Source organism: Spermophilus citellus (assembly GCF_964194105.1).
Source record: "Spermophilus citellus genome assembly, chromosome: 4".
NCBI lineage: Eukaryota > Metazoa > Chordata > Mammalia > Rodentia > Sciuridae > Spermophilus > Spermophilus citellus.
The window spans coordinates 74,373,865-74,518,043 of record NC_138185.1 but is presented as its reverse complement, the minus strand read 5'-3'; positions in this window follow the sequence as shown (position 1 = coordinate 74,518,043).

Genomic DNA, 144,179 nt, shown 5'->3' with positions numbered 1-144,179 from the left:
GATACTTTCAGGTAATGATCAGTACACTAAGCCCACTTGGATCTCCAAATTTCGTTCTTCTATGTTGAAGCGTTCGTTTCCAGTAACAGTTTCCATTCTGGCATTTCACTCTGTTTTCTCCTATATTGATAGATGTATTTGGAACTCTAAATCAAACACGGTTTGTGCTAGCTTCTTGAAATTTGACACAGTAAAGCAGTTTCAGATTCTAACTCTATGTTTTGTTTCCTTTTCATGTAGCTTTAAGCAGTGACTGGCGAGAAACACTTTCATTGAAAGGGGTTGCAAGCTTCCAAAAATTACGAGTCTCCAGAAATCTTAGCAAATATTTTTTCACCCAAACTGGATGATACTTTCAGGCAATGATCAGTACACGAAGACCACTTGGTTCTCCAAATTTCGTTCTTCTATGTTGAAGCGTTCGTTTCCAGTAACAGTTTGAATTTTGTCGTTTCACTCTGTTTTCTCCTATATTGATAGATGTATTTGGAACTCTAAATCAAACACGGTTTGTGCTAGCTTTTTGAAACTTGACACAGTAAAGCAGTTTCAGATTCTAACACTATGTTTTGTTTCCTTTTCATGTAGCTTTAAGCAGTGACTGCCGAGAAACACTTTCATTGAAAGGGGTTGCAAGCTTTCAAAAATTACGAGTCTCCAGAAATCTCAGCAAATATTTTTTCACCCAAACTGGATGATACTTTCAGGTAATGATCAATACACTAAGCCCACTTGGTTCCCCAAATTTCGTTCTTCTATGTTGAAGCGTTCGTTTCCAGTAACAGTTTGAATTTTGGCGTTTCACTCTGTTTTCTCCTATATTGATAGATGTATTTGGAACTCTAAATCAAACACGGTTTGTGCTAGCTTCTTGAAACTTGACACAGTAAAGCAGCTTCACATTATAACTCTATGTTTTGTTTTCTTTTCATGTAGCCCTAAGCATTGACTGGCGAGAAACACTTTCATTGAAAGGGGTTGCAAGCTTCCAAAAATTACGAGTCTCCAGTAATCTCAGCAAATATTTTTTCACCCAAACTGCATGATACTTTCAAGTAATGATCAGTACACTAAGCCCACTTGGTTCTCCAAATTTCGTTCTTATATGTTGAAGCGTTCGTTTCCAGTAACAGTTTCCATTCTGGCATTTCACTCTGTTTTCTCCTATATTGATAGATGTATTTGGAACTCTAAATCAAACACGGTTTGTGCTAGCTTCTTGAAACTTGACACAGTAAAGCAGTTTCAGATTCTAACTCTATGTTTTGTTTCCTTTTCATGTAGCCCTAAGTAGAGACTGGCGAGAAACTCTTTCATTGAAAGGGGTTGCAAGCTTCCAAAAATTACGAGTCTCCAGAAATCTCAGCAAATATTTTTTAACCCAAACTGGATGATACTTTCAGGTAATGATCAGTACACTAAGCCCACTTGGTTCTCCAAATTTCGTTCTTCTATGTTGAAGCGTTCGTTTCCAATAACAGTTTGAATTTTGTCGTTTCACTCTGTTTTCTCCTATATTGATAGATGTATTTGGAACTCTAAATCAAACACGGTTTGTGCTAGCTTTTTGAAACTTGACACAGTAAAGCAGTTTCCCATTCTAACTCTATGTTTTGTTTCCTTTTCATGTACTCCTAAGCAGTGACTGGCGAGAAACACTTACATTGAAAGGGGTTGCAAGCTTCCAAAAATTACGAGTCTCCAGAAATCTCAGCAAATATTTTTTCACCCAAACTGGATGATACTTTCAGGCAATGATCAGTACACTAAGACCACTTGGTTCTCCAAATTTCGTTCTTCTATGTTGAAGCGTTCGTTTCCAGTAACAGTTTGAATTTTGTCGTTTCACTCTGTTTTCTCCTATATTGATAGATGTATTTGGAACTCTAAATCAAACACGATTTGTGCTAGCTTTTTGAAACTTAACACAGTAAAGCAGTTTCACATTCTAACTCTATGTTTTGTTTCCTTTTCATGTAGCCCTAAGCAGTGACTGGCGAGAAACACTTTCATTGAACGGGGTTGCAAGCTTCCAAAAATTACGAGTCTCCAGAAATCACAGCAAATATTTTTTCACCCAAACTGGATGATACTTTCAGGTAATGATCAGTACACTAAGCCCACTTGGTTCTCCAAATTTCGTTCTTCTATGTTGAAGCGTTCGTTTCCAGTAACAGTTTGAATTTTGTCGTTTCACTCTGTTTTCTCCTATATTGATAGATGTATTTGGAACTCTAAATCAAACACGGTTTGTGCTAGCTTTTTGAAACTTCACACAGTAAAGCAGTTTCACATTCTAACTCTATGTTTTTTTTTCCTTTTCATGTAGCTTTAAGCAGTGACTGGCGAGAAACACTTACATTGAAAGGGGTTGCAAGCTTCCAAAAATTACGAGTCTCCAGAAATCTCAGGAAATATTTTTTCACCCAAACTGGATGATACTTTCAGGTAATGATCAGTACACTAAGCCCACTTGGTTCTCCAAATTTCGTTCTTCTATGTTGAAGCGTTCGTTTCCAGTAACAGTTTGAAAATTGTCGTTTCACTCTGTTTTCTCCTATATTGATAGATGTATTTGGAACTCTAAATCAAACACGGTTTGTGCTAGCTTCTTGAAATTTGACACAGTAAAGCAGTTTCACATTCTAACTCTATGTTTTGTTTCCTTTTCATGTAGCCCTAAACAGTGACTGGCGAGAAACACTTTCATTGAAAGGGGTTGCAAGCTTCCAAAAATTACGAGTCTCCAGAAATCTCAGCAAATATTTTTCACCCAAACCGGATGATACTTTCAGGTAATGATCAGTACACTAAGCCCACTTGGTTCCCCAAATTTCGTTCTTCTATGTTGAAGCATTCGTTTCCAGTAACAGTTTGAATTTTGTCATTTCACTCTGTTTTCTCCTATATTGATAGATGTATTTGGAACTCTAAATCAAACACGGTTTGTGCTAGCTTCTTGAAATTTGACACAGTAAAGCAGTTTCACATTCTAACTCTATGTTTTGTTTCCTTTTCATGTAGCCCTAAACAGTGACTGGCGAGAAACACTTTCATTGAAAGGGGTTGCAAGCTTCCAAAAATTACGAGTCTCCAGAAATCTCAGCAAATATTTTTCACCCAAACCGGATGATACTTTCAGGTAATGATCAGTACACTAAGCCCACTTGGTTCCCCAAATTTCGTTCTTCTATGTTGAAGCATTCGTTTCCAGTAACAGTTTGAATTTTGTCGTTTCACTCTGTTTTCTCCTATATTGATAGATGTATTTGGAACTCTAAATCAAACACGGTTTGTGCTAGCTTCTTGAAATTTGACACAGTAAAGCAGTTTCAGATTCTAACTCTATGTTTTGTTTCCTTTTCATGTAGCTTTAAGCAGTGACTGGCGAGAAACACTTTCATTGAAAGGGGTTGCAAGCTTCCAAAAATTACGAGTCTCCAGAAATCTCAGCAAATATTTTTTCACCCAAACTGGATGATACTTTCAGGTAATGATCAGTACACTAAGCCCACTTGGATCTCCAAATTTCGTTCTTCTATGTTGAAGCGTTCGTTTCCAGTTACAGTTTCCATTCTGACATTTCACTCTGTTTTCTCCTATATTGATAGATGTATTTGGAACTCTAAATCAAACACGGTTTGTGCTAGCTTCTTGAAATTTGACACAGTAAAGCAGTTTCAGATTCTAACTCTATGTTTTGTTTCCTTTTCATGTAGCTTTAAGCAGTGACTGGCGAGAAACACTTTCATTGAAAGGGGTTGCAAGCTTCCAAAAATTACGAGTCTCCAGAAATCTCAGCAAATATTTTTTCACCCAAACTGGATGATACTTTCAGGCAATGATCAGTACACTAAGACCACTTGGTTCTCCAAATTTCGTTCTTCTATGTTGAAGCGTTCGTTTCCAGTAACAGTTTGAATTTTGTCGTTTCACTCTGTTTTCTCCTATATTGATAGATGTATTTGGAACTCTAAATCAAACACGGTTTGTGCTAGCTTTTTGAAACTTGACACAGTAAAGCAGTTTCACATTCTAACTCTATGTTTTGTTTCCTTTTCATGTAGCCCTAAGCACTGACTGGCGAGAAACACTTTCATTGAAAGGGGTTGCAAGCTTCCAAAAATTACGAGTCTCCAGAAATCTCAGCAAATATTTTTTCACCCAAACTGCATGATACTTTCAGGTAATGATCAGTACACTAAGCCCACTTGGATCTCCAAATTTCGTTCTTCTATGTTGAAGCGTTCGTTTCCAGTAACAGTTTGCATTCTGGCATTTCACTCTGTTTTCTCCTATATTGATAGATGTATTTGGAACTCTAAATCGAACACGGTTTGTGCTAGCTTCTTGAAACTTGACACAGTAAAGCAGTTTCACATTCTAACTCTATGTTTTGTTTCCTTTTCATGTAGCCCTAAGCAGTGACTGGCGAGAAACACTTTAATTGAAAGGGGTTGCAAGCTTCCAAAAATTACGAGTCTCCAGAAATCTCAGCAAATATTTTTTCACCCAAACTGGATGATACTTTCTGGTAATGATCAGTACAGAAGCCCACTTGGTTCCCCAAATTTTGTTCTTCTATGTTGAAACGTTCGTTTCCAGTAACAGTTTGAATTTTGGTGTTTCACTCTGTTTTCTCCTATATTGATAGATGTATTTGGAACTCTAAATCAAACACGGTTTGTGCTAGCTTCTTGAAACTTGACACAGTAAAGCAGTTTCACATTCTAAATCTATGTTTTGTTTCCTTTTCATGTAGCCCTAAGCAGTGACTGGCGAGAAACACTTTCATTGAAAGGGGTTGCAAGCTTCCAAAAATTATGAGTCTCCAGAAATCTCAGCAAATATTTTTTCACCCAAACTGGATGATACTTTCAGGTAATGATCAGTACACTAAACCAACTTGGTTCTCCATATTTCGTTCTTCTATGTTGAAGGGTTCGTTTCCAGTAACAGTTTCCATTCTGGCATTTCACTCTGTTTTCTCCTATATTGATAGATGTATTTGGAACTCTAAATCAAACACGGTTTGTGCTAGCTACTTGAAATTTGACACAGTAAAGCAGTTTCAGATTCTAACTCTATGTTTTGTTTCCTTTTCATGTAGCTTTAAGCAGTGACTGGCGAGAAACACTTTCATTGAAAGGGGTTGCAAGCTTCCAAAAATTACGAGTCTCCAGAAATCTCAGCAAATATTTTTTCACCCAAACTGGATGATACTTTCAGGCAATGATCAGTACACTAAGACCACTTGGTTCTCCAAATTTCGTTCTTCTATGTTGAAGCGTTCGTTTCCAGTAACAGTTTGAATTTTGTCGTTTCACTCTGTTTTCTCCTATATTGATAGATGTATTTGGAACTCTAAATCAAACACGTTTTGTGCTAGCTTTTTGAAACTTGACACAGTAAAGCAGTTTCACATTCTAACTCTATGCTTTTTTCCCTTTTCATGTAGCTTTAAGCAGTGACTGGCGAGAAACACTTTCATTGAAAGGGGTTGCAAGCTTCCAAAAATTACGAGTCTCCAGAAATCTCAGCAAATATTTTTTCACCCAAACTGGATGATACTTTCAGGTAATGATCAGTACACTAAGCCCACTTGGTTCCCCAAATTTCGTTCTTCTATGTTGAAGCGTTCGTTTCCAGTAACAGTTTGAATTTTGTCGTTTCACTCTGTTTTCTCCTATATTGATAGATGTATTTGGAACTCTAAATCAAACACGGTTTGTGCTAGCTTTTTGAAACTTGACACAGTAAAGCAGTTTCAGATTCTGACTCTACGTTTTGTTTCCTTTTCATGTAGCTTTAAGCAGTGACTGGCGAGAAACACTTTCATTGAAAGGGGTTGCAAGCTTCCAAAAATTACGAGTCTCCAGAAATCTCAGCAAATATTTTTTCACCCAAACTGGATGATACTTTCAGGTAATGATCAGTACACTAAGCCCAGTTGGTTCTCCAAATTTCATTCTTTATGTTGAAGCGTTCGTTTCCAGTAACAGTTTCCATTCTGGCATTTCACTCTGTTTTCTCCTATATTGATAGATGTATTTGGAACTCTAAATCAAACACGGTTTGTGCTAGCTTCTTGAAACTTGACACAGTAAAGCAGTTTCATATTCTAACTCTATGTTTTGTTTCCTTTTCATGTAGCCCTAAGCACTGACTGGCGAGAAACACTTTCATTGAAAGGGGTTGCAAGCTTCCAAAAATTACGAGTCTCCAGAAATCTCAGCAAATATTTTTTCACCCAAACTGCATGATACTTTCAGGTAATGATCAGTACACTAAGCCCACTTGGTTCCCCAAATTTCGTTCTTCTATGTTGAAGCATTCGTTTCCAGTAACAGTTTGAATTTTGGCGTTTCACTCTGTTTTCTCCTATATTGATAAATGTATTTGGAACTCTAAATCAAACATGGTTTGTGCTAGCTTCTTGAAACTTGTCACAGTAAAGCAGTTTCACATTCTAACTCTATGTTTTGTTTCCTTTTCATGTAGCCCTAAGCAGTGACTGGCGAGAAACACTTTCATTGAAAGGGGTTGCAAGCTTCCAAAAATTACGAGTCTCCAGAAATCTCAGCAAATATTTTTTCACCCAAACTGGATGATACTTTCAGGTAATGATCAGTACACTAAGCCCACTTGGTTCCCCGAATTTCGTTCTTCTATGTTGAAGCGTTCGTTTCCACTAACAGTTTGAATTTTGGCGTTTCACTCTGTTTTCTCCTATATTGATAGATGTATTTGGAACTCTAAATCAAACACGGTTTGTGCTAGCTTCTTGAAACTTGACACAGTAAAGCAGTTTCACATTCTAACTCTATGTTTTGTTTCCTTTTCATGTAGCCCTAAGCAGTGACTGGCGAGAAACACTTTCATTGAAAGGGGTTGCAAGCTTCCAAAAATTACGAGTCTCCAGAAATCTCAGCAAATATTTTTTCACCCAAACTGGATGATACTTTCATGTAATGATCAGTACACTAAGCCCACTTGGTTATTCAAATTTCGTTCTTCTATGTTGAAGCGTTCGTTTCCAGTAACAGTTTCCATTCTGGCATTTCACTCTGTTTTCTCCTATATTGATATATGTATTTGGAACTCTAAATCAAACACGGTTTGTGCTAGCTTTTTGAAACTTGACACAGTAAAGCAGTTTCAGATTCTGACTCTACGTTTTGTTTCCTTTTCATGTAGCTTTAAGCAGTGACTGGCGAGAAACACTTTCATTGAAAGGGGTTGCAAGCTTCCAAAAATTACGAGTCTCCAGAAATCTCAGCAAATATTTTTTCACCCAAACTGGATGATACTTTCAGGTAATGATCAGTACACTAAGCCCAGTTGGTTCTCCAAATTTCATTCTTTATGTTGAAGCGTTCGTTTCCAGTAACAGTTTCCATTCTGGCATTTCACTCTGTTTTCTCCTATATTGATAGATGTATTTGGAACTCTAAATCAAACACGGTTTGTGCTAGCTTCTTGAAACTTGACACAGTAAAGCAGTTTCATATTCTAACTCTATGTTTTGTTTTCTTTTCATGTAGCCCTAAGCACTGACTGGCGAGAAACACTTTCATTGAAAGGGGTTGCAAGCTTCCAAAAATTACGAGTCTCCAGAAATCTCAGCAAATATTTTTTCACCCAAACTGCATGATACTTTCAGGTAATGATCAGTACACTAAGCCCACTTGGTTCCCCAAATTTCGTTCTTCTATGTTGAAGCATTCGTTTCCAGTAACAGTTTGAATTTTGGCGTTTCACTCTGTTTTCTCCTATATTGATAAATGTATTTGGAACTCTAAATCAAACACGGTTTGTGCTAGCTTCTTGAAACTTGTCACAGTAAAGCAGTTTCACATTCTAACTCTATGTTTTGTTTCCTTTTCATGTAGCCCTAAGCAGTGACTGGCGAGAAACACTTTCATTGAAAGGGGTTGCAAGCTTCCAAAAATTACGAGTCTCCAGAAATCTCAGCAAATATTTTTTCACCCAAACTGGATGATACTTTCAGGTAATGATCAGTACACTAAGCCCACTTGGTTCCCCGAATTTCGTTCTTCTATGTTGAAGCCTTCGTTTCCAGTAACAGTTTGAATTTTGGCGTTTCACTCTGTTTTCTCCTATATTGATAGATGTATTTGAAAATCTAAATCAAACACGGTTTGTGCTAGCTTCTTGAAACTTGACACAGTAAAGCAGTTTCAGATTCTAACTCTATGTTTTGTTTCCTTCATGTAGCTTTAAGCAGTGACTGGCGAGAAACACTTTCATTGAAAGGGGTTGCAAGCTTCCAAAAATTACGAGTCTCCAGAAATCTCAGCAAATATTTTTTCACCCAAACTAGATGATACTTTCAGGTAATGATCAGTACACTAAGCCCACTTGGTTCTCCAAATTTCGTTCTTCTATGTTGAAGCGTTCGTTTCCAGTAACAGTTTCCATTCTGGCATTTCACTCTGTTTTCTCCTATATTGATAGATGTATTTGGAACTCTAAATCAAACACGGTTTGTGCTAGCTTCTTGAAATTTGACACAGTAAAGCAGTTTCACATTCTAACTCTATGTTTTGTTTCCTTTTCATGTAGCTTTAAGCAGTGACTGGCGAGAAACACTTTCATTGAAAGGGGTTGCAAGCTTCCAAAAATTACGAGTCTCCAGAAATCTCAGCAAATATTTTTTCACCCAAACTGGATGATACTTTCAGGTAATGATCAGTACACTAAGCCCACTTGGTTCCCCAAATTTCGTTCTTCTATGTTGAAGCGTTCGTTTCCAGTAACAGTTTGAATTTTGTCGTTTCACTCTGTTTTCTCCTATATTGATAGATGTATTTGGAACTCTAAATCAAACACGGTTTGTGCTAGCTTTTTGAAACTTGACACAGTAAAGCAGTTTCAGATTCTGACTCTACGTTTTGTTTCCTTTTCATGTAGCTTTAAGCAGTGACTGGCGAGAAACACTTTCATTGAAAGGGGTTGCAAGCTTCCAAAAATTACGAGTCTCCAGAAATCTCAGCAAATATTTTTTCACCCAAACTGGATGATACTTTCAGGTAATGATCAGTACACTAAGCCCAGTTGGTTCTCCAAATTTCATTCTTTATGTTGAAGCGTTCGTTTCCAGTAACAGTTTCCATTCTGGCATTTCACTCTGTTTTCTCCTATATTGATAGATGTATTTGGAACTCTAAATCAAACACGGTTTGTGCTAGCTTCTTGAAACTTGACACAGTAAAGCAGTTTCATATTCTAACTCTATGTTTTGTTTCCTTTTCATGTAGCCCTAAGCACTGACTGGCGAGAAACACTTTCATTGAAAGGGGTTGCAAGCTTCCAAAAATTACGAGTCTCCAGAAATCTCAGCAAATATTTTTTCACCCAAACTGCATGATACTTTCAGGTAATGATCAGTACACTAAGCCCACTTGGTTCCCCAAATTTCGTTCTTCTATGTTGAAGCATTCGTTTCCAGTAACAGTTTGAATTTTGGCATTTCACTCTGTTTTCTCCTATATTGATAAATGTATTTGGAACTCTAAATCAAACATGGTTTGTGCTAGCTTCTTGAAACTTGTCACAGTAAAGCAGTTTCACATTCTAACTCTATGTTTTGTTTCCTTTTCATGTAGCCCTAAGCAGTGACTGGCGAGAAACACTTTCATTGAAAGGGGTTGCAAGCTTCCAAAAATTACGAGTCTCCAGAAATCTCAGCAAATATTTTTTCACCCAAACTGGATGATACTTTCAGGTAATGATCAGTACACTAAGCCCACTTGGTTCGCTGAATTTCGTTCTTCTATGTTGAAGCCTTCGTTTCCAGTAACAGTTTGAATTTTGGCGTTTCACTCTGTTTTCTCCTATATTGATAGATGTATTTGGAACTCTAAATCAAACACGGTTTGTGCTAGTTTTTTGAAACTTGACACAGTAAAGCAGTTTCACATTCTAACTCTATGTTTTGTTTCCTTTTCATGTAGCCCTAAGCAGTGACTGGCGAGAAACACTTTCATTGAAAGGGGTTGCATGCTTCCAAAAATTACGAGTCTCCAGAAATCTCAGCAAATATTTTTTTACCCAAACTGGATGATACTTTCAGGTAATGATCAGTACACTAAGCCCACTTGGTTCTCCAAATTTCGTTCTTCTATGTTTAAGCGTTCGTTTCCAGTAACAGTTTCCATTCTGGCATTTCACTCTGTTTTCTCCTATATTGATAGATGTATTTGGAACTCTAAATCAAACACGGTTTGTGCTAGCTTCTTGAAACTTGACACAGTAAAGCAGTTTCAGATTCTAATTCTATGTTTTGTTTCCTTTTCATGAAGCCCTAAGCAGAGACTGGCGAGAAACTCTTTCATTGAAAGGGGTTGCAAGCTTCCAAAAATTACGAGTCTCCAGAAATCTCAGCAAATATTTTTTCACCCAAACTGCATGATACTTTCAGGTAATGATCAGTACACTAAGCCCACTTGGTTCTCCAAATTTCGTTATTCTATGTTGAAGCGTTCGTTTCCAGTAACAGTTTGAATTTTGTCGTTTCACTCTGTTTTCTCCTATATTGATAGATGTATTTGGAACTCTAAATCAAACACGGTTTGTGCTAGCTTCTTGAAACTTGACACAGTAAAGCAGTTTCAGATTCTAACTCTATGTTTTGTTTCCTTTTCATGTAGCTTTCAGCAGTGACTGGCGAGAAACACTTTCATTGAAAGGGGTTGCAAGCTTCCAAAAATTACGAGTCTCCAGAAATCTCAGCAAATATTTTTTCACCCAAACTGGATGATACTTTCAGGTAATTATCAGTACACTAAGCCCAGTTGGTTCTCCAAATTTCGTTCTTCTATGTTGAAGCGTTCGTTTAGAGTAACAGTTTGAATTTTGTCGTTTCACTCTGTTTTCTCCTATACTGATAGATGTATTTGGAACTCTAAATCAAACACGGTTTGTGCTAGCTTTTTGAAACTTGACAAAGTAAAGCAGTTTCACATTCTAACTCTATGTTTTGTTTCCTTTTCATGTAGCTTTAAGCAGTGACTGGCGAGAAACACTTTCATTGAAAGGGGTTCCAAGCTTCCAAAAATTACGAGTCTCCAGAAATCTCAGCAAATATTTTTTCACCCAAACTGGATGATACTTTCAGGTAATGATCAGTACACTAAGCCCACTTGGTTCTCCAAATTTCGTTCTTCTATGTTGAAGCGTTCGTTTCCAGTAACAGTTTACATTCTGGCATTTCACTCTGTTTTCTCCTATATTGATAGATGTATTTGGAACTCTAAATCAAACACGGTTTGTGCTAGCTTCTTAAAACTTGACACAGTAAAGCAGTTTCACATTCTAACTCTATGTTTTGATTCCTTTTCATGTAGCCCTAAGCAGTGACTGGCGAGAAACACTTTCATTGAAAGGGGTTGCAAGCTTCCAAAAATTACGAGTCTCCAGAAATCTCAGCAAATATTTTTTCACCCAAACTGGATGATACTTTCAGGTAATGATCAGTACACTAAGCCCACTTGGTTCCCCAAATTTCGTTCTTCTATGTTGAAGCATTCGTTTCCAGTAACAGTTTGAATTTTGGCGTTTCACTCTGTTTTCTCCTATATTGATAAATGTATTTGGAACTCTAAATCAAACATGGTTTGTGCTAGCTTCTTGAAACTTGTCACAGTAAAGCAGTTTCACATTCTAACTCTATGTTTTGTTTCCTTTTCATGTAGCCCTAAGCAGTGACTGGCGAGAAACACTTTCATTGAAAAGGGTTGCAAGCTTCCAAAAATTACGAGTCTCCAGAAATCTCAGCAAATATTTTTTCACCCAAACTGGATGATACTTTCAGGTAATGATCAGTACAGTAAGCCCACTTGGTTCCCCGAATTTCGTTCTTCTATGTTGAAGCCTTCGTTTCCAGTAACAGTTTGAATTTTGGCGTTTCACTCTGTTTTCTCCTATATTGATAGATGTATTTGGAACTCTAAATCAAACACGGTTTGTGCTAGCTTCTTGAAACTTGACACAGTAAAGCAGTTTCACATTCTAACTCTATGTTTTGTTTCCTTTTCATGTAGCCCTAAGCAGTGACTGGCGAGAAACACTTTCATTGAAAGGGGTTGCAAGCTTCCAAAAATTACGAGTCTCCAGAATTCTCAGCAAATATTTTTTCACCCAAACTGGATGATACTTTCAGGTAATGATCAGTACACTAAGCCCAGTTGGTTCTCCAAATTTCATTCTTTATGTTGAAGCGTTCGTTTCTAGTAACAGTTTCCATTCTGGCATTTCACTCTGTTTTCTCCTATATTGATAGATGTATTTGGAACTCTAAATCAAACACGGTTTGTGCTAGCTTCTTGAACCTTGACACAGTAAAGCAGTTTCATATTCTAAATCTATGTTTTGTTTCCTTTTCATGTAGCCCTAAGCACTGACTGGCGAGAAACACTTTCATTGAAAGCGGTTGCAAGCTTCCAAAAATTACGAGTCTCCAGAAATCTCAGCAAATATTTTTTCACCCAAACTGCATGATACTTTCAGGTAATGATCAGCACACTAAGCCCACTTGGTTTTCCAAATTTCGTTCTTCTATGTTGAAGCGTTCGTTTCCAGTAACTGTTTGAATTTTGGCGTTTCACTCTGTTTTCTCCTATATTGATAAATGTATTTGGAACTCTAAATCAAACATGGTTTGTGCTAGCTTCTTGAAACTTGTCACAGTAAAGCAGTTTCACATTCTAACTCTATGTTTTGTTTCCTTTTCATGTAGCCCTAAGCAGTGACTGGCGAGAAACACTTTCATTGAAAGGGGTTGCAAGCTTCCAAAAATTACGAGTCTCCAGAAATCTCAGCAAATATTTTTTCACCCAAACTGGATGATACTTTCAGGTAATGATCAGTACAGTAAGCCCACTTGGTTCCCCGAATTTCGTTCTTCTATGTTGAAGCCTTCGTTTCCAGTAACAGTTTGAATTTTGGCGTTTCACTCTGTTTTCTCCTATATTGATAGATGTATTTGGAACTCTAAATCAAACACGGTTTGTGCTAGCTTCTTGAAACTTGACACAGTAAAGCAGTTTCACATTCTAACTCTATGTTTTGTTTCCTTTTCATGTAGCCCTAAGCAGTGACTGGCGAGAAACACTTTCATTGAAAGGGGTTGCAAGCTTCCAAAAATTACGAGTCTCCAGAAATCTCAGCAAATATTTTTTCACCCAAACTGGATGATACTTTCACGTAATGATCAGTACACTAAGCCCACTTGGTTATCCAAATTTCGTTCTTCTATGTTGAAGCGTTCGTTTCCAGTAACAGTTTCCATTCTGGCATTTCACTCTGTTTTCTCCTATATTGATAGATGTATTTGGAACTCTAAATCAAACACGGTTTGTGCTAGCTTCTTGAAACTTGACACAGTAAAGCAGTTTCAGATTCTAATTCTATGTTTTGTTTCCTTTTCATGAAGCCCTAAGCAGAGACTGGCGAGAAACTCTTTCATTGAAAGGGGTTGCAAGCTTCCAAAAATTACGAGTCTCCAGAAATCTCAGCAAATATTTTTTCACCCAAACTTCATGATACTTTCAGGTAATGATAAGTACACTAAGCCCACTTGGTTCTCCAAATTTCGTTCTTCTATGTTGAAGCGTTCGTTTCCAGTAACAGTTTGAATTTTGTCGTTTCACTCTGTTTTCTCCTATATTGATAGATGTATTTGGAACTCTAAATCAAACACGGTTTGTGCTAGCTTTTTGAAACTTGACACAGTAAAGCAGTTTCAGATTCTAACTCTATGTTTTTTTTTTTTTTCATGTAGCTTTCAGCAGTGACTGGCGAGAAACACTTTCATTGAAAGGGGTTGCAAGCTTCCGAAAATTACGAGTCTCCAGAAATCTCAGCAAATATTTTTTCACGCAAACTGGATGATACTTTCAGGTAATTATCAGTACACTAAGCCCACTTGGTTTTCCAAATTTCGTTCTTCTATGTTGAAGCGTTCGTTTAGAGTAACAGTTTGAATTTTGTCGTTTCACTCTGTTTTCTCCTATATTGATAGATGTATTTGGAACTCTAAATCAAACACGGTTTGTGCTAGCTTCTTAAAACTTGACACAGTAAAGCAGTTTCCCATTCTAACTCTATGTTTTGATTCCTTTTCATGTAGCCCTAAGCAGTGACTGGCGAGAAACACTTTCATTGAAAGGGGTTGCAAGCTTCCAAAAATTACGAGTCTCCAGAAATCTCAGCAAATATTTTTTCACCCAAACTGGATGATACTTTCAGGTAATGATCAGTACACTAAGCCCACTTGGTTCCCCAAATTTCGTTCTTCTATGTTGAAGCGTTCGTTTCCAGTAACAGTTTGAATTTTGGCGTTTCACTCTGTTTTCTCCTATATTGATAGATGTATTTGGAACTCTAAATCAAACACGGTTTGTGCTAGCTTTGAAACTTGACACAGTAAAGCAGTTTCACATTCTAACTCTATGTATTGTTTCCTTTTCATGTAGCCCTAAGCAGTGACTGGCGAGAAACACTTTCATTGAAAGGGGTTGCAAGCTTCCAAAAATTACGAGTCTCCAGAAATCTCAGCAAATATTTTTTCACCCAAACTGGATGATACTTTCTGGTAATGATCAGTACAGAAGCCCACTTGGTTCCCCAAATTTTGTTCTTCTATGTTGAAGCGTTCGTTTCCAGTAACAGTTTGAATTTTGGTGTTTCACTCTGTTTTCTCCTATATTGATAGATGTATTTGGAACTCTAAATCAAACACGGTTTGTGCTAGCTTCTTGAAACTTGACACAGTAAAGCAGTTTCACATTCTAAATCTATGTTTTGTTTCCTTTTCATGTAGCCCTAAGCAGTGACTGGCGAGAAACACTTTCATTGAAAGGGGTTGCAAGCTTCCAAAAATTATGAGTCTCCAGAAATCTCATCAAATATTTTTTCACCCAAACTGGATGATACTTTCAGGTAATGATCAGTACAGTAAACCAACTTGGTTCTCCATATTTCGTTCTTCTATGTTGAAGCGTTCGTTTCCAGTAACAGTTTCCATTCTGGCATTTCACTCTGTTTTCTCCTATATTGATAGATGTATTTGGAACTCTAAATCAAACACGGTTTGTGCTAGCTTCTTGAAATTTGACACAGTAAAGCAGTTTCAGATTCTAACTCTATGTTTTGTTTCCTTTTCATGTAGCTTTAAGCAGTGACTGGCGAGAAACACTTTCATTGAAAGGGGTTGCAAGCTTCCAAAAATTACGAGTCTCCAGAAATCTCAGCAAATATTTTTTCACCCAAACTGGATGATACTTTCAGGCAATGATCAGTACACTAAGACCACTTGGTTCTCCAAATTTCGTTCTTCTATGTTGAAGCGTTCGTTTCCAGTAACAGTTTGAATTTTGTCGTTTCACTCTGTTTTCTCCTATATTGATAGATGTATTTGGAACTCTAAATCAAACACGGTTTGTGCTAGCTTTTTGAAACTTGACACAGTAAAGCAGTTTCACATTCTAACTCTATGTTTTTTTTCCTTTTCATGTAGCTTTAAGCAGTGACTGGCGAGAAACACTTACATTGAAAGGGGTTGCAAGCTTCCAAAAATTACGAGTCTCCAGAAATCTCAGGAAATATTTTTTCACCCAAACTGGATGATACTTTCAGGTAATGATCAGTACACTAAGCCCACTTGGTTGCCAAATTTCGTTCTTCTATGTTGAAGCGTTCGTTTCCAGTAACAGTTTGAAAATTGTCGTTTCACTCTGTTTTCTCCTATATTGATAGATGTATTTGGAACTCTAAATCAAACACGGTTTGTGCTAGCTTCTTGAAATTTGACACAGTAAAGCAGTTTCACATTCTAACTCTATGTTTTGTTTCCTTTTCATGTAGCCCTAAACAGTGACTGGCGAGAAACACTTTCATTGAAAGGGGTTGCAAGCTTCCAAAAATTACGAGTCTCCAGAAATCTCAGCAAATATTTTTCACCCAAACCGGATGATACTTTCAGGTAATGATCAGTACACTAAGCCCACTTGGTTTCCCAAATTTCGTTCTTCTATGTTGAAGCATTCGTTTCCAGTAACAGTTTGAATTTTGTCGTTTCACTCTGTTTTCTCCTATATTGATAGATGTATTTGGAACTCTAAATCAAACACGGTTTGTGCTAGCTTCTTGAAACTTGACACAGTAAAGCAGTTTCACATTATAAATCTACGTTTTGTTTCCTTTTCATGTAGCTTTAAGCAGTGACTGGCGAGAAACACTTTCATTGAAAGGGGTTGCAAGCTTCCAAAAATTACGAGTCTCCAGAAATCTCAGCAAATATTTTTTCACCCAAACTGGATGATACTTTCAGGTAATGATCAGTACACTAGACCCACTTGGATCTCCAAATTTCGTTCTTCTATGTTGAAGCGTTCGTTTCCAATAACAGTTTGAATTTTGTCGTTTCACTCTGTTTTCTCCTATATTGATAGATGTATTTGGAACTCTAAATCAAACACGGTTTGTGCTAGCTTTTTGAAACTTGACACAGTAAAGCAGTTTCCCATTCTAACTCTATGTTTTGTTTCCTTTTCATGTAGTCCTAAGCAGTGACTGGCGAGAAACACTTACATTGAAAGGGGTTGCAAGCTTCCAAAAATTACGAGTCTCCAGAAATCTCAGCAAATATTTTTTCACCCAAACTGGATGATACTTTCAGGCAAAGATCAGTACACTAAGACCACTTGGTTCTCCAAATTTCGTTCTTCTATGTTGAAGCGTTCGTTTCCAGTAACAGTTTCCATTCTGGCATTTCACTCTGTTTTCTCCTATATTGATAGATGTATTTGGAACTCTAAATCAAACACGGTTTGTGCTAGCTTCTTGAAATTTGACACAGTAAAGCAGTTTCAGATTCTAACTCTATGTTTTGTTTCCTTTTCATGTAGCTTTAAGCAGTGACTGGCGAGAAACACTTTCATTGAAAGGGGTTGCAAGCTTCCAAAAATTACGAGTCTCCAGAAATCTCAGCAAATATTTTTTCACCCAAACTGGATGATACTTTCAGGCAATGATCAGTACACTAAGACCACTTGGTTCTCCAAATTTCGTTCTTCTATGTTGAAGCGTTCGTTTCCAGTAACAGTTTGAATTTTGTCGTTTCACTCTGTTTTCTCCTATATTGATAGATGTATTTGGAACTCTAAATCAAACACGGTTTGTGCTAGCTTTTTGAAACTTGACACAGTAAAGCAGTTTCACATTCTAACTCTATGTTTTTTTTCCTTTTCATGTAGCTTTAAGCAGTGACTGGCGAGAAACACTTACATTGAAAGGGGTTGCAAGCTTCCAAAAATTACGAGTCTCCAGAAATCTCAGGAAATATTTTTTCACCCAAACTGGATGATACTTTCAGGTAATGATCAGTACACTAAGCCCACTTGGTTCTCCAAATTTCGTTCTTCTATGTTGAAGCGTTCGTTTCCAGTAACAGTTTGAAAATTGTCGTTTCACTCTGTTTTCTCCTATATTGATAGATGTATTTGGAACTCTAAATCAAACACGGTTTGTGCTAGCTTCTTGAAATTTGACACAGTAAAGCAGTTTCACATTCTAACTCTATGTTTTGTTTCCTTTTCATGTAGCCCTAAACAGTGACTGGCGAGAAACACTTTCATTGAAAGGGGTTGCAAGCTTCCAAAAATTACGAGTCTCCAGAAATCTCAGCAAATATTTTTCACCCAAACCGGATGATACTTTCAGGTAATGATCAGTACACTAAGCCCACTTGGTTCCCCAAATTTCGTTCTTCTATGTTGAAGCATTCGTTTCCAGTAACAGTTTGAATTTTGTCGTTTCACTCTGTTTTCTCCTATATTGATAGATGTATTTGGAACTCTAAATCAAACACGGTTTGTGCTAGCTTCTTGAAACTTGACACAGTAAAGCAGTTTCAGATTCTAACTCTACGTTTTGTTTCCTTTTCATGTAGCTTTAAGCAGTGACTGGCGAGAAACACTTTCATTGAAAGGGGTTGCAAGCTTCCAAAAATTACGAGTCTCCAGAAATCTCAGCAAATATTTTTTCACCCAAACTGGATGATACTTTCAGGTAATGATCAGTACACTAGACCCACTTGGATCTCCAAATTTCGTTCTTCTATGTTGAAGCGTTCGTTTCCAGGAACAGTTTCCATTCTGGCATTTCACTCTGTTTTCTCCTATATTGATAGATGTATTTGGAACTCTAAATCAAACACGGTTTGTGCTAGTTTCTTGAAACTTGACACAGTAAAGCAGTTTCAGATTCTAACTCTATGTTCTGTTTCCTTTTCATGTAGCTTTAAGCAGTGACTGGCGAGAAACACTTTCATTGAAAGGGGTTGCAAGCTTCCAAAAATTACGAGTCTCCAGAAATCTCAGCAAATATTTTTTCACCCAAACTGGATGATACTTTCAGGTAATGATCAGTACACTAAGCCCACTTGGATCTCCAAATTTCGTTCTTCTATGTTGAAGCGTTCGTTTCCAGTAACAGTTTCCATTCTGGCATTTCACTCTGTTTTCTCCTATATTGATAGATGTATTTGGAACTCTAAATCAAACACGGTTTGTGCTAGCTTCTTGAAATTTGACACAGTAAAGCAGTTTCAGATTCTAACTCTATGTTTTGTTTCCTTTTCATGTAGCTTTAAGCAGTGACTGGCGAGAAACACTTTCATTGAAAGGGGTTGCAAGCTTCCAAAAATTACGAGTCTCCAGAAATCTCAGCAAATATTTTTTCACCCAAACTGGATGATACTTTCAGGCAATGATCAGTACACTAAGACCACTTGGTTCTCCAAATTTCGTTCTTCTATGTTGAAGCGTTCGTTTCCAGTAACAGTTTGAATTTTGTCGTTTCACTCTGTTTTCTCCTATATTGATAGATGTATTTGGAACTCTAAATCAAACACGGTTTGTGCTAGCTTTTTGAAACTTGACACAGTAAAGCAGTTTCAGATTCTAACACTATGTTTTGTTTCCTTTTCATGTAGCTTTAAGCAGTGACTGCCGAGAAACACTTTCATTGAAAGGGGTTGCAAGCTTTCAAAAATTACGAGTCTCCAGAAATCTCAGCAAATATTTTTTCACCCAAACTGGATGATACTTTCAGGTAATGATCAATACACTAAGCCCACTTGGTTCCCCAAATTTCGTTCTTCTATGTTGAAGCGTTCGTTTCCAGTAACAGTTTGAATTTTGGCGTTTCACTCTGTTTTCTCCTATATTGATAGATGTATTTGGAACTCTAAATCAAACACGGTTTGTGCTAGCTTTTTGAAACTTGACATAGTAAAGCAGCTTCACATTATAACTCTATGTTTTGTTTTCTTTTCATGTAGCCCTAAGCATTGACTGGCGAGAAACACTTTCATTGAAAGGGGTTGCAAGCTTCCAAAAATTACGAGTCTCCAGTAATCTCAGCAAATATTTTTTCACCCAAACTGCATGATACTTTCAAGTAATGATCAGTACACTAAGCCCACTTGGTTCTCCAAATTTCGTTCTTATATGTTGAAGCGTTCGTTTCCAGTAACAGTTTCCATTCTGGCATTTCACTCTGTTTTCTCCTATATTGATAGATGTATTTGGAACTCTAAATCAAACACGGTTTGTGCGAGCTTCTTGAAACTTGACACAGTAAAGCAGTTTCAGATTCTAACTCTATGTTTTGTTTCCTTTTCATGTAGCCCTAAGTAGAGACTGGCGAGAAACTCTTTCATTGAAAGGGGTTGCAAGCTTCCAAAAATTACGAGTCTCCAGAAATCTCAGCAAATATTTTTTCACCCAAACTGGATGATACTTTCAGGCAATGATCAGTACACTAAGACCACTTGGTTCTCCAAATTTCGTTCTTCTATGTTGAAGCGTTCGTTTCCAGTAACAGTTTGAATTTTGTCGTTTCACTCTGTTTTCTCCTATATTGATAGATGTATTTGGAACTCTAAATCAAACACGGTTTGTGCTAGCTTTTTGAAACTTGACACAGTAAAGCAGTTTCACATTCTAACTCTATGTTTTGTTTCATTTTCATGTAGCCCTAAGCAGTGACTGCCGAGAAACACTTTCATTGAAAGGGGTTGCAAGCTTTCAAAAATTACGAGTCTCCAGAAATCTCAGCAAATATTTTTTCACCCAAACTGGATGATACTTTCAGGTAATGATCAATACACTAAGCCCACTTGGTTCCCCAAATTTCGTTCTTCTATGTTGAAGCGTTCGTTTCCAGTAACAGTTTGAATTTTGGCGTTTCACTCTGTTTTCTCCTATATTGATAGATGTATTTGGAACTCTAAATCAAACACGGTTTGTGCTAGCTTCTTGAAACTTGACACAGTAAAGCAGCTTCACATTATAACTCTATGTTTTGTTTCCTTTTCATGTAGCCCTAAGCATTGACTGGCGAGAAACACTTTCATTGAAAGGGGTTGCAAGCTTCCAAAAATTACGAGTCTCCAGTAATCTCAGCAAATATTTTTTCACCCAAACTGCATGATACTTTCAAGTAATGATCAGTACACTAAGCCCACTTGGTTCTCCACATTCGTTCTTATATGATGAAGCGTTCGTTTCCAGTAACAGTTTCCATTCTGGCATTTCACTCTGTTTTCTCCTATATTGATAGATGTATTTGGAACTCTAAATCAAACACGGTTTGTGCTAGCTTCTTGAAACTTGACGCAGTAAAGCAGTTTCAGATTCTAACTCTATGTTTTGTTTCCTTTTCATGTAGCCCTAAGTAGAGACTGGCGAGAAACTCTTTCATTGAAAGGGGTTGCAAGCTTCCAAAAATTACGAGTCTCCAGAAATCTCAGCAAATATTTTTTCACCCAAACTGGATGATACTTTCAGGTAATGATCAGTACACTAAGACCACTTGGTTCTCCAAATTTCGTTCTTCTATGTTGAAGCGTTCGTTTCCAGTAACAGTTTGAATTTTGTCGTTTCACTCTGTTTTCTCCTATATTGATAGATGTATTTGGAACTCTAAATCAAACACGGTTTGTGCTAGCTTTTTGAAACTTGACACAGTAAAGCAGTTTCACATTCTAACTCTATGTTTTGTTTCATTTTCATGTAGCCCTAAGCAGTGACTGCCGAGAAACACTTTCATTGAAAGGGGTTGCAAGCTTTCAAAAATTACGAGTCTCCAGAAATCTCAGCAAATATTTTTTCACCCAAACTGGATGATACTTTCAGGTAATGATCAATACACTAAGCCCACTTGGTTCCCCAAATTTCGTTCTTCTATGTTGAAGCGTTCGTTTCCAGTAACAGTTTGAATTTTGGCGTTTCACTCTGTTTTCTCCTATATTGATAGATGTATTTGGAACTCTAAATCAAACACGGTTTGTGCTAGCTTCTTGAAACTTGACACAGTAAAGCAGCTTCACATTATAACTCTATGTTTTGTTTCCTTTTCATGTAGCCCTAAGCATTGACTGGCGAGAAACACTTTCATTGAAAGGGGTTGCAAGCTTCCAAAAATTACGAGTCTCCAGTAATCTCAGCAAATATTTTTTCACCCAAACTGCATGATACTTTCAAGTAATGATCAGTACACTAAGCCCACTTGGTTCTCCACATTCGTTCTTATATGATGAAGCGTTCGTTTCCAGTAACAGTTTCCATTCTGGCATTTCACTCTGTTTTCTCCTATATTGATAGATGTATTTGGAACTCTAAATCAAACACGGTTTGTGCTAGCTTCTTGAAATTTGACACAGTAAAGCAGTTTCAGATTCTAACTCTATGTTTTGTTTCCTTTTCATGTAGCTTTAAGCAGTGACTGGCGAGAAACACTTTCATTGAAAGGGGTTGCAAGCTTCCAAAAATTACGAGTCTCCAGAAATCTCAGCAAATATTTTTTCACCCAAACTGGATGATACTTTCAGGCAATGATCAGTACACTAAGACCACTTGGTTCTCCAAATTTCGTTCTTCTATGTTGAAGCGTTCGTTTCCAGTAACAGTTTGAATTTTGTCGTTTCACTCTGTTTTCTCCTATATTGATAGATGTATTTGGAACTCTAAATCAAACACGGTTTGTGCTAGCTTTTTGAAACTTGACACAGTAAAGCAGTTTCAGATTCTAACACTATGTTTTGTTTCCTTTTCATGTAGCTTTAAGCAGTGACTGCCGAGAAACACTTTCATTGAAAGGGGTTGCAAGCTTTCAAAAATTACGAGTCTCCAGAAATCTCAGCAAATATTTTTTCACCCAAACTGGATGATACTTTCAGGTAATGATCAATACACTAAGCCCACTTGGTTCCCCAAATTTCGTTCTTCTATGTTGAAGCGTTCGTTTCCAGTAACAGTTTGAATTTTGGCGTTTCACTCTGTTTTCTCCTATATTGATAGATGTATTTGGAACTCTAAATCAAACACGGTTTGTGCTAGCTTTTTGAAACTTGACATAGTAAAGCAGCTTCACATTATAACTCTATGTTTTGTTTTCTTTTCATGTAGCCCTAAGCATTGACTGGCGAGAAACACTTTCATTGAAAGGGGTTGCAAGCTTCCAAAAATTACGAGTCTCCAGTAATCTCAGCAAATATTTTTTCACCCAAACTGCATGATACTTTCAAGTAATGATCAGTACACTAAGCCCACTTGGTTCTCCAAATTTCGTTCTTATATGTTGAAGCGTTCGTTTCCAGTAACAGTTTCCATTCTGGCATTTCACTCTGTTTTCTCCTATATTGATAGATGTATTTGGAACTCTAAATCAAACACGGTTTGTGCTAGCTTCTTGAAACTTGACACAGTAAAGCAGTTTCAGATTCTAACTCTATGTTTTGTTTCCTTTTCATGTAGCCCTAAGTAGAGACTGGCGAGAAACTCTTTCATTGAAAGGGGTTGCAAGCTTCCAAAAATTACGAGTCTCCAGAAATCTCAGCAAATATTTTTTCACCCAAACTGGATGATACTTTCAGGCAATGATCAGTACACTAAGACCACTTGGTTCTCCAAATTTCGTTCTTCTATGTTGAAGCGTTCGTTTCCAGTAACAGTTTGAATTTTGTCGTTTCACTCTGTTTTCTCCTATATTGATAGATGTATTTGGAACTCTAAATCAAACACGGTTTGTGCTAGCTTTTTGAAACTTGACACAGTAAAGCAGTTTCACATTCTAACTCTATGTTTTGTTTCATTTTCATGTAGCCCTAAGCAGTGACTGCCGAGAAACACTTTCATTGAAAGGGGTTGCAAGCTTTCAAAAATTACGAGTCTCCAGAAATCTCAGCAAATATTTTTTCACCCAAACTGGATGATACTTTCAGGTAATGATCAATACACTAAGCCCACTTGGTTCCCCAAATTTCGTTCTTCTATGTTGAAGCGTTCGTTTCCAGTAACAGTTTGAATTTTGGCGTTTCACTCTGTTTTCTCCTATATTGATAGATGTATTTGGAACTCTAAATCAAACACGGTTTGTGCTAGCTTCTTGAAACTTGACACAGTAAAGCAGCTTCACATTATAACTCTATGTTTTGTTTCCTTTTCATGTAGCCCTAAGCATTGACTGGCGAGAAACACTTTCATTGAAAGGGGTTGCAAGCTTCCAAAAATTACGAGTCTCCAGTAATCTCAGCAAATATTTTTTCACCCAAACTGCATGATACTTTCAAGTAATGATCAGTACACTAAGCCCACTTGGTTCTCCACATTCGTTCTTATATGATGAAGCGTTCGTTTCCAGTAACAGTTTCCATTCTGGCATTTCACTCTGTTTTCTCCTATATTGATAGATGTATTTGGAACTCTAAATCAAACACGGTTTGTGCTAGCTTCTTGAAACTTGACACAGTAAAGCAGTTTCCCATTCTAACTCTATGTTTTGTTTCCTTTTCATGTAGTCCTAAGCAGTGACTGGCGAGAAACACTTACATTGAAAGGGGTTGCAAGCTTCCAAAAATTACGAGTCTCCAGAAATCTCAGCAAATATTTTTTCACCCAAACTGGATGATACTTTCAGGCAATGATCAGTACACTAAGACCACTTGGTTCTCCAAATTTCGTTCTTCTATGTTGAAGCGTTCGTTTCCAGTAACAGTTTCCATTCTGGCATTTCACTCTGTTTTCTCCTATATTGATAGATGTATTTGGAACTCTAAATCAAACACGGTTTGTGCTAGCTTCTTGAAATTTGACACAGTAAAGCAGTTTCAGATTCTAACTCTATGTTTTGTTTCCTTTTCATGTAGCTTTAAGCAGTGACTGGCGAGAAACACTTTCATTGAAAGGGGTTGCAAGCTTCCAAAAATTACGAGTCTCCAGAAATCTCAGCAAATATTTTTTCACCCAAACTGGATGATACTTTCAGGCAATGATCAGTACACTAAGACCACTTGGTTCTCCAAATTTCGTTCTTCTATATTGAAGCGTTCGTTTCCAGTAACAGTTTGAATTTTGTCGTTTCACTCTGTTTTCTCCTATATTGATAGATGTATTTGGAACTCTAAATCAAACACGGTTTGTGCTAGCTTTTTGAAACTTGACACAGTAAAGCAGTTTCACATTCTAACTCTATGATTGTTTCCTTTTCATGTAGCTTTAAGCAGTGACTGGCGAGAAACACTTACATTGAAAGGGGTTGCAAGCTTCCAAAAATTACGAGTCTCCAGAAATCTCAAGAAATATTTTTTCACCCAAACTGGATGATACATTCAGGTAATGATCAGTACACTAAGCCCACTTGGTTCTCCAAATTTCGTTCTTCTATGTTGAAGCGTTCGTTTACAGTAACAGTTTGAATTTTGTCGTTTCACTCTGTTTTCTCCTATATTGATAGATGTATTTGGAGCTCTAAATCAAACACGGTTTGTGCTAGCTTTTTGAAACTTGACACAGTAAAGCAGATTCACATTCTAACTCTATGTTTTGATTCCTTTTCATGTAGCCCTAAGCAGTGACTGGCGAGAAACACTTTCATTGAAAGGGGTTGCAAGCTTCCAAAAATTACGAGTCTCCAGAAATCTCAGCAAATATTTTTTCACCCAAACTGGATGATACTTTCAGGTAATGATCAGTACACTAAGCCCACTTGGTTCCCCAAATTTTGATCTTCTATGTTGAAGCGTTAGTTTCCAGTAACAGTTTCCATTCTGGCATTTCACTCTGTTTTCTCCTATATTGATAGATGTATTTTGAACTCTAAATCAAACACGGTTTGTGCTAGCTTCTTGAAACTTGACACAGTAAAGCAGTTTCACATTCTAACTCTATGTTTTGTTTCATTTTCATGTAGCCCTAAGCAGTGACTGGCGAGAAACACTTTCATTGAAAGGGGTTGCAAGCTTCCAAAAATTACGAGTCTCCAGAAATCTCAGCAAATATTTTTTCACCCAAACTGGATGATACTTTCAGGTAATGATCAGTACACTAAGCCCACTTGGTTCCCCAAATTTCGTTCTTCTATGTTGAAGCGTTCGTTTCCAGTAACAGTTTGAATTTTGGCGTTTCACTCTGTTTTCTCCTATATTGATAGATGTATTTGGAACTCTAAATCAAACACGGTTTGTGCTACCTTCTTGAAACTTGACACAGTAAAGCAGTTTCACATTCTAACTCTATGTTTTGTTTCCTTTTCATGTAGCCCTAAGCAGTGACTGGCGAGAAACACTTTCATTGAAAGGGGTTGCAAGCTTCCAAAAATTACGAGTCTCCAGAAATCTCAGCAAATATTTTTCACCCAAACTGGATGATACTTTCAGGTAATGATCAGTACACTAAGCCCACTTGGTTCCCCAAATTTCGTTCTTCTATGTTGAAGCGTTCGTTTCCAGTAACAGTTTGAATTTTGTCGTTTCACTCTGTTTTCTCCTATATTGATAGATGTATTTGTAACTCTAAATCAAACACGGTTTGTGCTAGCTTCTTGAAACTTGACACAGTAAAGCAGTTTCAGATTCTAACTCTACGTTTTGTTTCCTTTTCATGTAGCTTTAAGCAGTGACTGGCGAGAAACACTTTCATTGAAAGTGGTTGCAAGCTTACAAAAATTACGAGTCTCCAGAAATCTCAGCAAATATTTTTTCACCCAAACTGGATGATACTTTCAGGTAATGATCAGTACACTAAGCCCACTTGGATCTCCAAATTTCGTTCTTCTATGTTGAAGCGTTCGTTTCCAGTAACAGTTTGCATTCTGGCATTTCACTCTGTTTTCTCCTATATTGATAGATGTATTTGGAACTCTAAATCGAACACGGTTTGTGCTAGCTTCTTGAAACTTGACACAGTAAAGCAGTTTCACATTCTAACTCTATGTTTTGTTTCCTTTTCATGTAGCCCTAAGCAGTGACTGGCGAGAAACACTTTAATTGAAAGGGGTTGCAAGCTTCCAAAAATTACGAGTCTCCAGAAATCTCAGCAAATATTTTTTCACCCAAACTGGATGATACTTTCTGGTAATGATCAGTACAGAAGCCCACTTGGTTCCCCAAATTTTGTTCTTCTATGTTGAAACGTTCGTTTCCAGTAACAGTTTGAATTTTGGTGTTTCACTCTGTTTTCTCCTATATTGATAGATGTATTTGGAACTCTAAATCAAACACGGTTTGTGCTAGCTTCTTGAAACTTGACACAGTAAAGCAGTTTCACATTCTAAATCTATGTTTTGTTTCCTTTTCATGTAGCCCTAAGCAGTGACTGGCGAGAAACACTTTCATTGAAAGGGGTTGCAAGCTTCCAAAAATTATGAGTCTCCAGAAATCTCAGCAAATATTTTTTCACCCAAACTGGATGATACTTTCAGGTAATGATCAGTACACTAAACCAACTTGGTTCTCCATATTTCGTTCTTCTATGTTGAAGGGTTCGTTTCCAGTAACAGTTTCCATTCTGGCATTTCACTCTGTTTTCTCCTATATTGATAGATGTATTTGGAACTCTAAATCAAACACGGTTTGTGCTAGCTACTTGAAATTTGACACAGTAAAGCAGTTTCAGATTCTAACTCTATGTTTTGTTTCCTTTTCATGTAGCTTTAAGCAGTGACTGGCGAGAAACACTTTCATTGAAAGGGGTTGCAAGCTTCCAAAAATTACGAGTCTCCAGAAATCTCAGCAAATATTTTTTCACCCAAACTGGATGATACTTTCAGGCAATGATCAGTACACTAAGACCACTTGGTTCTCCAAATTTCGTTCTTCTATGTTGAAGCGTTCGTTTCCAGTAACAGTTTGAATTTTGTCGTTTCACTCTGTTTTCTCCTATATTGATAGATGTATTTGGAACTCTAAATCAAACACGTTTTGTGCTAGCTTTTTGAAACTTGACACAGTAAAGCAGTTTCACATTCTAACTCTATGCTTTTTTTCCTTTTCATGTAGCTTTAAGCAGTGACTGGCGAGAAACACTTACATTGAAAGGGGTTGCAAGCTTCCAAAAATTACGAGTCTCCAGAAATCTCAGCAAATATTTTTTCACCCAAACTGGATGATACTTTCAGGTAATGATCAGTACACTAAGCCCACTTGGTTCTCCAAATTTCGTTCTTCTATGTTGAAGCGTTCGTTTACAGTAACAGTTTGAATTTTGTCGTTTCACTCTGTTTTCTCCTATATTGATAGATGTATTTGGAGCTCTAAATCAAACACGGTTTGTGCTAGCTTTTTGAAACTTGACACAGTAAAGCAGATTCACATTCTAACTCTATGTTTTGATTCCTTTTCATGTAGCCCTAAGCAGTGACTGGCGAGAAACACTTTCATTGAAAGGGGTTGCAAGCTTCCAAAAATTACGAGTCTCCAGAAATCTCAGCAAATATTTTTTCACCCAAACTGGATGATACTTTCAGGTAATGATCAGTACACTAAGCCCACTTGGTTCCCCAAATTTTGATCTTCTATGTTGAAGCGTTAGTTTCCAGTAACAGTTTCCATTCTGGCATTTCACTCTGTTTTCTCCTATATTGATAGATGTATTTTGAACTCTAAATCAAACACGGTTTGTGCTAGCTTCTTGAAACTTGACACAGTAAAGCAGTTTCACATTCTAACTCTATGTTTTGTTTCATTTTCATGTAGCCCTAAGCAGTGACTGGCGAGAAACACTTTCATTGAAAGGGGTTGCAAGCTTCCAAAAATTACGAGTCTCCAGAAATCTCAGCAAATATTTTTTCACCCAAACTGGATGATACTTTCAGGTAATGATCAGTACACTAAGCCCACTTGGTTCCCCAAATTTCGTTCTTCTATGTTGAAGCGTTCGTTTCCAGTAACAGTTTGAATTTTGGCGTTTCACTCTGTTTTCTCCTATATTGATAGATGTATTTGGAACTCTAAATCAAACACGGTTTGTGCTACCTTCTTGAAACTTGACACAGTAAAGCAGTTTCACATTCTAACTCTATGTTTTGTTTCCTTTTCATGTAGCCCTAAGCAGTGACTGGCGAGAAACACTTTCATTGAAAGGGGTTGCAAGCTTCCAAAAATTACGAGTCTCCAGAAATCTCAACAAATATTTTTCACCCAAACTGGATGATACTTTCAGGTAATGATCAGTACACTAAGCCCACTTGGTTCCCCAAATTTCGTTCTTCTATGTTGAAGCGTTCGTTTCCAGTAACAGTTTGAATTTTGTCGTTTCACTCTGTTTTCTCCTATATTGATAGATGTATTTGTAACTCTAAATCAAACACGGTTTGTGCTAGCTTCTTGAAACTTGACACAGTAAAGCAGTTTCAGATTCTAACTCTACGTTTTGTTTCCTTTTCATGTAGCTTTAAGCAGTGACTGGCGAGAAACACTTTCATTGAAAGTGGTTGCAAGCTTCCAAAAATTACGAGTCTCCAGAAATCTCAGCAAATATTTTTTCACCCAAACTGCATGATACTTTCAGGTAATGATCAGTACACTAAGCCCACTTGGATCTCCAAATTTCGTTCTTCTATGTTGAAGCGTTCGTTTCCAGTAACAGTTTGCATTCTGGCATTTCACTCTGTTTTCTCCTATATTGATAGATGTATTTGGAACTCTAAATCGAACACGGTTTGTGCTAGCTTCTTGAAACTTGATACAGTAAAGCAGTTTCACATTCTAACTCTATGTTTTGTTTCCTTTTCATGTAGCCCTAAGCAGTGACTGGCGAGAAACACTTTAATTGAAAGGGGTTGCAAGCTTCCAAAAATTACGAGTCTCCAGAAATCTCAGCAAATATTTTTTCACCCAAACTGGATGATACTTTCTGGTAATGATCAGTACAGAAGCCCACTTGGTTCCCCAAATTTTGTTCTTCTATGTTGAAACGTTCGTTTCCAGTAACAGTTTGAATTTTGGTGTTTCACTCTGTTTTCTCCTATATTGATAGATGTATTTGGAACTCTAAATCAAACACGGTTTGTGCTAGCTTCTTGAAACTTGACACAGTAAAGCAGTTTCACATTCTAAATCTATGTTTTGTTTCCTTTTCATGTAGCCCTAAGCAGTGACTGGCGAGAAACACTTTCATTGAAAGGGGTTGCAAGCTTCCAAAAATTATGAGTCTCCAGAAATCTCAGCAAATATTTTTTCACCCAAACTGGATGATACTTTCAGGTAATGATCAGTACACTAAACCAACTTGGTTCTCCATATTTCGTTCTTCTATGTTGAAGGGTTCGTTTCCAGTAACAGTTTCCATTCTGGCATTTCACTCTGTTTTCTCCTATATTGATAGATGTATTTGGAACTCTAAATCAAACACGGTTTGTGCTAGCTACTTGAAATTTGACACAGTAAAGCAGTTTCAGATTCTAACTCTATGTTTTGTTTCCTTTTCATGTAGCTTTAAGCAGTGACTGGCGAGAAACACTTTCATTGAAAGGGGTTGCAAGCTTCCAAAAATTACGAGTCTCCAGAAATCTCAGCAAATATTTTTTCACCCAAACTGGATGATACTTTCAGGCAATGATCAGTACACTAAGACCACTTGGTTCTCCAAATTTCGTTCTTCTATGTTGAAGCGTTCGTTTCCAGTAACAGTTTGAATTTTGTCGTTTCACTCTGTTTTCTCCTATATTGATAGATGTATTTGGAACTCTAAATCAAACACGTTTTGTGCTAGCTTTTTGAAACTTGACACAGTAAAGCAGTTTCACATTCTAACTCTATGCTTTTTTTCCTTTTCATGTAGCTTTAAGCAGTGACTGGCGAGAAACACTTACATTGAAAGGGGTTGCAAGCTTCCAAAAATTACGAGTCTCCAGAAATCTCAGCAAATATTTTTTCACCCAAACTGGATGATACTTTCAGGTAATGATCAGTACACTAAGCCCACTTGGTTCTCCAAATTTCGTTCTTCTATGTTGAAGCGTTCGTTTCCAGTAACAGTTTGAAAATTGTCGTTTCACTCTGTTTTCTCCTATATTGATAGATGTATTTGGAACTCTAAATCAAACACGGTTTGTGCTAGCTTTTTGAAACTTGACACAGTAAATCAGTTTCACATTCTAACTCTATGTTTTGTTTCCTTTTCATGTAGCCCTAAGCAGTGACTGGCGAGAAACACTTTCATTGAAAGGGGTTGCAAGCTTCCAAAAATTACGAGTCTCCAGAAATCACAGCAAATATTTTTTCACCCAAACTGGATGATACTTTCAGGTAATGATCAGTACACTAAGCCCACTTGGCTCTCCAAATTTCATTCTTCTATGTTGAAGCATTCGTTTCCAGTAACAGTTTCCATTCTGGCATTTCACTCTGTTTTCTCCTATATTGATAGATGTATTTGGAACTCTAAATCAAAGACGGTTTGTGCTAGCTTCTTGAAAGTTGACACAGTAAAGCAGTTTCACGTTCTATCTTTATGTTTTGTTTCCTCTTGATGTAGCCCTAACCAGTGACTGGCGAGAAACACTTTCATTTAAAGGGGTTGCAAATTTTCCAAAAATTACGTGTCTCCAGAAATCTCAGGAAATATTTTTTCACCCAAACTGGATGATACTTTCAGGTAATGATCAGTACACTAAGCCCACTTGGTTCCCCAAATTTCGTTCTTCTATGTTGAAGCGTTCGTTTCCAGTAAGTTTCCATTCTGGCATTTCACTCTGTTTTCTCCTATATTGATAGATGTATTTGGAACTCTAAATCAAACACGGTTTGTGCTAGCTTCTTTGAACTTGACACAGTAAAGCAGTTTCAAGTTCTATCTCTATGTTTTGTTTCCTCTTGATGTAGCCCTAAGCAGTGACTGGCGAGAAACACTTTCATGGAAAGGGGTTGCCAAGCTTCCAAAAATTACGAGTCTCCAGAAATCTCAGCAAATATTTTTTCACCCAAACTGGATGATACTTTCAGGTAATGATCAGTACACGAAGCCCACTTGGTTCCCCAAATTTCGTTCTTCTATGTTGAAGCGTTCGTTTCCAGTAACAGTTTCCATTCTGGCATTTCACTCTGTTTACTCCTATATTGATAGATGTATTTGGAACTCTAAATCAAACACGCTTTGTGCTATCTTCTTGAAACTTGACACAGTAAAGCAGTTTCACGTTCTATCTTTATGTTTTGTTTCCTCTTGATGTACCACTAAGCAGTGACTGGTGAGAAACACTTTCATGGAAAGAGGTTGCAAATTTTCCAAAAATTACGTGTCTCCAGAAATCTCAGCAAATATTTTTTTCACCCAAACTGGATGATACTTTCAGGTAATGATCAGTATACTAAGCCTACTTGGTTCCCCAAATTTCGTTCTTCTGTGTTGAAGCGTTCGTTTCCAGTAACAGTTTGAATTTTGGTCTTTCACTCTGTTTTCTCCTATATTGATAGATGTATTTGGAACTCTAAATCAAACAGGGTTTGTGCTAGCTTCTTGAAACTTGACACAATAAAGCAGTTTCAGGTGGTATCTCTATGTTTTTTTGCCTCTTGATGTAGCCCTAAGCAGTGACTGGCGAGAAACACTTTCATTGAAAGGGGTTGCAAGCTTCCAAAAATTACGAATCTACAGAAATCTCAGCAAATATTTTTTCACCCAAACTTGATGATACTTTGAGGTAATGATCAGTACGCTAAGCCCACTTGGTTCCCCAAATTTCGTTCTTCTATGTTGAAGCGTTCGTTTCCAGTAACAGTTTGCATTCTGGAATTTCACTCTGTTTTCTCCTATATTGATAGATGTATTTGGAACTCTAAATCAAACACGGTTTGTGGTAGCTTCTTGAAACTTGACACAGTAAAGCAGTTTCACATTCTAACACTATGTTTTGTTTCCTTTTCATGTAGCCCTAAGCAGTAACTGGCGAGAAACACTTTCATTGAAAGGGTTGCAAGCTTCCAAAAATTACGAGTCTCCAGAAAACTCAGCAAATATTTTTTCACCCAAACTGGATGTTACTTTCAGGTAATGATCAGTACACAAAGCCCACTTGGTTCTCCAAATTTCGTTCTTCTATGTTGAAGCGTTCGTTTCCACTATCAGTTTGCATTTTGGCGTTTCACTCTGTTTTCTCCTATATTGATAGATGTATTTGGAACTCTAAATCAAACACGCATTGCGCTAGCTTCTTGAAACTTGACACAGTAAAGCAGTTTCACATTCTAACTCTATGTTTTGTTTCCTTTTCATGTAGCCCTAAGCAGTGACTGGCGAGAAACACTTTCATTGAAAGGGGTTGCAAGCTTCCAAAAATTACGAGTCTCCAGAAATCTCAGCAAATATTTTCTCAACCAAACTGGATGATACTTTTAGGTAATGATCAGTATAGTAAGCCAACTTGGTTCCCCAAATTTCGTTCTTCTCTGTTGAAGCGTTCGTTTCCAGTAACAGTTTCCATTCTGGAATTTCACTCTGTTTTCTCCTATATTGATAGATGTATTTGGAACTCTAAATCAAACACGGTTTGTGCTAGCTTCTTGAAACTTGACACAGTAAAGCAGTTTCACATTCTAACTCTATGTTTTGTTTCCTTTTCATGTAGCCCTATGCATTGCCTGGCGAGAAACACTTTCATTGAAAGCGTTGCAAGCTTCCAAAAATTACGAGTCTCCAGAAGTCTCAGCAAATATTTTTTCACCCAAACTGTATGATACTTTCAGGTAATTATCAGTACACTAAACCCACTTGGTTCCCCAAATTTCCTTCTTCTATGTTGAAGCGTTCGTTTCCAGTAACAGTTTGCATTTTGCGTTTCACTCTGTTTTCTCCTATATTGATAGATGTATTTGGAACTCTAAATCAAACACGGTTTGTGCTAGCTTCTTGAAACTTGACACAGTAAAGCAGTTTCACGTTCTATCTTTATGTTTTGTTTCCTCTTGATGTACCCCTAAGCAGTGACTGGCGAGAAACGCTTTCATTGAAAGAGGTTGCAAATTTTCCAAAAATTACGTGTCTCCAGAAATCTCAGCAAATATTTTTTCACCCAAACTGGATGATACTTTCAGGTAATGATCAGTATGCTAAGCCTACTTGGTTCCCCAAATTTCGTTCTTCTGTGTTGAAGCGTTCGTTTCCAGTAACACTTTGGATTTTGGACTTTCACTCTGTTTTCTCCTATATTGATAGATGTATTTGGAACTCTAATACAAACATGGTTTGTGCTAGCTTCTTGAAACTAGACCCAGTAAAGCAGTTTCACAGTCTGTCTCTATGTTTTGTTTCCTCTTGATATAGTGCTAAGAAGTGACTGGCGAGAAACACTTTCATTGAAAGGGGTTGCCAAGCTTCCAAAAATTACGAGTCTCCAGAAATCTCAGCAAATATTTTTTCACCCAAACTGGATGATACTTTCAGGTAATGATCAGTACACTAAGCACACTTGGTTCCCCAAATTTCGTTCTTCTATGTTGAAGCGTTCGTTTCCACTATCAGTTTGCATTTTGGTGTTTCACTCTGTTTTCTCCTATATTGATAGATGTATTTGTAACTCTAAATCAAACACGGTTTGTGCTAGTTTTTTGAAACTTGACACAGTAAAGCAGCTTCATATTCTAATTCTATGTTTTGTTTCCTTTTCATGTAGCCTTAAGCAGTGACTGGTGAGAAACACTTTCATTGAAAGGGGTTGCAAGCTTCCAAAAATTACGAGTCTCCAGAAATCTCAGCAAATATTTTTTCACCCAAACTGGATGATACTTTCAGGTAATGATCAGTACACTAAGCCCACTTGGTTCCCCATATTTCGTTCTTCTATGATGAAGCGTTCGTTTCCAGTAACAGTTTGAATTTTGGCGTTTCACTCTGTTTTCTCCTATATTGATAGATGTATTTGGAACTCTAAATCAAACACGGTTTGTGCTAGCTTCTTAAAACTTGACACAGTAAAGCAGTTTCACATTCTAACTCTATGTTTTGTTTCCTTTTCATGTAGCCCTAAGCAGTGACTGGCGAGAAACACTTTCATTGAAAGGGGTTGCAAGCTTCCAAAAACTACGAGTCTCCAGAAAACTCAGCAAATATTTTTTCACCCAAACTGGATGTTACTTTCAGGTAATGATCAGTACACTAAGCCCACTTGGTTCCCCAAATTTCGTTCTTCTATGTTGAAGCGTTCGTTTCCACTATCAGTTTCCATTTTGGTGTTTCACTCTGTTTTCTCCTATATTGATAGATGTATTTGGAACTCTAAATCAAACACGGTTTGTGCTAGTTTCTTAAAACTTGACACAGTAAAGCAGTTTCACATTCTAACTCTATGTTTTGTTTCCTTTTAATGTAGCCCTAAGCAGTGACTGGCGAGAAACACTTTCATTGAAAGGGGTTGCAAGCTTCCAAAAATTACGAGTCTCCAGAAATCTGAGCAAATATTTTTTCACCCAAACTGGATGATACTTTCAGGTAATGATCAGTACACTAAGCCCACTTGGTTCCCCATATTTCGTTCTGCTATGATGAAGCGTTCGTTTCCAGTAACAGTTTGAATTTTGGCGTTTCACTCTGTTTTCTCCTATATTGATAGATGTATTTGGAACTCTAATTCAAACACGGTTTGTGCTAGCTTCTTAAAACTTGACACAGTAAAGCAGTTTCACATTCTAACTCTATGTTTTGTTTCCTTTGCATGTAGCCCTAAGCAGTGACTGGCGAGAAACACTTTCATTGAAAGGGGTTGCAAGATTCCAAAAATTACGAGTCTCCAGAAAACTCAGCAAATATTTTTTCACCCAAACTGGATGTTACTTTCAGGTAATGATCAGTACACTAAGCCCACTTGGTTCCCCAAATTTCGTTCTTCTATGTTGAAGCGTTCGTTTCCACTATCAGTTTCCATTTTGGTGTTTCACTCTGTTTTCTCCTATATTGATAGATGTATTTGGAACTCTAAATCAAACAGGGTTTGTGCTAGTTTCTTAAAACTTGACACAGTAAAGCAGTTTCACATTCTAACTCTATGTTTTGTTTCCTTTTCATGTAGCCCTAAGCTGTGACTGGCGAGAAACACTTTCATTGAAAGGGGTTGCAAGCTTCCTAAAATTACGAGTCTCCAGAAATCTCAGCAAATATTTTTTCACCCAAACTGGATGATACTTTCAGGTAATGATCAGTACACTAAGCCCACTTGGTTCCCCAAATTTTGTTCTTCTATGTTGAAGCGTTCGTTTCCACTATCAGTTTGAATTTTGGCGTTTCACTCTGTTTTCTCCTATATTGATAGATGTATTTGGAACTCTAAATCAAACACGGTTTGTGCTAGCTTCTTGAACCTTGACCCAGTAAAGCAGTTTCACATTCTAACACTATGTTTTGTTTCCTTTTCATGTAGCCCTAAGCAGTGACTGGCGAGTAACACTTTCATTGAATGGGGTTGCCAAGCTTCCAAAAATTACGAGTCTCCAGAAATCTCAGGAAATATTTTTTCACCCAAACTGGATGATACTTTCAGGTAATGATCAGTATACTAAGCCCACTTGGTTCCCCAAATTTCGTTCTTCTATGTTGAAGCGTTCGTTTCCACTATCAGGTTGCATTATGGTGTTTCTCTCTGTTTTCTCCTATATTGATAGATGTATTTGGAACTCTAAATCAAAGACGGTTTGTGCTATTTTCTTGAAAGTTGACACAGTAAAGCAGTTTCACATTCTAACTCTATGTATTGTTTCATTTTCATGTAGCCATAGGCAGTGAATGGCGAGAAACCCTTTCATTGAAAGAGGTTGCAAGGTTCCAAAATTTACGAGTCTCCAGAAATCTCAGCAAATATTTTTTCACCCAAACTGGATGATACTTTCAGGTAATGATCAGTACACTAAGCCCACTTGGTTCCCCTAATTTCGTTCTTCTATGCTGAAGCGTTCGTTTCCAGTAACAGTTTGCATTCTGGCATTTCACTCTGTTTTCTCTTATATTGATAGATGTATTCTGAACTCTAAATCAAACACGGTTTGTGCTAGCTTCTTGAAACTTGACACAGTAAAGCAGTTTCACGTTCTATCTTAATGTTTTGTTTCCTCTTGATGTAGCCCTAAGCAGTGACTGTCAAGAAACACTTTCATTGAAAGGGGTTGCAAATTTTACAAAAAATACGTGTCTCCAGAAATCTCAGGAAATATTTTTTCACCCAAACTGGATGATACTTTCAGGTAATGATCAGTATACTAAGCCAACTTGGTTCCCCAAATTTCGTTCTTCTGTGTTGAAGCGTTCGTTTCCAGTAACAGTTTGAATTTTGGCCTTTCTCTCTGTTTTCTCTTATATTGATAGATGTATTGGGAACTCTAAATCAAACACGCTTTGTGCTAGCTTCTTGAAACTTGACACAGTAAAGCAGCTTCACATTCTAACTCTATGTTTTGTTTCCTTTTCATGTAGCCTTAAGCAGTGACTGGCGAGAAACACTTTCATTGAAAGGGGTTGCAAGCTTCCAAAAATTACGAGTCTCCAGAAATCTCAGCAAATATTTTTTCAACCAAACTGGATGATACTTTTAGGTAATGATCAGTACACTAATCCCACTTGGTTCCCCAAATTTCGTTCTTCTAGGTTGAAGCGTTCATTTCAAGTAACAGTTTGCATTCTGGCATTTCACTCTGTTTTCTCCTATATTGATAGATGTATTTGGAACTCTAAATCAAACACGGATTGTGCTAGCTTCTTGAAACTTGACACAGTAAAGCAGTTTCACGGTCTGTATCTATGTTTTGTTTCCTGTTAATATAGCCCTAAGCAGTGACTGGCGAGAAACACTTTCATTGAAAGGGGTTGCAAGCTTCCAAAAATTACGAGTCTCCAGAAATCTCAGCAAATATTTTTTCACCCAAACTGGATGATACTTTCAGGTAATGATCAGTACACTAAGCCCACTTGGTTCCCCAAATTTCGTTCTTCTATGTTGAAGCGTTCGTTTCCACTATCAGGTTGCATTATGGCGTTTATCTCTGTTTTCTCCTATATTGATAGATGTATTTGGAACTCTAAATCAAACACGGTTTGTGCTAGTTTCTTGAAACTTGACGCAGTAAAGCAGTTTCACATTGTAACTCTATGTTTTGTTTCATTTTCATGTAGCCATAAGCAGTGAATGGCGAGAAACACTTTCATTGAAAGAGGTTGCAAGGTTCCAAAAATTACGAGTCTCCAGAAATCTCAGCAAATATTTTTTCACCCAAACTGGATGATACTTTCAGGTAATGATCAGTACACTAAGCCCACTTGGTTCCCCATATTTCGTTCTGCTATGATGAAGCGTTCGTTTCCAGTAACAGTTTGAATTTTGGCGTTTCACTCTGTTTTCTCCTATATTGATAGATGTATTTGGAACTCTAATTCAAACACGGTTTGTGCTAGCTTCTTAAAACTTGACACAGTAAAGCAGTTTCACATTCTAACTCTATGTTTTGTTTCCTTTGCATGTAGCCCTAAGCAGTGACTGGCGAGAAACACTTTCATTGAAAGGGGTTGCAAGATTCCAAAAATTACGAGTCTCCAGAAAACTCAGCAAATATTTTTTCACCCAAACTGGATGTTACTTTCAGGTAATGATCAGTACACTAAGCCCACTTGGTTCCCCAAATTTCGTTCTTCTATGTTGAAGCGTTCGTTTCCACTATCAGTTTCCATTTTGGTGTTTCACACTGTTTTCTCCTATATTGATAGATGTATTTGGAACTCTAAATCAAACACGGTTTGTGCTAGTTTCTTAAAACTTGACACAGTAAAGCAGTTTCACATTCTAACTCTATGTTTTGTTTCCTTTTCATGTAGCCCTAAGCTGTGACTGGCGAGAAACACTTTCATTGAAAGGGGTTGCAAGCTTCCTAAAATTACGAGTCTCCAGAAATCTCAGCAAATATTTTTTCACCCAAACTGGATGATACTTTTAGGTAATGATCAGTACACTAAGCCCACTTGGTTCCCCAAATTTTGTTCTTCTATGTTGAAGCGTTCGTTTCCACTATCAGTTTGAATTTTGGCGTTTCACTCTGTTTTCTCCTATATTGATAGATGTATTTGGAACTCTAAATCAAACACGGTTTGTGCTAGCTTCTTGAACCTTGACCCAGTAAAGCAGTTTCACATTCTAACACTATGTTTTGTTTCCTTTTCATGTAGCCCTAAGCAGTGACTGGCGAGTAACACTTTCATTGAATGGGGTTGCCAAGCTTCCAAAAATTACGAGTCTCCAGAAATCTCAGGAAATATTTTTTCACCCAAACTGGATGATACTTTAGGTAATGATCAGTATACTAAGCCCACTTGGTTCCCCAAATTTCGTTCTTCTATGTTGAAGCGTTCGTTTCCACTATCAGGTTGCATTATGGCGTTTCTCTCTGTTTTCTCCTATATTGATAGATGTATTTGGAACTCTAAATCAAAGACGGTTTGTGCTATTTTCTTGAAAGTTGACACAGTAAAGCAGTTTCACATTCTAACTCTATGTATTGTTTCATTTTCATGTAGCCATAAGCAGTGAATGGCGAGAAACCCTTTCATTGAAAGAGGTTGCAAGGTTCCAAAATTTACGAGTCTCCAGAAATCTCAGCAAATATTTTTTCACCCAAACTGGATGATACTTTCAGGTAATGATCAGTACACTAAGCCCACTTGGTTCCCCTAATTTCGTTCTTCTATGCTGAAGCGTTCGTTTCCAGTAACAGTTTGCATTCTGGCATTTCACTCTGTTTTCTCTTATATTGATAGATGTATTTGGAACTCTAAATCAAACACGGTTTGTGCTAGCTTCTTGAAACTTGACACAGTAAAGCAGTTTCACGTTCTATCTTAATGTTTTGTTTCCTCTTGATGTAGCCCTAAGCAGTGACTGTCGAGAAACACTTTCATTGAAAGGGGTTGCAAATTTTACAAAAAATACGTGTCTCCAGAAATCTCAGAAAATATTTTTTCACCCAAACTGGATGATACTTTCAGGTAATGATCAGTATACTAAGCCAACTTGGTTCCCCAAATTTCGTTCTTCTGTGTTGAAGCGTTCGTTTCCAGTAACAGTTTGAATTTTGGCCTTTCTCTCTGTTTTCTCTTATATTGATAGATGTATTGGGAACTCTAAATCAAACACGCTTTGTGCTAGCTTCTTGAAACTTGACACAGTAAAGCAGCTTCACATTCTAACTCTATGTTTTGTTTCCTTTTCATGTAGCCTTAAGCAGTGACTGGCGAGAAACACTTTCATTGAAAGGGGTTGCAAGCTTCCAAAAATTACGAGTCTCCAGAAATCTCAGCAAATATTTTTTCAACCAAACTGGATGATACTTTTAGGTAATGATCAGTACACTAATCCCACTTGGTTCCCCAAATTTCGTTCTTCTAGGTTGAAGCGTTCATTTCAAGTAACAGTTTGCATTCTGGCATTTCACTCTGTTTTCTCCTATATTGATAGATGTATTTGGAACTCTAAATCAAACACGGTTTGTGCTAGCTTCTTGAAAGTTGACACAGTAAAGCAGTTTCACGTTCTATCTTTATGTTTTTTTTCCTCTTGATGTAGCCCTAACCAGTGATTGGCGAGAAACACTTTCATTGAAAGGGGTTGCAAATTTTCCTAAAATTACGTGTCTCCAGAAATCTCAGGAAATATTTTTTCACCCAAACTGGATGATACTTTCAGGTAATGATCAGTACACTAAGCCCACTTGGTTCCCCAAATTTCGTTCTTCTGTGTTGAAGCGTTCGTTTCCAGTAACAGTTTGAATTTTGGCCTTTCTCTCTGTTTTCTCCTATATTGATAGATGTATTTGGAACTCTAAATCAAACACGGATTGTGCTAGCTTCTTGAAACTTGACACAGTAAAGCAGTTTCACGGTCTGTATCTATGTTTTGTTTCCTGTTAATATAGCCCTAAGCAGTGACTGGCGAGAAACACTTTCATTGAAAGGGGTTGCAAGCTTCCAAAAATTACGAGTCTCCAGAAATCTCAGCAAATATTTTTTCACCCAAACTGGATGATACTTTCAGGTAATGATCAGTACACTAAGCCCACTTGGTTCCCCAAATTTCGTTCTTCTATGTTGAAGCGTTCGTTTCCACTATCAGGTTGCATTATGGCGTTTATCTCTGTTTTCTCCTATATTGATAGATGTATTTGGAACTCTAAATCAAACACGGTTTGTGCTAGTTTCTTGAAACTTGACGCAGTAAAGCAGTTTCACATTGTAACTCTATGTTTTGTTTCATTTTCATGTAGCCATAAGCATTGAATGGCGAGAAACACTTTCATTGAAAGAGGTTGCAAGGTTCCAAAAATTACGAGTCTCCAGAAATCTCAGCAAATATTTTTTCACCCAAACTGGATGATACTTTCAGGTAATGATCAGTACACTAAGCCCACTTGGTTCCCCAAATTTCGATCTTCTATGTTGAAGCATTCGTTTCCAGTAACAGTTTGAATTTTGGCGTTTCACTCTGTTTTCTCCTATATTGATAGATGTATTTGGAACTCTAAATCAAACACGGTTTGTGCTAGCTTCTTGAACCTTGACCCAGTAAAGCAGTTTCACATTCTAACTCTATGTTTTGTTTCCTTTTCATGTAGCCCTAAGCAGTGACTGGCGAGAAACACTTTCATTGAAAGTTGTTGCCAAGCTTCCAAAAATTACGAGTCTCCAGAAATCTCAGGAAATATTTTTTCACCCAAACTAGATGATACTTTCAGGTAATGATCAGTACACTAAGCCCACTTGGTTCCCCAAATTTCATTCTTGTATGTTGAAGCGTTCGTTTCCACTATCAGGTTGCATTATGGCGTTTCTCTCTGTATTCTCCTATATTGATAGATGTATTTGGAACTCTAAATCAAACACGTTTTGTGCTAGTTTCTTGAAACTTGACGCAGTAAAGCAGTTTCACATTCTAACTCTATGTTTTGTTTCATTTTCATGTAGCCATAAGCAGTGAATGGCGAGAAACACTTTCATTGAAAGAGGTTGCAAGGTTCCAAAAATTACGAGTCTCCAGAAATCTCAGCAAATATTTTTTCACCCAAACTGGATGATACTTTCAGGTAATGATCAGTACACCAAGCCCACTTGGTTCCCCAAATTTCGTTCCTCTATGTTGAAACGTTCGTTTCCAGTAAGTTTCCTTTCTGGCATTTCACTCTGTTTTCTCCTATATTGATAGATGTATTTGGAACTCTAAATCAAACACGGTTTGTGCTAGCTTCTTTAAACTTGACACAGTACAGCAGTTTCAAGTTCTATCTCTATGTTTTGTTTCCTCTTGATGTAGCCCTAAGCAGTGACTGGCGAGAAACACTTTCATGGAAAGGGGTTGCCAAGCTTCCAAAAATTACGAGTCTCCAGAAATCTCAGCAAATATTTTTTCACCCAAACTGGATGATACTTTCAGGTAATGATCAGTACACTAAGCCCACTTGGTTCCCCAAATTTCGTTCTTCTATGTTGAAGCGTTCGTTTCCACTATCAGTTTCCATTTTGGTGTTTCACTCTGTTTTCTCCTATATTGATAGATGTATTTGGAACTCTAAATCAAACACGGTTTGTGCTAGTTTCTTAAAACTTGACACAGTAAAGCAGTTTCACATTCTAACTCTATGTTTTGTTTCCTTTTCATGTAGCCCTATGCATTGCCTGGCGAGAAACACTTTCATTGAAAGCGTTGCAAGCTTCCAAAAATTACGAGTCTCCAGAAGTCTCAGCAAATATTTTTTCACCCAAACTGTATGATACTTTCAGGTAATAATCAGTACACTAAACCCACTTGGTTCCCCAAATTTCCTTCTTCTATGTTGAAGCGTTCGTTTCCAGTAACAGTTTGCATTTTGCGTTTCACTCTGTTTTCTCCTATATTGATAGATGTATTTGGAACTCTAAATCAAACACGGTTTGTGCTAGCTTCTTGAAACTTGACACAGTAAAGCAGTTTCACGTTCTATCTTTATGTTTTGTTTCCTCTTGATGTACCCCTAAGCAGTGACTGGCGAGAAACACTTTCATTGAAAGAGGTTGCAAATTTTCCAAAAATTACGTGTCTCCAGAAATCTCAGCAAATATTTTTTCACCCAAACTGGATGATACTTTCAGGTAATGATCAGTATGCTAAGCCTACTTGGTTCCCCAAATTTCGTTCTTCTGTGTTGAAGCGTTCGTTTCCAGTAACAGTTTGGATTTTGGACTTTCACTCTGTTTTCTCCTATATTGATAGATGTATTTGGAACTCTAATTCAAACATGGTTTGTGCTAGCTTCTTGAAACTAGACCCAGTAAAGCAGTTTCACAGTCTGTCTCTATGTTTTGTTTCCTCTTGATATAGTGCTAAGAAGTGACTGGCGAGAAACACTTTCATTGAAAGGGGTTGCCAAGCTTCCAAAAATTACGAGTCTCCAGAAATCTCAGCAAATATTTTTTCACCCAAACTGGATGATACTTTCAGGTAATGATCAGTACACTAAGCACACTTGGTTCCCCAAATTTCGTTCTTCTATGTTGAAGCGTTCGTTTCCACTATCAGTTTGCATTTTGGTGTTTCACTCTGTTTTCTCCTATATTGATAGATGTATTTGTAACTCTAAATCAAACACGGTTTGTGCTAGTTTTTTGAAACTTGACACAGTAAAGCAGCTTCATATTCTAATTCTATGTTTTGTTTCCTTTTCATGTAGCCTTAAGCAGTGACTGGTGAGAAACACTTTCATTGAAAGGGGTTGCAAGCTTCCAAAAATTACGAGTCTCCAGAAATCTCAGCAAATATTTTTTCACCCAAACTGGATGATACTTTCAGGTAATGATCAGTACACTAAGCCCACTTGGTTCCCCATATTTCGTTCTTCTATGATGAAGCGTTCGTTTCCAGTAACAGTTTGAATTTTGGCGTTTCACTCTGTTTTCTCCTATATTGATAGATGTATTTGGAACTCTAAATCAAACACGGTTTGTGCTAGCTTCTTAAAACTTGACACAGTAAAGCAGTTTCACATTCTAACTCTATGTTTTGTTTCCTTTTCATGTAGCCCTAAGCAGTGACTGGCGAGAAACACTTTCATTGAAAGGGGTTGCAAGCTTCCAAAAATTACGAGTCTCCAGAAAACTCAGCAAATATTTTTTCACCCAAACTGGATGTTACTTTCAGGTAATGATCAGTACACTAAGCCCACTTGGTTCCCCAAATTTCGTTCTTCTATGTTGAAGCGTTCGTTTCCACTATCAGTTTCCATTTTGGTGTTTCACTCTGTTTTCTCCTATATTGATAGATGTATTTGGAACTCTAAATCAAACACGGTTTGTGCTAGTTTCTTAAAACTTGACACAGTAAAGCAGTTTCACATTCTAACTCTATGTTTTGTTTCCTTTTCATGTAGCCTTAAGCAGTGACTGGCGAGAAACACTTTCATTGAAAGGGGTTGCAAGCTTCCAAAAATTACGAGTCTCCAGAAATCTCAGCAAATATTTTTTCACCCAAACTGGATGATACTTTCAGGTAATGATCAGTACACTAAGCCCACTTGGTTCCCCAAATTTTGTTCTTCTATGTTGAAGCGTTCGTTTCCACTATCAGTTTGAATTTTGGCGTTTCACTCTGTTTTCTCCTATATTGATAGATGTATTTGGAACTCTAAATCAAACACGGTTTGTGCTAGCTTCTTGAACCTTGACCCAGTAAAGCAGTTTCACATTCTAACACTATGTTTTGTTTCCTTTTCATGTAGCCCTAAGCAGTGACTGGCGAGTAACACTTTCATTGAATGGGGTTGCCAAGCTTCCAAAAATTACGAGTCTCCAGAAATCTCAGGAAATATTTTTTCACCCAAACTGGATGATACTTTCAGGTAATGATCAGTATACTAAGCCCACTTGGTTCCCCAAATTTCGTTCTTCTATGTTGAAGCGTTCGTTTCCACTATCAGGTTGCATTATGGCGTTTCTCTCTGTTTTCTCCTATATTGATAGATGTATTTGGAACTCTAAATCAAAGACGGTTTGTGCTAGTTTCTTGAAAGTTGACACAGTAAAGCAGTTTCACATTCTAACTCTATGTATTGTTTCATTTTCATGTAGCCATAAGCAGTGAATGGCGAGAAACCCTTTCATTGAAAGAGGTTGCAAGGTTCCAAAATTTACGAGTCTCCAGAAATCTCAGCAAATATTTTTTCACCCAAACTGGATGATACTTTCAGGTAATGATCAGTACACTAAGCCCACTTGGTTCCCCTAATTTCGTTCTTCTATGCTGAAGCGTTCGTTTCCAGTAACAGTTTGCATTCTGGCATTTCACTCTGTTTTCTCTTATATTGATAGATGTATTTGGAACTCTAAATCAAACACGGTTTGTGCTAGCTTCTTGAAACTTGACACAGTAAAGCAGTTTCACGTTCTATCTTAATGTTTTGTTTCCTCTTGATGTAGCCCTAAGCAGTGACTGTCGAGAAACACTTTCATTGAAAGGGGTTGCAAATTTAACAAAAAATACGTGTCTCCAGAAATCTCAGGAAATATTTTTTCACCCAAACTGGATGATACTTTCAGGTAATGATCAGTATACTAAGCCAACTTGGTTCCCCAAATTTCGTTCTTCTGTGTTGAAGCGTTCGTTTCCAGTAACAGTTTGAATTTTGGCCTTTCTCTCTGTTTTCTCTTATATTGATAGATGTATTGGGAACTCTAAATCAAACACGCTTTGTGCTAGCTTCTTGAAACTTGACACAGTAAAGCAGCTTCACATTCTAACTCTATGTTTTGTTTCCTTTTCATGTAGCCTTAAGCAGTGACTGGCGAGAAACACTTTCATTGAAAGGGGTTGCAAGCTTCCAAAAATTACGAGTCTCCAGAAATCTCAGCAAATATTTTTTCAACCAAACTGGATGATACTTTTAGGTAATGATCAGTACACTAATACCACTTGGTTCCCCAAATTTCGTTCTTCTAGGTTGAAGCGTTCATTTCAAGTAACAGTTTGCATTCTGGCATTTCACTCTGTTTTCTCCTATATTGATAGATGTATTTGGAACTCTAAATCAAACACGGTTTGTGCTAGCTTCTTGAAAGTTGACACAGTAAAGCAGTTTCACGTTCTATCTTTATGTTTTGTTTCCTCTTGATGTAGCCCTAACCAGGGACTGGCGAGAAACACTTTCATTGAAAGGGGTTGCAAATTTTCCTAAAATTACGTGTCTCCACAAATCTCAGGAAATACTTTTTCACCCAAACTGGATGATACTTTCAGGTAATGATCAGTACACTAAGCCCACTTGGTTCCCCAAATTTCGTTCTTCTGTGTTGAAGCGTTCGTTTCCAGTAATAGTTTGAATTTTGGCCTTTCTCTCTGTTTTCTCCTATATTGATAGATGTATTTGGAACTCTAAATCAAACACGGATTGTGCTAGCTTCTTGAAACTTGACACAGTAAAGCAGTTTCACGGTCTGTATCTATGTTTTGTTTCCTTTTCATGTAGCTTTAAGCAGTGACTGGCGAGAAAAACTTTCATTGAAAGGGGTTGCAAGTTTCCAAAAATTACGAGTCTCCAGAAATCTCAGCAAATATTTTTTCACCCAAACTGGATGATACTTTCAGGTAATGATCAGTACACTAAGCCCACTTGGTTCCCCAAATTTCGTTCTTCTATGTTGAAGCGTTCGTTTCCAGTAAGTTTCCATTCTGGCATTTCACTCTGTTTTCTCCTATATTGATAGATGTATTTGGAACTGTAAATCAAACACGGTTTGTGCTAGCTACTTGAAACTTGACACATTAAAGCAGTTTCACGTTCTATCTTTATGTTTTGTTTCCTCTTGATGTACCCCTAAGCAGTGACTGGAGAAAAACACTTTCATGGAAAGAGGTTGCAAATTTTCCAAAAATTACGTGTCTCCAGAAATCTCAGGAAATATTTTTTCACCCAAACTGGATGATACTTTCAGGTAATAATCAGTACACTAAGCCCACTTGGTTCCCCAAATTTCGTTCTTCTATGTTGAAGCGTTCGTTTCCACTATCAGGTTGCATTATGGCGTTTATCTCTGTTTTCTCCTATATTGATAGATGTATTTGGAACTCTAAATCAAACACGGTTTGTGCTAGTTTCTTGAAACTTGACGCAGTAAAGCAGTTTCACATTGTAACTCTATGTTTTGTTTCATTTTCATGTAGCCATAAGCAGTGAATGGCGAGAAACACTTTCATTGAAAGAGGTTGCAAGGTTCCAAAAATTACGAGTCTCCAGAAATCTCAGCAAATATTTTTTCACCCAAACTGGATGATACTTTCACGTAATGATCAGTACACTAAGCCCACTTGGTTCCCCAAATTTCGTTCTTCTATGTTGAAGCGTTCGTTTCCAGTAACAGTTTGAATTTTGGCGTTTCACTCTGTTTTCTCCTATATTGATAGATGTATTTGGAACTCTAAATCAAACACGGTTTGTGCTAGCTTCTTGAACCTTGACCCAGTAAAGCAGTTTCACATTCTAACTCTATGTTTTGTTTCCTTTTCATGTAGCCCTAAGCAGTGACTGGCGAGAAACACTTTCATTGAAAGTTGTTGCCAAGCTTCCAAAAATTACGAGTCTCCAGAAATCTCAGGAAATATTTTTTCACCCAAACTAGATGATACTTTCAGGTAATGATCAGTACACTAAGCCCACTTGGTTCCCCAAATTTCATTCTTGTATGTTGAAGCGTTCGTTTCCACTATCAGGATGCATTATGGCGTTTCTCTCTGTATTCTCCTATATTGATAGATGTATTTGGAACTCTAAATCAAACACGTTTTGTGCTAGTTTCTTGAAACTTGACGCAGTAAAGCAGTTTCACATTCTAACTCTATGTTTTGTTTCATTTTCATGTAGCCATAAGCAGTGAATGGCGAGAAACACTTTCATTGAAAGAGGTTGCAAGGTTCCAAAAATTACGAGTCTCCAGAAATCTCAGCAAATATTTTTTCACCCAAACTGGATGATACTTTCAGGTAATGATCAGTACACCAAGCCCACTTGGTTCCCCAAATTTCGTTCTTCTATGTTGAAACGTTCGTTTCCAGTAAGTTTCCTTTCTGGCATTTCACTCTGTTTTCTCCTATATTGATAGATGTATTTGGAACTCTAAATCAAACACGGTTTGTGCTAGCTTCTTTAAACTTGACACAGTACAGCAGTTTCAAGTTCTATCTCTATGTTTTGTTTCCTCTTGATGTAGCCCTAACTAGTGACTGGCGAGAAACACTTTCATGGAAAGGGGTTGCCAAGCTTCCAAAAATTACGAGTCTCCAGAAATCTCAGCAAATATTTTTTCACCCAAACTGGATGATACTTTCAGGTAATGATCAGTACACTAAGCCCACTTGATTCCCCAAATTTCGTTCTTCTATGTTGAAGCGTTCGTTTCCAGTAACAGTTTGCATTCTGGCATTTCACTCTGTTTTCTCTTATATTGATAGATGTATTTGGAACTCTAAATCAAACACGGTTTGTGCTAGCTTCTTGAAACTTGACCCAGTAAAGCAGTTTCACATTCTAACTCTATGTTTTCTTTCCTTTTCATGTAGCCCTAAGCAGTGACTGGCGAGAAACACTTTCATTGAAAGGGGTTGCAAGCTTCCAAAAATTACGAGTCTCCAGAAATCTCAGCAAATATTTTTTCACCCAAACTGGATGACATATTCAGGTAATGATCAGAACACTAAGCCCACTTGGTTCCCCAAATTTCATTCTTCTATGTTGAAGCGTTCGTTTCCAGTAACAGTTTGCATTATGGCATTTCACTCTGTTTTCTCCTATATTGATAGATGTATTTGGAACTCTAAATCAAACACGCTTTGTGCTAGCTTCTTGAAACTTGACAAAGTAAAGCAGTTTCCCGTTCTACCTTTATGTTTTGTTTCCTCTTGATGTACCCGTAAGCAGTGACTTTCGAGAAACACTTTCATGGAAAGAGGTTGCAAATTTTCCAAAAATTAAGTGTCTCCAGAAATCTCAGCAAATATATTTTCACCCAAACAGGATGATACTTTCAGGTAACGATCAGTACACTAAGCCCACTTGGTTCCCCATTTTTCGTTCTTCTATGTTGAAGCGTTCGTTTCCACTATCAGTTTGCATTTTGGCGTTTCACTCTTTTTTCTCCTATATTGATAGATGTATTTGGAACTCTAAATCAAACACGGTTTGTGCTAGTATCTTGAAACTTGACACAGTAAAGCAGCTTCACATTCTATCTCTATGTTTTGTTTCCTTTTCATGTAGCCTTAAGCAGTGACTGGCGAGAAACACTTTCATTGAAAGGGGTTGCAAGCTTCCAAAAATTACGAGTTTCCAGAAATCTCATCAAATATTTTTTCAACCAAACTGGATGATACTTTTAGGTAATGATCAGTACACTAATCCCACTTCGTTCCCCAAATTTCGTTCTTCTATGTTGAAGCGTTCGTTTCCAGTAACAGTTTGAATTTTGTCGTTTCACTCTGTTTTCTCCTATATTGATAGATGTATTTGGAACTCTAAATCAAACACGGTTTGTGCTAGCTTCTTGAAACTTGACACAGTAAAGCAGTTTCACATTCTAACTCTATGTTTTGTCTCCTTTTCATGTAGCCCTAAGCAGTGACTGGCGAGAAACACTTTCATTGAAAGGGGTTGAAAGCTTCCAAAAATTACGAGTCTCCAGAAATCTCAGCAAATATTTTTTCACCCAAACTGGATGATACTTTCAGGTAATGATCAGTACACTAAGCACACTTGGTTCCCCAAATTTCGTTCTTCTATGTTGAAGCGTTCTTTCCAGTAAGTTTCCATTCTGGCATTTCACTCTTTTCTCCTATATTGATAGATGTATTTGGAACTCTAAATCAAACACGGTTTGTGCTAGCTTCTTTAAACTTGACACAGTAAAGCAGTTTCAAGTTCTATCTCTATGTTTTGTTTCCTCTTGATGTAACCCTAAGCAGTGACTGGCGAGAAACACTTTCATGGAAAGGGGTTGCAAGCTTCCAAAAATTACGAGTCTCCAGAAATCTCAGCAAATATTTTTTCACCCAAACTGGATGATACTTTCAGGTAATGATCAGTACACTAAGCCCCCTTGGTTCCCCAAATTTCGTTCTTCTATGTTGAAGCGTTCATTTCCAGTAACAGTTTGCATTCTGGCATTTCACTCTGTTTTCTCTTATATTGATAGATGTATTTCGAACTCTAAATCAAACATGCTTTGTGCTAGCTTCTTGAAACTTGACACAGTAAAGCAGTTTCACGTTCTATCTTTATGTTTTGTTTCCTCTTGATGTACCCCTAAGCAGTGACTGGCGAGAAACACTTTCATGGAAAGAGGTTGCAAATTTTCCAAAAATTACGTGTCTCCAGAAATCTCAGCAAATATTTTCTCACCCATCTGGATGATACTTTCAGGTAATGATCAGTATACTAAGCCAACTTGGTTCCCTAAATTTCGTTCTTCTGTGTTGAAGCTTCGTTACCCGTTACAGTTTGAATTTTGGCCTTTCTCTCTGTTTTCTCCTATATTGATAGATGTATTTGGAACACTAAATCAAACACGGTTTGTGCTAGCTTCTTGAAACTTGACCCAGTAAAGCAGTTTCATGGTCTGTCTCTATGTTTTGTTTCCTCTTGATATATCCCTAAGCAGTGACTGGCGAGAAACACTTTCATTGAAAGGGGTTGCAAGCTTCCAAAAATTACGAGTCTCCAGAAATCTCAGCAAATATTTTTTCACCCAAACTGGATGATACTTTCAGGTAAGGATCAGTACACTAAGCTCACTTGGTTCCCCAAATTTCGTTCTTCTATGTTGAAGCGTTCGTTTCCACTATCAGTTTGCATTTTGGTGTTTCACTCTGTTTTCTCCTATATTGATAGATGTATTTGTAACTCTAAATCAAACACGGTTTGTGCTAGCTTCTTGAAACTTGACACAGTAAAGCAGTTTCACGTTCTATCTTTATGTTTTGTTTCTTCTTGATGTACCCCTAAGCAGTGACTGGCGAGGAACACTTTCATTGAAAGGGGTTGCAAGCTTCCAAAAATTACGAGTCTCCAGAAATCTCAGCAAATATTTTTTCAACCAAACTGGATGATACTTTTAGGTAATGATCAGTACACTAATCCCACTTGGTTCCCCAAATTTCGTTCTTCTATGTTGAAGCGTTCATTTCCAGTAACAGTTTCCATTCTGGCATTTCACTCTGTTTTCTCCTATATTGATAGATGTATTTGGAACTCTAAATCAAACGCGGTTTGTGCTAGCTTCTTGAAAGTTGACACAGTAAAGCAGTTTCACGTTCTATCTTAATGTTTTGTTTCCTCTTGATGTAGCCCTAACCAGTGACTGGCGAGAAACACTTTCATTGTAAGGGGTTGCAAATTTTCCAAAAATTATGTGTCTCCAGAAATCTCAGCAAATATTTTTTCACCCAAACTGGATGATGCTTTCAGGTAATTATCAGTATACTAAGCCCACTTGGTTCCCCAAATTTCGTTCTTCTATGTTGAAGCGTTCGTTTCCAGTAACAGTTTGAATTTTGGCCTTTCTCTCTGTTTTCTCCTATATTGATAGATGTATTTGGAACTCTAAATCAAACACGGTTTGTGCTAGCTTCTTGAAACTTGACCCAGTAAAGCAGTTTCACAGTCTGTCTCTATGTTTTGTTTCCTCTTGATATAGCCCTAAGCAGTGACTGGCGAGAAACACTTTCATTGAAAGGGGTTGCCAATCTTCCAAAAATTACGAGTCTCCAGAAATCTCAGCAAATATTTTTTCAACCAAACTGGATGATACTTTTAGGTAATGATCTGTACACTAATCCCACTTGGTTCCCCAAATTTCGTTCTTCTATGTTGAAGCGTTCGTTTCCAGTAACAGTTTCCATTCTGGCATTTCACTCTGTTTTCTCCTATATTGATAGATGTATTTGGAACTCTAAATCAAACACGGTTTGTGCTAGCTTCTTGAAACTTGACACAGTAAAGCAGTTTCACATTCTAATTCTATGTTTTGTTTCCTTTCCATGTAGCCCTAAGCAGTGACTGGCGAGAAACACTTTCATTGAAAGGGGTTGCAAGATTCCAAAAATTACGAGTCTCCAGAAATCTCAGCAAATATTTTTTCACCCAAACTGGATGATACTTTCAGGTAATGATCAGTACACTAAGACCACTTGGTTTCCCAAATTTTATTCTTCTATGATGAAGCGTTAGTTTCCAGTAACAGTTTGAATTTTGGGGTTTCACTCTGTTTTCTCCTATATTGATAGATGTATTTGGAACTCTAAATCAAACACGGTTTGTGGTAGCTTCTTGAAACTTGACACAGTAAAGCAGTTTCACATTCTAACTCTATGTTTTGTTTCCTTTTCATGTCGCCCTAAGCAGTGACGGGCGAGAAACACTTTCATTGAAAGGGGTTGCAAGCTTCCAAAAATTACGAGTCTCCAGAAATCTCAGCAAATATTTTTATCAACAAAACTGGATGATACTTTTAGGTAATGATCAGTACAATAAGCCCACATGGTTCCCCAAATTTCGTTCTTCTATGTTGAAGCGTTCGTTTCCAGTAACATTTTGAATTTTGGCGTTTAGGTCTGTTTTCTCCTATATTGATAGATGTATTTGGAACTCTAAATCAAACAGGGTTTGTGCTAGCTTCTTGAAACTTGACACAGTAAAGCAGTTTCAGGTTCTATCTCTATGTTTTTTTCCTCTTGATGTAGATCTAAGCAGTGACTGGCGAGAAACACTTTCATTGAAAGGGGTTGCAAGCTTCCAAAAATTACGAATCTCCAGAAATCTCAGCAAATATTTTTTCACCCATACGTGATGATACTATGAGGTAATGATCAGTACACTAAGCCCACTTGGTTCCCCAAATTTCGTTCTTCTATGTTGAAGCGTTCGTTTCCAGTAACAGTTTGCATTCTGGAATTTCACTCTGTTTTCTCCTATATTGATAGATGTATTTGGAACTCTAAATCAAACACGGTTTGTGGTAGCTTCTTGAAACTTGACACAGTAAAGCAGTTTCACATTCTAACTCTATGTTTTGTTTCCTTTTCATGTAGCCCTAAGCAGTGACTGGCGAGAAACACTTTCATTGAAAGGGGTTGCAAGCTTCCAAAATTTACGAGTCTCCAGAAATCTCAGCAAATATTTTTTTACCCAAACTGGATGATACTTTCAGGTAATGATCAGTACACAAAGCCCACTTGGTTCCCCAAATTTCGTTCTTTTATGTTGAAGCGTTCGTTTCCACTATCAGTTTGCATTTTGGCGTTTCACTCTGTTTTCTCGTATATTGATAGATGTATTTGGAACTCTAAATCAAACACGGTTTGTGCTAGCTTCTTGAAATTTGACACAGTAAAGCAGTTTCACATTCTAACTCTATGTTTTGTTTCCTTTTCATGTAGCCCTAAGCAGTGACTGGCGAGAAACACTTTCATTGAAAGGGGTTGCAAGCTTCCAAAAATTACGAGTCTCCAGAAATCTCAGCAAATATTATTTCACCCAAAGTGGATGATACTTTCAGGTAATGATCAGTACACTAAGCCCACTTGGTTCCCCAAATTTCGTTCTTCTATGTTCAAGCGTTCGTTTCCAGTAACAGTTTGAATTTTGGACTTTCTCTCGGATTTCTCCTATATTGATAGATGATTTTGGAACTCTAAATCAAACATGGTTTGTGCTAGCTTCTTGACACTTGACCCAGTAAAGCAGTTTCACGGTCTGTCTCTATGTTTTGTTTCCTCTTGCTATAGTGCTAAGCAGTGACTGGCGAGAAACACTTTCATTGAAAGGGGTTGCCAAGTTTCCAAAAATTACGAGTCTCCAGAAATCTCAGCAAATATTTTTTCACCCAAACTGGATGATACTTTCAGGTAATGATCAGTACACTAAGCCCACTTGGTTCCCCAAATTTCGTTCTTCTATGTTGAAGCGTTCGTTTCCAGTAAAAATTTGTATTTTGGCGTTTCACTCTGTTTTGTCCTATATTGATAGATGTATTTGTAACTCTAAATCAAACACGGTTTGTGCTAGCTTCTTGAAACTTGACACAGTAAAGCAGTTTCACGTTCTATCTCTATGTTTTGTTTCCTCTTGATGTACCCCTAAGCAATGACTGGCGAGAAACACTTACATGGAAAGAGGTTGCAAGCTTCCAAAAATTACGAGTCTCCAGAAGTCTCAGCAAATATTTTTTCACCCAAACGGGATGATACTTTCAGGAAATGATCAGTACACTAAGCCCACTTGGTTCCCCAAATTTCGATCTTCTATGTTGAAGCGTTCGTTTCCAGTAACAGTTTCCATTCTGGCATTTCACTCTGTTTTCTCCTATATTGATAGATGTATTTGGAACTCTAAATCAAACACGGTTTGTGCTAGCTTCTTGAACCTTGACACAGTAAAGCAGTTTCAGATTCTAATTCTATGTTTTGTTTCCTTTTCATGTAGATTTAAGCAGTGACTGGCGAGAAAAACTTTCATTGAAAGGGGTTGCCAAGTTTCCAAAAATTACGAGTCTCCAGAAATCTCAGCAAATATTTTTTCACCCAAACTGGATGATACTTTCAGGTAATGATCAGTACACTAAGCCCACTTGGTTCCCCAAATTTCGTTCTTCTATGTTGAAGCGTTCGTTTCCAGTAACAGTTTGAATTTTGTCGTTTCACTCTGTTTTCTCCTATATTGATAGATGTATTTGGAACTCTAAATCAAACACAGTTTGTGCTAGCTTTTTGAAACTTGACACAGTAAAGCAGTTTCACATTCTAACTCTATGTTGTGTTACCTTTTCATGTAGCCCTAAGCAGTGACTGGCGAGAAACACTTTCATTGAAAGGGGTTGCAAGCTTCCAAAAATTGCGAGTCTCCAGAAATCTCAGCAAATATTTTTTCACCCAAACTGGATGATACTTTCAGGTAATGATCAGTACACTAAGCCCACTTGGTTCCCCAAATTTCGATCTTCTATGTTGAAGCGTTCGTTTCCAGTAACAGTTTCCATTCTGGCATTTCACTCTGTTTTCTCCTATATTGATAGATGTATTTGGAACTCTAAATCAAACACGGTTTGTGCTAGCTTCTTGAACCTTGACACAGTAAAGCAGTTTCAGATTCTAATTCTATGTTTTGTTTCCTTTTCATGTAGCTTTAAGCAGTGACTGGCGAGAAACACTTTCATTGAAAGGGGTTGCAAGCTTCCAAAAATTACGAGTCTCCAGAAATCTCAGCAAATATTTTTTCACCCAAACTGGATGATACTTTCAGGTAATGATCAGTACACTAAGCCCACTTGGTTCCCCAAATTTCGTTCTTGTATGTTGAAGCGTTCGTTTCCAGTAACAGTTTGAATTTTGTCGTTTCACTCTGTTTTCTCCTATATTGATAGATGTATTTGGAACTCTAAATCAAACACGGTTTGTGCTAGCTTTTTGAAACTTGACACAGTAAAGCAGTTTCAGATTCTAACTCTACGTTTTGTTTCCTTTTCATGTAGCTTTAAGCAGTGACTGGCGAGAAACACTTTCATTGAAAGGGGTTGCAAGCTTCCAAAAATTACGAGTCTCCAGAAATCTCAGCAAATATTTTTTCACCCAAACTGGATGATACTTTCAGGTAATGATCAGTACACTAAGCCCACTTGGTTCCCCAAATTTCGTTTTTCTATGTTGAAGCATTCGTTTCCAGTAACAGTTTGCATTCTGGCATTTCACTCTGTTTTCTCCTATATTGATAGATGTATTTGGAACTCTAAATCAAACACGGTTTGTGCTAGCTTCTTGAAACTTGACACAGGAAAGTAGTTTCACATTCTAACTCTATGTTTTGTTACCTTTTCTTGTAGCCCTAAGCAGTGACTGGCGAGAAACACTTTCATTGAAAGGGGTTGCAAGCTTCCAAAATTTAGGAGTCTCCAGAAATCTCAGCAAATATTTTTTCACCCAAACTGGATGATACTTTTAGGTAATGATCAGTACACTAAGCCCACTTGGTTCCCCAAATTTCGATCTTCTATGTTGAAGCGTTCGTTTCCAGTAACAGTTTCCATTCTGGCATTTCACTCTGTTTTCTCCTATATTGATAGATGTATTTGGAACTCTAAATCAAACACGGTTTGTGCTAGCTTCTTGAAACTTGACACAGTAAAGCAGTTTCAGATTCTAACTCTACGTTTTGTTTCCTTTTCATGTAGCTTTAAGCAGTGACTGGCGAGAAACACTTTCATTGAAAGGGGTTGCAAGCTTCCAAAAATTACGAGTCTCCAGAAATCTCAGCAAATATTTTTTCACCCAAACTGGATGATACTTTCAGGTAATGATCAGTACACTAAGCCCACTTGGTTCTCCAAATTTCGTTCTTCTATGTTGAAGCGTTCGTTTCCAGTAACAGTTTGAATTTTGTCGTTTCACTCTGTTTTCTCCTATATTGATAGATGTATTTGGAACTCTAAATCAAACACGGTTTGTGCTAGCTCCTTGAAACTTGACACAGTAAAGCAGTTTCAGATTCTAACTCTACGTTTTGTTTCCTTTTCATGTAGCTTTAAGCAGTGACTGGCGAGAAACACTTTCATTGAAAGGGGTTGCAAGCTTCCAAAAATTACGAGTCTCCAGAAATCGCTGCAAATATTTTTTCACCCAAACTTGATGATACTTTCAGGTAATGATCAGTACACTAAGCCCACTTGGTTCCCCAAATTTCGTTCTTCTATGTTGAAGCGTTCGTTTCCAGTAACAGTTTGCATTCTGGCATTTCACTCTGTTTTCTCCTATATTGATAGATGTATTTGGAACTCTAAATCAAACACGGTTTGTGCTAGTTTCTTGAAACTTGACACAGTAAAGCAGTTTCACGTTCTATCTTTATGTTTTGTTTCCTCTTGATGTACCCCTAAGCAGTGACTGGCGAGAAACACTTTCATGGAAAGAGGTTGCAAATTTTCCAAAAATTACCTGTCTCCAGAAATCTCAGCAAATATTTTTTAACCCAAACTGGATGATACTTTCATGTAATGATCAGTACACTAAGCCCACTTGGTTCTCCAAATTTATTCGTTCTTCTATGTTGAAGCGTTCGTTTCCAGTAAGTCTCCATTCTGGCATTTCACTCTGTTTTCTCTTATATTGATAGATGTATTTGGAACTCTAAATCAAACACGGTTTGTGCTAGCTTCTTTAAACTTGACACAGTAAAGCAGTTTCAAGTTCTATCTCTATGTTTTGTTTCCTCTTGATGTAGCCCTAAGCAGTGACTGGCGAGAAACACTTTCATGGAAAGAGGTTGCCAAATTTCCAAAAATTACGAGTCTCCAGAAATCTCAGCAAATATTTTTTCACCCAAACTGGATGATACTTTCAGGTAATGATCAGTACACTAAGCCCACTTGGTTCCCCAAATTTCGTTCTTCTATGTTGAAGCGTTCGTTTCCAGTAACTTTCCATTCTGGCATTTCACTCTGTTTTCTCCTATATTGATAGATGTATTTGGAACTCTAAATCAAACACGGTTTGTGCTAGCTTCTTGAAACTTGACAAAGTAAAGCAGTTTCACGTTCCACCTTTATGTTTTGTTTCCTCTTGATGTACCCCTAAGCAGTGACTTTCGAGAAACACTTTCATGGAAAGAGGTTGCAAATTTTCCAAAAATTAAGTGTCTCCAGAAATCTCAGCAAATATATTTTCACCCAAACAGGATGATACTTTCAGGTAATGATCAGTATACTACGCCAACTTGGTTCCCCAAATTTCGTTCTTCTGTGTTGAAGCGTTCGTTTCCAGTAACAGTTTGAATTTTGGCCTTTCTCTCTGTTTTCTCCTATATTGATAGATGTATTTGGAACTCTAAATCAAACACGGTTTGTGCTAGCTTCTTGAAACTTGACACAGTAAAGCAGTTTCACGGTCTGTCTCTATGTTTTGTTTCCTCTTGATATAGCCCTAAGCAGTGACTGGCGAGAAACACTTTCATTGAAAGGGGTTGCCAAGCTTCCAAAAATTACGAGTCTCCAGAAATCTCAGCAAATATTTTTTCACCCAAACTGGATGATACTTTCAGGTAATGATCAGTACACTAAGCCCACTTGGTTCCCCATTTTTCGTTCTTCTATGTTGAAGCGTTCGTTTCCACATTCAGTTTGAATTTTGGCGTTTCACTCTGTTTTCTCCTATATTGATAGATGTATTTGGAACTCTAAATCAAACAGAGTTTGTGCTAGCTTCTTGAAACTTGACACAGTAAATCAGTTTCAGGTTCTATCTCTATGTTTTTTTGCCTCTTGATGTAGCCCTAAGCAGTGACTGGCGAGAAACACTTTCATTGAAAGGGGTTGCAAGCTTCCAAAAATTACGAATCTCCAGAAATCTCAGCAAATATATTTTCACCCAAACTTGATGATACTTTGAGGTAATGATCAGTACACTAAGCCCACTTGGTTCCCCAAATTTCGTTCTTCTATGTTAAAGCGTTCGTTTCCACTATCAGTTTGCATTTTGGTGTTTCACTCTGTTTTCTCCTATATTGATAGATGTATTTGTAACTCTAAATCAAACACGGTTTGTGCTAGTTTCTTTAAACTTGACACAGTAAAGCAGTTTCAAGTTCTATCTCTATGTTTTGTTTCCTCTTGATGTAGCCCTAAGCAGTGACTGGCGAGAAACACTTTCATGGAAAGGGGTTGCCAAGCTTCCAAAAATTACGAGTCTCCAGAAATCTCAGCAAATATTTTTTCACCCAAACTGGATGATACTTTCAGTAATGATCAGTACACTAAGCCCACTTGGTTCCCCAAATTTCGTTCTTCTATGTTGAAGCGTTCGTTTCCACTATCAGGTTGCAAAAGTGGTTGCAAGCTTACAAAAATTTCGAGTCTCCAGAAATCTCAGCAAATATTTTTTCACCCAAACTGGATGATACTTTCAGGTAATGATCAGTACACTAAGCCCACTTGGTTCCCCAAATTTCGTTCTTCTATGTTGAAGCGTTCGTGTCCAGTAACAGTTTGCATTCTGGCATTTCACTCTGTTTTCTCCTATATTGATAGATGTATTTGGAACTCTAAATCAAACACGCTTTGTGCTAGCTTCTTGAAACTTGACAAAGTAAAGCAGTTTCACGTTCTATCTTTATGTTTTGTTTCCTCTTGATGTACCCCTAAGCAGTGACTGGCGAGAAACACTTACATGGAAAGAGGTTGCAAATTTTCCAAAAATTACGTGTCTCCAGAAATCTCAGCAAATATATTTTCACCCAAACAGGATGATACTTTCAGGTAACGATCAGTACACTAATCCCACTTGGTTCCCCAAATTTCGTTCTTCTATGTTGAAGCGTTCTTTTCCAGTAACAGTTTGAATTTTGGCATTTCACTCTGTTTTCTCCTATATTGATAGATGTATTTGGAACTCTAAATCAAAGACGGTTTGTGCTAGCTTCTTGAAACTTGACACAGTAAAGCAGTTTCACATTCTAACTCTATGTTTTGTTTCCTTTTCATGTAGCCCTAAGCAGTGACTAGCGAGAAACACTTTCATGGAAAGAGGTTGCAAGCTTCCAAAAGTTACGAGTCTGCAGAAATCTCAGCAAATATTTTTTCACCCAAACTGGATGATACTTTCACGTAATGATCAGTACACTAAGCCCACTTGGTTCCCCAAATTTCCTTCTTCTATGTTGAAGCGTTCGTTTCCAGTAACAGTTTGAATTTTGGCGTTTCACTCTGTTTTCTCCTATATTGATAGATGTATTTGGAACTCTAAATCAAACACGGTTTGTGCTAGCTTCTTGAACCTTGACGCAGTAAAGCAGTTTCACATTCTAACTCTATGTTTTGTTTCATTTTCATGTAGCCCTAAACAGTGACTGGCGAGAAACACTTTCATTGAAAGGGGTTGCCAAGCTTCCAAAAATTAGGAGTCTCCAGAAATCTCAGGAAATATTTTTTCACCCAAACTGGATGATACTTTCAGGTAATGATCAGTACACTAATCCCACTTGGTTCCCCAAATTTTGTTCTTCTATGTTGAAGCGTTCGTTTCCACTATCAGGTTGCATTATGGCGTTTCTCTCTGTTTTCTCCTATATTGATAGATGTATTTGGAACTCTAAATCAAACACGGTTTGTGCTAGTTTCTTGAAACTTGACGCAGTAAAGCAGTTTCACATTCTAACGCTATGTCTTGTTTCATTTTCATGTAGCCATATGCAGTGAATGGCGAGAAACACTTTCATTGAAAGAGGTTGCAAGCTTCCAAAAATTACGAGTCTCCAGAAATCTCAGCAAATATTTTTTCACCCAAACTGGATGATACTTTCAGGTAATGATCAGTACACTAAGCCCACTTGGTTCCCCAAATTTCGTTCTTCTATGTTGAAGCGTTCGTTTCCAGTAAGTTTCCATTCTGGCATTTCACTCTGTTTTCTCCTATATTGATAGATGTATTTGGAACTCTAAATCAAACACGGTTTGTGCTAGCTTCTTTAAACTTGACACAGTAAAGCAGTTTCAAGTTCTATGTCTATGTTTTGTTTCCTCTTGATGTAGCCCTAAGCAGTGACTGGCGAGAAACACTTTCATGGAAAGGGGTTGCCAAGCTTCCAAAAATTACGAGTCTCCAGAAATCTCAGCAAATATTTTTTCACCCAAACTGGATGATACTTTCAGGTAATGATCAGTACACTAAGCCCACTTGGTTTCCCAAATTTCGTTCTTCTATGTTGAAGCGTTGGTTTCCAGTAACAGTTTGAATTTTGGGGTTTCACTCTGTTTTCTCCTTTATTGATAGATGTATTTGGAAGTCTAAATCAAACACGGTTTGTGCTAGCTTCTTAAAACTTGACACAGTAAAGCAGTTTCACATTCTAACTCTATGTTTTGTTTCCTTTTCATGTAGCCCTAAGTAGTGACTGGCGAGAAACACTTTCATTGAAAGGGGTTGCAAGCTTCCAAAAATTACGAGTCTACAGAAATCTCAGCAAATATTTTTTCAACCAAACTGGATGATTCTTTTAGGTAATGATCAGTACACTAATCCCACTTGGTTCCCCAAATTTCGTTCTTCTATGTTGAAGCGTTCATTTCTAGTAACTGTTTGAATTTTGGCGTTTCACTCTGTTTTCTCCTATATTGATAGATGTATTTGGAACTCTAAATGAAACACGGTTTGTGCTAGCTTCTTGAAACTTGACACAGTAAAGCAGTTTCAGGTTCTATTTCTATGTTTTGTTTCCTTTTCATGTATCCCTAAGCAGTGACTGGCGAGAAACACTTTCATTGAAAGGGGTTGCAATCTTCCAAAAATTACGAGTCTCCAGAAAACTCAGCAAATATTTTTTCACTCAAACTAGATGATACTTTCAGGTAATGATCAGTACACTAAGCCCACTTGGTTCCCCAAATTTCGTTCTTCTATGTTGAAGCGTTCGTTTCCAGTAACAGTTTGCATTCTGGCATTTCACTCTGTTTTCTCCTATATTGATAGATGTATTTGGAACTCTAAATCAAACACGGTTTGTGTTAGCTTCTTGAAACTTGACCCAGTAAAGCAGTTTCACATTCTAACTCTATGTTTTGTTTCCTTTTCATGTCGCCCTAAGCAGTGACTGGCGAGAAACACTTTCATTGAAAGGGGTTGCAAGCTTCCAAAAATTACGAGTCTCCAGAAATCTCAGCAAATATTTTTTCACCCAAACTGGATGACATTTTCAGGTAATGATCAGAACACTAAGCTCACTTGGTTCCCCAAATTTCATTCTTCTATGTTGAAGCGTTCGTTTCCAGTAACAGTTTGCATTATGGCATTTCACTCTGTTTTCTCCTATATTGATAGATGTATTTGGAAGTCTAAATCAAACACGCTTTGTGCTAGCTTCTTGAAACTTGACAAAGTAAAGCAGTTTCAAGTTCCACCTTTATGTTTTGTTTCCTCTTGATGTACCCCTAAGCAGTGACTTTCGAGAAACACTTTCATGGAAAGAGGTTGCAAATTTTCCAAAAATTAAGTGTCTCCAGAAATCTCAGCAAATATATTTTCACCCAAACAGGATGATACTTTCAGGTAATGATCAGTATACTAAGCCAACTTGGTTCCCCAAATTTCGTTCTTCTGTGTTGAAGCGTTCGTTTCCAGTAACAGTTTGAATTTTGGCCTTTCTCTCTGTTTTCTCCTATATTGAAGATGTATTTGGAACTCTAAATCAAACACGGTTTGTGCTAGCTTCTTGAAACTTGACACAGTAAAGCAGTTTCACGTTCTATCTTTATGTTTTGTTTCCTCTTGATGTACCCCTAAGCAGTGACTGGCGAGAAACACTTTCATGGAAAGAGGTTGCAAATTTTCCAAAAATTACGTGTCTCCAGAAATCTCAGCAAATATTTTCTCACACATCTTGATGATACTTTCAGGTAATGATCAGTATACTAAGCCAACTTGGTTCCCTAAATTTCGTTCTTCTGTGTTGAAGCTTCGTTACCAGTAACAGTTTGAATTTTGGCCTTTCTCTCTGTTTTCTCCTATATTGATAGATGTATTTGAAACTCTTTATCAAACACGGTTTGTGCTAGATTCTTGAAACTTGACCCAGTAAAGCAGTTTCACGGTCTGTCTCTTTGTTTTGTTTCCTCTTGATATAGCCCTAAGCAGTGACTGGCGAGAAACACTTTAATTGAACGGGGTTGCCAAGCTTCCAAAAATTACGAGTCTCCAGAAATCTCAGCAAATATTTTTTCACCCAAACTGGATGACACTTTCAGGTAATGATCAGTACACTAAGCCCACTTGGTTCCCCATTTTTCGTACTTCTATGTTGATGCGTTCGTTTCCACTATCAGTTTGAATTTTGGCGTTTCACTCTGTTTTCTCCTATATTGATAGATATATTTGGAACTCTAAATGAAACAAGGTTTGTGCTAGCTTCTTGAAACTTGACACAGTAAAGCAGTTTCAGGTTCTATCTCTATGTTTAGTTTCCTTTTCATGTATCCCTAAGCAGTGACTGGGGAGAAACACTTTCATTGAAAGGGGTTGCAATCTTTCAAAAATTACGAGTCTCCAGAAATCTCAGCAAATATTTTTTCACCCAAAGTAGATGATACTTTCAGGTAATGATCAGTACACTAAGCCCACTTGGTTCCCCAAATTTCGTTCTTCTATGTTGTAGCGTTCGTTTCCAGTAACAGTTTGCATTCTGGTATTTCACTCTGTTTTCTCCTATATTGATAGATGTATTTGGAACTCTAAATCAAACACGGTTTGTGCTAGCTTCTTGAAACTTGACACAGTAAAGCAGATTCACATTCTAACTGTATGTTTTGTTTCCTTTTCATGTAGCCCTAAGTAGTGACTGGCGAGAAACACTTTCATCGAAAGGGGTTGCCAAGCTTCCAACAATTACGAGTCTCCAGAAATCTCAGCAAATATTTTTTCACCCAAACTGGATGACACTTTCAGGTAATGATCAGAACACTAAGCCCACTTGGTTCCCCAAATTTCATTCTTCTATGTTGAAGCGTTCGTTTCCAGTAACAGTTTGCATTATGGCATTTCACTCTGTTTTCTCCTATACTGATAGATGTATTTGGAAGTCTAAATCAAACACGCTTTGTGCTAGCTTCTTGAAACTTGACACAGTAAAGCAGTTTCACGTTCTACCTTTATGTTTTGTTTCCTCTTTATGTACCCCTAAGCAGTGACTTTCGAGAAACACTTTCATGGAAAGAGGTTGCAAATTTTCCAAAAATTAAGTGTCTCCAGAAATCTCAGCAAATATATTTTCACCCAAACAGGATGATAGTTTCAGATAGTGATCAGTATACTAAGCCAACTTGGTCCCCAAATTTCGTTCTTCTGTGTTGAAGCGTTCGTTTTCAGTAACAGTTTGAATTTTGGCCTTTCTCTCTGTTTTCTCCTATATTGATAGATGTATTTGGAACACTAAATCAAACACGGTTTGTGCTAGCTTCTTGAAACTTGACACAGCAAAGCAGTTTCACATTCTAACTCTATGTTTTGTTTCCTTTTCATGTAGCCTTAAGAAGTGACTGGCGAGAAACACTTTCATTGAAAGGGGTTGCAAGCTTCCAAAAATTACGAGTCTCCAGAAATCTCAGCAAATATTTTTTCACCCAAACTGGATGATACTTTCAGGTAATGATCAGTACACTAAGCCCACTTGGTTCCCCATTTTTCGTTCTTCTATGTTGAAGCGTTCGTTTCCACTATCAGTTTACATTTTGGCGTTTCACTCTGTTTTCTCCTATATTGATAGATGTATTTGTAACTCTAAATCAAACATGGTTTGTGCTAGTTTCTTGAAACTTGACACAGTAAAGCAGCTTCACATTCTAACTCTATGTTTTGTTTCCTTTTCATGTAGCCTTAAGCAGTGACTGGCGAGAAACACTTTCATTGAAAGGGGTTGCAAGCTTCCAAAAATTAGGAGTCTCCAGAAATCTGAACAAATATTTTTTCACCCAAACTTGATGATACTTTGAGGTAATGATCAGTACACTAGGCCAATTGGTTGCCCAAATTTCGTTCTTCTATGTTGAAGCGTTCGTTTCCAGTAACAGTTTGCATTCTGGAATTTCACTCTGTTTTCTCCTATATTGATAGATGTATTTTGAACTCTAAATCAAACACGGTTTGTGGTACCTTCTTGAAACTTGACACAGTAAAGCAGTTTCACATTCTAACTCTATGTTTTGTTTCCTTTTCATGTAGCCCTAACCATTGACTGGCGAGAAACACTTTCATTGAAAGGGGTTGCAAGCTTCCAAAATTTACGAGTCTCCAGAAATCTCAGCAAATATTTTTTTACCCAAACTGGATTAAACTTTCAAGTAATGATCAGTACACAAAGCCCACTTGGTTCCCCAAATTTCGTTCTTTTATGTTGAAGCGTTTGTTTCCACTATCAGTTTGCATTTTGGCGTTTCACTCTGTTTTCTCCTATATTGATAGATGTATTTGTAACTCTAAATCAAACACGGTTTGTGCTAGCTTCTTGAAACTTGACACAGCAAAGCAGTTTCACATTCTAACTCTATGTTTTGTTTCCTTTTCATGTAGCCTTAATAAGTGACTGGCGAGAAACAGTTTCATTGAAAGGGGTTGCAAGCTTCCAAAAATTACGAGTCTCCAGAAATCTCAGCAAATATTTTTTCACCAAAACTGGATGATACTTTCATTTAATGATCAGTACACTAAGCCCACTTGGTTCCCCATTTTTCGTTCTTCTATGTTGAAGCGTTCGTTTCCACTATCAGTTTACATTTTGGCGTTTCACTCTGTTTTCTCCTATATTGATAGATGTATTTGTAACTCTAAATCAAACATGGTTTGTGCTAGTTTCTTGAAACTTGACACAGTAAAGCAGCTTCACATTCTAACTCTATGTTTTGTTTCCTTTTCATGTAGCCTTAAGCAGTGACTGGCGAGAAACACTTTCATTGAAAGGGGTTGCAAGCTTCCAAAAATTAGGAGTCTCCAGAAATCTCAACAAATATTTTTTCACCCAAACTTGATGATACTTTGAGGTAATGATCAGTACACTAGGCCAATTGGTTGCCCAAATTTCGTTCTTCTATGTTGAAGCGTTCGTTTCCAGTAACAGTTTGCATTCTGGAATTTCACTCTGTTTTCTCCTATATTGATAGATGTATTTTGAACTCTAAATCAAACACGGTTTGTGGTACCTTCTTGAAACTTGACACAGTAAAGCAGTTTCACATTCTAACTCTATGTTTTCTTTCCTTTTCATGTAGCCCTAAGCAGTGACTGGCGAGAAACACTTTCATTGAAAGGGGTTGCAAGCTTCCAAAATTTACGAGTCTCCAGAAATCTCAGCAAATATTTTTTTACCCAAACTGGATGATACTTTCAAGTAATGATCAGTACACAAAGCCCACTTGGTTCCCCAAATTTCGTTCTTTTATGTTGAAGCGTTTGTTTCCACTATCAGTTTGCATTTTGGCGTTTCACTCTGTTTTCTCCTATATTGATAGATGTATTTGGAACTCTAAATCAAACACGGATTGCGCTAGTTTCTTGAAACTTGACAAAGTAAAGCAGTTTCACATTCTAACTCTATGTTTTGTTTCCTTTTCATGTAGCCCTAAGCAGTGACTGGCGAGAAACACTTTCATTGAAAGAGGTTGCAAGCTTCCAAAAATTACGAGTCTCCAGAAATCTCAGCAAATATTTTTTCAACCAAACTGGATGATACTTTTAGGTAATGATCAGTACACTAAGCCCACTTGGTTCCCCAATTTTCGTTCTTCTATGTTGAAGCGTTCGTTTCCAGTAAAAATTTGCATTTTGGCATTTCACTCTGTTTTCTCCTATATTGATAGATGTATTTGTAACTCTAAATCAAACACGGTTTGTGCTAGCTTCTTGAAACTTGACACGTTAAAGCAGTTTCACATTCTAACTCTATGTTTTGTTTCCTTTTCATGTAGCCCTAAGCAGTGACTGGCGAGAAATACTTTCATTGAAAGTGGTTGCAAATTTTCCAAAAATTACGTGTCTCCAGAAATCTCAGGAAATATTTTTTCACCCAAACTGGATGATACTTTCAGGTAATGATCAGTATACTAAGCCCACTTGGTTCCCCAAATTTCGTTCTTCTATGTTGAAGCGTTCGTTTCCACTATCAGGTTGCATTATGGCGTTTCTCTCTGTTTTCTCCTACATTGATAGATGTATTTGGAACTCTAAATCAAACACGCTTTGTGCTATCTTCTTGAAACTTGACACAGTAATGCAGTTTCACATTCTAACTCTATGTTTTGTTTCCTTTTCATGTAGCCCTAAGCAGTGACTGGCGAGAAACACTTTCATTGAAAGGGGTTGCCAAGATTCCAAAAATTACGAGTCTCCAGAAATCTCAGCAAATATTTTTTCACCCAAACTGGATGATACTTTCAGGTAATGATCAGTACACTAAGCCCACTTGGTTCCCCAAATTTCGTTCTTCTATGTTGAAGCGTTCGTTTCCACTATCAGTTTCCATTTTGGTGTTTCACTCTGTTTTCTCCTATATTGATAGATGCATTTGGAACTCTAAATCAAACACGGTTTGTGCTAGCTTCTTGAAACTTGACACAGTAAAGCAGTTTCACATTCTAACTCTATGTTTTGTTTCCTTTTCTTCTAGCCCTAAGCAGTGACTGGCGAGAAACACTTTCATTGAAAGGGGTTGCAAGCTGCCAAAAATTACGAGTCTCCAGAAATCTCCGCAAATATTTTTTCACCCAAACTGGATGATACTTTCAGGTAATGATAAGTACACTAAGCCCACTTGGTTCCCCAAATTCCGTTCTTCTATGTTGAAGCGTTCGTTTCCAGTAACAGTTTCCATTCTGGCATTTCACTCTGTTTTCTCCTATATTGATAGATGTATTTGGAAATCTAAATCAAACACGGTTTGTGCTAGCTTCTTGAAACTTGACACAGTAAAGCAGTTTCAGATTCTAACTCTATGTTTTGTTTCCTTTTCATGTAGCTTTAAGCAGTGACTGGCGAGAAACACTTTCATTGAAAGGGGTTGCAAGCTTCCAAAAATTACGAGTCTCCAGAAATCTCAGCAAATATTTTTTCACCCAAACTGGATGATACTTTCAGGTAATGATCAGTACACTAAGCCCACTTGGTTCCCCAAATTTCGTTCTTCTGTGTTGAAGCGTTCGTTCCAGTAACAGTTTGAATTTTGGCGTTTCACTCTGTTTTCTCCTATATTGATAGATGTATTTGGAACTCTAAATCAAACACGGTTTGTGCTAGCTTCTTGAAACTTGACACAGTAAAGCAGTTTCAGATTCTAACTCTATGTTTTGTTTCCTTTTCATGTAGCTATAAGCAGTGACTGGCGAGAAACACTTTCATTGAAAGGGGTTGCAAGCTTCCAAAAATTACGAGTCTCCAGAAATCTCAGCAAATATTTTTTCACCCAAACTGGATGATACTTTCAGGTAATGATCAGTACACTAAGCCCACTTGGTTCTCCAAATTTCGTTCTTCTATGTTGAAGCGTTCGTTTCCAGTAACAGTTTGAATTTTGGCGTTTCACTCTGTTTTCTCCTATATTGATAGATGTATTTGGAACTCTAATGAAACACGGTTTGTGCTAGCTTTTTGAAACTTGACACAGTAAAGCAGTTTCACATTCTAACTCTATGTTTTGTTTCCTTTTCATGTAGCCCTAAGCAGTGACTGGCGAGAAACACTTTCATTGAAAGGGGTTGCAAGCTTCCAAAAATTACGAGTCTCCAGAAATCTCAGCAAATATTTTTTCACCCAAACTGCATGATACTTTCAGGTAATGATCAGTACACTAAGTCCACTTGGTTCCCCAAATTTCGTTCTTCTATGTTGAAGCGTTCGTTTCCAGTAACAGTTTGAATTTTGGCGTTTCACTCTGTTTTCTCCTATATTGATAGATGTATTTGGAACTCTAAATCAAACACGGTTTGTGCTAGCTTCTTGAAACTTGACACAGTAAAGCAGTTTCACATTCTAACTCTATGTTTTGTTTCCTTTTCATGTAGCCCTAAGCAGTGACTGGTGAGAAACACTTTCATTGAAAGGGGTTGCAAGCTTCCAAAAATACGAGTCTCCAGAAATCTCAGCAAATATTTTTTCACCCAAACTGGATGATACTTTCAGGTAATGATCAGTACACTAAGCCCACTTGGTCCCCAAATTTCGTTCTTCTATGTTGAAGCGTTCGTTTCCAGTAACAGTTTCCATTCTGGAATTTCACTCTGTTTTCTCCTATATTGATAGATGTATTTGGAACTCTAAATGAAACACGGTTTGTGCTAGCTTTTTGAAACTTGACACAGTAAAGCAGTTTCACATTCTAACTCTATGTTTTGTTTCCTTTTCATGTAGCTTTAAGCAGTGACTGGCGAGAAACACTTTCATTGAAAGAGGTTGCAAGCTTCCAAAAATTACGAGTCTCCAGAAATCTCAGCAAATATTTTGTCACCCAAACTGGATGATACTTTCAGGTAATGATCAGTACACTAAGCCCACTTGGTTCTCCAAATTTCGTTCTTCTGTGTTGAAGCGTTCGTTTCCAGTAACAGTTTGAATTTTGTCGTTTCACTCTGTTTTCTCCTATATTGATAGATGTATTTGGAACTCTAAATCAAACACGGTTTGTGCTAGCTTTTTGAAACTTGACACAGTAAAGCAGTTTCAGATTCTGACTCTACGTGTTGTTTCATTTTCATGTAGCTTTAAGCAGTGACTGGCGAGAAACACTTTCATTGAAAGGGGTTGCAAGCTTCCAAAAATTACGAGTCTCCAGAAATCTCAGCAAATATTTTTTCACCCAAACTGGATGATACTTTCAGGTAATGATCAGTACACTAAGCCCACTTGGTTCCCCGAATTTCGTTCTTCTATGGTGAAGCCTTCGTTTCCAGTAACAGTTTGAATTTTGGCGTTTCACTCTGTTTTCTCCTATATTGATAGATGTATTTGGAACTCTAAATCAAACACGGTTTGTGCTAGCTTCTTGAAACTTGACACAGTAAAGCAGTTTCAGATTCTAACTCTATGTTTTGTTTCCTTCATGTAGCTTTAAGCAGTGACTGGCGAGAAACACTTTCATTGAAAGGGGTTGCAAGCTTCCAAAAATTACGAGTCTCCAGAAATCTCAGCAAATATTTTTTCACCCAAACTGGATGATACTTTCAGGTAATGATCAGTACACTAAGCCCACTTGGTTCCCCAAATTTCGTTCTTCTATGTTGAAGCGTTCGTTTCCAGTAACAGTTTGAATTTTGTCGTTTCACTCTGTTTTCTCCTATATTGATAGATGTATTTGGAACTCTAAATCAAACACGGTTTGTGCTAGCTTTTTGAAACTTGACACAGTAAAGCAGTTTCAGATTCTGACTCTACGTTTTGTTTCCTTTTCATGAAGCTTTAAGCAGTGACTGGCGAGAAACACTTTCATTGAAAGGGGTTGCAAGCTTCCAAAAATTACGAGTCTCCAGAAATCTCAGCAAATATTTTTTCACCCAAACTGGATGATACTTTCAGGTAATGATCAGTACACTAAGCCCAGTTGGTTCTCCAAATTTCATTCTTTATGTTGAAGCGTTCGTTTCCAGTAACAGTTTCCATTCTGGCATTTCACTCTGTTTTCTCTTATATTGATAGATGTATTTGGAACTCTAAATCAAACACGCTTTGTGCTATCTTCTTGAAACTTGACACAGTAATGCAGTTTCACATTCTAACTCTATGTTTTGTTTCCTTTTCATGTAGCCCTAAGCAGTGACTGGCGAGAAACACTTTCATTGAAAGGGGTTGCCAAGATTCCAAAAATTACGAGTCTCCAGAAATCTCAGCAAATATTTTTTCACCCAAACTGGATGATACTTTCAGGTAATGATCAGTACACTAAGCCCACTTGGTTCCCCAAATTTCGTTCTTCTATGTTGAAGCGTTCGTTTCCACTATCAGTTTCCATTTTGGTGTTTCACTCTGTTTTCTCCTATATTGATAGATGCATTTGGAACTCTAAATCAAACACGGTTTGTGCTAGCTTCTTGAAACTTGACACAGTAAAGCAGTTTCACATTCTAACTCTATGTTTTGTTTCCTTTTCTTCTAGCCCTAAGCAGTGACTGGCGAGAAACACTTTCATTGAAAGGGGTTGCAAGCTGCCAAAAATTACGAGTCTCCAGAAATCTCAGCAAATATTTTTTCACCCAAACTGGATGATACTTTCAGGTAATGATAAGTACACTAAGCCCACTTGGTTCCCCAAATTCCGTTCTTCTATGTTGAAGCGTTCGTTTCCAGTAACAGTTTCCATTCTGGCATTTCACTCTGTTTTCTCCTATATTGATAGATGTATTTGGAACTCTAAATCAAACACGGTTTGTGCTAGCTTCTTGAAACTTGACACAGTAAAGCAGTTTCAGATTCTAACTCTATGTTTTGTTTCCTTCATGTAGCTTTAAGCAGTGACTGGCGAGAAACACTTTCATTGAAAGGGGTTGCAAGCTTCCAAAAATTACGAGTCTCCAGAAATCTCAGCAAATATTTTTTCACCCAAACTGGATGATACTTTCAGGTAATGATCAGTACACTAAGCCCACTTGGTTCCCCAAATTTCGTTCTTCTATGTTGAAGCGTTCGTTTCCAGTAACAGTTTGAATTTTGTCGTTTCACTCTGTTTTCTCCTATATTGATAGATGTATTTGGAACTCTAAATCAAACAGGGTTTGTGCTAGCTTTTTGAAACTTGACACAGTAAAGCAGTTTCAGATTCTGACTCTACGTTTTGTTTCCTTTTCATGAAGCTTTAAGCAGTGACTGGCGAGAAACACTTTCATTGAAAGGGGTTGCAAGCTTCCAAAAATTACGAGTCTCCAGAAATCTCAGCAAATATTTTTTCACCCAAACTGGATGATACTTTCAGGTAATGATCAGTACACTAAGCCCAGTTGGTTCTCCAAATTTCATTCTTTATGTTGAAGCGTTCGTTTCCAGTAACAGTTTCCATTCTGGCATTTCACTCTGTTTTCTCTTATATTGATAGATGTATTTGGAACTCTAAATCAAACACGCTTTGTGCTATCTTCTTGAAACTTGACACAGTAATGCAGTTTCACATTCTAACTCTATGTTTTGTTTCCTTTTCATGTAGCCCTAAGCAGTGACTGGTGAGAAACACTTTCATTGAAAGGGGTTGCAAGCTTCCAAAAATACGAGTCTCCAGAAATCTCAGCAAATATTTTTTCACCCAAACTGGATGATACTTTCAGGTAATGATCAGTACACTAAGCCCACTTGGTCCCCAAATTTCGTTCTTCTATGTTGAAGCGTTCGTTTCCAGTAACAGTTTCCATTCTGGAATTTCACTCTGTTTTCTCCTATATTGATAGATGTATTTGGAACTCTAAATGAAACACGGTTTGTGCTAGCTTTTTGAAACTTGACACAGTAAAGCAGTTTCACATTCTAACTCTATGTTTTGTTTCCTTTTCATGTAGCTTTAAGCAGTGACTGGCGAGAAACACTTTCATTGAAAGAGGTTGCAAGCTTCCAAAAATTACGAGTCTCCAGAAATCTCAGCAAATATTTTGTCACCCAAACTGGATGATACTTTCAGGTAATGATCAGTACACTAAGCCCACTTGGTTCTCCAAATTTCGTTCTTCTGTGTTGAAGCGTTCGTTTCCAGTAACAGTTTGAATTTTGTCGTTTCACTCTGTTTTCTCCTATATTGATAGATGTATTTGGAACTCTAAATCAAACACGGTTTGTGCTAGCTTTTTGAAACTTGACACAGTAAAGCAGTTTCAGATTCTGACTCTACGTGTTGTTTCATTTTCATGTAGCTTTAAGCAGTGACTGGCGAGAAACACTTTCATTGAAAGGGGTTGCAAGCTTCCAAAAATTACGAGTCTCCAGAAATCTCAGCAAATATTTTTTCACCCAAACTGGATGATACTTTCAGGTAATGATCAGTACACTAAGCCCACTTGGTTCCCCGAATTTCGTTCTTCTATGGTGAAGCCTTCGTTTCCAGTAACAGTTTGAATTTTGGCGTTTCACTCTGTTTTCTCCTATATTGATAGATGTATTTGGAACTCTAAATCAAACACGGTTTGTGCTAGCTTCTTGAAACTTGACACAGTAAAGCAGTTTCAGATTCTAACTCTATGTTTTGTTTCCTTTTCATGTAGCTATAAGCAGTGACTGGCGAGAAACACTTTCATTGAAAGGGGTTGCAAGCTTCCAAAAATTACGAGTCTCCAGAAATCTCAGCAAATATTTTTTCACCCAAACTGGATGATACTTTCAGGTAATGATCAGTACACTAAGCCCACTTGGTTCTCCAAATTTCGTTCTTCTATGTTGAAGCGTTCGTTTCCAGTAACAGTTTGAATTTTGGCGTTTCACTCTGTTTTCTCCTATATTGATAGATGTATTTGGAACTCTAATGAAACACGGTTTGTGCTAGCTTTTTGAAACTTGACACAGTAAAGCAGTTTCACATTCTAACTCTATGTTTTGTTTCCTTTTCATGTAGCCCTAAGCAGTGACTGGCGAGAAACACTTTCATTGAAAGGGGTTGCAAGCTTCCAAAAATTACGAGTCTCCAGAAATCTCAGCAAATATTTTTTCACCCAAACTGCATGATACTTTCAGGTAATGATCAGTACACTAAGTCCACTTGGTTCCCCAAATTTCGTTCTTCTATGTTGAAGCGTTCGTTTCCAGTAACAGTTTGAATTTTGGCGTTTCACTCTGTTTTCTCCTATATTGATAGATGTATTTGGAACTCTAAATCAAACACGGTTTGTGCTAGCTTCTTGAAACTTGACACAGTAAAGCAGTTTCACATTCTAACTCTATGTTTTGTTTCCTTTTCATGTAGCCCTAAGCAGTGACTGGTGAGAAACACTTTCATTGAAAGGGGTTGCAAGCTTCCAAAAATACGAGTCTCCAGAAATCTCAGCAAATATTTTTTCACCCAAACTGGATGATACTTTCAGGTAATGATCAGTACACTAAGCCCACTTGGTCCCCAAATTTCGTTCTTCTATGTTGAAGCGTTCGTTTCCAGTAACAGTTTCCATTCTGGAATTTCACTCTGTTTTCTCCTATATTGATAGATGTATTTGGAACTCTAAATGAAACACGGTTTGTGCTAGCTTTTTGAAACTTGACACAGTAAAGCAGTTTCACATTCTAACTCTATGTTTTGTTTCCTTTTCATGTAGCTTTAAGCAGTGACTGGCGAGAAACACTTTCATTGAAAGAGGTTGCAAGCTTCCAAAAATTACGAGTCTCCAGAAATCTCAGCAAATATTTTGTCACCCAAACTGGATGATACTTTCAGGTAATGATCAGTACACTAAGCCCACTTGGTTCTCCAAATTTCGTTCTTCTGTGTTGAAGCGTTCGTTTCCAGTAACAGTTTGAATTTTGTCGTTTCACTCTGTTTTCTCCTATATTGATAGATGTATTTGGAACTCTAAATCAAACACGGTTTGTGCTAGCTTTTTGAAACTTGACACAGTAAAGCAGTTTCAGATTCTGACTCTACGTGTTGTTTCATTTTCATGTAGCTTTAAGCAGTGACTGGCGAGAAACACTTTCATTGAAAGGGGTTGCAAGCTTCCAAAAATTACGAGTCTCCAGAAATCTCAGCAAATATTTTTTCACCCAAACTGGATGATACTTTCAGGTAATGATCAGTACACTAAGCCCACTTGGTTCCCCGAATTTCGTTCTTCTATGGTGAAGCCTTCGTTTCCAGTAACAGTTTGAATTTTGGCGTTTCACTCTGTTTTCTCCTATATTGATAGATGTATTTGGAACTCTAAATCAAACACGGTTTGTGCTAGCTTCTTGAAACTTGACACAGTAAAGCAGTTTCAGATTCTAACTCTATGTTTTGTTTCCTTCATGTAGCTTTAAGCAGTGACTGGCGAGAAACACTTTCATTGAAAGGGGTTGCAAGCTTCCAAAAATTACGAGTCTCCAGAAATCTCAGCAAATATTTTTTCACCCAAACTGGATGATACTTTCAGGTAATGATCAGTACACTAAGCCCACTTGGTTCCCCAAATTTCGTTCTTCTATGTTGAAGCGTTCGTTTCCAGTAACAGTTTGAATTTTGTCGTTTCACTCTGTTTTCTCCTATATTGATAGATGTATTTGGAACTCTAAATCAAACACGGTTTGTGCTAGCTTTTTGAAACTTGACACAGTAAAGCAGTTTCAGATTCTGACTCTACGTTTTGTTTCCTTTTCATGAAGCTTTAAGCAGTGACTGGCGAGAAACACTTTCATTGAAAGGGGTTGCAAGCTTCCAAAAATTACGAGTCTCCAGAAATCTCAGCAAATATTTTTTCACCCAAACTGGATGATACTTTCAGGTAATGATCAGTACACTAAGCCCAGTTGGTTCTCCAAATTTCATTCTTTATGTTGAAGCGTTCGTTTCCAGTAACAGTTTCCATTCTGGCATTTCACTCTGTTTTCTCTTATATTGATAGATGTATTTGGAACTCTAAATCAAACACGCTTTGTGCTATCTTCTTGAAACTTGACACAGTAATGCAGTTTCACATTCTAACTCTATGTTTTGTTTCCTTTTCATGTAGCCCTAAGCAGTGACTGGCGAGAAACACTTTCATTGAAAGGGGTTGCCAAGATTCCAAAAATTACGAGTCTCCAGAAATCTCAGCAAATATTTTTTCACCCAAACTGGATGATACTTTCAGGTAATGATCAGTACACTAAGCCCACTTGGTTCCCCAAATTTCGTTCTTCTATGTTGAAGCGTTCGTTTCCACTATCAGTTTCCATTTTGGTGTTTCACTCTGTTTTCTCCTATATTGATAGATGCATTTGGAACTCTAAATCAAACACGGTTTGTGCTAGCTTCTTGAAACTTGACACAGTAAAGCAGTTTCACATTCTAACTCTATGTTTTGTTTCCTTTTCTTCTAGCCCTAAGCAGTGACTGGCGAGAAACACTTTCATTGAAAGGGGTTGCAAGCTGCCAAAAATTACGAGTCTCCAGAAATCTCAGCAAATATTTTTTCACCCAAACTGGATGATACTTTCAGGTAATGATAAGTACACTAAGCCCACTTGGTTCCCCAAATTCCGTTCTTCTATGTTGAAGCGTTCGTTTCCAGTAACAGTTTCCATTCTGGCATTTCACTCTGTTTTCTCCTATATTGATAGATGTATTTGGAACTCTAAATCAAACACGGTTTGTGCTAGCTTCTTGAAACTTGACACAGTAAAGCAGTTTCAGATTCTAACTCTATGTTTTGTTTCCTTCATGTAGCTTTAAGCAGTGACTGGCGAGAAACACTTTCATTGAAAGGGGTTGCAAGCTTCCAAAAATTACGAGTCTCCAGAAATCTCAGCAAATATTTTTTCACCCAAACTGGATGATACTTTCAGGTAATGATCAGTACACTAAGCCCACTTGGTTCCCCAAATTTCGTTCTTCTATGTTGAAGCGTTCGTTTCCAGTAACAGTTTGAATTTTGTCGTTTCACTCTGTTTTCTCCTATATTGATAGATGTATTTGGAACTCTAAATCAAACAGGGTTTGTGCTAGCTTTTTGAAACTTGACACAGTAAAGCAGTTTCAGATTCTGACTCTACGTTTTGTTTCCTTTTCATGAAGCTTTAAGCAGTGACTGGCGAGAAACACTTTCATTGAAAGGGGTTGCAAGCTTCCAAAAATTACGAGTCTCCAGAAATCTCAGCAAATATTTTTTCACCCAAACTGGATGATACTTTCAGGTAATGATCAGTACACTAAGCCCAGTTGGTTCTCCAAATTTCATTCTTTATGTTGAAGCGTTCGTTTCCAGTAACAGTTTCCATTCTGGCATTTCACTCTGTTTTCTCTTATATTGATAGATGTATTTGGAACTCTAAATCAAACACGCTTTGTGCTATCTTCTTGAAACTTGACACAGTAATGCAGTTTCACATTCTAACTCTATGTTTTGTTTCCTTTTCATGTAGCCCTAAGCAGTGACTGGTGAGAAACACTTTCATTGAAAGGGGTTGCAAGCTTCCAAAAATACGAGTCTCCAGAAATCTCAGCAAATATTTTTTCACCCAAACTGGATGATACTTTCAGGTAATGATCAGTACACTAAGCCCACTTGGTCCCCAAATTTCGTTCTTCTATGTTGAAGCGTTCGTTTCCAGTAACAGTTTCCATTCTGGAATTTCACTCTGTTTTCTCCTATATTGATAGATGTATTTGGAACTCTAAATGAAACACGGTTTGTGCTAGCTTTTTGAAACTTGACACAGTAAAGCAGTTTCACATTCTAACTCTATGTTTTGTTTCCTTTTCATGTAGCTTTAAGCAGTGACTGGCGAGAAACACTTTCATTGAAAGAGGTTGCAAGCTTCCAAAAATTACGAGTCTCCAGAAATCTCAGCAAATATTTTGTCACCCAAACTGGATGATACTTTCAGGTAATGATCAGTACACTAAGCCCACTTGGTTCTCCAAATTTCGTTCTTCTGTGTTGAAGCGTTCGTTTCCAGTAACAGTTTGAATTTTGTCGTTTCACTCTGTTTTCTCCTATATTGATAGATGTATTTGGAACTCTAAATCAAACACGGTTTGTGCTAGCTTTTTGAAACTTGACACAGTAAAGCAGTTTCAGATTCTGACTCTACGTGTTGTTTCATTTTCATGTAGCTTTAAGCAGTGACTGGCGAGAAACACTTTCATTGAAAGGGGTTGCAAGCTTCCAAAAATTACGAGTCTCCAGAAATCTCAGCAAATATTTTTTCACCCAAACTGGATGATACTTTCAGGTAATGATCAGTACACTAAGCCCACTTGGTTCCCCGAATTTCGTTCTTCTATGGTGAAGCCTTCGTTTCCAGTAACAGTTTGAATTTTGGCGTTTCACTCTGTTTTCTCCTATATTGATAGATGTATTTGGAACTCTAAATCAAACACGGTTTGTGCTAGCTTCTTGAAACTTGACACAGTAAAGCAGTTTCAGATTCTAACTCTATGTTTTGTTTCCTTCATGTAGCTTTAAGCAGTGACTGGCGAGAAACACTTTCATTGAAAGGGGTTGCAAGCTTCCAAAAATTACGAGTCTCCAGAAATCTCAGCAAATATTTTTTCACCCAAACTGGATGATACTTTCAGGTAATGATCAGTACACTAAGCCCACTTGGTTCCCCAAATTTCGTTCTTCTATGTTGAAGCGTTCGTTTCCAGTAACAGTTTGAATTTTGTCGTTTCACTCTGTTTTCTCCTATATTGATAGATGTATTTGGAACTCTAAATCAAACACGGTTTGTGCTAGCTTTTTGAAACTTGACACAGTAAAGCAGTTTCAGATTCTGACTCTACGTTTTGTTTCCTTTTCATGTAGCTTTAAGCAGTGACTGGCGAGAAACACTTTCATTGAAAGGGGTTGCAAGCTTCCAAAAATTACGAGTCTCCAGAAATCTCAGCAAATATTTTTTCACCCAAACTGGATGATACTTTCAGGTAATGATCAGTACACTAAGCCCAGTTGGTTCTCCAAATTTCATTCTTTATGTTGAAGCGTTCGTTTCCAGTAACAGTTTCCATTCTGGCATTTCACTCTGTTTTCTCTTATATTGATAGATGTATTTGGAACTCTAAATCAAACACGGTTTGTGCTAGCTTCTTGAAACTTGACACAGTAAAGCAGTTTCATATTCTAACTCTATGTTTTCTTTCCTTTTCATGTAGCCCTAAACACTGACTGGCGAGAAACACTTTCATTGAAAGGGGTTGCAAGCTTCCAAAAATTACGAGTCTCCAGAAATCTCAGCAAATATTTTTTCACCCAAACTGCATGATACTTTCAGGTAATGATCAGTACACTAAGCCCACTTGGTTCCCCAAATTTCGTTCTTCTATGTTGAAGCATTCGTTTCCAGTAACAGTTTGAATTTTGGCATTTCACTCTGTTTTCTCCTATATTGATAAATGTATTTGGAACTCTAAATCAAACATGGTTTGTGCTAGCTTCTTGAAACTTGTCACAGTAAAGCAGTTTCACATTCTAACTCTATGTTTTGTTTCCTTTTCATGTAGCCCTAAGCAGTGACTGGCGAGAAACACTTTCATTGAAAGGGGTTGCAAGCTTCCAAAAATTACGAGTCTCCAGAAATCTCAGCAAATATTTTTTCACCCAAACTGGATGATACTTTCAGGTAATGATCAGTACACTAAGCCCACTTAGTTCCCCGAATTTCGTTCTTCTATGTTGAAGCGTTCGTTTCCACTAACAGTTTGAATTTTGGCGTTTCACTCTGTTTTCTCCTATATTGATAGATGTATTTGGAACTCTAAATCAAACACGGTTTGTGCTAGCTTCTTGAAACTTGACACAGTAAAGCAGTTTCACATTCTAACTCTATGTTTTGTTTCCTTTTCATGTAGCCCTAAGCAGTGACTGGCGAGAAACACTTTCATTGAAAGGGGTTGCAAGCTTCCAAAAATTACGAGTCTCCAGAAATCTCAGCAAATATTTTTTCACCCAAACTGGATGATACATTCACGTAATGATCAGTACACTAAGCCCACTTGGTTATCCAAATTTCGTTCTTCTATGTTGAAGCGTTCGTTTCCAGTAACAGTTTCCATTCTGGCATTTCACTCTGTTTTCTCCTATATTGATAGATGTATTTGGAACTCTAAATCAAACACTGTTTGTGCTAGCTTCTTGAAACTTGACACAGTAAAGCAGTTTCAGATTCTAACTCTATGTTTTGTTTCCTTTTCATGTAGCTTTAAGCAGTGACTGGCGAGAAACACTTTCATTGAAAGGGGTTGCAAGCTTCCAAAAATTACGAGTCTCCAGAAATCTCAGCAAATATTTTTTCACCCAAACTGGATGATACTTTCAGGTAATGATCAGTACACTAAGCCCACTTGGTTCCCCAAATTTCGTTCTTCTGTGTTGAAGCGTTCGTTTCCAGTAACAGTTTGAATTTTGGCGTTTCACTCTGTTTTCTCCTATATTGATAGATGTATTTGGAACTCTAAATCAAACACGGTTTGTGCTAGCTTCTTGAAACTTGACACAGTAAAGCAGTTTCAGATTCTAACTCTATGTTTTGTTTCCTTTTCATGTAGCTTTAAGCAGTGACTGGCGAGAAACACTTTCATTGAAAGGGGTTGCAAGCTTCCAAAAATTACGAGTCTCCAGAAATCTCAGCAAATATTTTTTCACCCAAACTGGATGATACTTTCAGGTAATGATCAGTACACTAAGCCCACTTGGTTCTCCAAATTTCGTTCTTCTATGTTGAAGCGTTCGTTTCCAGTAACAGTTTGAATTTTGGCGTTTCACTCTGTTTTCTCCTATATTGATAGATGTATTTGGAACTCTAATGAAACACGGTTTGTGCTAGCTTTTTGAAACTTGACACAGTAAAGCAGTTTCACATTCTAACTCTATGTTTTGTTTCCTTTTCATGTAGCCCTAAGCAGTGACTGGCGAGAAACACTTTCATTGAAAGGGGTTGCAAGCTTCCAAAAATTACGAGTCTCCAGAAGTCTCAGCAAATATTTTTTCACCCAAACTGGATGATACGTTCACGTAATGATCAGTACACTAAGCCCACTTGGTTATCCAAATTTCGTTCTTCTATGTTGAAGCGTTCGTTTCCAGTAACAGTTTCCATTCTGGCATTTCACTCTGTTTTCTCCTATATTGATAGATGTATTTGGAACTCTAAATCAAACACTGTTTGTGCTAGCTTCTTGAAACTTGACACAGTAAACCAGTTTCAGATTCTAACTCTATGTTTTGTTTCCTTTTCATGTAGCTTTAAGCAGTGACTGGCGAGAAACACTTTCATTGAAAGGGGTTGCAAGCTTCCAAAAATTACGAGTCTCCAGAAATCTCAGCAAATATTTTTTCACCCAAACTGGATGATACTTTCAGGTAATGATCAGTACACTAAGCCCACTTGGTTCTCCAAATTTCGTTCTTCTATGTTGAAGCGTTCGTTTCCAGTAACAGTTTGAATTTTGGCGTTTCACTCTGTTTTCTCCTATATTGATAAATGTATTTGGAACTCTAATGAAACACGGTTTGTGCTAGCTTTTTGAAACTTGACACAGTAAAGCAGTTTCACATTCTAACTCTATGTTTTGTTTCCTTTTCATGTAGCCCTAAGCAGTGACTGGCGAGAAACACTTTCATTGAAAGGGGTTGCAAGCTTCCAAAAATTACGAGTCTCCAGAAATCTCAGCAAATATTTTTTCACCCAAACTGCATGATACTTTCAGGTAATGATCAGTACACTAATTCCACTTGGTTCCCCAAATTTCGTTCTTCTATGTTGAAGCGTTCGTTTCCAGTAACAGTTTGAATTTTGGCGTTTCACTCTGTTTTCTCCTATATTGATAGATGTATTTGGAACTCTAAATCAAACACGGTTTGTGCTAGCTTCTTGAAACTTGACACAGTAAAGCAGTTTCATATTCTAACTCTATGTTTTGTTTCCTTTTCATGTAGCCCTAAGCAGTGACTGGTGAGAAACACTTTCATTGAAAGGGGTTGCAAGCTTCCAAAAATACGAGTCTCCAGAAATCTCAGCAAATATTTTTTCACCCAAACTGGATGATACTTTCAGGTAATGATCAGTACACTAAGCCCACTTGGTCCCCAAATTTCGTTCTTCTATGTTGAAGCGTTCGTTTCCAGTAACAGTTTCCATTCTGGAATTTCACTCTGTTTTCTCCTATATTGATAGATGTATTTGGAACTCTAAATGAAACACGGTTTGTGCTAGCTTTTTGAAACTTGACACAGTAAAGCAGTTTCACATTCTAACTCTATGTTTTGTTTCCTTTGCATGTAGCTTTAAGCAGTGACTAGCGAGAAACACTTTCATTGAAAGAGGTTGCAAGCTTCCAAAAATTACGAGTCTCCAGAAATCTCAGCAAATATTTTGTCACCCAAACTGGATGATACTTTCAGGTAATGATCAGTACACTAAGCCCACTTGGTTCTCCAAATTTCGTTCTTCTGTGTTGAAGCGTTCGTTTCCAGTAACAGTTTGAATTTTGTCGTTTCACTCTGTTTTCTCCTATATTGATAGTTGTATTTGGAACTCTAAATCAAACACGGTTTGTGCTAGCTTTTTGAAACTTGACACAGTAAAGCAGTCAGATTCTGACTCTACGTGTTGTTTCATTTTCATGTAGCTTTAAGCAGTGACTGGCGAGAAACACTTTCATTGAAAGGGGTTGCAAGCTTCCAAAAATTACGAGTCTCCAGAAATCTCAGCAAATATTTTTTCACCCAAACTGGATGATACTTTCAGGTAATGATCAGTACACTAAGCCCACTTGGTTCCCCGAATTTCGTTCTTCTATGGTGAAGCCTTCGTTTCCAGTAACAGTTTGAATTTTGGCGTTTCACTCTGTTTTCTCCTATATTGATAGATGTATTTGGAACTCTAAATCAAACACGGTTTGTGCTAGCTTCTTGAAACTTGACACAGTAAAGCAGTTTCAGATTCTAACTCTATGTTTTGTTTCCTTCATGTAGCTTTAAGCAGTGACTGGCGAGAAACACTTTCATTGAAAGGGGTTGCAAGCTTCCAAAAATTACGAGTCTCCAGAAATCTCAGCAAATATTTTTTCACCCAAACTGGATGATACTTTCAGGTAATGATCAGTACACTAAGCCCACTTGGTTCCCCAAATTTCGTTCTTCTATGTTGAAGCGTTCGTTTCCAGTAACAGTTTGAATTTTGTCGTTTCACTCTGTTTTCTCCTATATTGATAGATGTATTTGGAACTCTAAATCAAACACGGTTTGTGCTAGCTTTTTGAAACTTGACACAGTAAAGCAGTTTCAGATTCTGACTCTACGATTTGTTTCCTTTTCATGTAGCTTTAAGCAGTGACTGGCGAGAAACACTTTCATTGAAAGGGGTTGCAAGCTTCCAAAAATTACGAGTCTCCAGAAATCTCAGCAAATATTTTTTCACCCAAACTGGATGATACTTTCAGGTAATGATCAGTACACTAAGCCCAGTTGGTTCTCCAAATTTCATTTTTTATGTTGAAGCGTTCGTTTCCAGTAACAGTTTCCATTCTGGCATTTCACTCTGTTTTCTCTTATATTGATAGATGTATTTGGAACTCTAAATCAAACACGGTTTGTGCTAGCTTCTTGAAACTTGACACAGTAAAGCAGTTTCATATTCTAACTCTATGTTTTCTTTCCTTTTCATGTAGCCCTAAGCACTGACTGGCGAGAAACACTTTCATTGAAAGGGGTTGCAAGCTTCCAAAAATTACGAGTCTCCAGAAATCTCAGCAAATATTTTTTCACCCAAACTGCATGATACTTTCAGGTAATGATCAGTACACTAAGCCCACTTGGTTCCCCAAATTTCGTTCTTCTATGTTGAAGCATTCGTTTCCAGTAACAGTTTGAATTTTGGCATTTCACTCTGTTTTCTCCTATATTGATAAATGTATTTGGAACTCTAAATCAAACATGGTTTGTGCTAGCTTCTTGAAACTTGTCACAGTAAAGCAGTTTCACATTCTAACTCTATGTTTTGTTTCCTTTTCATGTAGCCCTAAGCAGTGACTGGCGAGAAACACTTTCATTGAAAGGGGTTGCAAGCTTCCAAAAATTACGAGTCTCCAGAAATCTCAGCAAATATTTTTTCACCCAAACTGGATGATACTTTCAGGTAATGATCAGTACACTAAGCCCACTTGGTTCCCCGAATTTCGTTCTTCTATGTTGAAGCGTTCGTTTCCACTAACAGTTTGAATTTTGGCGTTTCACTCTGTTTTCTCCTATATTGATAGATGTATTTGGAACTCTAAATCAAACACGTTTGTGCTAGCTTCTTGAAACTTGACACAGTAAAGCAGTTTCACATTCTAACTCTATGTTTTGTTTCCTTTTCATGTAGCCCTAAGCAGTGACTGGCGAGAAACACTTTCATTGAAAGGGGTTGCAAGCTTCCAAAAATTACGAGTCTCCAGAAATCTCAGCAAATATTTTTTCACCCAAACTGGATGATACTTTCACGTAATGATCAGTACACTAAGCCCACTTGGTTATCCAAATTTCGTTCTTCTATGTTGAAGCGTTCGTTTCCAGTAACAGTTTCCATTCTGGCATTTCACTCTGTTTTCTCCTATATTGATAGATGTATTTGGAACTCTAAATCAAACACGGTTTGTGCTAGCTTCTTGGAACTTGACACAGTAAAGCAGTTTCAGATTCTAATTCTATGTTTTGTTTCCTTTTCATGAAGCCCTAAGCAGAGACTGGCGAGAAACTCTTTCATTGAAAGGGGTTGCAAGCTTCCAAAAATTACGAGTCTCCAGAAATCTCAGCAAATATTTTTTCACCCAAACTGCATGATACTTTCAGGTAATGATCAGTACACTAAGCCCACTTGGTTCCCCAAATTTCGTTCTTCTATGTTGAAGCGTTCGTTTCCAGTAACAGTTTGAATTTTGTCGTTTCACTCTGTTTTCTCCTATATTGATAGATGTATTTGGAACTCTAAATCAAACACGGTTTGTGCTAGCTTCTTGAAACTTGACACAGTAAAGCAGTTTCAGATTCTAACTCTACGTTTTGTTTCCTTTTCATGTAGCTTTAAGCAGTGACTGGCGAGAAACACTTTCATTGAAAGGGGTTGCAATCTTCCAAAAATTACGAGTCTCCAGAAATCTCAGCAAATATTTTTTCACCCAAACTGGATGATACTTTCAGGTAATGATCAGTACACTAAGCCCACTTGGTTCTCCAAATTTCGTTCTTCTATGTTGAAGCGTTCGTTTCCAGTAACAGTTTCCATTCTGGCATTTCACTCTGTTTTCTCCTATATTGATAGATGTATTTGGAACTCTAAATCAAACACGGTTTGTGCTAGCTTCTTGAAATTTGACACAGTAAAGCAGTTTCACATTCTAACTCTATGTTTTGTTTCATTTTCATGTAGCTTTAAGCAGTGACTGGCGAGAAACACTTTCATTGAAAGGGGTTGCAAGCTTCCAAAAATTACGAGTCTCCAGAAATCTCAGCAAATATTTTTTCACCCAAACTGGATGATACTTTCAGGTAATGATCAGTACACTAAGCCCACTTGGTTCCCCAAATTTCGTTCTTCTATGTTGAAGCGTTCATTTCCAGTAACAGTTTGAATTTTGTCGTTTCACTCTGTTTTCTCCTATATTGATAGATGTATTTGGAACTCTAAATCAAACACGGTTTGTGCTAGCTTTTTGAAACTTGACACAGTAAAGCAGTTTCAGATTCTGACTCTACGTTTTGTTTCCTTTTCATGTAGCTTTAAGCAGTGACTGGCGAGAAACACTTTCATTGAAAGGGGTTGCAAGCTTCCAAAAATTACGAGTCTCCAGAAATCTCAGCAAATATTTTTTCACCCAAACTGGATGATACTTTCAGGTAATGATCAGTACACTAAGCCCAGTTGGTTCTCCAAATTTCATTCTTTATGTTGAAGCGTTCGTTTCCAGTAACAGTTTCCATTCTGGCATTTCACTCTGTTTTCTCCTATATTGATAGATGTATTTGGAACTCTAAATCAAAGACGGTTTGTGCTAGCTTCTTGAAAGTTGACACAGTAAAGCAGTTTCACGTTCTATCTTTATGTTTTGTTTCCTCTTGATGTAGCCCTAACCAGTGACTGGCGAGAAACACTTTCATTTAAAGGGGTTGCAAATTTTCCAAAAATTACGTGTCTCCAGAAATCTCAGGAAATATTTTTTCACCCAAACTGGATGATACTTTCAGGTAATGATCAGTATGCTAAGCCTACTTGGTTCCCCAAATTTCGTTCTTCTGTGTTGAAGCGTTCGTTTCCAGTAACAGTTTGGATTTTGGACTTTCACTCTGTTTTCTCCTATATTGATAGATGTATTTGGAACTCTAATTCAAACATGGTTTGTGCTAGCTTCTTGAAACTAGACCCAGTAAAGCAGTTTCACGGTCTGTCTCTATGTTTTGTTTCCTCTTGATATAGTGCTAAGAAGTGACTGGCGAGAAACACTTTCATTGAAAGGGGTTGCCAAGCTTCCAAAAATTACGAGTCTCCAGATATCTCAGCAAATATTTTTTCACCCAAACTGGATGATACTTTCAGGTAATGATCAGTACACTAAGCACACTTGGTTCCCCAAATTTCGTTCTTCTATGTTGAAGCGTTCGTTTCCACTATCAGTTTGCATTTTGGTGTTTCACTCTGTTTTCTCCTATATTGATAGATGTATTTGTAACTCTAAATCAAACACGGTTTGTGCTAGTTTCTTAAAACTTGACACAGTAAAGCAGCTTCATATTCTAATTCTATGTTTTGTTTCCTTTTCATGTAGCCCTAAGCAGTGACTGGCGAGAAACACTTTCATTGAAAGGGGTTGCAAGCTTCCAAAAATTACGAGTCTCCAGAAATCTGAGCAAATATTTTTTCACCCAAACTGGATGATACTTTCAGGTAATGATCAGTACACTAAGCCCACTTGGTTCTCCAAATTTCGTTCTTCTATGTTGAAGCGTTCGTTTCCAGTAACAGTTTACATTCTGGCATTTCACTCTGTTTTCTCCTATATTGATAGATGTATTTGGAACTCTAAATCAAACACGGTTTGTGCTAGCTTCTTAAAACTTGACACAGTAAAGCAGTTTCACATTCTAACTCTATGTTTTGATTCCTTTTCATGTAGCCCTAAGCAGTGACTGGCGAGAAACACTTTCATTGAAAGGGGTTGCAAGCTTCCAAAAATTACGAGTCTCCAGAAATCTCAGCAAATATTTTTTCACCCAAACTGGATGATACTTTCAGGTAATGATCAGTACACTAAGCCCACTTGGTTCCCCGAATTTCGTTCTTCTATGTTGAAGCCTTCGTTTCCAGTAACAGTTTGAATTTTGGCGTTTCACTCTGTTTTCTCCTATATTGATAGATGTATTTGGAACTCTAAATCAAACACGGTTTGTGCTAGCTTCTTGAAACTTGACACAGTAAAGCAGTTTCACATTCTAACTCTATGTTTTGTTTCCTTTTCATGTAGCCCTAAGCAGTGACTGGCGAGAAACACTTTCATTGAAAGGGGTTGCAAGCTTCCAAAATTTACGAGTCTCCAGAATTCTCAGCAAATATTTTTTCACCCAAACTGGATGATACTTTCAGGTAATGATCAGTACACTAAGCCCAGTTGGTTCTCCAAATTTCATTCTTTATGTTGAAGCGTTCGTTTCTAGTAACAGTTTCCATTCTGGCATTTCAATCTGTTTTCTCCTATACTGATAGATGTATTTGGAACTCTAAATCAAACACGGTTTGTGCTAGCTTCTTGAACCTTGACACAGTAAAGCAGTTTCATATTCTAAATCTATGTTTTGTTTCCTTTTCATGTAGCCCTAAGCACTGACTGGCGAGAAACACTTTCATTGAAAGCGGTTGCAAGCTTCCAAAAATTACGAGTCTCCAGAAATCTCAGCAAATATATTTTCACCCAAACTGCATGATACTTTCAGGTAATGATCAGCACACTAAGCCCACTTGGTTCCCCAAATTTCGTTCTTCTATGTTGAAGCGTTCGTTTCCAGTAACTGTTTGAATTTTGGCGTTTCACTCTGTTTTCTCCTATATTGATAAATGTATTTGGAACTCTAAATCAAACATGGTTTGTGCTAGCTTCTTGAAACTTGTCACAGTAAAGCAGTTTCACATTCTAACTCTATGTTTTGTTTCCTTTTCATGTAGCTTTAAGCAGTGACTGGCGAGAAACACTTTCATTGAAAGGGGTTGCAAGCTTCCAAAAATTACGAGTCTCCAGAAATCTAAGCAAATATTTTTTCACCCAAACTGGATGATACTATCAGGTAATGATCAGTACAGTAAGCCCACTTGGTTCCCCGAATTTTGTTCTTCTATGTTGAAGCCTTCGTTTCCAGTAACAGTTTGAATTTTGGCGTTTCACTCTGTTTTCTCCTATATTGATAGATGTATTTGGAACTCTAAATCAAACACAGTTTGTGCTAGCTTCTTGAAACTTGACACAGTAAAGCAGTTTCACATTCTAACTCTATGTTTTGTTTCCTTTTCATGTAGCCCTAAGCAGTGACTGGCGAGAAACACTTTCATTGAAAGGGGTTGCAAGCTTCCAAAAATTACGAGTCTCCAGAAATCTCAGCAAATATTTTTTCACCCAAACTGGATGATACTTTCAGGTAATGATCAGTACACTAAGTCCACTTGGTTCCCCAAATTTCGTTCTTCTATGTTGAAGCGTTCGTTTCCAGTAACAGTTTGAATTTTGGCGTTTCACTCTGTTTTCTCCTATATTGATAGATGTATTTGGAACTCTAAATCAAACACGGTTTGTGCTAGCTTTTTGAAACTTGACACAGTAAAGCAGTTTCAGATTCTAACTCTATGTTTTGTTTCCTTTTCATGTAGCTTTCAGCAGTGACTGGCGAGAAACACTTTCATTGAAAGGGGTTGCAAGCTTCCAAAAATTACGAGTCTCCAGAAATCTCAGCAAATATTTTTTCACGCAAACTGGATGATACTTTCAGGTAATTATCAGTACACTAAGCCCACTTGGTTTTCCAAATTTCGTTCTTCTATGTTGAAGCGTTCGTTTAGAGTAACAGTTTGAATTTTGTCGTTTCACTCTGTTTTCTCCTATATTGATAGATGCATTTGGAACTCTAAATCAAACACGGTTTGTGCTAAGTTTTTGAAACTTGACAAAGTAAAGCAGTTTCACATTCTAACTCTATGTTTTGTTTCCTTTTCATGTAGCTTTAAGCAGTGACTGGCGAGAAACACTTTCATTGAAAGGGGTTGCAAGCTTCCAAAAATTACGAGTCTCCAGAAATCTCAGCAAATATTTTTTCACCCAAACTGGATGATACTTTCAGGTAATGATCAGTACACTAAGCCCACTTGGTTCTCCAAATTTCGTTCTTCTATGTTGAAGCGTTCGTTTCCAGTAACAGTTTACATTCTGGCATTTCACTCTGTTTTCTCCTATATTGATAGATGTATTTGGAACTCTAAATCAAACACGGTTTGTGCTAGCTTTGAAACTTGACACAGTAAAGCAGTTTCACATTCTAACTCTATGTATTGTTTCCTTTTCATGTAGCCCTAAGCAGTGACTGGCGAGAAACACTTTCATTGAAAGGGGTTGCAAGCTTCCAAAAATTACGAGTCTCCAGAAATCTCAGCAAATATTTTTTCACCCAAACTGGATGATACTTTCTGGTAATGATCAGTACAGAAGCCCACTTGGTTCCCCAAATTTTGTTCTTCTATGTTGAAGCGTTCGTTTCCAGTAACAGTTTGAATTTTGGTGTTTCACTCTGTTTTCTCCTATATTGATAGATGTATTTGGAACTCTAAATCAAACACGGTTTGTGCTAGCTTCTTGAAACTTGACACAGTAAAGCAGTTTCACATTCTAAATCTATGTTTTGTTTCCTTTTCATGTAGCCCTAAGCAGTGACTGGCGAGAAACACTTTCATTGAAAGGGGTTGCAAGCTTCCAAAAATTATGAGTCTCCAGAAATCTCATCAAATATTTTTTCACCCAAACTGGATGATACTTTCAGGTAATGATCAGTACAGTAAACCAACTTGGTTCTCCATATTTCGTTCTTCTATGTTGAAGCGTTCGTTTCCAGTAACAGTTTCCATTCTGGCATTTCACTCTCTTTTCTCCTATATTGATAGATGTATTTGGAACTCTAAATCAAACACGGTTTGTGCTAGCTTCTTGAAATTTGACACAGTAAAGCAGTTTCAGATTCTAACTCTATGTTTTGTTTCCTTTTCATGTAGCTTTAAGCAGTGACTGGCGAGAAACACTTTCATTGAAAGGGGTTGCAAGCTTCCAAAAATTACGAGTCTCCAGAAATCTCAGCAAATATTTTTTCACCCAAACTGGATGATACTTTCAGGCAATGATCAGTACACTAAGACCACTTGGTTCTCCAAATTTCGTTCTTCTATGTTGAAGCGTTCGTTTCCAGTAACAGTTTGAATTTTGTCGTTTCACTCTGTTTTCTCCTATATTGATAGATGTATTTGGAACTCTAAATCAAACACGGTTTGTGCTAGCTTTTTGAAACTTGACAAAGTAAAGCAGTTTCAGATTCTAACTCTATGTTTTTTTTCCTTTTCATGTAGCTTTAAGCAGTGACTGGCGAGAAACACTTACATTGAAAGGGGTTGCAAGCTTCCAAAAATTACGAGTCTCCAGAAATCTCAGGAAATATTTTTTCACCCAAACTGGATGATACTTTCAGGTAATGATCAGTACACTAAGCCCACTTGGTTCTCCAAATTTCGTTCTTCTATGTTGAAGCGTTCGTTTCCAGTAACAGTTTGAAAATTGTCGTTTCACTCTGTTTTCTCCTATATTGATAGATGTATTTGGAACTCTAAATCAAACACGGTTTGTGCTAGCTTCTTGAAATTTGACACAGTAAAGCAGTTTCACATTCTAACTCTATGTTTTGTTTCCTTTTCATGTAGCCCTAAACAGTGACTGGCGAGAAACACTTTCATTGAAAGGGGTTGCAAGCTTCCAAAAATTACGAGTCTCCAGAAATCTCAGCAAATATTTTTCACCCAAACCGGATGATACTTTCAGGTAATGATCAGTACACTAAGCCCACTTGGTTCCCCAAATTTCGTTCTTCTATGTTGAAGCATTCGTTTCCAGTAACAGTTTGAATTTTGTCGTTTCACTCTGTTTTCTCCTATATTGATAGATGTATTTGGAACTCTAAATCAAACACGGTTTGTGCTAGCTTCTTGAAACTTGACACAGTAAAGCAGTTTCAGATTCTAACTCTACGTTTTGTTTCCTTTTCATGTAGCTTTAAGCAGTGACTGGCGAGAAACACTTTCATTGAAAGGGGTTGCAAGCTTCCAAAAATTACGAGTCTCCAGAAATCTCAGCAAATATTTTTTCACCCAAACTGGATGATACTTTCAGGTAATGATCAGTACACTAGACCCACTTGGATCTCCAAATTTCGTTCTTCTATGTTGAAGCGTTCGTTTCCAGGAACAGTTTCCATTCTGGCATTTCACTCTGTTTTCTCCTATATTGATAGATGTATTTGGAACTCTAAATCAAACACGGTTTGTGCTAGTTTCTTGAAACTTGACACAGTAAAGCAGTTTCAGATTCTAACTCTATGTTCTGTTTCCTTTTCATGTAGCTTTAAGCAGTGACTGGCGAGAAACACTTTCATTGAAAGGGGTTGCAAGCTTCCAAAAATTACGAGTCTCCAGAAATCTCAGCAAATATTTTTTCACCCAAACTGGATGATACTTTCAGGTAATGATCAGTACACTAAGCCCACTTGGATCTCCAAATTTCGTTCTTCTATGTTGAAGCGTTCGTTTCCAGTAACAGTTTCCATTCTGGCATTTCACTCTGTTTTCTCCTATATTGATAGATGTATTTGGAACTCTAAATCAAACACGGTTTGTGCTAGCTTCTTGAAATTTGACAAAGTAAAGCAGTTTCAGATTCTAACTCTATGTTTTGTTTCCTTTTCATGTAGCTTTAAGCAGTGACTGGCGAGAAACACTTTCATTGAAAGGGGTTGCAAGCTTCCAAAAATTACGAGTCTCCAGAAATCTCAGCAAATATTTTTTCACCCAAACTGGATGATACTTTCAGGCAATGATCAGTACACTAAGACCACTTGGTTCTCCAAATTTCGTTCTTCTATGTTGAAGCGTTCGTTTCCAGTAGCAGTTTGAATTTTGTCGTTTCACTCTGTTTTCTCCTATATTGATAGATGTATTTGGAACTCTAAATCAAACACGGTTTGTGCTAGCTTTTTGAAACTTGACACAGTAAAGCAGTTTCAGATTCTATCACTATGTTTTGTTTCCTTTTCATGTAGCTTTAAGCAGTGACTGCCGAGAAACACTTTCATTGAAAGGGGTTGCAAGCTTTCAAAAATTACGAGTCTCCAGAAATCTCAGCAAATATTTTTTCACCCAAACTGGATGATACTTTCAGGTAATGATCAATACACTAAGCCCACTTGGTTCCCCAAATTTCGTTCTTCTATGTTGAAGCGTTCGTTTCCAGTAACAGTTTGAATTTTGGCGTTTCACTCTGTTTTCTCCTATATTGATAGATGTATTTGGAACTCTAAATCAAACACGGTTTGTGCTAGCTTCTTGAAACTTGACACAGTAAAGCAGCTTCACATTATAACTCTATGTTTTGTTTCCTTTTCATGTAGCCCTAAGCATTGACTGGCGAGAAACACTTTCATTGAAAGGGGTTGCAAGCTTCCAAAAATTACGAGTCTCCAGTAATCTCAGCAAATATTTTTTCACCCAAACTGCATGATACTTTCAAGTAATGATCAGTACACTAAGCCCACTTGGTTCTCCAAATTTCGTTCTTATATGTTGAAGCGTTCGTTTCCAGTAACAGTTTCCATTCTGGCATTTCACTCTGTTTTCTCCTATATTGATAGATGTATTTGGAACTCTAAATCAAACACGGTTTGTGCTAGCTTTTTGAAACTTGACACAGTAAAGCAGTTTCCCATTCTAACTCTATGTTTTGTTTCCTTTTCATGTACTCCTAAGCAGTGACTGGCGAGAAACACTTACATTGAAAGGGGTTGCAAGCTTCCAAAAATTACGAGTCTCCAGAAATCTCAGCAAATATTTTTTCACCCAAACTGGATGATACTTTCAGGCAATGATCAGTACACTAAGACCACTTGGTTCTCCAAATTTCGTTCTTCTATGTTGAAGCGTTCGTTTCCAGTAACAGTTTGAATTTTGTCGTTTCACTCTGTTTTCTCCTATATTGATAGATGTATTTGGAACTCTAAATCAAACACGATTTGTGCTAGCTTTTTGAAACTTAACACAGTAAAGCAGTTTCACATTCTAACTCTATGTTTTGTTTCCTTTTCATGTAGCCCTAAGCAGTGACTGGCGAGAAACACTTTCATTGAACGGGGTTGCAAGCTTCCAAAAATTACGAGTCTCCAGAAATCACAGCAAATATTTTTTCACCCAAACTGGATGATACTTTCAGGTAATGATCAGTACACTAAGCCCACTTGGTTCTCCAAATTTCGTTCTTCTATGTTGAAGCGTTCGTTTCCAGTAACAGTTTGAATTTTGTCGTTTCACTCTGTTTTCTCCTATATTGATAGATGTATTTGGAACTCTAAATCAAACACGGTTTGTGCTAGCTTTTTGAAACTTCACACAGTAAAGCAGTTTCACATTCTAACTCTATGTTTTTTTTCCTTTTCATGTAGCTTTAAGCAGTGACTGGCGAGAAACACTTACATTGAAAGGGGTTGCAAGCTTCCAAAAATTACGAGTCTCCAGAAATCTCAGGAAATATTTTTTCACCCAAACTGGATGATACTTTCAGGTAATGATCAGTACACTAAGCCCACTTGGTTCTCCAAATTTCGTTCTTCTATGTTGAAGCGTTCGTTTCCAGTAACAGTTTGAAAATTGTCGTTTCACTCTGTTTTCTCCTATATTGATAGATGTATTTGGAACTCTAAATCAAACACGGTTTGTGCTAGCTTCTTGAAATTTGACACAGTAAAGCAGTTTCACATTCTAACTCTATGTTTTGTTTCCTTTTCATGTAGCCCTAAACAGTGACTGGCGAGAAACACTTTCATTGAAAGGGGTTGCAAGCTTCCAAAAATTACGAGTCTCCAGAAATCTCAGCAAATATTTTTCACCCAAACCGGATGATACTTTCAGGTAATGATCAGTACACTAAGCCCACTTGGTTCCCCAAATTTCGTTCTTCTATGTTGAAGCATTCGTTTCCAGTAACAGTTTGAATTTTGTCGTTTCACTCTGTTTTCTCCTATATTGATAGATGTATTTGGAACTCTAAATCAAACACGGTTTGTGCTAGCTTCTTGAAATTTGACACAGTAAAGCAGTTTCAGATTCTAACTCTATGTTTTGTTTCCTTTTCATGTAGCTTTAAGCAGTGACTGGCGAGAAACACTTTCATTGAAAGGGGTTGCAAGCTTCCAAAAATTACGAGTCTCCAGAAATCTCAGCAAATATTTTTTCACCCAAACTGGATGATACTTTCAGGTAATGATCAGTACACTAAGCCCACTTGGATCTCCAAATTTCGTTCTTCTATGTTGAAGCGTTCGTTTCCAGTTACAGTTTCCATTCTGACATTTCACTCTGTTTTCTCCTATATTGATAGATGTATTTGGAACTCTAAATCAAACACGGTTTGTGCTAGCTTCTTGAAATTTGACACAGTAAAGCAGTTTCAGATTCTAACTCTATGTTTTGTTTCCTTTTCATGTAGCTTTAAGCAGTGACTGGCGAGAAACACTTTCATTGAAAGGGGTTGCAAGCTTCCAAAAATTACGAGTCTCCAGAAATCTCAGCAAATATTTTTTCACCCAAACTGGATGATACTTTCAGGCAATGATCAGTACACTAAGACCACTTGGTTCTCCAAATTTCGTTCTTCTATGTTGAAGCGTTCGTTTCCAGTAACAGTTTGAATTTTGTCGTTTCACTCTGTTTTCTCCTATATTGATAGATGTATTTGGAACTCTAAATCAAACACGGTTTGTGCTAGCTTTTTGAAACTTGACACAGTAAAGCAGTTTCAGATTCTAACACTATGTTTTGTTTCCTTTTCATGTAGCTTTAAGCAGTGACTGCCGAGAAACACTTTCATTGAAAGGGGTTGCAAGCTTTCAAAAATTACGAGTCTCCAGAAATCTCAGCAAATATTTTTTCACCCAAACTGGATGATACTTTCAGGTAATGATCAATACACTAAGCCCACTTGGTTCCCCAAATTTCGTTCTTCTATGTTGAAGCGTTCGTTTTCAGTAACAGTTTGAATTTTGGCGTTTCACTCTGTTTTCTCTTATATTGATAGATGTATTTGGAACTCTAAATCAAACACGCTTTGTGCTAGCTTCTTGAAACTTGACACAGTAAAGCAGTTTCACGTTCTATCTTTATGTTTTGTTTCCTCTTGATGTACCCCTAAGCAGTGACTGGCGAGAAACACTTTCATGGAAAGAGGTTGCAAATTTTCCAAAAATTACGTGTCTCCAGAAGTCTCAGCAAATATTTTCTCACACATCTTGATGATACTTTCAGGTAATGATCAGTATACTAAGCCAACTTGGTTCCCTAAATTTCGTTCTTCTGTGTTGAAGCTTCGTTACCAGTAACAGTTTGAATTTTGGCCTTTCTCTCTGTTTTCTCCTATATTGATAGATGTATTTGAAACTCTTTATCAAACACGGTTTGTGCTAGATTCTTGAAACTTGACCCAGTAAAGCAGTTTCACGGTCTGTCTCTTTGTTTTGTTTCCTCTTGATATAGCCCTAAGCAGTGACTGGCGAGAAACACTTTAATTGAACGGGGTTGCCAAGCTTCCAAAAATTACGAGTCTCCAGAAATCTCAGCAAATATTTTTTCACCCAAACTGGATGACACTTTCAGGTAATGATCAGTACACTAAGCCCACTTGGTTCCCCATTTTTCGTTCTTCTATGTTGATGCGTTCGTTTCCACTATCAGTTTGAATTTTGGCGTTTCACTCTGTTTTCTCCTATATTGATAGATATATTTGGAACTCTAAATGAAACAAGGTTTGTGCTAGCTTCTTGAAACTTGACACAGTAAAGCAGTTTCAGGTTCTATCTCTATGTTTAGTTTCCTTTTCATGTATCCCTAAGCAGTGACTGGGGAGAAACACTTTCATTGAAAGGGGTTGCAATCTTTCAAAAATTACGAATCTCCAGAAATCTCAGCAAATATTTTTTCACCCAAAGTAGATGATACTTTCAGGTAATGATCAGTACACTAAGCCCACTTGGTTCCCCAAATTTCGTTCTTCTATGTTGTAGCATTCATTTCCAGTAACAGTTTGCATTCTGGTATTTCACTCTGTTTTCTCCTATATTGATAGATGTATTTGGAACTCTAAATCAAACACGGTTTGTGCTAGCTTCTTGAAACTTGACACAGTAAATCAGATTCACATTCTAACTGTATGTTTTGTTTCCTTTTCATGTAGCCCTAAGTAGTGACTGGCGAGAAACACTTTCATCGAAAGGGGTTGCCAAGCTTCCAAAAATTACGAGTCTCCAGAAATCTCAGCAAATATTTTTTCACCCAAACTGGATGATACTTTCAGGTAATGATCAGAACACTAAGCCCACTTGGTTCCCCAAATTTCATTCTTCTATGTTGAAGCGTTCGTTTCCAGTAACAGTTTGCATTATGGCATTTCACTCTGTTTTCTCCTATACTGATAGATGTATTTGGAAGTCTAAATCAAACACGCTTTGTGCTAGCTTCTTGAAACTTGACACAGTAAAGCAGTTTCACGTTCTACCTTTATGTTTTGTTTCCTCTTTATGTACCCCTAAGCAGTGACTTTCGAGAAACACTTTCAAGGAAAGAGGTTGCAAATTTTCCAAAAATTAAGTGTCTCCAGAAATCTCAGCAAATATATTTTCACCCAAACAGGATGATAGTTTCAGATAATGATCAGTATACTAAGCCAACTTGGTTCCCCAAATTTCGTTCTTCTGTGTTGAAGCGTTCGTTTACAGTAACAGTTTGAATTTTGGCCTTTCTCTCTGTTTTCTCCTATATTGATAGATGTATTTGGAACACTAAATCAAACACGGTTTGTGCTAGCTTCTTGAAACTTGACACAGCAAAGCAGTTTCACATTCTAACTCTATGTTTTGTTTCCTTTTCATGTAGCCTTAAGAAGTGACTGGCGAGAAACACTTTCACTGAAAGGGGTTGCAAGCTTCCAAAAATTACGAGTCTCCAGAAATCTCAGCAAATATTTTTTCACCAAAATTGGATGATACTTTCATTTAATGATCAGTACACTAAGCCCACTTGGTTCCCCATTTTTCGTTCTTCTATGTTGAAGCGTTCGTTTCCACTATCAGTTTATATTTTGGCGTTTCACTCTGTTTTCTCCTATATTGATAGATGTATTTGTAACTCTAAATCAAACATGGTTTGTGCTAGTTTCTTGAAACTTGACACAGTAAAGCAGCTTCACATTCTAACTGTATGTTTTGTTTCCTTTTCATGTAGCCTTAAGCAGTGACTGGCGAGAAACACTTTCATTGAAAGGGGTTGCAAGCTTCCAAAAATTAGGAGTCTCCAGAAATCTCAACAAATATTTTTTCACCCAAACTTGATGATACTTTGAGGTAATGATCAGTACACTAGGCCAATTGGTTGCCCAAATTTCGTTCTTCTATGTTGAAGCGTTCGTTTCCAGTAACAGTTTGCATTCTGGAATTTCACTCTGTTTTCTCCTATATTGATAGATGTATTTTGAACTCTAAATCAAACACGGTTTGTGGTACCTTCTTGAAACTTGACACAGTAAAGCAGTTTCACATTCTAACTCTATGTTTTGTTTCCTTTTGATGTAGCCCTAAGCAGTGACTGGCGAGAAACACTTTCATTGAAAGGGGTTGCAAGCTTCCAAAATTTACGAGTCTCCAGAAATCTCAGCAAATATTTTTTCAACCAAACTGGATGATACTTTTAGGTAATGATCAGTACACTAAGCCCACTTGGTTCCCCAATTTTCGTTCTTCTATGTTGAAGCGTTCGTTTCCAGTAAAAATTTGCATTTTGGCATTTCACTCTGTTTTCTCCTATATTGATAGATGTATTTGTAACTCTAAATCAAACGGTTTGTGCTAGCTTCTTGAAACTTGACACATTAAAGCAGTTTCACATTCTAACTCTATGTTTTGTTTCCTTTTCATGTAGCCCTAAGCAGTGACTGGCGAGAAATACTTTCATTGAAAGTGGTTGCAAATTTTCCAAAAATTACGTGTCTCCAGAAATCTCAGGAAATATTTTTTCACCCAAACTGGATGATACTTTCAGGTAATGATCAGTATACTAAGCCCACTTGGTTCCCCAAATTTCGTTCTTCTATGTTGAAGCGTTCGTTTCCAGTAACAGTTTCCATTCTGGCATTTCACTCTGTTTTCTCCTACATTGATAGATGTATTTGGAACTCTAAATCAAACACGCTTTGTGCTATCTTCTTGAAACTTGACACAGTAATGCAGTTTCACATTCTAACTCTATGTTTTGTTTCCTTTTCATGTAGCCCTAAGCAGTGACTGGCGAGAAACACTTTCATTGAAAGGGGTTGCCACGATTCCAAAAATTACGAGTCTCCAGAAATCTCAGCAAATATTTTTTCACCCAAACTGGATGATACTTTCAGGTAATGATCAGTACACTAAGCCCACTTGGTTCCCCAAATTTCGTTCTTCTATGTTGAAGCGTTCATTTCCACTATCAGTTTCCATTTTGGTGTTTCACTCTGTTTTCTCCTATATTGATAGATGCATTTGGAACTCTAAATCAAACATGGTTTGTGCTAGTTTCTTGAAACTTGACACAGTAAAGCAGTTTCACATTCTAACTCTATGTTTTGTTTCCTTTTCTTCTAGCCCTAAGCAGTGACTGGCGAGAAACACTTTCATTGAAAGGGGTTGCAAGCTTCCAAAAATTACGAGTCTCCAGAAATCTCAGCAAATATTTTTTCACCCAAACTGGATGATACTTTCAGGTAATGATAAGTACACTAAGCCCACTTGGTTCCCCAAATTCCGTTCTTCTATGTTGAAGCGTTCGTTTCCAGTAACAGTTTCCATTCTGGCATTTCACTCTGTTTTCTCCTATATTGATAGATGTATTTGGAAATCTAAATCAAACACGGTTTGTGCTAGCTTCTTGAAACTTGACACAGTAAAGCAGTTTCAGATTCTAACACTATGTTTTGTTTCCTTTTCATGTAGCTTTAAGCAGTGACTGGCGAGAAACACTTTCATTGAAAGGGGTTGCAAGCTTCCAAAAATTACGAGTCTCCAGAAATCTCAGCAAATATTTTTTTACCCAAACTGGATGATACTTTCAGGTAATGATCAGTACACTAAGCCCACTTGGTTCCCCAAATTTCGTTCTTCTATGTTGAAGCGTTCGTTTCCAGTAACAGTTTGCATTCTGGCATTTCACTCTGTTTTCTCCTATATTGATAGATGTATTTGGAATTCTAAATCAAACACGCTTTATGCTAGCTTCTTGAAACTTGACACAGTAAAGCAGTTTCACGTTCTAACTCTATGTTTTGTTTCCTTTTCATGTAGCCCTAAGCAGTGACTGGCGAGAAAAACTTTCATTGAAATGGGTTGCAAGCTTCCAAAAATTACGAATCTCCAGAAATCTCAGCAAATATTTTTTCATCCAAACTGGATGATACTTTCAGGTAATGATCAGTACACTAATCCCACTTGGTTCCCCAAATTTCGTTCTTCTATGTTGCAGCGTTCGTTTCCAGTATGAGTTTCCATTCTGGCATTTCACTCTGTTTTCTCCTATATTGATAGAGGTATTTGGAACTCTAAATCAAACACGGTTTGTGCTATCTTCTTGAAACTTGACACAGTAAAGCAGTTTCACATTCTAACTCTATGTTTTGTTTCCTTTTCATGTAGCCCTAAGCAGTGACTGGCGAGAAACACTTTCATTGAAAGGGGTTTCAAGCTTCCAAAAATTACGAGTCTCCAGAAATCTCAGCAAATATTTTTGCACCCAAACTGGATGATACTTTCAGGTAATGATCAGTTCACTAAGCCCACTTGGTTCCCCAAATTTCGTTCTTCTATGTTGAAGCGTTCGTTTCCAGTAACAGTTTCCATTCTGGCATTTCACTCTGTTTTCTCCTATATTGATAGATGTATTTGGAACTCTAAATGAAACACGGTTTGTGCTAGCTTCTTGAAACTTGACACAGTAAAGCAGTTTCACGTTCTATCTCTATGTTTTGTTTCCTCTTCATGTAGCCCTAAGCAGTGACTGGCGAGAAACACTTTCATGGAAAGGGGTTGCCCAGATTCCAAAAATTACGAGTCTCCAGAAATCTCAGCAAATATTTTTTCACCCAAACTGGATGATACTTTCAGGTAATGATCAGAACACTAAGCCCACTTGGTTCCCCAAATTTCGTTCTTCTGTGTTGAAGCGTTCGTTTCCAGTAACAGTTTGCATTCTGGCATTTCACTCTGTTTTCTCCTATATTGATAGATGTATTTGGAACTCTAAATCAAACACGGTTTGTGCTAGCTTTGAAACTTGACACAGTAAAGCAGTTTCACATTCTAACTCTATGTATTGTTTCCTTTTCATGTAGCCCTAAGCAGTGACTGGCGAGAAACACTTTCATTGAAAGGGGTTGCAAGCTTCCAAAAATTACGAGTCTCCAGAAATCTCAGCAAATATTTTTTCACCCAAACTGGATGATACTTTCAGGCAATGATCAGTACACTAAGACCACTTGGTTCTCCAAATTTCGTTCTTCTATGTTGAAGCGTTCGTTTCCAGTAACAGTTTGAATTTTGTCGTTTCACTCTGTTTTCTCCTATATTGATGATGTATTTGGAACTCTAAATCAAACACGGTTTGTGCTAGCTTTTTGAAACTTGACAAAGTAAAGCAGTTTCAGATTCTAACTCTATGTTTTTTTTCCTTTTCATGTAGCTTTAAGCAGTGACTGGCGAGAAACACTTACATTGAAAGGGGTTGCAAGCTTCCAAAAATTACGAGTCTCCAGAAATCTCAGGAAATATTTTTTCACCCAAACTGGATGATACTTTCAGGTAATGATCAGTACACTAAGCCCACTTGGTTCTCCAAATTTCGTTCTTCTATGTTGAAGTGTTCGTTTCCAGTAACAGTTTGAAAATTGTCGTTTCACTCTGTTTTCTCCTATATTGATAGATGTATTTGGAACTCTAAATCAAACACGGTTTGTGCTAGCTTCTTGAAATTTGACACAGTAAAGCAGTTTCACATTCTAACTCTATGTTTTGTTTCCTTTTCATGTAGCCCTAAACAGTGACTGGCGAGAAACACTTTCATTGAAAGGGGTTGCAAGCTTCCAAAAATTACGAGTCTCCAGAAATCTCAGCAAATATTTTTCACCCAAACCGGATGATACTTTCAGGTAATGATCAGTACACTAAGCCCACTTGGTTCCCCAAATTTCGTTCTTCTATGTTGAAGCATTCGTTTCCAGTAACAGTTTGAATTTTGTCGTTTCATTCTGTTTTCTCCTATATTGATAGATGTATTTGGAACTCTAAATCAAACACGGTTTGTGCTAGCTTCTTGAAACTTGACACAGTAAAGCAGTTTCAGATTCTAACTCTACGTTTTGTTTCCTTTTCATGTAGCTTTAAGCAGTGACTGGCGAGAAACACTTTCATTGAAAGGGGTTGCAAGCTTCCAAAAATTACGAGTCTCCAGAAATCTCAGCAAATATTTTTTCACCCAAACTGGATGATACTTTCAGGTAATGATCAGTACACTAGACCCACTTGGATCTCCAAATTTCGTTCTTCTATGTTGAAGCGTTCGTTTCCAGGAACAGTTTCCATTCTGGCATTTCACTCTGTTTTCTCCTATATTGATAGATGTATTTGGAACTCTAAATCAAACACGGTTTGTGCTAGTTTCTTGAAACTTGACACAGTAAAGCAGTTTCAGATTCTAACTCTATGTTCTGTTTCCTTTTCATGTAGCTTTAAGCAGTGACTGGCGAGAAACACTTTCATTGAAAGGGGTTGCAAGCTTCCAAAAATTACGAGTCTCCAGAAATCTCAGCAAATATTTTTTCACCCAAACTGGATGATACTTTCAGGTAATGATCAGTACACTAAGCCCACTTGGATCTCCAAATTTCGTTCTTCTATGTTGAAGCGTTCGTTTCCAGTAACAGTTTCCATTCTGGCATTTCACTCTGTTTTCTCCTATATTGATAGATGTATTTGGAACTCTAAATCAAACACGGTTTGTGCTAGCTTCTTGAAATTTGACAAAGTAAAGCAGTTTCAGATTCTAACTCTATGTTTTGTTTCCTTTTCATGTAGCTTTAAGCAGTGACTGGCGAGAAACACTTTCATTGAAAGGGGTTGCAAGCTTCCAAAAATTACGAGTCTCCAGAAATCTCAGCAAATATTTTTTCACCCAAACTGGATGATACTTTCAGGCAATGATCAGTACACTAAGACCACTTGGTTCTCCAAATTTCGTTCTTCTATGTTGAAGCGTTCGTTTCCAGTAGCAGTTTGAATTTTGTCGTTTCACTCTGTTTTCTCCTATATTGATAGATGTATTTGGAACTCTAAATCAAACACGGTTTGTGCTAGCTTTTTGAAACTTGACACAGTAAAGCAGTTTCAGATTCTATCACTATGTTTTGTTTCCTTTTCATGTAGCTTTAAGCAGTGACTGCCGAGAAACACTTTCATTGAAAGGGGTTGCAAGCTTTCAAAAATTACGAGTCTCCAGAAATCTCAGCAAATATTTTTTCACCCAAACTGGATGATACTTTCAGGTAATGATCAATACACTAAGCCCACTTGGTTCCCCAAATTTCGTTCTTCTATGTTGAAGCGTTCGTTTCCAGTAACAGTTTGAATTTTGGCGTTTCACTCTGTTTTCTCCTATATTGATAGATGTATTTGGAACTCTAAATCAAACACGGTTTGTGCTAGCTTCTTGAAACTTGACACAGTAAAGCAGCTTCACATTATAACTCTATGTTTTGTTTCCTTTTCATGTAGCCCTAAGCATTGACTGGCGAGAAACACTTTCATTGAAAGGGGTTGCAAGCTTCCAAAAATTACGAGTCTCCAGTAATCTCAGCAAATATTTTTTCACCCAAACTGCATGATACTTTCAAGTAATGATCAGTACACTAAGCCCACTTGGTTCTCCAAATTTCGTTCTTATATGTTGAAGCGTTCGTTTCCAGTAACAGTTTCCATTCTGGCATTTCACTCTGTTTTCTCCTATATTGATAGATGTATTTGGAACTCTAAATCAAACACGGTTTGTGCTAGCTTTTTGAAACTTGACACAGTAAAGCAGTTTCCCATTCTAACTCTATGTTTTGTTTCCTTTTCATGTACTCCTAAGCAGTGACTGGCGAGAAACACTTACATTGAAAGGGGTTGCAAGCTTCCAAAAATTACGAGTCTCCAGAAATCTCAGCAAATATTTTTTCACCCAAACTGGATGATACTTTCAGGCAATGATCAGTACACTAAGACCACTTGGTTCTCCAAATTTCGTTCTTCTATGTTGAAGCGTTCGTTTCCAGTAACAGTTTGAATTTTGTCGTTTCACTCTGTTTTCTCCTATATTGATAGATGTATTTGGAACTCTAAATCAAACACGATTTGTGCTAGCTTTTTGAAACTTAACACAGTAAAGCAGTTTCACATTCTAACTCTATGTTTTGTTTCCTTTTCATGTAGCCCTAAGCAGTGACTGGCGAGAAACACTTTCATTGAACGGGGTTGCAAGCTTCCAAAAATTACGAGTCTCCAGAAATCTCAGCAAATATTTTTTCACCCAAACTGGATGATACTTTCAGGTAATGATCAGTACACTAAGCCCACTTGGTTCTCCAAATTTCGTTCTTCTATGTTGAAGCGTTCGTTTCCAGTAACAGTTTGAATTTTGTCGTTTCACTCTGTTTTCTCCTATATTGATAGATGTATTTGGAACTCTAAATCAAACACGGTTTGTGCTAGCTTTTTGAAACTTCACACAGTAAAGCAGTTTCACATTCTAACTCTATGTTTTTTTTCCTTTTCATGTAGCTTTAAGCAGTGACTGGCGAGAAACACTTACATTGAAAGGGGTTGCAAGCTTCCAAAAATTACGAGTCTCCAGAAATCTCAGGAAATATTTTTTCACCCAAACTGGATGATACTTTCAGGTAATGATCAGTACACTAAGCCCACTTGGTTCTCCAAATTTCGTTCTTCTATGTTGAAGCGTTCGTTTCCAGTAACAGTTTGAAAATTGTCGTTTCACTCTGTTTTCTCCTATATTGATAGATGTATTTGGAACTCTAAATCAAACACGGTTTGTGCTAGCTTCTTGAAATTTGACACAGTAAAGCAGTTTCACATTCTAACTCTATGTTTTGTTTCCTTTTCATGTAGCCCTAAACAGTGACTGGCGAGAAACACTTTCATTGAAAGGGGTTGCAAGCTTCCAAAAATTACGAGTCTCCAGAAATCTCAGCAAATATTTTTCACCCAAACTGGATGATACTTTCAGGTAATGATCAGTACACTAAGCCCACTTGGTTCCCCAAATTTCGTTCTTCTATGTTGAAGCATTCGTTTCCAGTAACAGTTTGAATTTTGTCGTTTCACTCTGTTTTCTCCTATATTGATAGATGTATTTGGAACTCTAAATCAAACACGGTTTGTGCTAGCTTCTTGAAATTTGACACAGTAAAGCAGTTTCACATTCTAACTCTATGTTTTGTTTCCTTTTCATGTAGCCCTAAACAGTGACTGGCGAGAAACACTTTCATTGAAAGGGGTTGCAAGCTTCCAAAAATTACGAGTCTCCAGAAATCTCAGCAAATATTTTTCACCCAAACCGGATGATACTTTCAGGTAATGATCAGTACACTAAGCCCACTTGGTTCCCCAAATTTCGTTCTTCTATGTTGAAGCATTCGTTTCCAGTAACAGTTTGAATTTTGTCATTTCACTCTGTTTTCTCCTATATTGATAGATGTATTTGGAACTCTAAATCAAACACGGTTTGTGCTAGCTTCTTGAAATTTGACACAGTAAAGCAGTTTCAGATTCTAACTCTATGTTTTGTTTCCTTTTCATGTAGCTTTAAGCAGTGACTGGCGAGAAACACTTTCATTGAAAGGGGTTGCAAGCTTCCAAAAATTACGAGTCTCCAGAAATCTCAGCAAATATTTTTTCACCCAAACTGGATGATACTTTCAGGTAATGATCAGTACACTAAGCCCACTTGGATCTCCAAATTTCGTTCTTCTATGTTGAAGCGTTCGTTTCCAGTTACAGTTTCCATTCTGACATTTCACTCTGTTTTCTCCTATATTGATAGATGTATTTGGAACTCTAAATCAAACACGGTTTGTGCTACCTTCTTGAAACTTGACACAGTAAAGCAGTTTCACATTCTAACTCTATGTTTTGTTTCCTTTTCATGTAGCCCTAAGCAGTGACTGGCGAGAAACACTTTCATTGAAAGGGGTTGCAAGCTTCCAAAAATTACGAGTCTCCAGAAATCTCAGCAAATATTTTTTCACCCAAACTGGATGATACTTTCAGGCAATGATCAGTACACTAAGACCACTTGGTTCTCCAAATTTCGTTCTTCTATGTTGAAGCGTTCGTTTCCAGTAACAGTTTGAATTTTGTCGTTTCACTCTGTTTTCTCCTATATTGATAGATGTATTTGGAACTCTAAATCAAACACGGTTTGTGCTAGCTTTTTGAAACTTGACACAGTAAAGCAGTTTCAGATTCTATCACTATGTTTTGTTTCCTTTTCATGTAGCTTTAAGCAGTGACTGCCGAGAAACACTTTCATTGAAAGGGGTTGCAAGCTTTCAAAAATTACGAGTCTCCAGAAATCTCAGCAAATATTTTTTCACCCAAACTGGATGATACTTTCAGGTAATGATCAATACACTAAGCCCACTTGGTTCCCCAAATTTCGTTCTTCTATGTTGAAGCGTTCGTTTCCAGTAACAGTTTGAATTTTGGCGTTTCACTCTGTTTTCTCCTATATTGATAGATGTATTTGGAACTCTAAATCAAACACGGTTTGTGCTAGCTTCTTGAAACTTGACACAGTAAAGCAGCTTCACATTATAACTCTATGTTTTGTTTCCTTTTCATGTAGCCCTAAGCATTGACTGGCGAGAAACACTTTCATTGAAAGGGGTTGCAAGCTTCCAAAAATTACGAGTCTCCAGTAATCTCAGCAAATATTTTTTCACCCAAACTGCATGATACTTTCAAGTAATGATCAGTACACTAAGCCCACTTGGTTCTCCAAATTTCGTTCTTATATGTTGAAGCGTTCGTTTCCAGTAACAGTTTCCATTCTGGCATTTCACTCTGTTTTCTCCTATATTGATAGATGTATTTGGAACTCTAAATCAAACACGGTTTGTGCTAGCTTTTTGAAACTTGACACAGTAAAGCAGTTTCCCATTCTAACTCTATGTTTTGTTTCCTTTTCATGTACTCCTAAGCAGTGACTGGCGAGAAACACTTACATTGAAAGGGGTTGCAAGCTTCCAAAAATTACGAGTCTCCAGAAATCTCAGCAAATATTTTTTCACCCAAACTGGATGATACTTTCAGGCAATGATCAGTACACTAAGACCACTTGGTTCTCCAAATTTCGTTCTTCTATGTTGAAGCGTTCGTTTCCAGTAACAGTTTGAATTTTGTCGTTTCACTCTGTTTTCTCCTATATTGATAGATGTATTTGGAACTCTAAATCAAACACGATTTGTGCTAGCTTTTTGAAACTTAACACAGTAAAGCAGTTTCACATTCTAACTCTATGTTTTGTTTCCTTTTCATGTAGCCCTAAGCAGTGACTGGCGAGAAACACTTTCATTGAACGGGGTTGCAAGCTTCCAAAAATTACGAGTCTCCAGAAATCTCAGCAAATATTTTTTCACCCAAACTGGATGATACTTTCAGGTAATGATCAGTACACTAAGCCCACTTGGTTCTCCAAATTTCGTTCTTCTATGTTGAAGCGTTCGTTTCCAGTAACAGTTTGAATTTTGTCGTTTCACTCTGTTTTCTCCTATATTGATAGATGTATTTGGAACTCTAAATCAAACACGGTTTGTGCTAGCTTTTTGAAACTTCACACAGTAAAGCAGTTTCACATTCTAACTCTATGTTTTTTTTCCTTTTCATGTAGCTTTAAGCAGTGACTGGCGAGAAACACTTACATTGAAAGGGGTTGCAAGCTTCCAAAAATTACGAGTCTCCAGAAATCTCAGGAAATATTTTTTCACCCAAACTGGATGATACTTTCAGGTAATGATCAGTACACTAAGCCCACTTGGTTCTCCAAATTTCGTTCTTCTATGTTGAAGCGTTCGTTTCCAGTAACAGTTTGAAAATTGTCGTTTCACTCTGTTTTCTCCTATATTGATAGATGTATTTGGAACTCTAAATCAAACACGGTTTGTGCTAGCTTCTTGAAATTTGACACAGTAAAGCAGTTTCACATTCTAACTCTATGTTTTGTTTCCTTTTCATGTAGCCCTAAACAGTGACTGGCGAGAAACACTTTCATTGAAAGGGGTTGCAAGCTTCCAAAAATTACGAGTCTCCAGAAATCTCAGCAAATATTTTTCACCCAAACTGGATGATACTTTCAGGTAATGATCAGTACACTAAGCCCACTTGGTTCCCCAAATTTCGTTCTTCTATGTTGAAGCATTCGTTTCCAGTAACAGTTTGAATTTTGTCGTTTCACTCTGTTTTCTCCTATATTGATAGATGTATTTGGAACTCTAAATCAAACACGGTTTGTGCTAGCTTCTTGAAATTTGACACAGTAAAGCAGTTTCACATTCTAACTCTATGTTTTGTTTCCTTTTCATGTAGCCCTAAACAGTGACTGGCGAGAAACACTTTCATTGAAAGGGGTTGCAAGCTTCCAAAAATTACGAGTCTCCAGAAATCTCAGCAAATATTTTTCACCCAAACCGGATGATACTTTCAGGTAATGATCAGTACACTAAGCCCACTTGGTTCCCCAAATTTCGTTCTTCTATGTTGAAGCATTCGTTTCCAGTAACAGTTTGAATTTTGTCATTTCACTCTGTTTTCTCCTATATTGATAGATGTATTTGGAACTCTAAATCAAACACGGTTTGTGCTAGCTTCTTGAAATTTGACACAGTAAAGCAGTTTCAGATTCTAACTCTATGTTTTGTTTCCTTTTCATGTAGCTTTAAGCAGTGACTGGCGAGAAACACTTTCATTGAAAGGGGTTGCAAGCTTCCAAAAATTACGAGTCTCCAGAAATCTCAGCAAATATTTTTTCACCCAAACTGGATGATACTTTCAGGTAATGATCAGTACACTAAGCCCACTTGGATCTCCAAATTTCGTTCTTCTATGTTGAAGCGTTCGTTTCCAGTTACAGTTTCCATTCTGACATTTCACTCTGTTTTCTCCTATATTGATAGATGTATTTGGAACTCTAAATCAAACACGGTTTGTGCTAGCTTCTTGAAATTTGACACAGTAAAGCAGTTTCAGATTCTAACTCTATGTTTTGTTTCCTTTTCATGTAGCTTTAAGCAGTGACTGGCGAGAAACACTTTCATTGAAAGGGGTTGCAAGCTTCCAAAAATTACGAGTCTCCAGAAATCTCAGCAAATATTTTTTCACCCAAACTGGATGATACTTTCAGGCAATGATCAGTACACTAAGACCACTTGGTTCTCCAAATTTCGTTCTTCTATGTTGAAGCGTTCGTTTCCAGTAACAGTTTGAATTTTGTCGTTTCACTCTGTTTTCTCCTATATTGATAGATGTATTTGGAACTCTAAATCAAACACGGTTTGTGCTAGCTTTTTGAAACTTGACACAGTAAAGCAGTTTCAGATTCTAACACTATGTTTTGTTTCCTTTTCATGTAGCTTTAAGCAGTGACTGCCGAGAAACACTTTCATTGAAAGGGGTTGCAAGCTTTCAAAAATTACGAGTCTCCAGAAATCTCAGCAAATATTTTTTCACCCAAACTGGATGATACTTTCAGGTAATGATCAATACACTAAGCCCACTTGGTTCCCCAAATTTCGTTCTTCTATGTTGAAGCGTTCGTTTCCAGTAACAGTTTGAATTTTGGCGTTTCACTCTGTTTTCTCCTATATTGATAGATGTATTTGGAACTCTAAATCAAACACGGTTTGTGCTAGCTTCTTGAAACTTGACACAGTAAAGCAGCTTCACATTATAACTCTATGTTTTGTTTCCTTTTCATGTAGCCCTAAGCATTGACTGGCGAGAAACACTTTCATTGAAAGGGGTTGCAAGCTTCCAAAAATTACGAGTCTCCAGTAATCTCAGCAAATATTTTTTCACCCAAACTGCATGATACTTTCAAGTAATGATCAGTACACTAAGCCCACTTGGTTCTCCAAATTTCGTTCTTATATGTTGAAGCGTTCGTTTCCAGTAACAGTTTCCATTCTGGCATTTCACTCTGTTTTCTCCTATATTGATAGATGTATTTGGAACTCTAAATCAAACACGGTTTGTGCTAGCTTTTTGAAACTTGACACAGTAAAGCAGTTTCCCATTCTAACTCTATGTTTTGTTTCCTTTTCATGTACTCCTAAGCAGTGACTGGCGAGAAACACTTACATTGAAAGGGGTTGCAAGCTTCCAAAAATTACGAGTCTCCAGAAATCTCAGCAAATATTTTTTCACCCAAACTGGATGATACTTTCAGGCAATGATCAGTACACTAAGACCACTTGGTTCTCCAAATTTCGTTCTTCTATGTTGAAGCGTTCGTTTCCAGTAACAGTTTGAATTTTGTCGTTTCACTCTGTTTTCTCCTATATTGATAGATGTATTTGGAACTCTAAATCAAACACGATTTGTGCTAGCTTTTTGAAACTTAACACAGTAAAGCAGTTTCACATTCTAACTCTATGTTTTGTTTCCTTTTCATGTAGCCCTAAGCAGTGACTGGCGAGAAACACTTTCATTGAACGGGGTTGCAAGCTTCCAAAAATTACGAGTCTCCAGAAATCTCAGCAAATATTTTTTCACCCAAACTGGATGATACTTTCAGGTAATGATCAGTACACTAAGCCCACTTGGTTCTCCAAATTTCGTTCTTCTATGTTGAAGCGTTCGTTTCCAGTAACAGTTTGAATTTTGTCGTTTCACTCTGTTTTCTCCTATATTGATAGATGTATTTGGAACTCTAAATCAAACACGGTTTGTGCTAGCTTTTTGAAACTTCACACAGTAAAGCAGTTTCACATTCTAACTCTATGTTTTTTTTCCTTTTCATGTAGCTTTAAGCAGTGACTGGCGAGAAACACTTACATTGAAAGGGGTTGCAAGCTTCCAAAAATTACGAGTCTCCAGAAATCTCAGGAAATATTTTTTCACCCAAACTGGATGATACTTTCAGGTAATGATCAGTACACTAAGCCCACTTGGTTCTCCAAATTTCGTTCTTCTATGTTGAAGCGTTCGTTTCCAGTAACAGTTTGAAAATTGTCGTTTCACTCTGTTTTCTCCTATATTGATAGATGTATTTGGAACTCTAAATCAAACACGGTTTGTGCTAGCTTCTTGAAATTTGACACAGTAAAGCAGTTTCACATTCTAACTCTATGTTTTGTTTCCTTTTCATGTAGCCCTAAACAGTGACTGGCGAGAAACACTTTCATTGAAAGGGGTTGCAAGCTTCCAAAAATTACGAGTCTCCAGAAATCTCAGCAAATATTTTTCACCCAAACTGGATGATACTTTCAGGTAATGATCAGTACACTAAGCCCACTTGGTTCCCCAAATTTCGTTCTTCTATGTTGAAGCATTCGTTTCCAGTAACAGTTTGAATTTTGTCGTTTCACTCTGTTTTCTCCTATATTGATAGATGTATTTGGAACTCTAAATCAAACACGGTTTGTGCTAGCTTCTTGAAATTTGACACAGTAAAGCAGTTTCACATTCTAACTCTATGTTTTGTTTCCTTTTCATGTAGCCCTAAACAGTGACTGGCGAGAAACACTTTCATTGAAAGGGGTTGCAAGCTTCCAAAAATTACGAGTCTCCAGAAATCTCAGCAAATATTTTTCACCCAAACCGGATGATACTTTCAGGTAATGATCAGTACACTAAGCCCACTTGGTTCCCCAAATTTCGTTCTTCTATGTTGAAGCATTCGTTTCCAGTAACAGTTTGAATTTTGTCATTTCACTCTGTTTTCTCCTATATTGATAGATGTATTTGGAACTCTAAATCAAACACGGTTTGTGCTAGCTTCTTGAAATTTGACACAGTAAAGCAGTTTCAGATTCTAACTCTATGTTTTGTTTCCTTTTCATGTAGCTTTAAGCAGTGACTGGCGAGAAACACTTTCATTGAAAGGGGTTGCAAGCTTCCAAAAATTACGAGTCTCCAGAAATCTCAGCAAATATTTTTTCACCCAAACTGGATGATACTTTCAGGTAATGATCAGTACACTAAGCCCACTTGGATCTCCAAATTTCGTTCTTCTATGTTGAAGCGTTCGTTTCCAGTTACAGTTTCCATTCTGACATTTCACTCTGTTTTCTCCTATATTGATAGATGTATTTGGAACTCTAAATCAAACACGGTTTGTGCTAGCTTCTTGAAATTTGACACAGTAAAGCAGTTTCAGATTCTAACTCTATGTTTTGTTTCCTTTTCATGTAGCTTTAAGCAGTGACTGGCGAGAAACACTTTCATTGAAAGGGGTTGCAAGCTTCCAAAAATTACGAGTCTCCAGAAATCTCAGCAAATATTTTTTCACCCAAACTGGATGATACTTTCAGGCAATGATCAGTACACTAAGACCACTTGGTTCTCCAAATTTCGTTCTTCTATGTTGAAGCGTTCGTTTCCAGTAACAGTTTGAATTTTGTCGTTTCACTCTGTTTTCTCCTATATTGATAGATGTATTTGGAACTCTAAATCAAACACGGTTTGTGCTAGCTTTTTGAAACTTGACACAGTAAAGCAGTTTCAGATTCTAACACTATGTTTTGTTTCCTTTTCATGTAGCTTTAAGCAGTGACTGCCGAGAAACACTTTCATTGAAAGGGGTTGCAAGCTTTCAAAAATTACGAGTCTCCAGAAATCTCAGCAAATATTTTTTCACCCAAACTGGATGATACTTTCACGTAATGATCAATACACTAAGCCCACTTGGTTATCCAAATTTCGTTCTTCTATGTTGAAGCGTTCGTTTCCAGTAACAGTTTGAATTTTGGCGTTTCACTCTGTTTTCTCTTATATTGATAGATGTATTTGGAACTCTAAATCAAACACGCTTTGTGCTAGCTTCTTGAAACTTGACACAGTAAAGCAGTTTCACGTTCTATCTTTATGTTTTGTTTCCTCTTGATGTACCCCTAAGCAGTGACTGGCGAGAAACACTTTCATGGAAAGAGGTTGCAAATTTTCCAAAAATTACGTGTCTCCAGAAGTCTCAGCAAATATTTTCTCACACATCTTGATGATACTTTCAGGTAATGATCAGTATACTAAGCCAACTTGGTTCCCTAAATTTCGTTCTTCTGTGTTGAAGCTTCGTTACCAGTAACAGTTTGAATTTTGGCCTTTCTCTCTGTTTTCTCCTATATTGATAGATGTATTTGAAACTCTTTATCAAACACGGTTTGTGCTAGATTCTTGAAACTTGACCCAGTAAAGCAGTTTCACGGTCTGTCTCTTTGTTTTGTTTCCTCTTGATATAGCACTAAGCAGTGACTGGCGAGAAACACTTTAATTGAACGGGGTTGCCAAGCTTCCAAAAATTACGAGTCTCCAGAAATCTCAGCAAATATTTTTTCACCCAAACTGGATGACACTTTCAGGTAATGATCAGTACACTAAGCCCACTTGGTTCCCCATTTTTCGTTCTTCTATGTTGATGCGTTCGTTTCCACTATCAGTTTGAATTTTGGCGTTTCACTCTGTTTTCTCCTATATTGATAGATATATTTGGAACTCTAAATGAAACAAGGTTTGTGCTAGCTTCTTGAAACTTGACACAGTAAAGCAGTTTCAGGTTCTATCTCTATGTTTAGTTTCCTTTTCATGTATCCCTAAGCAGTGACTGGGGAGAAACACTTTCATTGAAAGGGGTTGCAATCTTTCAAAAATTACGAATCTCCAGAAATCTCAGCAAATATTTTTTCACCCAAAGTAGATGATACTTTCAGGTAATGATCAGTACACTAAGCCCACTTGGTTCCCCAAATTTCGTTCTTCTATGTTGTAGCGTTCATTTCCAGTAACAGTTTGCATTCTGGTATTTCACTCTGTTTTCTCCTATATTGATAGATGTATTTGGAACTCTAAATCAAACACGGTTTGTGCTAGCTTCTTGAAACTTGACACAGTAAATCAGATTCACATTCTAACTGTATGTTTTGTTTCCTTTTCATGTAGCCCTAAGTAGTGACTGGCGAGAAACACTTTCATCGAAAGGGGTTGCCAAGCTTCCAAAAATTACGAGTCTCCAGAAATCTCAGCAAATATTTTTTCACCCAAACTGGATGATACTTTCAGGTAATGATCAGAACACTAAGCCCACTTGGTTCCCCAAATTTCATTCTTCTATGTTGAAGCGTTCGTTTCCAGTAACAGTTTCCAATCTGGCATTCCACTCTGTTTTCTCCTATATTGATAGATGTATTTGGAACACTAAATCAAACACGGTTTGTGCTAGCTTCTTGAAACTTGACACAGCAAAGCAGTTTCACATTCTAACTCTATGTTTTGTTTCCTTTTCATGTAGCCCTAAGCAGTGACTGGCGAGAAACACTTTCATTGAAAGGGGTTGCAAGCTTCCAAAAATTACGAGTCTCCAGAAATATCAGCAAATATTTTTTCACCCAAACTGGATGATACTTTCAGGTAATGATCAGTACACTAAGCCCACTTGGTTCTCCAAATTTCGTTCTTCTATGTTGAAGCGTTCGTTTCCAGTAACAGTTTCCATTCTGGCATTTCACTCTGTTTTCTCCTATATTGATAGATGTATTTGGAACTCTAAATCAAACACGGTTTGTGCTAGCTTCTTGAAACTTGACACAGTAAAGCAGTTTCACATTCTAACTCTATGTTTTGTTCCCTTTTCATGTAGCCCTAAGCAGTGACTGGCGAAAAACACTTTCATTTAAAGGGGTTGCAAGCTTCCAAAAATTACGAGTCTCCAGAAATCTCAGCAAATATTTTTTCACCCAAACTGGATGATACTTTCAGGTAATGATCAGTACACTAAGCCCACTTGGTTCCCCAAATTTCGTTCTTCTATGTTGACGCGTTCGTTTCCACTATCAGTTTGCATTTTGGCGTTTCACTCTGTTTTCTGCTATATTGATAGATGTATTTGGAACTCTAAATCAAACACGGTTTGTGCTAGTTTCTTGAAACTTGACACAGTAAAGCAGTTTCACATTCTAACTCTATGTTTTGTTCCTCTTCATGTAGCCCTAAGCAGTGACTGGCGAGAAACACTTTCATGGAAAGGGATTGCCCAGTTTCCAAAAATTACGAGTCTCCAGAAATCTCAGCAAATATTTTTTCACCCAAACTGGATGATACGTTCAGGTAATGATCAGAACACTAAGCCCACTTGGTTCCCCAAATTTCGTTCTTCTGTGTAGAAGCGTTCGTTCCCAGTAACAGTTTGCATTCTGGCATTTCACTCTGTTTTCTCCTATATTGATACATGTATTTGGAACTCTAAATCAAACACGGTTTGTGCTAGCTTCGTGAAACTTTACACACTAAAGCAGTTTCACTTTCTAACTCTATGTTTTGTTTCCTTTTCTTGTAGCCCTAAGCAGTGACTGGCGAGAAACACTTTCATTGAAAGGGGTTGCAAGCTTCCAAAAATTACGAGTCTCCAGAAATCTCAGAAAATATTTTTAAAACCAAACTGGATGATACTTTTAGGTAATGATCAGTACACTAATCCCACTTGGTTCTCCAAATTTCGTTCTTCTATGTTGAAGCGTTCGTTTCAAGTAACAGGTTGAATTTTGACCTTTCTCTCTGTTTTCTCATATATTGATAGAAGTATTTGGAACTCTAAATCAACACGGTTTTTGCTAGCTTCTTGAAACTTGACACACTAAAGCAGTTTCACGTTCTATCTTTATGTTTTGTTTCCTCTTGATGTACCCCTAAGCAGTGACTGGCGAGATACACTTTCATGGAAATAGGTTGCAAATTTTCCAAAAATTGCATGTCTCCAGAAATCTCAGCAAATATTTTTTCACCCAAACTGGATGATACTCTCAGGTAATGATAAGTATACTAAGCCAACTTGGTTCCCAAATTTCGTTCTTCTGTGTTGAAGCGTTCGTTTCCAGTAACAGTTTGAATTTTGGCCTTTCTCTCTGTTTTCTCCTATATTGACAGATGTATTTGGAACTCTAAATCAAACCCGGTTTGTGCTAGCTTCTTGAAACTTGACACAGTAAAGCAGTTTCACATTCTAACTCTATGTTTTGTTTCGTTTTCTTGTAGCCCTAAGCAGTGACTGGCGAGAAACACTATCATTGAAAGGGGTTGCAAGCTTCCAAAAATTATGAGTCTCCAGAAATATCAGCATATATTTTTTCACCCAAACTGGATGATACTTTCAGGTAATGATCAGTACACTAAGCCCACTTGGTTCCCCAAATTTAGATCTTCTATGTTGAAGCGTTCGTTTCCAGTAACAGTTTCCATTCTTGCATTTCACTCTGTTTTCTCCTATATTGATAGATGTATTTGGAACTCTAAATCAAACACGGTTTGTGCTAGCTTCTTGAAACTTGACACAGTAAAGCACTTTCACATTCTAACTCTATGTTTTGTTTCCTTTTCATGTAGCCCTAAGCAGTGACTGGCGAGAAACACTTTCATTGAAAGGGGTTGCAAGCTTCCAAAAATTACGAGTCTCCAGAAATCTCAGCAAATATTTTTTCACCCAAACTGGATGATCCTTTCAGGTAATGATCAGTACACTAAGCCCACTTGGTTCCCCAAATTTCGTTCTTCTATGTTGAAGCGTTCGTTTCCACTATCAGTTTGCATTTTGGCGTTTCACTCTGTTTTCTGCTATATTGATAGATGTATTTGGAACTCTAAATCAAACACGGTTTGTGCTAGTTTCTTGAAATTTGACACAGTAAAGCAGTTTCACATTCTAACTCTATGTTTTGTTTCCTTTTCATGTAGCCCTAAGCAGTGACTGGCGAGAAACACTTTCATTGAAAGGGGTTGCAAGCTTCCAAAAATTACGAGTCTCCAGAAATCTCAGAAAATATTTTTAAAACCAAACTGGATGATACTTTTAGGTAATGATCAGTACACTAATCCCACTTGGTTCTCCAAATTTCGTTCTTCTATGTTGAAGCGTTCGTTTCAAGTAACAGGTTGAATTTTGACCTTTCTCTCTGTTTTCTCATATATTGATAGAAGTATTTGGAACTCTAAATCAACACGGTTTTTGCTAGCTTCTTGAAACTTGACACACTAAAGCAGTTTCACCTTCTATCTTTATGTTTTGTTTCCTCTTGATGTACCCCTAAGCAGTGACTGGCGAGATACACTTTCATGGAAAGAGGTTGCAAATTTTCCAAAAATTACATGTCTCCAGAAATCTCAGCAAATATTTTTTCACCCAAACTGGATGATACTCTCAGGTAATGATAAGTATACTAAGCCAACTTGGTTCCCAAATTTCGTTCTTCTGTGTTGAAGCGTTCGTTTCCAGTAACAGTTTGAATTTTGGCCTTTCTCTCTGTTTTCTCCTATATTGATAGATGTATTTGGAACTCTAAATCAAACCCGGTTTGTGCTAGCTTCTTGAAACTTGACACAGTAAAGCAGTTTCACATTCTAACTCTATGTTTTGTTTCGTTTTCTTGTAGCCCTAAGCAGTGACTGGCGAGAAACACTATCATTGAAAGGGGTTGCAAGCTTCCAAAAATTATGAGTCTCCAGAAATATCAGCAAATATTTTTTCACCCAAACTGGATGATACTTTCAGGTAATGATCAGTACACTAAGCCCACTTGGTTCCCCAAATTTAGATCTTCTATGTTGAAGCGTTCATTTCCAGTAACAGTTTCCATTCTTGCATTTCACTCTGTTTTCTCCTATATTGATAGATGTATTTGGAACTCTAAATCAAACACGGTTTGTGCTAGCTTCTTGAAACTTGACACAGTAAAGCACTTTCACATTCTAACTCTATGTTTTGTTTCCTTTTCATGTAGCCCTAAGCAGTGACTGGCGAGAAACACTTTCATTGAAAGGGGTTGCAAGCTTCCAAAAATTACGAGTCTCCAGAAATCTCAGCAAATATTTTTTCACCCAAACTGGATGATCCTTTCAGGTAATGATCAGTACACTAAGCCCACTTGGTTCCCCAAATTTCGTTCTTCTATGTTGACCCGTTCGTTTCCACTATCAGTTTGCATTTTGGCGTTTCACTCTGTTTTCTGCTATATTGATAGATGTATTTGGAACTCTAAATCAAACACGGTTTGTGCTAGTTTCTTGAAACTTGACACAGTAAAGAAGTTTCACATTCTAACTCTATGTTTTGTTTCCTTTTCATGTAGCCCTAAGCAGTGACTGGCGATAAACACTTTCGTTGAAAGGGGTTGCAAGCTTCCAAAAATTACGAGTCTCCAGAAATCTCAGCAAATATGTTTAAAACCAAACTGGATGATACTTTCAGGTAAAGATCAGTGCACTAATCCGACTTGGTTCCCCAAATTTTGTTCTTCTATGTTGAAGCGTTCGTTTCCAGTAACAGTTTGAATTTTGTCGTTTCACTCTGTTTTCTGCTATATTGATAGATGTATTTGGAACTCTAAATCAAACACGGTTTGTGCTAGGTTCTTGAAACTTGAAACAGTAAAGCAGTTTCACGTTCTATCTCTATGTTTTGTTTCCTCTTGATGTAGCCCTAAGCAGTGACTGGCGAGAAACACTTTCATGGATAGGGGTTGCCAAGCTTACAAAAATTATGAGTCTCCAGGAATCTCAGCAAATATTTTTTCACCCAAACTGGATGATACTTTCAGGTAATGATCAGAACACTAAGCCCACTTGGTTCCCCAAATTTTGTTCTTCTATGTTGAAGCGTTCGTTTCCAGTAACAGTTTGCATTCTGTCATTTCACTCTGTTTTCTCCTATATTGATAGATGTATTTGGAACTCTAAATCAAACACGGTTTGTGCTAGCTTCTTGAAACGTTACACAGTAAAGCAGTTTCACATTCTAACTCTATGTTTTGTTTCCTTTTCTTGTAGCCCTAAGCAGTGACTGGCGAGAAACACTTTCATTGAAAGGGGTTGCAAGCTTCCAAAAATTACGAGTCTCCAGAAATATCAGCAAATATTTTTTCACCCAAACTGGATGATACTTTCAGGTAATGATCAGTACACTAAGCCCACTTGGTTCCCCAAATTTCGTTCTTCTATGTTTACGCGTTCGTTTCCACTATCAGTTTGCATTTTGGCGTTTCACTTTGTTTTCTGCTATATTGATAGATGTATTTGGAACTCTAAATCAAACACGGTTTTTGCTAGTTTCTTGAAACTTCACACAGTAAAGCAGTTTCACATTCTAACTCTATCTTTTGTTTCCTTTTCATGTAGCCTTAAGCAGTGACTGGCGAGAAACACTTTCATTGAAAGGGGTTGCAAGCTTCCAAAAATTACGAGTCTCCAGAAATCTCAGCAAATATTTTTTCACCCAAACTGGATGATACTTTCAGGTAATGATCAGTACACTAAGCCCACTTGGTTCTCCAAATTTCGTTCTTCTATGTTGAAGCATTCGTTTCCAGTAACAGTTTCCATTCTGGCATTTCACTCTGTTTTCTCCTATATTGATAGATGTATTTGGAACGCTAAATCAAACACGGTTTGTGCTAGCTTCTTGAAACTTGACACAGTAAAGCAGTTTCACATTCTAACTCTATGTTTTGTTTCCTTTTCATGTAGCCCTAAGCAGTGACTGGCGAAAAACACTTTCATTGAAAGGGGTTGCAAGCTTCCAAAAATTACGAGTCTCCAGAAATCTCAGCAAATATGTTTAAAACCAAACCTGATGATACTTTCAGGTAAAGATCAGTACACTAATCCCACTTGGTTCCCCAAATTTCATTCTTCTATGTTGAAGCGTTCGTTTCCAGTAACAGTTTGAATTTTGTCGTTTCACTCTGTTTTCTCCTATATTGATAGATGTATTTGGAACTCTAAATCAAACAAGGTTTGTGCTAGGTTCTTGAAACTTGACACAGTAAAGCAGTTTCACGTTCTATCTCTATGTTTTGTTTCCTCTTCATGTAGCCCTAAGCAGTGACTGGCGAGAAACACTTTGATGGAAAGGGGTTTCCCAGATTCCAAAAATTACGAGTCTCCAGAAATCTCAGCAAATATTTTTTCACCCAAACTGGATGATACTTTCAGGTAATGATCAGTACACTAAGCCCACTTGGTTCCCCAAATTTCGATCTTCTATGTTGAAGCGTTCGTTTCCAGTAACAGTTTCCATTCTGGCATTTCACTCTGTTTTCTCCTATATTGATAGATGTATTTGGAACTCTAAATCAAACACGGTTTGTGCTAGTTTCTTGAAACTTGACACAGCAAAGCAGTTTCACATTCTAACTCTATGTTTTGTTTCCTTTTCATGTAGCCCTAAGCAGTGACTGGCGAGAAACTCTTTCATTGAAAGGTGTTGCAAGCTTCCAAAAATTACAAGTCTCAAGAAATCTCAGCAAATATTTTTTCACCCAAACTGGATGATACTTTCAGGTAATGATCAGTACACTAAGCCCACTTGGTTCTCCAAATTTCGTTCTTCTATGTTGAAGCATTCGTTTCCAGTAACAGTTTCCATTCTGGCATTTCACTCTGTTTTCTCCTATATTGATAGATGTATTTGGAACTCTAAATCAAACACACTCTGTGCTAGCTTTTGAAACTTGACACAGTAAAGCAGTTTCATGTTCTATCTCTATGTTTTGTTTCCTCTTGATGTAGCCCTAAGCAGTGAGTGACGAGAAACACTTTCATGGAAAGGGCTTGCCAAGATTCCAAAAATTACGAGTCTACAGAAATCTCAGCAAATATTTTTTCACCCAAACTGGATGATACTTTCAGGTAATGATCAGAACACTAAGCCCACTTGGTTCCCCAAATTTCGTTCTTCTATATTGAAGCGTTCGTTTCCAGTAACAGTTTCCATTCTGGCATTTCACTCTGTTTTCTCCTATATTGATAGATGTATTTGGAACTCTAAATCAAACACGGTTTGTGCTAGTTTCTTGAAACTTGACACAGTAAAGCAGTTTCACATTCTAACTCTATGTTTTGTTTCCTTTTCATGTAGCCCTAAGCAGTGACTGGCGAGAAACACTTTCATTGAAAGAGGTTGCAAGCTTCGAAAACTTACGAGTCTCCAGAAATCTCAGCAAATATTTTTTCAACCACACTGGATGATACTTTATGTAATGATCAGTACACTAAGCCCACTTGGTTCCCCAAATTTCGTTCTTCTATGTTGAAGCGTTCGTTTCCAGTAACAGTTTGAATTTTGGCGTTTCACTCTGTTTTCTCCTATATTGATAGATGTATTTGGAACTCTGAATCAAACACGGTTTGTGCTAGCTTCTTGAACCTTGACACAATAAAGCAGTTTCACATTCTAACTCTATGTTTTGTTTCCTTTTCATGTAGCCCTAAGCTGTGACTAGCGAGAAACACTTTCATATGAAAGGTGTTGAAAGCTTCCAAAAATTACGAGTCTCCAGAAATCTCAGCAAATATTTTTTCACCCAAACTGGAGGATACTTTCAGGTAATGATCAGAACACTAAGCCCACTTGGTTCCCCAAATTTTGTTCTTCTATGTTGAAGCGTTCGTTTCCAGTAATAGTTTGCATTCTGGCATTTCCCTCTGTTTTCCCCTATATTGATAGATGTATTTGGAACTCTAAATCAAACACGCTTTGTGCTAGCTTCTTGAAACTTGACACAGTAAAGCAGTTTCACGTTCTATCTTTATGTTTTGTTTCCACTTGATGTAACTCTAAGTAGTGACTGGCGAGAAACACTTCCATGGAAAGAGGTTACAAATTCTCCAAAAATTACTTGTCTCCAGAAATCTCAGCAAATATTTTTTCACCCAAACTGGATGATACTTTCAGGTAATGATCAGTATACTAAGCCAACTTGGTTCCCCAAATTTCGTTCTTCTGTGTTGAAGCGTTCGTTTCCAGTAACAGTTTGCATTCTGGCAATTCATTCTGTTTTCTCCTACATTGATAGATGTATTTGGAACTCTAAATCAAACACGGTTTGTGCTAGCTTCTTGAAACATAACCCAGTAAAGCAATTTCACGGTCTGTCTCTACGTTTTGTTTCCTCTTGATATAGCCCTAAGCAGTGACTGGCGAGAAACACTTTCATTGAAATGGGTTGCCTAGCTTCCAAAAATTACGAGTCTCCAGAAATCTCAGCAAATATTTTTTTACCAAAACTGGATGATACTTTGAGGTAATGATCAGTACACTAATCCCAATTGGTTTTCCAAATTTCGTTCTTCTATGTTGAAGCGTTCGTTTTTAGTAACAGTTTGAATTTTGTCGTTTCACTCTGTTTTCTCCTATATTGATAGATGTATATCGAACTCTAAATCAAACACGGTTTGTGCTAGTTTCTTGAAACTTGACACAGTAAAGCAGTTTCACATTCTAACTCTATGTTTTGTTTCCTTTTCTTGTAGCCCTAAGCAGTGACTGGCGAGAAACACTTTCATTGAAAGGGGTTGCAAGCTTCCAAAAATTACGAGTCTCCAGAAATCTCAGCAAATATTTTTTCACCCAAACTAGATGATACTTTCAGGTAATGATCAGTACACTAAGCCCACTTGGTTCTCCAAATTTTGTTCTTCTACGTTGAAGCGTTCGTTTCCAGTAACAGTTTCCATTCTGGCATTTCACTCTGTTTTCTCCTATATTGATAGATGTATTTGGAACTCTAAATCAAACACGGTTTGTGCTAGCTTCTTGAAACTTGACTCAGTAAAGCAGTTTCACATTCTAACTCTATGTTTTGTTTCCTTTTCATGTAGCCCTAAGCAGTGACGGGCGAGAAACACTTTCATTGAAAGGGGTTGCCAAGCTTCCAAAAATTACGATTCTCCAGAAATCTAAGCAAATATTTTTTCACCCAAACTGGATGATACTTTCAGGTAATGATCAGTACACTAAGCCCACTTGGTTCCCCAAATTTCGTTCTTCTATGTTGAAGCGTTCGTTTCCACTATCAGTTTGCATTTTGGCGTTTCACTCTGTTTTCTGCTATATTGATAGATGTATTTGGAACTCTAAATCAAACACGGTTTGTGCTAGTTTCTTGAAACATGACACAGTAAAGCAGTTTCACATTCTAACTCTATGTTTTGTTTCCTTTTCATGTAGCCCTAAGCAGTGACTGGCGAGAAACACTTTCATTGAAAGGGGTTGCAAGCTTCCAAAAATTACGAGTCTCCAGAAATCTCAGCAAATATTTTTAAAACCAAACTGGATGATACTTTCAGGTAATGATCAGTACACTAATCCAACTTGGTTCCCCAAATTTCGTTCTTCTATGTTGAAGCGTTCGTTTCCAGTAACAGTTTGAATTTTGGCGTTTCACTCTGTTTTCTCCTATATTGATAGATGTATTTGGAACTCTAAATCAAACAAGGTTTGTGCTAGCTTCTTGAAACTTGACACAGTAAAGCAGTTTCACGTTCTATCTCTATGTTTTGTTTCCTGTTGATGTAGCCCTAAGCAGTGACTGGCGAGTAACACTTTCATGGAAAAGGGTTGCCAGGCTTCCAAAAATTACGAGTCTCCAGAAATCTCAGCAAATATTTTTTCACCCAAACTGGATGATACTTTCAGGTAATGATCAGAACACTAAGCCCACTTGGTTCCCCAAATTTCATTCTTCTATGTTGATACGTTCGTTTCCAGTAACAGTTTGCATTCTGGCATTTCACTCTGTTTTCTCCTTTATTGATAGATGTATTTGGAACTCTAAATCAACACGGTTTCTGCTAGCTTCTTGAAACTTGACACAGTAAAGCAGTTTCACGTTCTATCTCCATGTTGTGTTTCCTCTTGATGTTGCACTAAGCAGTGACTGGCGAGAAACACTTTCATGGAAAGGGATTGCCAAGCTTCCAAAAATTCCGTGTCCCCAGAAATCTCAGCAAATATTTTTTCACCCAAACTGGATGATACTTTCAGGTAATGATCAGAACACTAAGCCCACTTGGTTCCCCAAATTTCATTCTTCTATGTTGAAGCGTTCGTTTCCAGTAACAGTTTGCATTCTGGCATTTCACTCTGTTTTCTCCTATATTGATAGATGTATTTGGAACTCTAAATCAAACACGCTCTGTGCTAGCTTCTAGAAACTTGACACAGTAAAGAAGTTTCACATTCTATCTTTATGTTTTGTTTCCTCTTGATGTACACCTAAGCAGTGACTGGCGAGAAACACTTTCATGGAAAAAGGTTGCAAATTTTCCAAAAATTCCGTGTCTCCAGAAATCTCAGCAAATATTTTTCACCCAAACTGGATGATACTTTCAGGTAATGATCAGTATACTAAGCCAACTTGGTTCCTCAAATTTCGTTCTTCTGTGTTGAAGCGTTCGTTTCCAGTAACAGGTTGAATTTTGGCCTTTCTATCTGTTTTCTCCTATATTGATAGATGTATTTGGAATTCTAAATCAACACGATTTGTGCTAGCTTCTTTAAACTTGACACAGTAAAGCAGTTTCACGTTCTATCTTTATGTTTTGTTTCCTCTTGATGTACCCCTAAGCAGTGACTGGCGAGAAACACTTTCATGGAAAGAGGTTGCAAATTTTCCAAAAATTACGTGTCTCCAGAAATCTGAGCAAATGTTTTTTCACCCAAACTCGATGATACTCTCAGGTAATGATCAGTACACTAAGCCCACTTGGTTCTCCAAATTTCGTTCTTCTATGTTGAAGCGTTCTTTTCCAGTAACAGTTTGAATTTTGTCGTTTCACTCTGTTTTCTCCTATATTGATAGATGTATTTGGAACTCTAAATCAAACACGGTTTGTGCTAGTTTCTTGAAACTTGACACAGTAAAGCAGTTTCACACTCTAACTCTATGTTTTGTTTCCTTTTCTTGTAGCCCTCAGCAGTGACTGGCGAGAAACACTTTCATTGAAAGGGGTTGCAAGCTTCCAAAAATTACGAGTCTCCAGAAATCTCAGCAAATATTTTTTCACCCAAACTGGATGATACTTTCAGGTAATGATCAGTACACTAAGCCCACTTAGTTCTCCAAATTTCGTTCTTCTACGTTGAAGCGTTCGTTTCCAGTAACAGTTTGAATTTTGGCGTTTCACTCTGTTTTCTCCTTTATTGATAGTTGTATTTGGAACTCTAAATCAAACACGGTTTGTGCTAGGTTCTTGAAACTTGACACAGTAAAGCAGTTTCACATTCTAACTCTATGTTTTTTTTTTCTTTTCATGTAGCCCTAAGCAGTGACTGGCGAGAAACACTTTCATTGAAAGGGGTTGCAAGCTTCCAAAAATTACGAGTCTCCAGAAATCTCAGCAAATATTTTTTCACCCAAACTGGATGATAATTTCAGGTAATGATTAGTACACTAAGCCCACTTTGTTCCCCAAATTTTGTTCTTCTATGTTGAAGCGTTCGTTTCCAGTAACAGTTTGAATTTTGGCGTTTCACTCTGTTTTCTCCTATATTGATAGATGTATTTGGAACACTAAATCAAACACGCTCTGTGCTAGCTTCTAGAAACTTGACACAGTAAAGCAGTTTCAGGTTCTATCTTTATGTTTTGTTTCCTCTTCATGTGCCCCTAAGCTGTGACTGGTGAGAAACACTTTCATGGAAAGAGGTTGCAAATTTTCCAAAAAATTACTTGTCTCCAGAAATCTCAGCAAATATTTTTTCACCCAAACTGGATGATTCTTTCAGGTAATGATCAGTACACTAAGCCCACTTGGTTTCCCAAATTTCGTTCTTCTATGTTGAAGCGTTCATTTCCACTATCAATTTGCATTTTGGCGTTTCACTCTGTTTTCTCCAATATTGATACATGTATTTGGAACTCTAAATCAAACACGGTTTGTGCTAGCTTCTTGAAACTTGACACAGTAAAGCAGTTTCACATTCTAACTCTATGTATTGTTTCCTTTACATGTAGCCCTAAGCAGTGACTGGCGAGAAAAACTTTCATTGAAAGGGGTTGCAAGCTTCCAAAAATTACGAGTCTCCAGAAATCTCAGCAAATATTTTTTCACCTAAACTGGATTATAATTTCATGTAATGATCAGTACACTAAGCCCACTTGGTTCCCCAAATTTCGTTCTTCTATGTTGAAGCGTTCGTTTCCAGTAACAGTTTCCATTCTGGAATTTCACTCGGGTTTCTCCTTTATTGATAGATGTATTTGGAACTCTAAATTAAACACGGTTTGTGCTAGCTTCTTGAAACTTGACACAGTAAAGCAGTTTCACATTCTAACTCTATGTTTTGTTTCCTTTTTATGTAGCCCTAAGCAGTGACTGGCGAGAAACACTTTCATTGAAAGAGGTTGCAAGCTTCCAAAACTTACGAGTCTCCAGAAATCTCAGCAAATATTTTTTCACCCAAACTGGATGATACTTTTAGGTAATGATCAGTACACTAAGCCCACTTGGTTTCCCAAATTTCGTTCTTCTATGTTGAAGCGTTCGTTTCTAGTAACAGTTTGAAATTTGCGTTTCACTCTGTTTTCTCCTATATTGATAGATGTATTTGGAACTCTAAATCAAACACGGTTTGTGCTAGTGTCTTCAAACTTGACACAGGAAAGCAGTTTCACATTCTAACTCTATGTTTTTTTTTTTCTTTTCATGTAGCCCTAAGCAGTGACTGGCGAGAAACACTTTCATTGAAAGGTGTTGCAAGCTTCCAAAAATTACGAGTCTCCAGAAATCTCAGCAAATATTTTTTCACCCAAACTGGATGATACTTTCCGGTAATGATCAGTACACTAAGCCCACTTTGTTCCTTGAATTTCGTTCTTCTATTTTGAAGCGTTCGTTTCCACTATCAGTTTGCATTTTGGCGTTTCACTCTGTTTTCTCCTATATTGATAGATGTATTTGGAACTCTAAATCAAACACGGTGTGTGCTAGTTTCTTGAAACTTGACACAGTAAAGCAGTTTCACATTCTAATGCTATGTTTTGTTTCCTTTTCCTGTAGTCCTAAGCAGTGACTGGCGAGAAACACTTTAATTGAAAGGGGTTGCAAGCTTCCAAAAATTACGAGTCTCCAGAAATCACAGCAAACATTTTTTCACCCAAACTGGATGATACTTTCAGGTAATAATCAGAACACTAAGCCCACTTGGTTCCCCAAATTTCGTTCTTCTATGTTGAAGCGTTCGTTTAAAGGTACAGTTTCCATTCTGGCATTTCACTCTGTTTTCTCCTATATTGATAGATGTATTTGGAACTCTAAATCATACACGGTTTGTGCTAGTTTCTTGAAACTTGACACAGTAAAGCAGTTTCACATTCTAACTCTATGTTTTGTTTCCTTTTCATGTAGCCCTAAGCAGTGACTGGCGAGAAACACTTTCATTGAAAGGGGTTGCAAGCTTCCAAAAATGACGAGTCTCCAGAAATCTCAGCAAATATTTTTTCAACCAAACTGGATGATACTTTTAGGTAATGATCAGTACACTAATCCCACTTGTTTCCCCTAATTTTGTTCTTCTATGTTGAAGCGTTCGTTTCCAGTAACGGTTTCTATTCTATCATTTTACTCTGTTTTCTCCTATATTGATAGATGTATTTGGAACTCTAAATCAAACACGGTTTGTGCTAGCTTCTTGAAACTTGACACAGTAAAGCAGTTTCCGTTCTGTCTCTATGTTTTGTTTCCTCTTGATGTAGCCCTAAGCAGTGACTGGCGAGAAACACTTTCATTGAAAGGGGTTGCAAGCTTCCAAAAATTACGAGTCTCCAGAAATCTCAGCAAATATTTTTTCACCCAAACTGGATGATAATTTCAGGTAATGATTAGTACACTAAGCCCACTTTGTTCCCCAAATTTTGTTCTTCTATGTTGAAGCGTTCGTTTCCAGTAACAGTTTGAATTTTGGCGTTTCACTCTGTTTTCTCCTATATTGATAGATGTATTTGGAACTCTAAATCAAACACGCTCTGTGCTAGCTTCTAGAAACTTGACACAGTAAAGAAGTTTCATGTTCTATCTTTATGTTTTGTTTCCTCTTCATGTGCCCCTAAGCTGTGACTGGTGAGAAACACTTTCATGGAAAGAGGTTGCAAATTTTCCAAAAAATTACTTGTCTCCAGAAATCTCAGCAAATATTTTTTCACCCAAACTGGATGATTCTTTCAGGTAATGATCAGTACACTAAGCCCACTTGGTTCCCCAAATTTTGTTCTTCTATGTTGAAGCGTTCGTTTCCACTATCAATTTGCATTTTGGCGTTTCACTCTGTTTTCTCCAATATTGATACATGTATTTGGAACTCTAAATCAAACACGGTTTGTGCTAGCTTCTTGAAACTTGACACAGTAAAGCAGTTTCACATTCTAACTCTATGTATTGTTTCCTTTACATGTAGCCCTAAGCAGTGACTGGCGAGAAAAACTTTCATTGAAAGGGGTTGCAAGCTTCCAAAAATTACGAGTCTCCAGAAATCTCAGCAAATATTTTTTCACCTAAACTGGATTATAATTTCAGGTAATGATCAGTACACTAAGCCCACTTGGTTCCCCAAATTTCGTTCTTCTATGTTGAAGCGTTCGTTTCCAGTAACAGTTTCCATTCTGGAATTTCACTCGGGTTTCTCCTTTATTGATTGATGTATTTGGAACTCTAAATTAAACACGGTTTGTGCTAGCTTCTTGAAACTTGACACAGTAAAGCAGTTTCACATTCTAACTCTATGTTTTGTTTCCTTTTTATGTAGCCCTAAGCAGTGACTGGCGAGAAACACTTTCATTGAAAGAGGTTGCAAGCTTCCAAAACTTACGAGTCTCCAGAAATCTCAGCAAATATTTTTTCACCCAAACTGGATGATACTTTCAGGTAATGATCAGGACACTAAGCCCACTTGGTACCCCAAATTTCGTTCTTCTATGTTGAAGCGTTCATTTCCACTATCAGTTTGCATTTTGGCGTTTCACTCTGTTTTCTCCTATATTGATAGATGTATTTGGAACTCTAAATCAAACACGGTTTGTGCTAGTTTCTTGAAACTTGACACAGTAAAGCAGTTTCACATTTTAACTCTATGTTTTGTTTCCTTTTCATGTAGCCCTAAGCAGTGACTGGAGAGAAACACTTTCATTGAAAGAGGTTGCAAGCTTCCAAAAATTACGAGTCTCCAGAAATCTCAGCAAATATTTTTTCAACCAAACTGGATGATACTTTCAGGTAATGATCAGTACACTAAGCCCACTTGGTTCCCCAAATTTAGTTCTTCTATGTTGAAGCGTTCATTTCCAGTAATAGTTTGCATTCTGGCATTTCACTCTGTTTTCTCCTATATTGATAGATGTATTTGGAACTCTAAATCAAACACGGTTTATGCTAGCTTCTTGAAACTTGACACAGTAAAGCAGTTTCCGTTTTATCTCTATGTTTTGTTTCCTCTTGATGTAGCCCTAAGCAGTGACTGGCGAGAAACACTTTCATGGAAAGGGGTTGCCAAGCTTCCAAAAATTAAGAGTCTCCAGAAATCTCAGCAAATATTTTTTCACCCAAACTGGATGATACTTTCAGGTAATGATCAGAACACTAAGCCCACTTGGTTCCCCAAATTTCGTTCTTCTATGTAGAAGCATTCGTTTCCAGTAACAGTTTGCATTCTGGCATTTCACTCTGTTTTCTCCTACATTGATAGATATATTTGGAACTCTAAATCAAACACGCTTTGTGCTAGCTTCTTGAAACGTGACACAGTAAAGCAGTTTCACGTTCTATCTCTATGTTTTCTTTCCTTTTCATGTAGCCCTAAGCAGTGACTGGAGAGAAACACTTTCATTGAAAGGGGTTGCAAGCTTCCAAAAATTACGAGTCTCCAGAAATCTCAGCAAATATTTTTTCACCCAAACTGGATGATACTTTCAGGTAATGATCAGTACACTAAGCCCACTTGGTTCCCCAAATTTCGTTCTTCTATGTTGAAGCGTTCGTTTCCACTATCAGTTTGCATTTTGGCGTTTCAGTCTGTTTTCTCCTATATTGATAGATGTATTTGGAACTCTAAATCAAACACGGTTTGTGCTAGCTTCTTGAAACTTGACACAGTAAAGCAGTTTCACATTCTAACTCTATGTATTGTTTCCTTTACATGTATCCCTAAGCAGTGACTGGCGAGAAAAACTTTCATTGAAAGGGGTTGCAAGCTTCCAAAAATTACGAGTCTCCAGAATCTCAGCAAATATTTTTTCACCTAATCTGGATTATAATATCAGGTAATGATCAGTACACTAAGCCCACTTGGTTCCCCAAGTTTCGTTCTTCTATGTTGAAGCATTCGTTTCCAGTAACAGTTTCCATTCTGGAATTTCACTCGGTTTTCTCCTTTATTGATAGATGTATTGGAACTCTAAATCAAACACGGTTTGTGCTAGCTTCTTGAAACTTGACACAGTAAAGCAGTTTCACATTCTAACTCTATGTTTTGTTTCCTTTTCATGTAGCCCTAAGCAGTGACTGGCGAGAAACACTTTCATTGAAAGAGGTTGCAAGCTTCCAAAACTTACGAGTATCCAGAAATCTCAGCAAATATTTTTTCACCCAAACTGGATGATACTTTTAGGTAATGATCAGTACACTAAGCCCACTTGGTTTCCCAAATTTCGTTCTTCTATGTTGAAGTGTTCGTTTCCAGTAACAGTTTGAATTTTGGTGTTTCACTCTGTTTTCTCCTATATTGATAGATGTATTTGGAACTCTAAATCAAACACGGTTTGTGCTAGCTTCTTGAAACTTGACACAGTAAAGCAGTTTCACATTCTAACTCTATGTTTTGTTTCCTTTTCCTGTAGCCCTAAGCAGTGACTGGCGAGAAACACTTTCATTGAAAGGGGTTGCAAGCTTCCAAAAATTACGAGTCTCCAGAAATCTCAGCAAATATTTTTTCACCCAAACTGGATGATACTTTCCGGTAATGATCAGTACACTAAGCCCACTTGGTTCCTTGAATTTCGTTCTTCTATTTTGAAGCGTTCGTTTCCACTATCAGTTTGCATTTTGGCGTTTCACTCTGTTTTCTCCTATATTGATAGATGTATTTGGAACTCTAAATCAAACACGGTGTGTGCTAGTTTCTTGAAACTTGACACTGTAAAGCAGTTTCACATTCTAATGCTATGTTTTGTTTCCTTTTCCTGTAGCCCTAAGCAGTGACTGGCGAGAAACACTTTCATTGAAAGAGGTTGCAAGCTTCCAAAAATTACGAGTCTCCAGATATCTCAGCAAATATTTTTTCACCCAAACTGGATGATACTTTCAGGTAATGATCAGAACACTAATCCCACTTGTTTCCCCTAATTTTGTTCTTCTATGTTGAAGCGTTCGTTTCCAGTAACGGTTTCTATTCTGGCATTTTACTCTGTTTTCTCCTATATTGATAGATGTATTTGGAACTCTAAATCAAACACGGTTTGTGCTAGCTTCTTGAAACTTGACACAGTAAACAGTTTCCGTTCTATCTCTATGTTTTGTTTCCTCTTGATGTAGCCCTAAGCAGTGACTGGCGAGAAACACTTTCATGGAAAGCGGATGCCAAGCTTCCAAAAATTAAGAGTCTCCAGAAATCTCAGCAAATATTTTTTCACCCAAACTGGATGATACTTTCAGGTAATGATCAGAACAGTAAGCCCACTTGGTTCCCCAAATTTCGTTCTTCTATGTTGAAGCGTTCGTTTCCAGTAACAGTTTGCATTCTGGCGTTTCACTCTGTTTTCTCCTATATTGATAGATCTATTTCGAACTCTAAATCAAACACGCTTTGTGCTAGCTTCATGAAACTTGACACAGTAAAGCAGTTTCACGTTCTAACTCTATGTTTTCTTTCCTTTTCATGTAGCCCTAAGCAGTGACTGGTGAGAAACACTTTCATTGAAAGGGGTTGCAAGTTTCCAAAAATTATGAGTCTCCAGAAATCTAAGCAAATATTTTTTCACCCAAACTGGATGACACTTTCAGGTAATGATCAGTATACTATGCCAACTTGGTTCCCCAAATTTCGTTCTTCTGTGTTGAAGCGTTCGTTTCCAGTAACAGTTTGAATTTTGGCCTTTCTCTCTGTTTTCTCCTATATTGATAGATGTATTTGGAACTCTAAATCAAACACGGTTTGTGCTAGCTTCTTGAAACTTGACCCAGTAAAGCAGTTTCACGGTCTGTCTCTATGTTTTGTTTCCTCTTGATATAGCCCTAAGCAGTTACTGGCGAGAAATACTTTCATTGAAAGGGGTTGCCAAGCTTCAAAAATTACGAGTATCCAGAAATCTCAGCAAATATTTTTTCACCCAAACTGGATGATACTTTCAGGTAATGATCAGTACACTACGCCCACTAGGTTCCCCAAATTTCGTTCTTCTATGTTGAAGCGTTCGTTTCCACTATCAGTTTGCATTTTGGCGTTTCACTCTGTTTTCTCCTATATTGATAGATGTATTTGTAACTCTAAATCAAACACGGTTTGTGCTAGTTTCTTGAAACTTGACACAGTAAAGCAGCTTCACATTCTAACTCTATGTTTTGTTTCCTTTTCATGTAGCCTTAAGCAGTGACTGGCGAGAAACACTTTCATTGAAAGGGGTTGCAAGCTTTCATAAATTACGAGTCTCCAGAAATCTCAGCAATTATTTTTTCAACCAAACTGGATGATACTTTTAGGTAATCATCAGTAACTTAGCCCACTTGGTTCCCCATATTTCGTTCTTCTATGTTGAAGCGTTCGTTTCCAGTAACAGTTTGAATTTTGGCGTTTCACTCTGATTTCTCCTATATTGATAGATGTTTTTGGAACTCTAAATCAAACACGGTTTGTGCTAGCTTCTTGAAACTTGACACAGTAAAGCAGTTTCACGTTCTATCTCTATGTTTTGTTTCCTCCTGATGTAGCCCTAAGCAGTGACTTGTGAGAAACACTTTCATGGAAAGAGGTTGCCAAACTTCCAAAAATTACGATTCTCCAGAAGTCTCAGCAAATATTTTTTCACCCAAACTGGATGACACTTTCAGGTAATAATCAGAACACTAAGCCCAATTGGTTCCCCAAATTTCGTTCTTCTATGTTGAAGCGTTCGTTTCCAGTAACAGTTTGCATTCTGGCATTTCACTCTGTTTTCTCCTATATTGATAGATGTATTTGGAACTCTAAATCAAACACGCTTTGTGCTAGCTTCTTGAAACTTGACACAGAAAAGCAGTTTCACGTTCTAACTCTGTGTTTTCTTTCCTTTTCATGTAGCCCTAAGCAGTGACTGGCGAGAAGCACTTTCATTGAAAGGGGTTGCAAGCTTCCAAAAATTACGAGTCTCAATAAATCTCAGCAAATATTTTTTCACCCAAACTGGATGATACTTTCAGGTAATGATCAGTACACTAAGCCCACTTGGTTCCCCAAATTTAGTTCTTCTATGTTGAAGCATTCGTTTCCAGTAACAATTTGCATTCTGGCATTTCACTCTGTTTTCTCCTATATTGATAGATGTATTTGGAACTCTAAATCAAACACGGTTTGTGCTAGCTTCTTGAAACTTGACACAGTAAAGCAGTTTCACATTCTAACTCTAAGTTTTGTTTCCTTTTCATGTAGCCCTAAGCAGTGACTGGCGAGAAACACTTTCATTGAAAGGGGTTGCAAACTTCCAAAAATTACGAGTCTCCAGAAATCTCAGCAAATATTTTTTCACCCAAACTGGATGATACTTTCAGGTAATGATCAGTACACTAAGCCCACTTGGTTCCCCAAATTTAGTTCTTCTATGTTGAAGCGTTCGTTTCCACTATCAGTTTGCATTTTGGCGTTTCACTCTGTTTTCTCCTATATTGATAGATGTATTTGGAACTCTAAATCAAACACGGTTTGTGCTAGTTTCTTGAAACTTGACACAGTAAAGCAGTTTCACATTCTAACGCTATGTTTTGTGTCCTTTTCATGTAGCCCTAAGCAGTGACTGGCGAGAAACACTTAAATTGAAAGAGATTGCAAGATTCCAAAAATGACGAGTCTCCAGAAATCTCAGGAAATATTTTTTCAACCAAACTGGATGATACTTTTAGGTAATGATCAGTACACTAATCCCACTTGTTTCCCCTAATTTCGTTCTTTTATGTTGAAGCGTTCGTTTCCACTATCAGTTTGCATTTTGGCGTTTCACTCTGTTTTCTCCTATATTGATAGATGTATTTGGAACTCTAAATCAAACATGGTTTGTGCTAGCTTCTTGAAACTTGACACAGTAAAGCAGTTTCACATTCTAACTCTATGTTTTGTTTCCTTTTCATGTAGCCCTAAGCAGTGACTGGCGAGAAACACTTTCATTGAAAGGGGTTGCAAGCTTCCAAAAATTACGAGTCTCCAGAAATCTCAGCAAATATTTTTTCACCCAAACTGGATGATACTTTCAGGTAATGATCAGTACACTAAGCCCACTTGGTTCCCCAAATTTCGTTCTTCTATGTTGAAGCGTTCGTTTTCACTATCAGTTTGCATTTTGGCGTTTCACTCTGTTTTCTCCTATATTGATAGATGTATTTGGAACTCTAAATCAAACACGGTTTGTGCTAGCTTCTTGAAACTTGACACAGTAAAGCAGTTTCACGGTCTGTCTCTATGTTTTGTTTCCTCATGATATAGCCCTAGGCAGTGACTGGCGAGAAACACTTTCATTGAAAGGGGTTGCCAAGCTTCAAAAATTACGAGTCTCCAGAAATCTTAGCAAATATTTTTTCACCCAAACTGGATGATACTTTCAGGTAATGATCAGTACACTAAGCCCCCTTGGTTCCCCAAATTTAGTTTCTATGTTGAAGCGTTCGTTTCCACTATCAGTTTGCATTTTGGCGTTTCACTCTGTTTTCTCCTATATTGATAGATGTATTTGTAACTCTAAATCAAACACGGTTTGTGCTAGTTTCTTGAAACTTGACACATTAAAGCAGCTGCACATTCTAACTCTAAGTTTTGTTTCCTTTTCATGTAGCCTTAAGCAGTGACTGGCGAGAAACACTTTCATTGAAAGGGGTTGCAAGCTTCCAAAAATTACGAGTCTCCAGAAATCTCAGCAATTATTTTTTCAACCAAACTGGATGATACTTTTAGGTAATGATCAGTAACTAAGCCCACTTGGTTCCCCAAATTTCGTTCTTCTATGTTGAAGCGTTCGTTTCCAGTAACAGTTTGAAATTTGGCGTTTCACTCTGTTTTCTCCTATATTGATAGATGTATTTGGAACTCTAAATCAAACACGGTTTGTGCTAGCTTCTTGAAACTTGACACAGTAAAGCAGTTTCACATTCTAACTCTAAGTTTTGTTTCCTTTTCATGTAGCCCTAAGCAGTGACTGGCGAGAAACACTTTCATTGAAAGGGGTTGCAAGCTTCCAAAAATTACGAGTCACCAGAAATCTCAGCAAATATTTTTTCACCCCAACTGGATGATACTTTCCGTTAATGATCAGTACACTAAGCCCACTTGGTCACCCAAATTTCGTTCTTCTATGTTGAAGCGTTCGTTTCCAGTAACAGTTTGCATTCTGGCATTTCACTCTGTTTTCTCCTATATTAATAGATGTATTTGGAGCTCTAAAACAAACACGGTTTGTGCTAGCTTCTTGAAACTTGACACAGTAAAGCAGTTTCACATTCTAACTCTATGTTTTGTTTCATTTTCATGTAGCCCTAAGCAGTGACTGGCGAGAAACACTTTCATTGAAAGGGGTTGCAAACTTCCAAAAATTACGAGTCTCCAGAAATCTCAGCAAATATTTTTTCACCCAAACTGGATGATACTTTCAGGTAATGATCAGTACACTAAGCCCACTTGGTTCCCCAAATTTAGTTCTTCTATGTTGAAGCGTTCGTTTCCACTATCAGTTTGCATTTTGTCCTTTCACTCTGTTTTCTCCTATATTGATAGATGTATTTGGAACTCTAAATCAAACACGGTTTGTGCTAGTTTCTTGAAACTTGACACAGTAAAGCAGTTTCACATTCTAACGCTATGTTTTGTGTCCTTTTCATGTAGCCCTAAGCAGTGACTGGCGAGAAACACTTAAATTGAAAGAGATTGCAAGCTTCCAAAAATGACGAGTCTCCAGAAATCTCAGCAAATATTTTTTCAACCAAACTGGATGATACTTTTAGGTAATGATCAGTACACTAATCCCACTTGTTTCCCCTAATTTCGTTCTTCTATGTTGAAGCGTTCGTTTCCACTATCAGTTTGCATTTTGGCGTTTCACTCTGTTTTCTCCTATATTGATAGATGTATTTGGAACTCTAAATCAAACATGGTTTGTGCTAGCTTCTTGAAACTTGACACAGTAAAGCAGTTTCACATTCTAATTCTATGTTTTGTTTCCTTTTCATGTAGCCCTAAGCAGTGACTGGCGAGAAACACTTTCATTGAAAGGGGTTGCAAGCTTCCAAAAATTACGAGTCTCCAGAAATCTCAGCAAATATTTTTTCACCCAAACTGGATGATACTTTCAGGTAATGATCAGTACACTAAGCCCACTTGGTTCCCCAAATTTCGTTCTTCTATGTTGAAGCGTTCGTTTTCACTATCAGTTTGCATTTTGGCATTTCACTCTGTTTTCTCCTATATTGATAGATGTATTTGGAACTCTAAATCAAACACGGTTTGTGCTAGCTTCTTGAAACTTGACACAGTAAAGCAGTTTCACGGTCTGTCTCTATGTTTTGTTTCCTCATGATATAGCCCTAGGCAGTGACTGGCGAGAAACACTTTCATTGAAAGGGGTTGCCAAGCTTCAAAAATTACGAGTCTCCAGAAATCTCAGCAAATATTTTTTCACCCAAACTGGATGATACTTTCAGGTAATGATCAGTACACTAAGCCCACTTGGTTCCCCAAATTTAGTTTCTATGTTGAAGCGTTCGTTTCCACTATCAGTTTGCATTTTGGCGTTTCACTCTGTTTTCTCCTATATTGATAGATGTATTTGTAACTCTAAATCAAACATGGTTTGTGCTAGTTTCTTGAAACTTGACACATTAAAGCAGCTGCACATTCTAACTCTATGTTTTGTTTCCTTTTCATGTAGCCTTAAGCAGTGACTGGCGAGAAACACTTTCATTGAAAGGGGTTGCAAGCTTCCAAAAATTACGAGTCTCCAGAAATCTCAGCAATTATTTTTTCAACCAAACTGGATGATACTTTTAGGTAATGATCAGTAACTAAGGCCACTTGGTTCCCCAAATTTCGTTCTTCTATGTTGAAGCGTTCGTTTCCAGTAACAGTTTGCATTCTGGCATTTCACTCTGTTTTCTCCTATATTAATAGATGTATTTGGAGCTCTAAAACAAACACGGTTTGTGCTAGCTTCTTGAAACTTGACACAGTAAAGCAGTTTCACATTCTAACTCTATGTTTTGTTTCCTTTTCATGTAGCCCTAAGCAGTGACTGGCGAGAAACACTTTCATTGAAAGGGGTTGCAAGCTTCCAAAAATTACGAGTCTCCAGAAATCTCAGCAAATATTTTTTCACCCAAACTGGATGATACTTTCAGGTAATGATCAGTACACTAAGCCCACTTGGTTCCCCAAATTTAGTTCTTCTATGTTGAAGCGTTCGTTTCCACTATCAGTTTGCATTTTGGCGTTTCACTCTGTTTTCTCCTATATTGATAGATGTATTTGGAACTCTAAATCAAACACGGTTTGTGCTAGTTTCTTGAAACTTGACACAGTAAAGCAGTTTCACGTTCTAACGCTATGTTTTGTGTCCTTTTCATGTAGCCCTAAGCAGTGACTGGCGAGAAACACTTAAATTGAAAGAGATTGCAAGCTTCCAAAAATGACGAGTCTCCAGAATTCTCAGCAAATATTTTTTCAACCAAACTGGATGATACTTTTAGGTAATGATCAGTACACTAATCCCACTTGTTTCCCCTAATTTCGTTCTTCTATGTTGAAGCGTTCGTTTCCACTATCAGTTTGCATTTTGGCGTTTCACTCTGTTTTCTCCTATATTGATAGATGTATTTGGAACTCTAAATCAAACATGGTGTGTGCTACCTTCTTGAAACTTGACACAGTAAAGCAGTTTCACATTCTAACTCTATGTTTTGTTTCCTTTTCATGTAGCCCTAAGCAGTGACTGGCGAGAAACACTTTCATTGAAAGGGGTTGCAAGCTTCCAAAAATTACGAGTCTCCAGAAATCTCAGCAAATATTTTTTCACCCAAACTGGATGATACTTTCAGGTAATGATCAGTACACTAAGCCCACTTGGTTCCCCAAATTTCGTTCTTCTATGTTGAAGCGTTCGTTTTCACTATCAGTTTGCATTTTGGCATTTCACTCTGTTTTCTCCTATATTGATAGATGTATTTGGAACTCTAAATCAAACACGGTTTGTGCTAGCTTCTTGAAACTTGACACAGTAAAGCAGTTTCAAGGTCTGTCTCTATGTTTTGTTTCCTCATGATATAGCCCTAGGCAGTGACTGGCGAGAAACACTTTCATTGAAAGGGGTTGCCAAGCTTCAAAAATTACGAGTCTCCAGAAATCTCAGCAAATATTTTTTCCCCCAAACTGGATGATACTTTCAGGTAATGATCAGTACACTAAGCCCACTTGGTTCCCCAAATTTAGTTTCTATGTTGAAGCGTTCGTTTCCACTATCAGTTTGCATTTTGGCGTTTCACTCTGTTTTCTCCTATATTGATAGATGTATTTGTAACTCTAAATCAAACACGGTTTGTGCTAGTTTCTTGAAACTTGACACATTAAAGCAGCTGCACATTCTAACTCTATGTTTTGTTTCCTTTTCATGTAGCCTTAAGCAGTGACTGGCGAGAAACACTTTCATTGAAAGGGGTTGCAAGCTTCCAAAAATTACGAGTCTCCAGAAATCTCAGCAATTATTTTTTCAACCAAACTGGATGATACTTTTAGGTAATGATCAGTAACTAAGCCCACTTGGTTCCCCAAATTTCGTTCTTCTATGTTGAAGCGTTCGTTTCCAGTAACAGTTTGAATTTTGGCGTTTCACTCTGTTTTCTCCTATATTGATAGATGTTTTTGGAACTCTAAATCAAACACGGTTTGTGCTAGCTTCTTGAAAGTTGACACAGTAAAGCAGTTTCAAGTTCTATCTCTATGTTTTGTTTCCTCCTGATGTAGCCCTAAGCAGTGACTGGCGAGAAACACTTTCATGGAAAGGGGTTGCCAAACTTCCAAAAATTACGAGTCTCCAGAAGTCTCAGCAAATATTTTTTCACCCAAACTGGATGATACTTTCAGGTAATAATCAGAACACTAAGCCCAATTGGTTCCCCAAATTTCGTTCTTCTATGTTGAAGCGTTCGTTTCCAGTAACAGTTTGCATTCTGGCATTTCACTCTGTTTTCTCCTATATTAATAGATGTATTTGGAACTCTAAATCAAACACGCTTTGTGCTAGCTTCATGAAACTTGACACAGTAAAGCAGTTTCACATTCTAACTCTATGTTTTGTTTCCTTTTCATGTAGCCCTAAGCAGTGACTGGTGAGAAACACTTTCATTGAAAGGGGTTGCAAGCATCCCAAAATTACAAGTCTCCAGAAATCTCAGCAAATATTTTTTCACCCAAACTGGATGATACTTTCAGGTAATGATCAGTACACTAAGCACACTTGGTTCCCCAAATTTCGATCTTCTATGTTGAAGCGTTCGTTTCCACTATCAGTTTGCATTTTGGCGTTTCACTCTGTTTTCTCCTATATTGATAGACGTATTTGGAACTCTAAATCAAACACGCTTTGTGCTAGCTTCTTGAAACTTGACACAGAAAAGCAATTTCACGTTCTAACTCTATGTTTTCTTTCCTTTTCATGTAGCCCTAAGCAGTGACTGGCGAGAAGCACTTTCATTGAAAGGGGTTGCAAGCTTCCAAAAATTACGAGTCTCCAGAAATCTCAGCAAATATTTTTTCACCCAAACTGGATGACACTTTCAGGTAATGATCAGTACACTAAGCCCACTTGGTTCCCCAAATTTAGTTCTTCTATGTTGAAGCGTTCGTTTCCAGTAACAGTTTGCATTCTGGCATTTCACTCTGTTTTCTCCTATATTGATAGATGTATTTGGAACTCTAAATCAAACACGGTTTGTGCTAGCTTCTTGAAACTTGACACAGTAAAGCAGTTTCACATTCTAACTCTATGTTTTGTTTCCTTTTCATGTAGCCCTAAGCAGTGACTGGCGAGAAACACTTTCATTGAAAGGGGTTGCAAGCTTCCAAAAATTACGAGTCACCAGAAATCTCAGCAAATATTTTTTCACCCAAACTGGATGATACTTTCCGGTAATGATCAGTACACTAAGCCCACTTGGTTCCCCAAATTTCGTTCTTCTATGTTGAAGCGTTCGTTTCCAGTAAGAGTTTGCATTCTGGCATTTCACTCTGTTTTCTCCTATATTAATAGATGTATTTGGAGCTCTAAATCAAACACGGTTTGTGCTAGCTTCTTGAAACTTGACCCAGTAAAGCAGTTTCAAGGTCTGTCTCTATGTTTTGTTTCCTCATGATATAGCCCTAGGCAGTGACTGGCGAGAAACCCTTTCATTGAAAGGGGTTGCAAGCTTCCAAAAATTACGAGTCACCAGAAATCTCAGCAAATATTTTTTCACCCAAACTGGATGATACTTTCAGGTAATGATCAGTACACTAAGCCCACTTGGTTCCCCAAATTTCGATCTTCTATGTTGAAGCGTTCGTTTCCACTATCAGTTTGCATTTTGGCGTTTCACTCTGTTTTCTCCTATATTGATAGATGTATTTGGAACTCTAAATCAAACACGCTTTGTGCTAGCTTCTTGAAACTTGACACAGAAAAGCAGTTTCACGTTCTAACTCTATGTTTTCTTTCCTTTTCATGTAGCACTAAGCAGTGACTGGCGAGAAACACTTTCATTGAAAGGGGTTGCAAGCTTCCAAAAATTACGAGTCTCCAGAAATCTCAGCAAATATTTTTTCACCGAAACTGGATGATACTTTCAGGTAATGATCAGTACACTAAGCCCACTTGGTTCCCCAAATTTCGTTCTTCCATGTTGAAGCGTTCATTTCTAGTAATAGTTTCCATTCTGGCATTTCACTCTGTTTTCTCCTATATTGATAGATGTATTTGGAACTCTAAATCAAACACGGTTTGTGCTAGCTTCTTGAAACTTGACACAGTAAAGCAGTTTCACATTCTAACTCTATGTTTTGTTTCCTTTTCTTGTAGCCCTAAGCTGTGACTGGCGAGAAACACTTATATTGAAAGGGGTTGCAAGCTTCCAAAAATTACGTGTCTCCAGAAATCTCAGCAAATATTTTTTCACCCAAACTGGATGATACTTTCAGGTAATGATCAGTACACTAAGCCCACTTGGTTCCCCAAATTTCGATCTTCTATGTTGAAGCGTTCGTTTCCAGTAACAGTTTTCATTCTTGCATTTTACTCTGTTTTCTCCTATATTGATAGATGTATTTGGAACTCTAAATCAAACACGGTTTGTGCTAGCTTCTTGAAACTTCACAGAGTAAAGCAGTTTCACATTCTAACTCTATCTTTTGTTTCCTTTTCATGTAGCCCTATGCAGTGACTGGCGAGAAACACTTTTATTGAAAGGGGTTGCAAGCTTCCAAAAATTACGAGTCACCAGAAATCTCAGCAAATATTTTTTCACCCAAACTGGATGATACTTTCCGGTAATGATCAGTACACTAAGCCCACTTGGTTCCCCAAATTTCGTTCTTCTATGTTGAAGCGTTCTTTTCCAGTAACAGTTTGCATTCTGGCATTTCACTCTGTTTTCTCCTATATTAATAGATGTATTTGGAGCTCTAAATCAAACACGGTTTGTGCTAGCTTCTAGAAACTTGACACAGTAATGCAGTTTCACATTCTAACTCTATGTTTTTTTCCTTTTCATGTAGCCCTAAGCAGTGACTGGCGAGAAACACTTTAATTGAAAGAGGTTGCAAGCTTCCAAAAATTACGTGTCTCCTGAAATCTCAGCAAATATTTTTTCAACCAAACTGGATGATACTTTTAGGTAATGCTGAGTACACTCAGCCCACTTGGTTCGCCAAATTTCGTCCTTCTATGTTGAAGCGTTCGTTTCCAGTAACAGTTTGTATTTTGGCGTTTCACTCTGTTTTCTCCTATATTGATAGATGTATTTGGAACTCTAAATCAAACACGGTTTGTGCTAGCTTCTTGAAACTTGACACAGTAAAGCAGTTTCACATTCTAACTCTATGTTTTCTTTCCTTTTCCTGTAGCCCTAAGCAGTGACTGGCGAGAAACACTTTCATTGAAAGGGGTTGCAAGCTTCCAAAAATTACGAGTCACCAGAAATCTCAGCAAATATTTTTTCACCGAAACTGGATGATACTTTCAGGTAATGATCAGTACACTAAGCCCACTTGGTTCACCAAATTTCGTTCTTCTATGTTGAAGCTTTCGTTTCCAGTAACAGTTTCCATTCTGGCATTTCACTGTGTTTTCTCATATATTGATAGATGTATTTGGAGCTCTAAATCAAACACGGTTTGTGCTAGCTTCTTGAAACTTGACACAGTAAAGCAGTTTCACATTCTAACTATATGTTTTGTTTTCTTTTCATGTAGCCCTAAGCAGTGACTGGCGAGAAATACTTTCATTGAAAGGGGTTGCAAGCTTCCAAAAATTACGAGTCTCAAGAAATCTCAGCAAATATTTTTTCACCCAAACTGGATGACACTTTCAGGTAATGATCAGTACACTAAGCCCACTTGGTTCCCCAAATTTTGTTCTTCTATGTTGAAGCGTTCGTTTCCACTATCAGTTTGCATTTTGGCGTTTCACTCTGTATTCTCCTATATTAATAGATGTATTTGTAACTCTAAATCAAACACGGTTTGTGCTAGTTTCTTGAAACTTGACACATTAAAGCAGCTGCACATTCTAACTCTATGTTTTGTTTCCTTTTCATGTAGCCTTAAGCAGTGACTGGCGAGAAACACTTTCATTGAAAGGGGTTGCAAGCTTCCAAAAATTACGAGTCTCCAGAAATCTCAGCAATGATTTTTTCAACAAAACTGGATGATACTTTTAGGTAATGATCAGTAACTAAGCCCACTTGGTTCCCCAAACTTCGTTATTCTATGTTGAAGCGTTCATTTCCAGTAACAGTTTGCATTCTGGCATTTCACTGTTTTCTCCTATATTGATAGATGTATTTGGAACTCTAAATCAAACACGCTTTGTGCTAGCTTCATGAAACTTGACACAGTAAAGCAGTTTCACATTCTAACTCTATGTTTTGTTTCCTTTTCATGTAGCCCTAAGCAGTGACTGGAGAGAAACACTTTCATTGAAAGGGGTTGCAAGCTTCCAAAAATTACAAGTCTACGGAAATCTCAGCAAATATTTTTTCACCCAAACTGGATGATACTTTCAGGTAATGATCAGTACACTACGCCCACTTGGTTCCCCAAATTTCGATCTTCTATGTTGAAGCGTTCGTTTCCACTATCAGTTTGCGTTTTGGCGTTTCACTCTGTTTTCTCCTATATTGATAGATGTATTTGGAACTCTAAATCAAACATGCTTAGTGCTAGCTTCTTGAAACTTGACACAGAAAAGCAGTTTCACGTTCTAACTCTATGTTTTCTTTCCTTTTCATGTAGCCCTAAGCAGTGACTGGCGAGAAACACTTTCATTGAAAGGGGTTGCAAGCTTCCAAAAATTACGAGTCTCAAGAAATGTCAGCAAATATTTTTTCACCGAAACTGGATGATACTTTCAGGTAATGATCAGTACACTAAGCCCACTTGGTTCCCCAAATTTCGTTCTTCCATGTTGAAGCGTTCATTTCTAGTAACAGTTTGCATTCTGGCATTTCACTCTGTTTTCTCCTATATTGATAGATGTATTTGGAACTCTAAATCAAACACGGTTTGTGCTAGCTGCTTGAAACTTGACACAGTAAAGCAGTTTCACATTCTAACTCTAAGTTTTGTTTCCTTTTCATGTAGCCCTATGCAGTGACTGGCGAGAAACACTTTCATTGAAAGGGGTTGCAAGCTTCCAAAAATTACGAGTCACCAGAAATCTCAGCAAATATTTTTTCAACCAAACTGGATGATACTTTTAGGTAATGCTGAGTACACTCAGCCCACTTGGTTCGCCAAATTTCGTCCTTCTATGTTGAAGCGTTCGTTTCCACTATCAGTTTGCCTTTTGGCGTTTCACTCTGTTTTCTGCTATATTGATAGATGTATTTGGAACTCTAAATCAAACACGGTTTGTGCTAGTTTCTTGAAACTTGACACAGTAAAGCAGCTTCACATTCTAACTCTATGTTTTGTTTCCTTTTCATGTAACCTTAAGCAGTGACTGGCGAGAAACACTTTCATTGAAAGGGGTTGCAGGCTTCCAAAAATTAGAAGTCCCCAGAAATCTCAGGAAATATTTTTTCAACCAAACTGGATGAAACTTTTAGGTAATGATCAGTAACTAAGCCCACTTGGTTCCCCAAATTTCGTTCTTCTATGTTGAAGCGTTCGTTTCCAGTAACAGTTTGAATTTTGGCGTTTCACTCTGTTTTCTCCTATATTGATAGATGTGTTTGGAACTCTTAATCAAACACGGTTTGTGCTAGCTTCTTTAAAATTGACACAGTAAAGCAGTTTCACATTCTAACTCTATGTTTTGTTTCTTTTTCATGTAGCCCTAAGCAGTGACTGGCGAGAAACACTTTCATTGAAAGGGGTTCCAAGCTTCCAAAAATTACGAGTCTCCAGAAATCTCAGCAAATATTTTTTCACATAAACAGGATGATACTTTCAGGGAATGATCAGTACACTAAGCCCACTTGGTTCTCCAAATTTCGTTCTTCTATGTTGAAGCGTTCGTTTCCAGTAACAGTTTCCATTCTGGCATTTCACTCTGTTTTCTCCTATATTGATAGATGTGTTTGGAACTCTAAATCAAACACGGTTTGTGCTATCTTCTTGAAACTTGACACAGTTAAGAAGTTTCACATTCTAACTCTATGTTTTGTTTCCTTTTCATGTAGCCCTAAGCAGTGACTGGCGAGAAACGCTTTCATTGAAAGGGGTTGCAAGCTTCCAAAAATTACGAGTCTCCAGAAATCTCAGCAAATATTTTTTCACCCAAACTGGATGACACTTTCAGGTAATGATCAGTCCACTAAGCCCACTTGGTTCCCCAAATTTCGTTCTTGTATGTTGAAGCGTTCGTTTCCAGTAACAGTTTGAATTTTGGCATTTCACTCTGTTTTCTCCTATATTGATAGATGTATTTGGAACTCTAAATCAAACACGGTTTGTGCTAGCTTCTTGAAACTTGACACAGTAAAGCAGTTTCACATTCTAACTCTATGTTTTGTTTCCTTTTCATGTAGCCCTAAGCAGTGACTGGCGAGAAACACTTTCATTGAAAGGGGTTGCAAGCTTCCAAAAATTACGAGTCTCCAGAAATCTCAGCAAATATTTTTAAAACCAAACTTGATGATACCTTTAGGTAATGATCAGTACACTAATCCCACTTGGTTCCCCAAATTTCGTTCTTCTATGTTGAAGCGTTCGTTTCCAGTAACAGGTTGAATTTTGGCCTTTCTCTCTGTTTTCTCCTATATTGATAGATGTATTTGGAACTCTAAATCAACACGGTTTGTGCTAGCTTCTTGAAACTTGACACACTAAAGCAGTTTCACGTTCTATCTTTATGTTTTGTTTCCTCGTGATGTACCCCTAAGCAGTGACTGGCGAGAAACACTTTCATGGAAAGAGGTTGCAAATTTTCCAAGAATTTCGTGTCTCCAGAAATCTCAGCAAATATTTTTTCACCCAAACTGGATGATACTTTCAGGTAATGATCAGTATACTAAGCCAAATTGGTTCCCCAAATTTCGTTCTTCTGTGTAGAAGTGTTCGTTTCCAGTAACAGGTTGAATTTTGGCCTTTCTCTCTGTTTTCTCCTATATTGACAGATGTATTTGGAAATCTAAATCAACACGGTTTGTGCTAGCTACTTGAAACTTGACAGAGTAAAGCAGTTTCACGTTCTATCTTTATGTTTTGTTTCCTCTTGATGTACCCCTAAGCAGTGACTGGCGAGAAACACTTTCATGGAAAGAGGTTGCAAATTTTCCAAAAATTACGTGTCTCCAGAAATCTCAGCAAATATTTTTTCACCCAAACTGGATGAT